At 41.4% G+C, this 144,179-nt stretch overlaps 1 pseudogene; it reads right to left on the bottom strand.

The window, feature by feature from the left end:
- Positions 1 to 38,041: 38,041 nt before the first annotated feature.
- Positions 38,042 to 130,553, bottom strand: LOC148040160 (uncharacterized; annotated as a pseudogene).
- Between the last annotated feature and the right edge of the window lie 13,626 nt (positions 130,554 to 144,179).

The following is a 144,179-nucleotide window of genomic DNA, read 5'->3' as shown; positions in this document are numbered from 1 at the left end:
CATATTAAATTAATAAACGTTTATGAGTTTAGAGTGCGCACTCGCAATAAATTAAGGTTAGGATTTATTTCTAACCAGTTGATTTATTTATGTAGCTGAAGACTGCTAGGTATTCACTTTTGTCGGTTTAATTGTATTATTTTACTAACGATTGTGAATGCTTCAGTTGATGTGTAGAGATAGCAGCAGTGGTGGAGGAAAGCATTGGAGTCTAGCGGGTATTCGACATTTGGACTATATTTTGATAGGCGCCACGCCTATATTTTGTTATGTCTATTGAGACATTGATTATCGATTATTATTTTGTATGCGCTTATGCGCCCAGATATGTTATTTCTATTTGGACATTGAGATTGGGCGTGCCAGACTCTATGGGCACCGTCCATTAGCTTTATTTTCCTATTTTTGTAGAAAGCAAACTCAAAAGCTAAAAAGCTTGTCATATTTTTGTAATTGGGCTATTATTGAGCATGAAGATTGGAAATATACATAAAATACATGCTTTGTGAAGCACTCACACAAGGCATGGGGGAGATTGAACCCAATTTGTCTCTTGCCTCTTGTCGTGCATGCTTTTACTTGGGTTTTTGTGCAAAAAGGTAGAGTACTTTGTTCTTGGGGACCTTCCTGGATTCACCACGTGAGCTATCTGCGACCGATCTGCGCACCAGTGGTATCAGAGCAGAGCAGAGATCAAGAGCTTCCAATCGCTACCAATCTTGGGCGAAGGCGGAGCTCCAGGAACAAACGGCCTCTACAGTCAATCTCGTCGCGAACCGTTGATACAGGCAGACTTCTGGCGATCAAGAACCCCTGTTTCCACTGTCAGATCGCGAAGGACCAAGCTCTGCAGGCGGAGGACCACTCATACACTTCCATCATCAAGTGGTGGAGTTACAAAGATAAGCTCCATTGTTTTTATCATTATTTCTTTCAATTAAGCTTAAGACAAAGCTTAACAAGCTTCAAAATTTCACGTCAATCTGCAAGAAGGGCCCTCCGAATTTCACGCGCGGCAAAAAAAACGCCCCCCCCCCACAAAAAAAAACGGCGGCCTGCTAGTCCACCATTAAGCTACTAAGCTTAATTACCAAGTCAAATTAAGCTAAGTCACACAACTCTCTGCAAGTTACACAGATCTGACAAGTTCGCAAACTCTGGGTCTCGCACTTCTGAAGTCAAGTTCCGTAAGTCGACTCTAATCAAGTTCTGCAAGTTTTGCAAGTCGGCCTAAGTCCAGCAAGTCAACAACTCTGCAAGTTTGCTAAGTCTGCAACTCTGCAAGTCAGACTAAATCAGAACTGACTAGTGCTTAAAACTCATAGAAGACTCGTTCGTATGCAAAACCTCTGAACTGGAAAGTTGTTCGCAGCAAGCTGTTCTACCTATCTACAAGTTCCTTGAAGTACTTTCAGCAAACGGAGACAGAAATATTGCAGAATTTCTGAAAATTGAAGAAGAAATATCCAAAAAACACATAGCCTTGTAACCCCAAATTTGAGCTACGCTCATCCCGCTAACTGATTTTGAGTGAGAAAGGTTTGTTGAGTTTTACAGGATGACTACCCCACATATGGATGATCCTATGGCTGAAGACGATCTACCCGAGCCTACCATGGAACAAAAGCTGGATCTTATCATGCTGCAATTGGAAGAAGAGCGAAGAGCTAGGCAAGCCTTTCAAGCACAATTGACAAAGCTACAAAGAGCGTCCATCGATAAAGAAGAACCTCAAGCTGAAGATTTGATTCGCCGTACCATTGACGCCACCCTTGAAGCACAAACCATTCGCAAGGAATCCAAGATAAGTAAACGAAGTTTCAAGTTTCGCACTTTCAATGGCATAAGAGAAGGAAAGACTGTTTTATCATTCATTAGCCAGTTTGATGACTATTTCCATGAGGAAACTTATCCCGAAAAAGATAAAATCAAGTGTGTTACTAATCATCTGATAGACAGAGCATCACTTTGCTGGATTGTAGTCCACAAGAGCATAGAATATCCTGCTACATGGGAAGATTTTAAGAAGAAGTTCATGCAAAATTTCCTTCCACCATAATTTCATGAGAAGGCTATCAAGCAATGGGATTTACTTCAACAGCGAGATCGTGAGCCTATTCCACAGTATACAGAGCATTTTTGGAATGCACTCCTACAGCTACGCATGCTTGAAGACGTACCAGAGATGACACATAAGCGGAAGTACATATCTGGACTTCTTGGACATTACTGCGCTGAAGTGAACATGTTCAAGCCTGCTACCCTTGAAGACGCCATCTCCTTAGCTCATGACACTGAAGATAAGTTACGCGGAAGAGATCGACGACCACAGCCATTCCAAGCAAACGGTAATTATGGATCTAAACAATTCAATTCCAATTTCAAAAGGTTTAATCCAGGTCGTTTTTCATCACCATCTTTCCGCAAGAATTGGCCTAAACCACCTGCATTACCATCCACTGTCAATTCAAATTCTAAGCCTATTCCACAAGCAAATCCAAATATACCCAGACTCCCAGCCATTGCAAATAATGTGACCAAAGCTAAGCCAATAGTATGCTACAAGTGTCACCAGCCAGGGCATCTCGCAGCAAATTGTCATTCAAAAAAGCCATCAGCACATATCAACTACCTTGGAGCCATGGACGAAGAAGAGCATGAGGATATGCCAGATTTCACTGAAGATGAGGATGATATTACTACTACTTCCGACACTTTACCAGGTATGCCTACTTCACATTCATTGTTGACTATGAAATGTATGGTGCATGGAAAAGAAAGAACTATATTGCATGATGACGGTAGTACCCATGACTTTATTTCAGCAAAATTGGTAAAGGAATTAAAATTGCATACTGTACCTACGCACTATCGCATAAAAGCTGCATTTTTAGGCACTAGGTATGGCACACAAGAAGTTCAAGATTTAGAAATTCAAATTGGTCCATACATTGAAAGAAGAAATTTCTTAGTTGTCCCATTACAGTCAAGCGACATTATTCTAGGAATGCCATGGAGACACCAACATAATCCCAATATAGATTATTCTACACACACAATGAATATTAATTTTCAAGGAAAATCTATTACATTATTTGGTATGCATGCATCTCATATTTTTCCACTGCTTTCGCATACTCAAGCAAAATGTGCACTACGCAAGAATACTAAATCATATCTCATTTGGGTGAATGAATTGCATGCAAAGGAAAATCATATACACCCTAGGCATAAGGAATTTCTCGCATATTTTAAGGACTGTTTTGCAAAAGACCTACCACCAGGTTTACCTCCATCACGTCCAGAAGACCATAAGATTGACCTAATACCTGGCACACAACCACCTTGCAAAGCCCCATATAGGCACAATCAAATAGAGCAAAAAGAAATCCAGAGTCAAGTTGAAGAATTACTAAATAGAGGCTTAATTCGACCTAGCAGTTCTCCATTCGGTGCACCTGTGCTCTTAGTCAAGAAAAAGAATAATACTTATCGGATGTGTATTGACTACCGAGCATTAAATAAGATCACTGTAAAGAATAGGTATCCTATACCTAGAGTTGATGACCTTATGGACAAACTGCAAGGATCTTCTATATTTAGTAAAATTGACCTTAAGTCTGGATATCATCAGGTGAGGCTAGATAGATCCGACATATTTAAGACTGCATTCAGGACATAGTTTGGCCATTACGAATTCTTAGTCATGCCATTCGGATTAACTAATGCACCTGCTACTTTCAGTAGAATGATGAACCGTATTTTTCTAAAATATCAGTATTGTGTGATTGTTTTCTTTGATGATATTTTAGTGTTCAGTCAAAGTGAAAAAGAGCATTATGAGCATTTATCATTAGTTTTTCAGTTACTGAAAGAAAATCAATTGTTTGCAAATCTTGACAAGAGTGAATTCTTTAAGACAGAAATAGAATATTTAGGTCATATTGTATCAAAAGAAGGAATTAAAGTTGATCCTAAGAAAATTGACGCAATATTGCATTGGCCTGTTCCTAAAAATGTACATGAATTACGCTCATTCCTTGGTCTTGCTAGTTTCTATAGGAAGTTTGTACGTAATTTCTCATTACTTGCTTTACCATTGACCAAACTTCTTAAGAAAGGCATTGTTTATCAATGGACTGAAAATCAGCAGAAATCCTTTGACTTACTCAAACGTGCATTAACCAATGCCCCTGTTCTACAATTGCCTGATTTTAACAGACCATTCTTTTTAGTTGTGACCGATGCTAGCGGATCAGGAATAGGAGCCGTGCTAATGCAAGACAACCATCCAATAGCATATTCTAGTTCTAAGCTGAAACCCTCTGAGCTTAAATATTCCACTTATGACAAGGAACTCTTAGCAGTTGTACAAGCATTAAAACAATGGAAGCATTATTTAATGGGTTCAGAATTCATGATAAAGACCGACCAGCAAAGCATTAGACATCTACTTAGCCAACCCCAAATTTCTGACCGTCATATCAAATGGGCTTCATTCATTCAAAGTTTCCATCCTATCATTCAATACCAACCTGGAAAAGAAAATGTAGTTGCCGATGCATTGAGTAGAAGACCTGCAATTCATAATATTTCTATCATATCTTTTGATTCTTTGATTGCTATGAAAGACACATATCACCAGGATATTACTTTTCATTCTGATTGGCAAAAATTAGTTCAAAATAATTTCATTCTTGTTGATTCATTGTCATATAATAATGGATTCATGTTCTTTGAAAAGAGACTGTGTGTTACTATTCCATTCCGATCTTTTGTTTTGAATGAAATTCATTGTCCCCCATATCAAGGTCATAGAGGTATCATTTCTACATTACGCATGTTAACTGAAGATTTTTATTGGCCGCATATGGATGCAGATGTATCTAATTTCGTTTCTGAATGTCTGATTTGTCAAAGAATAAAGAGACATCATGGTAAACAGTATGGGTTATTAATGCCTTTATCTATTCCATCTAAACCTTGGGAACATATATCTATGGATTTCATTACTGGCTTACCAAATACTAAATCTAACCATGACATGATTTGGACAATTGTAGATAGATTTAGTAAGCAAGCATATTTCATTGCATGTAAGAAAACTTTAACAGCATCACAAGCAGCACAGTTATTTTTTAAAACTGTTTTTACTAACCATGGATTGTCGAAAGTGATTATTTCAGATAGAGATTCTAGATTTTGTAATAATTTTTGGATTACACTATTTGCAAATCTAGGCACAAAGATTGATTTCTCATCTGCATTTCATCCAGAAACAAATGGACAAACAGAAGCCACAAATAGCACTATTTTAGATCTTTTACGTGCATACACTATCTCTAAACCTCAGACATGGGATACTCATTTACATTTATTACAGTTTGCATATAACAATACACCGCACACATCTACAAAGAAAGCACCTTTTGAAGTTATTTATGGATATAGATTATCTACACCTGTTGCATCTTTGTCTAATAGAATACAAAGTGCCGATGATATTGCTGTTATGCATAATAGTATTTTTGATGAGGTCAAGGATATGATTGCTAAAGCCCAACAATCATATACCAAACAAGCCAACAAGAAAAGACAAGCCATGAATTTCAAAGTTGATGATTATGTTTGGCTTAGAATAGAAAAGCGTAGACTGCAAAGTGTAGATAGACATCCAGTTGTCAAATTAGCTCCTAGATTCTACGGACCATTTAGAATCATTCATAAGATTAATGACAATGCTTTCAAGTTAGAACTGCCATCTCATTGGAAAATTCATAATACATTTCATATTAGTTTATTGAGACCATTTAGAGGCCAATTACCTATCCACCCTGTCTATGAAAACCCACCTTTACTAGAAGAAGAGACTGAAATACTTGAACTCGAAGCCATCATAGACACTGACTACATGACCACTAGAACTGGCCGAAGGTATTCTAGATATCTAGTGAAATTTAAGAACCATCCTGTAGAGGAAGCACAATGGATGCACGCTAGAGACTTAAATGCTTTCCCCACTCTGTTAGCTCCACATTGAGCTAATAGCAATTGAGGTCAATTGCTATCCCACCCCGGGGGTATGATGCCAGGAGGCATATTCCACGGTGGATTCCGTGAGGATTTACGGTGGATTCCATAAACTTAGATGACCGGGGCTCATACACAAAGAAGATTCTTTGTGCGAGAAGTTGATGGGGACACCTGTCCTTTTCGGGCGTTTCATTAATTTAGTGTGTACATGGGTGATTCCATAGCGGGTGATTCCGCAAAATGCATATTAAATTAATAAACGTTTATGAGTTTAGAGTGCGCACTCGTAATAAATTAAGGTTAGGATTTATTTCTAACCAGTTGATTTATTTATGTAGCTGAAGACTGCTAGGTATTCACTTTTGTCGGTTTAATTGTATTATTTTACTAACGATTGTGAATGCTTGAGTTGATGTGTAGAGATAGCAGCAGTGGTGGAGAAAAGCATTAGAGTCTAGCGGGTATTCGACATTTGGACTATATTTTGATAGGCGCCACACCTATATTTTGTTATGTCTATTGAGACATTGATTATCGATTATTATTTTGTATGCGCTTATGCGCCCAGATATGTTATTTCTATTTGGACATTGAGATTGGGCATGCCAGACTCTATGGGCACCGTCCATTAGCTTTATTTTCCTATTTTTGTAGAAATCAAACTCAAAAGCTAAAAAGCTTGTCATATTTTTGTAATTGGGCTATTATTGAGCATGAAGATTGGAAATATACATAAAATACATGCTTTGTGAAGCGCTCACACAAGACATGGGGGAGATTGAACCCAATTTGTCTCTTGCCTCTTGTCGTGCATGCTTTTACTTGGGTTTTTGTGCAAAAAGGTAGAGTACTTTGTTCTTGGGGACCTTCCGGGATTCACCACGTGAGCTATCTGCGACCGATCTGCGCACCAATCAACTCCCTAAATGCACTAATGACTGTCCCTAGAAGAAATCCAATCTCTCTCCCCACCTCTAACTTGCCTTACAACTTATAATCTCTATGAAAATTAGCAATAACCCCTTGTTCTCCACTACAAATCCTAGAGCACTACACTCAATATAACATCCTTATTTTTCCTCCTATTGGACTACTGGACCGTCCTTCGAAGACAATAACTATGACCACTGCATCAACATTAAATTAATGTAAAAAGACAGTAATAGTATATTAGATGTATACAATTTGGTAAAAATTTTGGTAAGTATTGATATGTTTCTAGGTGTTGTCATTTCTCCCCTACTTAATTGCGAAGTGTCCCTCAAATATCATTGACAACTGATTTTTGACTATGAAAAGTGCTTAACAATAGCCAAAAATTTTGAATTTCAAGGGAAAAATAGATTTCATCAAAGGCAGCAGCTGCAATTAGTACGATTTTGAGCGGCAAGTCCCTAAACTGCTTTAAAGTCCCACCAAGCGATGGTTGGGAAATTTTTCATAATTTTTTTGACTGTTGACTCCAAGACATGCCTGACAGTGGGGGACTCTAAATGGACTGTCAAAAATTTCGATACCTCAAATCGGATGCCGAACAGTCGAATGGTAGTGCCCAAGAGTCCAAGACTAAAAAATACCAAGTATAAATAGACTTTAGGGGCCAAAGGGTGTGACCCTTGGGGGCTCCCTTTGGGGGCCCCTTAAAAATTTGATTTTGTTGCAGGGGGCATTTAAAAACAGCCACATGAAGGGAAAAAACCGTGCCCTCCTATGCACAACGAGATTCTGAGAGGGGTGCTATGGAGCTTCAAAGCAACTCCCCCAACCGATTGCATCACTGATCTTCTTGCAACCTTTGCTCTCCATCGCCAGAATCTGATCAAGAATTGATGCACTGAGCAAAGAGAATGAAAATGAGTCTTTCTCTCTCCTTCCTCTTTCTCCCCTTAAGGGGCAGTTCATGCGCATGAAGAAGAATGAAGGTCGGTTGAAGGATGCTTGCTCGACATGAACAGGATTGCTCCAAGATCAAGAGGAGATTGAGCGGGTATGCTTAGCATTGAAGATTTGCTACTAGTCAATCCATTGGCAACTCGAAAAAATTAATCACAAAACCTGTAACATGCAAGTAAGCGGTATACGTCATTTTTACAAAGAAATTTGCTTCTTTTTTATGTTTGATGGTTGAAATGGAATTCATATGGAACAAAAATTTATTTGGAGCTTTTTTACATTATGATTGAGGGATGTGCATAAAAGAAATGTAGATCCATAATAATAACTAGTCGCAATAATTAAATTATAGTCTGAAAAGCGCCCTTTTAATGTAAAAATAAAGGTTTTATTGGTTTCGAGTGGGGAAGAGAGATCCACATGGGATGCAATTTTGAGACAAAATATCTTTCAACTATCATAATCACTCAATAATCATAAATCAGAAAATAATCTATTTTTTGTACAAACAAATAGAGAAAAATAGCAAAAAATGGAAAAAATAGGATTTTTCATTTTATAAAAATCTAAAAAATTATGATTCATGGTTGTGGCTGTATAACAAAGCTGAGGCATGAAGTTTGGGTTTAGTTTTGCTTTGTTTATGTGTCATAGTTCATGGTTTTTTCATTTTATGCAAAAAATACATACAAAAAAATATCCTACACATATGCAACGCAGCATAACGTAAATGTTAGAGGGAAAAGGTGAGGTTAAAAGATTAAGAGGGCTGAGAGGGTGTGAATATTTAAAATATTTGATTGTGCATTGCATTTAGAACTGCGATATTTTAGGTGAAGAGGCTAGTAGCACGAGGAATTGGTGCTAGTCCCTATACATCAAAGCATACGTTTAGTGAAAATCATGAAAGGGTTGTTTTCTCACATCACAAAATTGTGATTTGTTAAATATTGTTTGTGCACTAGGATCATATGCACTATGCATAATACATGACATGGTATAAGTCCTGGATTGCATAGCAATTGTCTTCCTAGGATATGACTTATACGTTGAGTGGAAATGAGCCTTTGTTGTAGGGCAATTATACACTTTCCTTGGGACTATTTAGTGAGAATCTATATATTCCTAGATAGTACAAAATAAGAAAAGAGTAGAGTTTGTGCCTTATGTTTTATATGTTGGAGCGACGCATCTTGTGGCCAATCCCCGAGGTGTAGGAGAGTCACACTGGAACTGCAACAATCAGCCAAGGGGAGCTTCCTGATGTTTCTGTTACGAGGCACTATGCCTATATGTTATGGGATCTCCCTGTGAGGAGAAGGGAAGGTAAACGTTGGACTACATATCAGCTACAAACACATAATTAAGTCTATCTAGTGTACATTGGTGTATTACAGATGCTCTTGGTGGGGATATCTGTTGTGTGCATGAGGTCTGGCTAGTGCCATAGCTGATGCTGGCCCATTTTAGGTCCCATCAGTCCTCACAAGTATAGCTACAACAACTGCACCATGAACATCGCACATCACAACTACATGGGTACCGCTATGCATCTTCAAAGAAAAATATACTCTCCCCTACTTAAATGTAAAGTGTCCTTGCAAGTATAGCTACAACAACTGCAAAATAGCACATAGAAAACTAGTAGATACTAAAAATGTATAAAAAAATGTAGACTTGTGTCTAATTATAAATTGAACAAGAGAAATCTTGCACAAGTAAGTTGTATAAGAACTTGGGCAAACTAGCATTCTGCCTTACTCACTCTCCCCACTAAAGTGCTTAATATAACTACATCCAATGCATAGAGCATACTAACTAGGAAGTGTTCTAGAGCCATTAAGTAATAAGAATCGCTCTAGGCAACAAAATGCCATAGTACTTTTGTACTAAAAATATTGCTTCTTAAATAGCATCACTGATATGGTCCATTCCTATCAAAGGACCTATACAATGCAATCTAATACTACAATATCAAATAGGACTCCTATGGTTTAACTGCTAACCCTCAATATTCTACTAGAACAACCAGTCAATGATCCCTAATGCCCAATTGCTTTTTTTTTTTTAAAGAAGCTTTTTCTTCATAACTTTTAGTCAAAAGAGTATATATTTTTATTCTCCGTTTCAAAAAGTCCCACCCCAAAGAGATGCAAGGCATTGGACGCAGGGCATGCGTCAAGGAAATCCCTATAGCCTACCAGGACCTCAGAGGTGATGGTTATCTTCTTTTGGTTTTTTTTTTAGCCCTTCAATCTTTAGGGTTTTTTTTTCGTGTATTTCCTTCTTTTTTATTTTCTTTGTTTTTTTTAGAAGAATAAATAGATGTACTCTCTCGAACTTAATTTTTTATTATTTTAGTTATAAGTATCTTGACTTAGAAGAGTGACTAGAAGGCTAGGAATTCATCACTAAATTGAACTTTCAAACATTTTAGCTCAACTACTTCACTTGAAATCGATTTTGGCACATAATATCAGTCACCTTGCCTAGGCAAATGAAAAGACAAAGATACCCACCAACTCAACATATGTCATCCACACTATCCCTAGTCAAAGTTTCGTGGAGAGAACCTTGTTACTCAAATACACTTCATCACTAAGAAAGTGACAAATTTACGGGAGTAAACTCTATTAGATTCCTAGGTAGTCACCACATACATTGAAATTCACCAATCATGCACACCATCTCCTAAAATCATTTCCTAGTGCTAACATCCCATCCCATGTAGATAAACTTTCATATAATCGGAATTGTTTATTTTCGTGTCTTCTTTATTTTAAAAGTTTTGTTTTTTGTTCCTTCTGTAATTACTGAAACTTTTGAATCTAAATTATTGCAATCAAGTTACAGTTTGTACTTCTCAGCAGTTCAAATGAATATGTATATATAAATAAGGTATGAAACAACCTGTGAGTTATGGGTATATTGCAACTCCAAGAATCATCAATATCAGTATGCATCAGTGTTTAATTTAAAATGATAACCAAATCTGCACATATATCATACACTAACCAATACATTGTTAAAGGGTTAGATAAATAAGTATCAAAATTTTCCCACACAAAATAATTTTCATATGCTCATGTCACAATCTCCATTAATGGATCTATCCTAATTCTACCACTGTCTATTTGCTTAAAGCATTTCATTCACTACAAGGATTTAAACCAATAGCAATGGCGGGTAGCGATGCAAGTAGCGGCGTCACTATTTGCGACGCAAATAGCGACACCCCACAGGGAAAAAAACAGGCTGAAATCGAGCACGGGTTTATTTCACGTATTTTCGTCTACTGTTCTGAGAGCGAGAGCGAGAGAGAGAGAGCGACCGTCGTGAGAGAGGGAGAGGAAGAACGCTTGCCGCCGCCACCGTCGTCATTTGCGAAGGAGAGGAGGACCCTTCATCACGAAGAGGAGCCACCAAATCCTCGCCATATCTCATCGGTGAGTCTATTCTCTCCTTCTTTTACTTGTTTAGGGTTTAATTCTCTTTCTCTTTTTCTTGTTTAGCAGAGGAAATGAAAGAGAAAGAGAGGGAGAGGGAGAGAAAGAGAAAGAGAGAGGGAGAGAAAGAGAAAGAGAAAGAGAAGGAGAGGGAGAGAGGGAGAGAAAGAGAAAGAGAAAGAGAGGGAGAGGGAGGGGAAGGAAATGAGAGAGGGAGAGAAAGAGAAAGAGAGGGAGAGGGAGTGCATTCTCTCTCTCCCTCTCCCTTTTGCTTTTATAATTTGTGTATATATATTGAGAGAGGGAGAGAAAATGAGAGAGAAAGAGAGGGAGAGGGAGAGGGAGGGGGAGGGAGGGAGAGGGAGGAAATGGAAGAGGGAGGGGGATGAAATGAGAGAACGAGAGAGAGGGAGAGGGAGAGAAAGAGAAAGAGAAAGAGAGAAATAGAGGGAGAGGGAGGGGGGAGGAAACGAGAGAGGGAGAGAAAGAGAAAGAGAGGGAGAGGGAGAGGGATGGGGAGGAAATGAGAGAGGGAGAGGGAGGGAGAGTGCATTCACTCTCTCCCTCTCCCTTTTGCTTTTATAACTTGTGTATATATTTTGAGAGAGAGAGGGAGGAAATGGGGAAGGGAGAGGGAGGAAATGGGGAAGGGAGGGAGAGGGGGAGGAAGGGAGAGTGAGAGGGAGGAAATGGAAGAGGGAGGGGGATGAGATGAGAGAACGAGAGAGAGGGAGAGTGTATTCTCTCTCTTATTTATTTAATTTTTGTATAATTTGTATATAATGTGAGAGGGAGAAGAAATGAGGGAGAGGGAGAGGGAGGAACTGGGAGAGGGAGGAACTGGGAGAGGGAGGGGGAGGAAATGAGAGAGAAAGAGAGGAAGAGAGAGAGGGAATGAGAGAGGGAGAAAGGGAATGAGAGAGGGAGAGTGTACTCTCTTTTTTATTTATTTTTTGTATAATTTGTATGTAATGAGAGAGGGAGAAGAAATGAGAGAGAGGGAGAGGGAGAGGGAGAAAGAGAGGGAAATTAAAGAGAGGGAGGGGGAGGGGGAGAGGAAATGAGAGAGGGAGGGGGAGGAAGAGAGAGAAAATGAGAGAGGGAGAGGGAGAGGGGGGAGAGACGAAAACATAATAGGGAAATGAGAGAGGGAGAGGGAGGAGGAGAGGAAATGAGAGAAAGAGATGAAGAGAACCAAAGGAAATGAGAGAGAGAGGAGAGAGAAAAAAGGAGAGAATGAGAGGAGAGAGAAAAAGAGATAAGATGTTAAACATAATAGGCAAATAGAGCAAGAGAGGGTATGGGTGAGGGTGAGGGCGAGGGAGGGAGAGGAAATGAGAGAGGGAGAGGAAGAGAGAAAAAAATGAGAGGGAGAGGAGAGAGAAAAAGAGAAAAATTTATTAAAAATCATAGAGAAAGAGAAAAAGAGAGGGTCAGGGAGAAGAAGGGACAAGAAATGAGAGAGGGAGAGAAAGAGAGAAAGGTAAATGAGAGAGGGAGAGGAGAGAGAAGAAAAAATGAGAGAGGGAGAGAGGAGAGAGAAAAAGAGAGAAGGTAGCTTTAAACCTAATATGGAAAGAGAGATAGAAAGACAGGGTGAGGGTGAGAGAGGGAGAGGAAGAGAGAAAATGAAATGAGAGAGGGAGAGAAAGAGAGAAAATGAAATGAGAGAGGGAGAGGAGAGAGAAAAAATGAAAGAGAGAGAAGAGAGGAAAAGAGAGAAAAACCATTAAACCTAATAGGGAAAGAGAGAAAGAGAGGGTGAGGGCGAGGGAGGGAGAGGAAATGAGAGAGGGAGAGGAGAGAGAAAAAGGAATGAGAGAGAGAGGAGAGAGAAAAAAGAATGAGAGAGGGCAAGGGAGGGAGAGGAACGAGAGAGAGAGGAGAGAGAAAAAGAGAGAGGGAGGGAGAGGAATGAGAGGGAGAGGAGAGAGAAAAGGAAATGAGAGAGAGAGAGGAGAGAGAAAAAGGAATGAGAGAGAGAGAGAGGAGAGAGAAAATGGAATAAGAGAGGCAAGGGAGAGGAGAGGAATGAGAGAGAGAGAGGAGAGAGAAAAAGAGAGAGGGAGGGAGAGAAATGAGAGGAGAGTAGAGAGAGAAAAGGAAATGAGAGAGAGAGAGGAGAGAAAAAGAGAAATATCATTATACCTAATAGGGAAAGAAAGAAAGAGAGGGTGAGGGCGAGGGAGGGAGAGGAAATGAGAGAGGGAGAGGAGAGAGAAAAAGGAAATGAGAGAGGGAGAGGAGAGATAAAAAGGAATGAGAGAGGGCAAGGGAGGGAGAGGAATGAGAGAGAGAGGAGAGAGAAAAAGAGAGAGAGAAGGAGAGGAATGAGAGAGAGAGGAGAGAGAAAAGGAAATGAGAGAGGGAGAGGAGAGAGAAAAAGGATTGAGAGAGATAGGAGAGAGAAAGGAATGAGAGAGAGAGGAGAGAGAAAAAGAAATGAGAGAGAGAGAGAGAAAAAGAAAAGAATGATAACAAAAAAAAAAATTTATTGTAACGTAGACAAGATGGAAAACGAAGAAGGTCCGGTTGTTCAAGATTGCGAGGCGTATCTTAATCAGCGTGTCCCATGTCCTTGCTCTCAATGCAAGTTGGCAATTAGACGAAAATGCCAAGTGTCTATAGAACACATACGACGATTTGGCAAGTTTCAATCTGAGATCATTGATCAGGCGATTGCGGATTTTCAGCAAACGGTAATTTGAAGTTAATATCAATCATGCATTGTACTCGCAAGCTAATTGAATACCATATACAATAAGATTGGGTCTTGCTGGCAAAATTTCTATCCAGGGAGGTGATGTCTCGTCCCAAGGGGGAGTGCACCCTTTGCGGCCAATTAGAAGAGTACGTGGGCGTGCGATGGATGGAGTGCAGGAGCCAATCCACCACTCGCAAGGCCAATCTATACCGTCAATGCCAGAGGAGATAGGCAACCTTCCAGACCTACCTACAATCTTGGAGTCTGAGATGGAGGAAATGATCGATGCATTCATTCCCATGGATGTCAAAACTTCTGATCCACTTAGAGAGGAAGCATCCATACCATTATATGATGGGTGCCGAGTATCTTGGCTGAAGACACTGCTTGCACTCTTATGTGTGCAAGCAAAATACGGGTGGAGCGATACGAGTGTGATCGAGTTGTTCAGGTACCTTGTACATATGCTTCATTGATTTTTTTTTCGATACCATTATTACAAACATTTGTGCTTTTTCAAGGTGTTTTATGATGTTTTTCAGGTTATTGAAATATCATATATTACCACCTACAAATACCCTGCCTGAGTCTCGTGATGATGCACGACATGTTTTACGGAAGCTTGGCATGGACTACAATAATATCCATGCATGTATCAATGATTGATGTCTGTTTCGAGGAGAATACGAGACTATGGAGACATGTCCAAAGTGTGGTGCTCACAGGTATCGACAGGACTTGCAAGGGCAAACCATCCCTCAAAAAGTTCTCAAATACTTTTCGCTTATCCCCCGCATAAACCACATGTTTCATATGTCCGGCATGGTGAGCTTGACAACATGGCATGCGCAGAATAGGTCCATGAATGGAGTTCAACGAATATCAGCGGATTCGCGCGCATGGAGCCACATTGACTCTACCTTCCCAGGCTTTGCCCAAGAGCCAAGGAATCTTCAGCTCGGTCTTGCAATGGATGGCATGAACCCATTCGGGCTGCGCTTAACTTCTTACAGTGTGTGGCCTATAGTCCTTGTCAACTACAATATCCCTCCATGGCTTTCTACGAAGAAAGGACATCTCATCCTTAGCTTGCTCGTCCCAAGCCGCTACAAAGTAAAAAAATATGGACGTGTATCTTCGCCCATTAGTCGATGAGCTTAAGATTTTGCGGGAGGAGGGGATCACTGTGCAAGATATGAGCACGCGCGATGGTTAGCGGTCAGCCAATATTCAAGCCATTCTCAAGTGGACGATACATGACTTTCCAATATCAGGAGAGTGCTCAGGTGAGCAGGCCTTTGTTCTTGCTGGTAATATCTATATTTTATCTCGTTCAATCAAGTATTCACTAGGTCGTGGTGTTGGAACAGGTCTGGTTACCTCAAGTTATCATGCATGTCCATTGTGTGGGCCACAATTAGACTCCCGAAGGTCACGAACCATGAAGAAGATGTTATATCAAGGACACCTTGCTTTCTTGCTGGAGGATCATGAACTCAGTGAAGGTTTCCTTGGACGACCTCCAACACGTATGAACGCCGCAAGTTGGTGCGAGCTGAAAATGGTCCATGCGGAATCACATCCAAATGGAATACGGCGGTTCTCAGTTTTCTACGAGTTGCCATATTGGACCCAGTTACAAGTTAACCACTTGTTGGATCCCATGCATATTTTCAAGAATGTGGGTAGCTTATTATGGGACCACATCACACGAAAGAGAGACACTATAGAGGCACGAATGGATTTGAAGGAGGTAGGTAAGATGGAGGCGCTTTGGCCGCAGTCGAGTGCTGATGGTCGCATGCAGCTTCCTCGCGCTCCTTGGGTTTTGTCCACTAAAGAAGAGCGCATTGTGAAGCAAGTAATCAAGTCTATCCGCACTCCGACGGGTATGATATGTTCTCTCAGGTCCACATTTTTTAAAGACGACCAATTATCAAGGCTAAAATCCCATGACTGGCATAAGATACGTCAGGTTTGTACTACGAATGGATTGTAATTCATGTGGGAATTTTGCTATTTGGAATGTAGCCATTATTCATAATGCTTTCTCATTTGTGGTAGTTTGGACTACCGATCGCGATCGTAGGATGCCTTACTCCAGAAATACGCGGGGCCATTTACAAGTTGTCCACTTTGGTGCAGCGGATCTCACAGAAGGAGATTAAGACGGCCTCTATTAAATCCGTGAGGCGAGGAGTAGTGGAGACGGTCTGTCACTTTGAGAAATACGTGCCCACCAACATGCTTACGATACAAATTCTTGTGCATCTTGTGGATGAAGTGGAGATTGCTGGACCTATCCATATGCGATGGATGTTCTTCTTGGAGCGCTTCATGAAAACTCTAAAAGGCTTTGTTCGACAATGAGCTCGGCCAGAAGGTAGCATGGTCGAAGGTTGGTTGGTGTCTGAGGTGCTAATGCATATTTCACAATGGCTACCAACGGTGGAGCTAGACAATGAAATGGTATGGGGAAGGACAATGATAGACTGACTGGAGATGTGGTGGTTGGAAATGGGGTTAAAAAAATAATGGATGCCTCAATGGAAGAGAAGGTGAATCACTTTTGTATGTTGCACCATGCCTCTATGCAGACATGGCTCGCCAAGTGCCAGATCGCTAGGCAAGATCGAGAGGAAGTGCAAGCTGAATTCCAACGTAGTATGCATCATCGACCAATTCGATATCCCGAAGGAATGGAGGAGATGCCACGGTTTATGTCAACGCGATGGTTGCATGGAGCTTTGACCGCAGCCTCTCGTGAAGGGACAGAGGTCTCAATGGAGGAGTGGAAATTCTCAAGGGGATGTAGTTCAAAGGTGATGAGGGGTTTAGAATCTGTCGTATCTAAATTTTATATGCGACATCTAATTTGAGTGTTTCAATGTACAGTACAAAATATATAGTGCAGCGTGGTCGCACGGACAGCATTTTTGCGTGGAGCGTATTGACAAAATGCGCTCCACAATGGATTGTGGTATCATGGCAAGGTTCGAGCAAGAGAGGCGATGACGAGCAACGGATCAAACACGGTTGTGGATGAGATGGAGCATTTTGGAAACTTGCAAAGTATTGTTACGGTGGATTATCGTAGCTTCTCCATGATACTATTCGATGTGCAGTGGTTCAAAGTGGTAGTTGGAGGAGCTGCAGCAACAGTTCGATGAGGTCCATTTGGATTTCTCGAAATAGATTCCAAAAAAAAATGGACCGATTTATGCGACACCTTTGTGTTGCCGGCCCATTGTGAACATGTGCATGGACTCATTTTCTTGCCAATTGTATTACAACGTGGTTTATGTCACAATGGTTTGAACTCTCTTGTATGTGTTTGTAAACAGGTAATCTTCTATCTAAACCCCTGACAACCTCGATGGTGGTATGTTATACCTTCAACTCCCCGAAGCGCAAGAGTATATGATCAAAGCGATATTCCGAGCATAGATGAAGATAATATGCAAATAGAGGGGTCGATATTGCAAGGGGTGGAAGCCGTTGAAAGCTTGGAGCTAGACCGGCTAACAATGATGGAAATACAGGAGTCCAAGAATTCTTTGAGAACGAGGCGGACTCATTCTTTTGTGGTGATATGTCTATTTACCTTCTAGTGTATGCGGAGTTGTGTCAGGAGATTAACATGGGACCATAGGATACTTCATACTTGGAGCATCCACTTACTCAATTCGTTGACCAATCGCTTATAAGGGTACATAGATATGCATTTTAAGTGATTTTTTTTTAAATGATTTATATTACTGTGCTTTGTATAATTTAAATTGATTATTCTAACATCATTTTTTCTCTATGCAGGTGACATTTCCAGGATGAGTCGAGGGATGAGCGATGAGGAGTTACAAGACATCTTCGCACGCATGTCTCCAGACCAGATCACCAGATTCAGAGAGATGGCAGACCACGAGCTGTCTCGGTTTTCGTTACGGCACTCTGCTAGATCTGCTTCAGCGCGATCGGATGCTTCGGCGTCGAGCAGACGATCTCGATGCTCACGACTTGAGCTAGAGGGAGGGAGTGCATCGGGATCAGGGGGATGCTGCAGAGATATAGAGGCAGTGAGCCCATGGTCGATATGGGATACAGGTGCGACTCCTCGCTCTCATGGCTCAGATGGATGCTGTGGAGACACGGACGCGGTGTCTCCATCTCGTCGTTCAACTGGAGCTGCGTCACATCCAGGATTTGTCACACCTATGGGAACATCTACTCAAGTTACTCCGGCTTTTGTGTAGCCGTCAGTAGGTGGCACCCCTCTGGGTGCCACTCTGAGAGATATTACCCCCGTGAGTACACCGGATACATAGGGATCTCCTGGATATGCCTAGGAGCGTGGATGTAGATAGGAGAGGACCCATCTTAGGCAGACTCCTGGGGGTTATGGATATCTAGTCGATAGTAGGTCAGGAGCCATCATCATGAATGATGAGGAGAGAAGGGTGATGGCTCGGTTAAGAGAGTTGTGCCAACAAGTTTTTCGGCACAACGTCTTAGATCATTGGAAGAACATACCGGAGAGGAGCAAGGACTACATAGTAGCATCCTTGCATGAGGAGTTTCTAGTGCCAACCGCAGTAGATAGATTCTCTACAGGCTGGATGATGGATTGCATGCGTGCATACATGTCACATAGACGATCCGACGCACGCAAGGCAATCAAGAGTGGGGCTGCAAAGCCGGAGTGGTTAGATGCAGACAACTGGCGCCGACTAAGGGAGGAGGCTACAGATTCTCCAGGACATTGGAGTCAGTAGCGCGAGGCAGCGAGGGCACGACTCGAGGCCAGAGTGGTCCATCATCTTGGGAGTGGCGGCCACAGGACATATTTGGAGGATTGAAATATTCTTTGTACTGACAATCATGTTTCTAACAATTAGCATTTTGTTTTCTTTGAAGCACTCCCTTACAAATCGCGATCCGACTGGCCTTGAGACTCGATATGCAGAGAGGCACGATCTCACTAAATTGATCGACCGATTGTATAGACGCGGCGGCCTTGTAAGTCACTCATCTTTCTTGTCTGTAGTTACCATGAGATATTTGAATGCATTATTGTATGGTGGACTAATGTGCTATTTCTTTTTCTATAGAGTCCATTCGATGCGCCTTTGCGGCGGGACGAGATTTCGAGGGACGAGGATGCATAGCTCGCCCTTGGATCCCTAGAGCTCACACACCTTTATTTTTGAGTCGCCTGATCTATGTAGACATTTTCTATGTATTAGTGATATCCTGTCATGATTGAACCAATTGCTTTTTATGCGATCATGTATTTATTTCATGTATGAGTTTTATGATTTCAGTATACATTGTTTTTTTTTGCAAGCGCATTGTACACAGTAGTGTAGAAACTATTTTGTATGGCTCTCATAAAGCACACAGTTCTATATGTGGCAGGGTAGCAAGCTACCCTGTCACAAAAAAAAATTTATCCCTATTACCGTCGCTATTAGCATCGCAAATTTTAGTACTCGCGTCGCTATTAGCGTCGTTATGCACGTCGCAAACCGTCGCTATCAGCATCGCTAATTGCGATGCCAATACCGATGCGGATAGCGACGCCAATACCGACTGTTCTATGGCATCGCCAATAACGACGCTTTTTGCGACGATGGGGGCAAATTTTGTTGTTTGCATTTTCATCGCTTTAAACGTCGGTATAAGGCCTATATCTTGTAGTAATTTCTCCACTCGATAACTATTTCCCCCATATAGAACCATCCACCTAGCTAAACTTAAGTATCACTAACTCCTCGCACACACCCTAACCATGTGTGCAAAATCTAAAATAACAAGGCATAAACAAGTCTTGAAATATTTTTCAAAGGTTTTTTATATTTTTTTCAAAGAATAAAATAAACACACAAGAAACTAAGAAAACAAAAGATCTAAACTAAAATCCTCACACTCTTGAAAATCTTCTAATACAAATAATAAAGTCAACCCAAAACTATCTACACTATCTAAGTCAAACTTATCAACTAAAGTATCAAATATAGGATACTCATGAATAGCCTCTCTAGCATAGGCACATCACAGGTCAGAGACCCGCTATTAGGTGCATCACTAAAAACTTCCATCACATCATGGAGCAGAGCCAGGGATGCATCATCATAATAGAGCATAGGTGTCATTGGCAAACATCCTAAAGAGTAGCCCTCGGTTGTATCCATATACCAATAGATATAATCCCAACATGGAAAACTAACATTTACTTGATCATCAAGATATGATGGAGTAAGACGGTAAACAACAGCTTGATATCAAGAAAATTCATGTTGCTCTCTATTCACCCTATACTGAGCAATGCAAACTCATGTGAGAATACAGTCTCATAATTGTGGCACTCATAATTTTAACCAATAGCATCGTGCATGAAAGTTGTACCATAATGTCCAAAGTAAATGTGACTCTGCCAAGACAGGAGCTACGCATGCACATAAAGATGACGCTTACACTGTCCACAACCAAAGGGTGAATGGTATTGCAAACAATTTTGCTGAACCTGTCTACAACAGTCCAAATCATATTATGGTTAGCTTTAGTGTTAGGTAGACCAGTGATAAAATCCATTGAAATGTATTCCCATGGTCGTGAAGGAATGGATAATGGCATTAGTAAACCATATTGTTTACCATGGTGTCTTTTAACTCATTGAAAAATTAAGCATTCAGATACAAACTTAGATACAGAAGTGTCCATATGTGGCCAATAAAAATCTTCAATCAATGTATGCAAAGTAGATATAATTCCTCTATGACCTTGATATGGGGGACAATGAATTTCATGCAAAACAAATGATCAAAATGGAATAGTCACACATAATCTTTTTTCATAAAACATAAATCCATTAGTGTAAGACAATGAATCAATAGGAATCCAATTATTTGCAACTAATTTATTCCAATCAGCTTGAAAATTAGGATCCTAATGATAAGTATCTTTCATATGAATAAGGGAATCAAATGATATCACAGAAATATTTTGAATTGTCGGTCTTCTACTCAAAGCATCAGCAACAACATTCTCTTTTCCAAGTTGATATTGTACAAGGGGATGAAAAATTTGAATAAAAGTAGCCCATTTAATGTATCGGTCAGATATTTGTGGTTGACTAAGGAGATGTCTAATGCTTTGTTGGTCAGTTTTGATCATGAATTCAGATCCCATTAAATAATGTTTCCATTGACGTAAGGCTTGTACTACGGCTAACAATTCCTTATCATAGGTAGAATATTTAAGTTCAGATGGTTTGAGTTTGCAGTTAGAGTAAGCTATGGGATGAGAATCTTGCATAATGACTGCTCCTATTCCAGATCCACTAGCATCAGTAACTACTAGAAATAATGGTCTATTGAAGTCAGGTAATTGTAATACAGGAGCATGAGTTAAAGCATGTTTCAATAATTCAAAGGACTTTTGTTGATTGTCAGACCAGTTATACACGATACCCTTCTTTAAGAGTTTTGTCAAAGGTAATGCAAGTAATGAAAAGTTTCTCACAAAATTTCTGTAAAAGCTAGCAAGACCTAGAAAAGAACGTAATTCATGCATATTTTTGGGTATCAGCCAATTTAAAACTGCTTCTATCTTTTTAGGGTTGACTTTAATACCTTCTCATGAAATAATATATCCTAGATATTCAATTTCTTTTTGGAAGAATTCACTCTTTTTGAGATTAGCATATAATTAATTTTTTTTAATAACTTAAAAACTAAAGAAAAATATTTATAATGCTCATTCTCATTTTTACTGAAAACTAATATGTTATCAAAGAAAACAATGACACAATACTGATGTTTCAGAAATATGCGATTCATCATACGACTGAATGTGTTTGGTGCACAGATCGGACACCGTATGCATGCGTAGTGAGCGTCAGAAGGTCCCCAAGAATAAAAGAACTCTACTTTTTACACAAAAATCAATGAAAAAAGCTTGCACGACATGAACAAGAGACCAATTGGGTGCAATCTCCCCTGGAGCCCCGAGAGGAACACCAAGGAAAAGGGAATTCTCTTGCAAGAAAATCTATCTTGTAACATCAACAAGCTTGTTTATCATGTTTCATATTATCACAATGAAGAAAAGAACACCAGACACAACAAATCTTCATGCAGCATCATGTAGATTTCCCACGGTTTTAATAGAATCAACCATATTCTTCAATATCTTTACAAAATCCATCAATAGAACAAAGAAAGAAAATGAATACACCATCTTTGAATGGAAATACATCACATAGTATTCATCTTCAATATCTTCATAGTCTTCTCTCTCAATCTCTCATATACAATCACCTTGTTTCAGTAGAATTGGCTATCTCTGACTCTCTCTCTCTCTCTCCATTAATAATACATCATATCCTCACTACAATATCTCAAAATCACTCTCAATAATCCCTCTTAGGTCGTGGATACCCCTCCCAAGAGGTATGTCTGATATGAAGAGTCACCAGAGCCACTACAGTGTCTTTTCATAGCTCACTACTGTCACTTCACTCTAGTCTTCACTTGAGTCTTCAGCAGCTACTTCTTCCACTTCTTTAAGCTCTTTTGTACTTGTATTCACCTCTTTACAAGGCTAGAAAACTTTCCCAAAGTCACACATACATTCCACTGAACACTTACAGAAGCATACAGAACAGTCTATAGAACAGTACCAGAACAGCTACAGTAGAGAATAGAAACAGAAGCTCTACAGAAGACCTACAGAAGGTTACAGAAGGTTATCAAAACCACATAACTCATTCTCAAATCATTCCAAACTCTCACAAACCATTCAATAAACTTTCACAATATCTCAATCTTCATCAATCAATACTCCATCCCTTCTTACAGAAGACAATCAGAACAAAAGAGACCAAAACAGAGCAAAACAGAAGGTATACAGAACCATTCAGAACCTATCAGAACATCACAGAACCACCAACAAACATCATGATCTTCCAAAACACAATCAATATCATCCAAAACACTCTCAAACCACTTCCAAATCAATCAATCATCTCATAAAATCAACCATTCAGCTCTCAAAAACAACAAAAATCAGCCAAAAAACAAGTCATTTCAACAGTCAACATATCCCCACACTTAATAAGGAAGCGTCCTCGCGACCCAGGAAAAAGGGAATACAAGTTCATTTAAAATCGCAACTTTGATCTTCAATAGCTTTTCACAAAGAATCCATCCACCACAACCCCAACTTATAACCTATTTGTGATATAAAAATACAAAGAAAGGAATACCCGTTTTACAGCAATACTTCTTATCAAACAAAAAATCACAACAAATTTGTAAAGGATATAAGAATTTGCTTCTTCTTCATCAGCATCATCTTCAATTCTCCAACCACGACCCCATCACCACAAATCTCCAAAACATAGCTCGTACACGAAATTCAATAGGAACCCACCACGGTCGTATTACATAAATAAACTCACAACACAAACACTATACACTACACAACCATCTGAATGACTCCTTCAAAAAAAAAGTTTTTCATTAAAAAGCTTCCACCATACATTGGAAAGGTATCAATGAAGATGATCCCTCTTAAAAGATTGATGTTGTCGGAATCGATCCATAGATAAGGATTCATCTACAAAGTTTTTAGGAGGATTTTGAAACAATTGGAGACAGCACATCCTTTCCAACATGACCAAGTATCTGCTAGGCAAACAGAGGGCATGAAAATACAGTATCTCCAACTGTTGGGAATCAATGCTAACATTGACATTCATGCACAACTTTGGAATAGGCTTTGAATCAGTATGAGAGTGCCTATGCATATACGCCAGGTACCAAGCAAAGTGAGCAGTTAATCTCACTGAGGGATCTGCAGACTGTGAATACTGCTGGGCAAAATGAACATAGTTCTGATAAGCTTGACTGGAAGCTGTCCATTCTCCTGGAATTACTGGCCAATTAATCTGCGGTCCTGTAAGGCAATCATCCGAACTCCATCCCCTTCTTCTGGAAATCTGATTATCAAACCCATCACTGTCACTAACCAACTGAGGTGGTTGAGATATGGAAGTGTTAGGAGAGGGTAATGGAATAAGGGAAAGTGGATGTAGGGAAGGATAGGAAAAATCATAAAAGGAATAAAATGTTAAAGAAGGAGTGGCAGAAATTTGTAAGGAATCACTAAGGAACGGTGTTAACTGATAAATAGGAAATGTGGAGGGTACATTAATGAGGGGTGAAGGACAGGGTGGAGAAGGGGAAAATACCCTATCCTCAATAAAGGAACAGTAAGTGAAAATGGGAATTTGAGGAAAAGATGAAGGTTGGAAAAAAAGGGGTAAAATAGTGGTGGAATTAGATTGACAAAGGGAAATATATATAGCATAGCGGTGAGCCATTTGTTGGTAATAGAGGAGGGTAGGAACAGAAGGTCCTAAAAGACATAGTCTATGATAAGCATCAAAGAAGGGAGCATCAAATGGATTATGTTTGGAAAGATAGGTTAAGAGATCCATCCGCAGTTGATTAGTACTCTGGGCAAAGGTAGGAGCTGTGTTTTGTCTTTGATTTAGGACCACCAAATCAATCATGGGATGCCACGAATTATCATGACAATCAGCTACTTTGGAGGAATAACTCTGGAACATGTCAGCTATGCGCAACTCCAAATGATTGACATATAAAACAGCCTGTAAGACCACATCCCCCACATACCATGCCATATCCACCTCATCTGGAATTAACAAATCTCCTCGGAGATACATGTATGACATCAACATAGTATCTGGTGTGACAGAATCTTCAAAGACCATTCTGACTACCTCTGTCAACAACTCAGCAAACCAAGCCCCACTCCAACCATCCTCTGGAAAAGGTAAATCCATCGTGGAAAGCTTCATATAGAAGACCAACTTCTGTAAGTGGTAGTGGACAAAGAAAGAATGGTCTGGTAAAACATATTCCTGAAACTGCTCAAAGGTAGACCATAACAAGTCCATTCTGGACTGCAATCTTTCCACTTTATCTTGAAATAGAGGGCACAAAGTAGCCTGTCTCTGAAGGGTAGCCAAGTCCTGCTGGGAAAGAGAAGAAATCAATGGAACAGGAGGGCTTGGAGGAACAGAGCGGGACTTTGCAAGCTGATCTTGCAACTGCTGGATTTGGGAGGCTTGGTTGGCCACTGTGTCATTAGCCATCTGTAAAGCTGAAAGCTTGTCATCTAAGATAGCTTGGAATTCCTTTGCTTCGCTGGACATCCTCTCCTTCTCTGCTGAAAGGCTAGTAACCTGGGATTGAGCCTCGAGTAACTGGGTCTTCAATGAAGAAATCTCATCGCTTTGGGTGGCAACCAGTTGGGTTTGCTGTTCCATTTGCTTAAATAAATCTGCTAGGGTATCCTTAGCAGAAGCTAACTCAGATATTGCCTTATACAACTGGTCTTTGGACTGCATGAGTTCTTCATAGAAAGATGCGTACAGCTCTTGAACACAGGCTGTCACTGACAACTCAATGGAACTTTGAATATCCTTGCAGAGGAAAGGAATGGCATCTCCTGAGAGGAGATTGTTCAGGGAAGGAACTGAGATCTCCAAGGAGCCTTCTCGATGTGCTCGGAACAGGTTATTACAAGTGAGATACCCAGGGAGTTCACTGCCAGAGGTAGCAGGGATGGGCACTGAGGGAAGTACAGGAGAGGCTTTATCCGCTACCCTTTTCAAGCGTTTGCGCGATATGACCAGGGGAGGCGGAGAATCATCATCCTCAATGTCAATAGGTTTTGACTCTTCTGAAGGTGGAGGAGGAGATACTGGATCTGATGGAGGAGGTGGAGGCACAGTCTTCTATAAACCTGAATAGGTCAAGAAGGCAGACAAATATGATCCATATGTAACATTGGTAACATTACCTCTGGTGACTTTAACAAAATGCTGATCCATTTTAGTGAGGAGGTATGTGCTCCAATCAATAGCAACTCCTTTCATCACCATCCTGGAAGCTGTGAAAGCTCTTTGGACAAATAGTGGGATGGCGTTTTGGCAGGCATAAACCTGTCCTGAAGAAACTGACACATCGTCTTCCATACAGGATCAGTAATCATAGAAAAGGAAACTCCTGAAGAGTTTATCACCTTCTTAACATCAAGGATTTCCCGTGTCTGCTTCTGCAACAACTTGAGAATCTCTTCATTAGAGAAGAGCTGACGAGTGGTCACAAAAGGTTCTCCTTTGAAGGGTAAAGACAGAGCCTTCCCTAAGCCTCGAGATGTCAAAGTCATAGACATGCCTTGGACTACGCCTGTCTTCTTGCTGTAAGAGGCCAAGAACGCATCACATAACGACGGATCCTCTGGAAGCAGGGGAAAAGGAGTAGCCACAAAAGCAGCAAGTCCCGCCTTCGTGAGGGGCTCAAAAGTAAGTAGGGAAGAGTAATCCCTACTAACTAAGGGGATGTACTGGATAGGGGGAGGAGCATGAGAAGGCGCCATTCAGATGGTTACACACACACCACAAACACAGACAATCAAGGAGAATGCCTGCAAAGCAACAAACAAAAACCAAGGATAAGAGAATAACCAAAACAATAAAACGTGACACGACCTACGAACCCCAAGCAAACCACATCCTAGAAAAAATTTGACATGACCTTGAGACAAATGCGACCGAAAGCTTCATGCGATGCATCAGACAAACACCCAGAACCCCGTATCAGGCAAGAAAAGAAAAAAAACTACATACCGTACCCGTAACCGGAACAAAAACAGGAAACCAAAATAATACCACATCCGACACATATCAAAACTACGTCGTTGATAGAGCCAAGACTGGACCATGGAAAACAACTCTAATGACTGCGCATACCCATCCCACGAAACGGTTCATTAAAAAGGGGAAGTAAGTGCAGTGAGGGGGGAATTAATTTAATGAAGGGTTGATTTTAATAAATTAATTAGAATGGGTGAATTTTTATTAGGTGATAAACCTTAGCAAGAAAACGGCGGTTCCTTATTATAAATTAAATTACCAATTATTAGGTGAAAACGATGCTTTTATTCGATTCCCGGACTGCGATACCGGACTGGGTCTCTAAATGCAATTCATTGATTACAAATTAAGGTGATGTGGAGCACTTTTTTGCCAGCGCCTGCTCATGTGACGGCTGGTTTATTTTAATTAAAATTTTAAAGTGCCTCTGTAGCGCACATAGCGCGTACTAAGTGAACGGTTGGTTTATTTTATTTTAAAAGTATGTGTATATAGCGCGAATGCGCGTGGAAACTGTGGGTGAATTAAAGGGTTTATTTTAACAATTAATTTGTGATTAAGGGAAAATGAAAATAAATAAAATACATAAAATAAATACCTGGAAGGGGTGTGTATGTAATGCAGAAATGTGCACGGAAGAGTCCACCAAAAGAAGTGAATCCAGTAAAGGAAAAGTAAAGAGGAAATTGCGGTGGAAGGAAATTCTGCATGAACTTCTTCTTGAAATCTTCCCAAGTAGCAGGACATTCTATGCTCTTGCGTACTACTGTCCACCAAAGTGATGCTCTGTCTATCAGATGATTAGTAACACACTTGATTTTATCTTTTTCTGGATAAGTTTCCTCATGGAAATAGTCATCAAACTGGCTAATGAATGATAAAACAGTCTTTCCTTCTCGTATGCCATTGAAAGTGCGAAACTTGAAACTTCGTTTACTTATCTTTGATTCCTTGCGAATGGTTTGTACTTCAAGAGTGGCATCGATGGTACGTCGAATCAAATCTTCAGCTTGAGGTTCTTCTTTTTCGGTGGACGCTCTTTGTAGTTTTGTCAATTGCGCTTGCAATGCTTGCCTAGCCCTTCGCTCTTCTTCCAATTGTAACATGATTAGATCCATCTTTTGTTCCATGGTAGGCTCAGGTAGGTCGTCTTCAGTCATAGGATCATCCATATGTGGGGTCGTCATCCTGTAAAACTCAATAAACCTTTCTCACTCAAAATCAGGTTAGCGGGATGAGCGTAGCTCAAATTTGGGGTTACAAGGCTATGTATTTTTGGGTATTTCTTTCTCAATTTTCAGAAAATCTGCAATATTTCCATCTTCGTTTGCTGAAAGTACTTCAACAAACTTGTAGATAGGTAGAACACCTTGCCACGAACAACTTTTCAGTTCAGAGCTTTTGCATAGGAACAAGTCTTCTACGAGTTTTAAGCACTAGTCAGTTCTGACTCCAGTTGACCTGTTTGACTTGCAGAGTTGTAGACTTAGCCGACTTGCAGAGTTATAGACTTGCAAAACTTAGGCCGACTTGATGAACTTGCAGGACTTGATTCCAATCGTCTTGCTGAACTTGACTTCTGATGCGCAGGACCCGGAGTTTAGTGACTTTGTTTATCCTGTGTGACTTGCAGAGCTTAACTTGGACTTAGATGATTAAGCTTAAAAAGCTTATTGTGCAGTCGTCGTGATTTCGTGGGGGGGGGCCGTTTTTTTCGCCACGCGGAAAAATCGGATGTCCTCAGAGATCTCACGATTGAAAATTTGAAGCACTAAGCTTCTTCTTAAGCTTATAAGCTTAACAATTAAGCTTTGATAAAGATAGATTAAGGAGTTTGCTCACTGTATAACCACGACTTGATGAAGGAGATGGATGCGTGGTCCTCCGCCTACAGAGCCTGGTCCTTCGCGATCTGACAGTAGAAACAGGGGTTCTTGATCGCCAGAAGTCTGCCTGTATCGACGGTTCGCGACGAGATTGACTGTAGAGCCTGATCGTTCCTGGAGCTCCGCCTTCGCCCGAGATTGGTAGCGATTGGAAGCTCTTGATCTCTACTCCGCTCTGATACCACTGGTGCGCAGATCGGTCGCAGAATGCTCACGTACTGAATCCCGGAAGGTCCCCAAGAACAATGAACTCTACCTTTTTGCACAAAAAACCATGTAAAAGCATGAATGACAAGAAGCAAGAGACCAATTGGGTTCAATCTCCCCCCATGCCTTGTGTGAGCGCTTCACAAAGCATGTATTTTATGTATATTTCCATCTTCATGCTCAATAATAGCCCAATTTACAAAAATATGACAAGCTTTTAGCTTTTGAGTTTGCTTTCTACAAAAATAGGAAAATAAAGCTAATGGACGGTGTCCATAGAGTCTGGCATGCCCAATCTCAATGTCCAAAATAAAAATAACATATTCGTGCGCATAGGCGCATACAAAATAATGATCAATAATCAATGTCTCAATAGACATAACAAAATATAGGCGTGGCGCCTATCAAAATATAATCCAAAGGTCGAATACTCGCTAGACTCCAATGCTTTCCTCCGCTACTATTGCTATCTCTACACATCAACTGAAGCATTCACAAACGTTAGTAAAATAATACAATTAAACCGACAAAAGTGAATACCTAGCAGTCTTCAGCTACATAAATAAATCAACTGGTCAAAAATAAATCCTAACCTTAATTTATTACGAGTGCGCACTCTAAACTCATAAACGTTTATTAATTTAATATGCATTTTGCGAAATCACCCGCTATGGAATCACCCATGTACACACTAAATTAATGAAACGCCCGAAAAGGACAGGCGTCCCCATCAACTTCTCGCACAAAGAATCCTCTTTGTGTATGAGCCCCGGTCATCTAAGTTTACGGAATCCACCGTGGCACGGAATCCACCATGGAATATGCCTCCTGGCATCAACCTAACCCAACTTTCTCAAGCTGCCCTCACAATGGTCCTCCTCAGCATCCCCACAAGAAACGCAAGTGGAAGCCAGGTACAATGGCCTTCAGAGAAATCAGGAGGTATCAATGCTCTTTTGATCTCATCAATGTGAAGGCGAGCTTCTCAAGAGTTGTTCGTGAGATTGTGCAAGACCTCTACCGCATAGAAAGTAGGAGATGATTTTTTGCACAAGGTCAAGAATGACCTAGTCGCTTTACAAAAGCATGTTTTCATACTCTACAATGTGTTGCAAATGCATTTTTAGTTGACTTGATGACTGATGCTTAGCATTGTTCAATACATGCAAAGCACATCATAGGACTTCCAACTTATAAGAAATCTCCAAGCAGTGAAGAATGCATTCATTCCAATGGAATGAACACAATTTGTAATGTTATCTTTTTTGGCATAGTGTTCTCCTTGTGCATTAGAGATATGACATACTAGTACAAAACTATTGTACATGTTCTTAAAATATGAATTAAATTTTTACTATTGTCCTTCACTCTTAACTTTGACTGTGCATCGTTGTTGTATTTACAACTCTTACTTATAGTTTTTGCTAACATTGTCAATTTCAATAGGAAAAACATGCAAAAATTTTGCCATTTCTTGTTTTAGACTTTTCTCTTGAAGCCTTCATATAGTCTATGTGGTGCGAAGATTCTAAGGCAAGTAGTCGCAATTTTAATTTCTCGATTTATCAAGAAAGTGACTCCAGACGCTAGACTTGAGACCAGGGGTTTGCATGCATCTCTTTTTTATTAAAAAAATGGCTCTTGGCCACCTAATGAGTACGCGTGTGAAGGTTTGTGGCATTTCGATAAAAGATTACAGATCTGTGATCACATGATGGACAGTGCATATAAAGCTGCATTAACCTAGTTTTTGGGTTGAAATGGATTAAAAGTTCATTCTTCTTCTCATTTTCACATCTTTTTTTCTTTGCTTCCTCCATTCCCACACCCCCAACCTCTGTATCTTCTCCATCTTTCCCTCCTCAAGCTTGCATGGCATGCACCAAGCAAGCATGCCAGCGTTTTGTCCACTTGAAGACCTCATGCCAAGGCGTGCCACCTAGAGCACAAGGTGGAGCTTTCTCTAATGTAGTAGCAGGTGCTTCCCATAGAGCACAATGACCACCATACAAGAAGAGGAGATGGAAATCGGACCCTGTCACCCTTTGGGAGATAAGAAGAATTCAATACGGATACGAGCTTCTCATCTCGAAAAGATATTTTCATAAGGTTGTTCGAGAAGTCATGCAAGACTAGGAGCTGAAAGGAATGGGAAGATTTTGGGCACGAGTGTGGGATGATCCACCAGCAGGAAAGTGGATTGCTCTAGCTATGGAGGCCCTACAAATGACTGTAGAGGGATTTCTCATTGACTTGTTTGATGATACATAGCTAGTGGCCATCCATACAAAGCATGTCACAATCACAGATAAAGATATGAACTTTATCGTTTGGCTTCGACACAGCAAGGTGACTCCTCCATAGGTTATGAGATTAATGATGCAAGGTTTTGTAATGACTGTTATAGCACTATAGCATCTTGGAAGGCCAAAAATTTTGTATACTCTGCCACATTGAAATATTTATCTATGTATATATAATATCGCATGCGATGTGTACTGAATTCAAATAATTGAGCAAAGTTATTTTGTTTTGTTTCTTGAAATGCACGACTCTTAATTTTTGTTTAATGTACGCACGTATCGAAAGTAGTAATACGTACCAATACGAGTTATGTTATTGCTTATGTACAATCGCAAGTGCAGTACTACGTGTTGACATAATTAAATTGGATTATATTAACATATGTGAATGTGTCATTCACGTACCACACATTATCGTCACACTTACACAAACTATACATTTATTCAATAAATATTTATTTATAGGGACAAATTAAAATATCTTATATACATCAACCAAAATACATGTGAAGACTCATAGTCATGGCAAATACAAAAAGCTGATGACCACCAAGTATTCTCATTGATTCCATGGCTTTTTCATCGATGGAGAGGAGGAGCCAGCTTCTAATGAAAATATAAGTTCATTCTTTGCTTCAAAAATGATGTGCTCCCCCTTCAGCTCTTTCTCCAGGAGAAGCGAATCTGATACGTTAGCAAGGTTGCCTAATGTAACAAGCATGCACATTGCTCCACCACTACGCATTTGGTCAAAGAAGTAAAGAAGCTTTGGCCAGTTGATTAGAACCACCTTCTCCAAGATATATGTCACAGGTATCCCTCGAAAAGGTCCAAACTTGGTCAAAGCTAAAATTTTCATGATTGTTTCTTGCTCTCATGGTGAGCACTTCTTATGGAAGACCACCAAGTGATCTACAACAAGGTTGCCAATGTAATCCTTTAGTGTTGAATCCTTCCGTTGATCAGCATGCTGAGCTCTTCCTTGCCTAAATGAAAACTCATCTATATACAATGTGTCTTGAATGACAAAGTAAAATTAAACAATATATTTAGCAACTAACTTAGAGTTATCAGAAAGTGACAAAACTTGATGGTAGGGTGCGTCGATTCCGCGAGAGTCCACCGGTGAAATCTTGGCAAAAAATAATGTATGTATCTACCCTATCTGAAACAGACGTAAAACTTCAGACATGGCTCCCACAAAGTGGCACCAAATGCCAGACGTTGCCCTCAAATACTAGAGTCCACCTGGTGCGCAATCACACTCCACGAGATCTAAATGTGGCGTACCTGGTTCCCCACCAATGGAAATAATACATACTCCATGCGAAGGATCCACATGGACTCGATACCTATTCACCACTTTTTGGTGATTCTTCCCTGCCTGAAATACCATGAGTTGTTCCAAAGGCACCCAAGTCATGTTGGATCCCTCAATGGAGTATGTGTAGGTAGCAATGGTACCTGTAAATCAAAAGGAAAGTTAGCCAATCCATCCCAAAATAAGATAATAGTCAAGTAAGAGAGAAAACTTTTACCTGAAAGCCATGTCCCTTGTTGTGACTCGACACTCCACTCTGATAGGATTGTGAGTCATTTTTTATGTCCAAGTTTTGCCTAGAATCCTTGTTACATAATCCTCCAATGCACTTTTTATGATGTATGTGCTTCTGGTATGTATCAAACCCTTACATTCCTTGAACATATGTGCAAAAAGTGCAATTACTATGAACCAGCTTCGATGTATCTTCTTTGAGCCGATGCTTGGCTTCATAGAGTTCAATATGTCTGGTGAAACTTTTGTGCTACACATGTGCAAAATGTCGCTACTACACAATGGCAATTCTATGGTATTGAGATTCGATATGTGTATAGACTCAAGGGTTCCATATTCTTGACCCCCCTTGGGCAATATGTACTTAGAGTCATAAAAAAAAATAAGGTCCTCTACGAGCCACTTAGCTGTATGCCCCTCAAAGAGAAATCTACCAATTTTGAGGTGATAACACTTAAAAGAACCTGTAAAACTCTCAACATTTTGCCACTCACAACAATCCTAAGGGTATAATTCTATAAATATGAGACAAGTAGTTATATAGAAATCATGAGATTTCTCATTCTCAATGAATTGCAAATACTTACTATTTGCAATGTTTTGTTGAAAGGGCATAGTGGGCGCAATATGTAGTTGTTTTTGCATGAATACATGTTGTACAAACGCCTCTGTTACAAGGTGAGAATCAACATTCTTTTTCCTGAGAGCTAAAATTTTACCCTTCTAGTGCTTTGATACATCTGCAATTGTAGATGGTTTCATCCTGAAAGCTCCCTTCATACTTGGATGCATACGTATTCAAGATGAGCTTGTGTGTAATGAGTATTACATTCATTTGGAGTCATCCTTTCCCTTACAAGTCAAGGTTTAAGGTCTTTTATTTTATTAAGAAAGACAAGAGAAGGAATTCTCTCACTAAGAAAGACGAGAGACGTGATCCTCTGGAAGTGAGGAGAGAAGTGATTTTCTCTTTCTAAGGTCTAAAAAGACACAAGCTTTTGTGTGGAATTCAATCTTAAGGTTGAGGCCCAATGCGATTTAATGAACTCTCCGTAAGGTGGTTGCATGGACCAAAAGTTAAGAGTACAGTTTAAAAAGCCGTTTAAAAAAAAAAGACATGGTGAATCCATTTTTAAAATATATTGTGATAGAAAGACAATCTCTAAAAACAGGCCGTGAAGGTTATTGGAAATAATGAGATCTATAACTTTTTATGTTGGACGTTTTTTCATCCGAGCAATGCATAGAGAGATATCTCAAAATTAGTGATGCAGAGTAGGTCTTTGAACAACCACATGTTGCATGAAGATCAACTCAAGTCTCTCTCCAAGAAAAGAAGCTATTGAAATCCTATAAAAGAGGAGGCTCTCCTTGGGTATGGGAGAGGTGAAGGAAGCATCACTTTGCATGCATCCAAGAGAAGAAGAGAAGGTGCAAGTGCTGCGGAAGCTCTACTAAAATCAAGTTCTAAGTAGAAGAGAATATGCAAGAGCTGTGAAAGCTTTGCTGAAATCAAGTTTCAAGAGGAGAAGAGAATGTGCAAGTGCTACGGAAGCTCTGCTAAAATCAAGCTCGAAGAGGAAAGCCCTACATATATTGTGTAGGAGAGAAGGAGACTCAAGAAGGATCAAAAGGTGCCAACTTCCAAGTTGTGCAAGTGTTAGCATGCAAGGAAGCGTAATCTTGTTTTCAAGATCTACAAGTAAGAATTGGTTTATGTGTAACGGAGGAGCTTGCTCCTTGTTAATAATATAACTCCACAAGGGGGGGGATTGGCCCATCTTCTAGTCCCTAGTGTGTTGTCAATCTCTCCCTCTATATATATATATATATATATCTCTCTCTACAACTTTCTTTTCTCTCATCTATTCTCTCTCTGCGCCAGCATAATATTCACCATATATCTTTTAAGTATATAAGAAATTTGAGCGTGTATCTCGGATCCTATAATAGTGGTATCAGAGTAAGTGTCTCTTCTTTTCTCCAAGTAAAGGCAATCCTTGCAAGAAGAAGGTAAAGATGGCAAAATTGATGAAGTGCCTACAAGTGAGCAATTAGAGGCTCAATTGACAAAGTATCGTAGCTTGTTGGAAATTCCCAAAGTACGTCAATTGATTGACAACTTAAGGGCAAGGCAATAAGCTACTTATGAAGGATCGAATTCTCCAAAAGATGATGATACTGGAGGAAACACCATTGCATCAATGAATGGTGAAGGTGCAAAGCATCTAATTGCTGAGAAGCTTCCTAGAAGGAAGAAGGACTTTTGGGTCAAGAAGAGTAAAAAGACTCACGACTAGCTATTCCCCTAATTACTTAAGTTCCTCGTCCTCCTCATCGTCTTCTAGTTGTGGGAGCTTTTGCTCAACCGCCAAGACCCACGTACTGCTTATTGTTCAAGCATTCCAAGTCGAGCACTAGTGGCTACCTCTCACATAGCCGACGCGCCATCCATATCTACAGGTGTAGTGAGCTTACCTCCATGCTGTTTGAGTTACCTCCTCTCCCGCGCACTCCGGTAGCTCCACGATCCAAGTGCAAGCTTCAAGCAAGCTCCATTCTCAAGCTCCACACTCCAAGCTCCATTACCACGAGTAAGACAAGAGAAGAGAAGAAGAGAGGAGAAGATGGAGAGCTTCTCCTCCTCGGTCCCTCACCCTCACACACTCACTCCCTCACACTCTCACAGTCCCTCTCTCAAGCACAAGATCAAGCAAGTAAGAATAAGAAGAATAAGAAGAAGAAGAAGAGGAGCGCCAATTTTGGCCACACACAAGAATGAGCTTCTCATTCACTTTTGAACTTTATATACATAACCCTAAATCCCTTTTGGGCAGTCATCCCCTTATCTCCTTTTTTCAATGGTCGGCTGTGGCCTAGGCCCTTTTCCCCATTGTCCTTCTATCTTCCTAGATTCCTTTTCACCGCTCATCTACATTTACAAATTGCACGGGTGAGAGCCCAGCACTCCTTGAATTAAACCATGATGTTCTTGCGCTCTTTTACAAAAGTATTGACTTGCGCTTTTCCTTGTGCGCCTTTCTCCCTTATTTAGGATTTTTTCTCCTTGTGCGTCTTTGTCTTTCGTTTCACTTTGCCTTGGCCTTTGTCTTTTGCTTTAGCTTTTCCAGATTTTCCACCTTCGTTTGTTTGAGGGTTAACATTACCGCCCTCCTAGACGAGTGCCAGTCCCATGGCACTCACCATCGTAGGTAGCAGGCTTTAGCATGCATCGAAGACGTGGGTGGAAAGGACGTCTGTGGGTTGCTATGGAGGAGTGTTGGTAGTGGTGGGGAGGAAGGTCGGTGGGGGCACATTGGTGGTTTAGGTGGCTGGTGGTAGGGCTATTGGAGTTGGTGGTAGGGCTGTTCTTTGTGGGGATTGCACTGATGGAGAACAAGTGGCTGTTTGTTGGGGATTCTGCACGATTCTTGGCGGACTTGCAAGATGATAAAGGATAGGAATTCAGAGTTGAGTGTCGATGAGGAGCAAACGACACCTTTGTTGCAGTCTTCGATACCTGTAATTGAGAACCTCTCATAAGTGGTCTCTCCCAAGGGGTAGTGCTAGTCTTCTCTATCGTGCACAAGACATAATTCAATTAGTTTGGAAGACAGGTTGAACTCTAAGCAAGCTAAGAGTATTGTCTTGCACTTGAGGACCCAAACTGTGTATATACTTTGGTGAAGATATTATGTGAGTGCTCGTGCATGCATACTTAGATATTACGTAGGTAGAAGATCGTGGGCTGGTTTCTCGTAACAATGTGTGGGCGAAGCAAAGTTGTTCATATTGAGAAGAGGTACACGTGAAGGTGTATGAGACATCCTTTGCGTTGTGACTACACGACGTAGCCTAATTGAACAAAAGGACACCGCACTTTCGGTAGATGGGAGCTATTGAACTTGCTTGATAGGGATGGTGTACTTTTCATGGCCATTCGTGCAGTGCTTACCACAAGTGATTGCAATGGTATTAAGGCAGAGTGCAAGAGAGAATTGTGCAAATGGGTCAGGGTGATAGATCTAACCATAGGCGAGACAAGCTCCCTAGGTATGACCTGCCCTTGGTGTGCCCTGAACAATTGTGGGTGATGCTAAGGGGCTAGGGGATTAGGGACGGAGCCAATCGACCAAGGTCATTGGACGCACCTAATTTGAGGACCCCTAGGTGCTGTGCCGTGATCGTGGGTGCTTGTTATCTTTTCGTTCTCCTTTTTCTTTTTCTCTTTTTTTTCCTTTTCTTTTTTCCTTTTCTGTTTTCTTTTTTTTCGTTTCTTTTTCTTATGCTTTTTTTCTTTCTTCTTCTTTTTTTTTTGACTTGCTTGAGTACAACCATTGTAATATGTTGAGGCTATCAACCTTTCAATGGGTTGGGAAATGTCAAGCTTCGAAGGCTCAAGAAATGGATATTACAGTGATGATTGTGCCCTAGCCTCGTTGTTAGAGAAGCAGCTGTTGAGATGGGAAGATACACTTGAGATATTGAAAACCTCTTTGTGACACGCGATGTTGGTATAATTGAGGTAACAACTCTCGTGAGCCATTTGTAGAGCTTGACCCAGAAAGAGAGCATAGCCCATGACTATGCTTTGGGTCATGTGATGTGGGCACTCTTAAGGGTGATTCTTCGCGTTCGCCAGCGTGGTTTTGTTGCGGTTCTTTGTAAGGTTGGTGGTGTTGCGGTGACTTGGGCATTGAACATGTTCGCACGAAGACCTGTGTCATCCTGCATCCACTTGTCACTTCATGAGAGCATATGCAAGTCGCATGCGTCAAGTACAATGAAGAAATGCAATCATGTCAAGATATTACTTTTTCAAAAACCTATGATGCTAATTGCGATGCCTATTCTGGTTCTTGTTAAAGACTTGGCATATATTAGCAATAGGTGAGGAAAGTGTGTACAAGCGGGGAGCCTGCCCCTTTAACCATCAAAAGACAAAAGGTTACGGCAGGATGGCCTTTGCTAAGTTGGGAGCTACTCTATTTGCACAAGGCGGGGTAAGTCCGAGTGGTCAGGTGACTGAGGCTCTGCTGGTGGGGGGGCTCCTGTGAGGTTGGGTAGGGAAGATGTCGACCAAGACCTAAATGGTGTAGTCTCTCGCCGCAACCGTTTCCAAAATGCTTTTGAAAAATGCATCGAATTCTTCCTTGTCTCGAGCTACCCTTTCTGCCTTTGAACACCTGGTGCCCGAGCGTCTATTAAGGGCTCGCACAACTGGTGTTGCCACGCCTTGTGTACTTCTTTGAGCTTCTATTCCTCTAGCCTAGGGATTCTTCGTCCTATGTCCGGGGTGGTGTCTCTTGGGACCTCGTTTCTTTGAATACATTTTAAGACTAGGCACGTAGCGCACCGGCGGAGGAGCTTGTGCTGCATGTTCCCTTTGACGGCGGAGACCCTCTTTGCAAGCCTGCTGCCCTGGGTGCTCCATGTCTTCCACGTAGGGGGACCTGCAAAATGTGAGCCAAGGATTAAGCCTTGATACATGATAAAACCATTCGCATGGAATGGATTATAGTATGGTTTATCAAGCACATATGGCGAGAAGGGGAGGGGTGAGGCATGCAGTGTTCGTTGTAGAGGGATGGCCCCCATGATGATGTTCATTTGGCCTCCAGCCATTAGCAGATCTTGGCTCATGCTAAGGTACGTGGAGTGGTTGTCATGGATGGGGCAGGGCACATCCTCGGAAGGATAGACCGGGAAAGGTGTATAGAAAGGGATGGTACCCTGTCTACACTCTTTGTTTCCTTTGTCTTCCTCTTTCTCTCTTCCTTTCCCTCCCTTCCTTCCTCCCTCTCTTTACATATATCTCTTTGCAAAGAAAAACAAAAAAAGAAAACAAGAGAACACAAAAATAAAGCAAGAAGAGGCAATGTATCTACCTCAAAGGCCTGAAGATGAAACCCTTTGTACCTTCTCTTCGCACCTTCCCTCCCTTCTCCCTTACACACTTCTCTTTCTTCTTCGTGTATAGTGGTGGTGGTGGTGACGATGGTGATGAGCTCCCTCGTGGTGACGATGGTGATGAGCTCCCTCGCTCTCTCTCTCTCCCTCTTCCTCTCTCTCTCTTGTCAAGATTGTGGGAGAGAAGGAAGGAGTCTCACTTGTAGCTTTCTCACTTGCACAATGGGGGAATACACACAAAGGTGGAGGCTGAAAATAGTTATCCTCTTCTTACTTGTGTAAGCCAAAAGAACTCAAGTACATAGAAATACAAGAACCCTATATATGGGTCTCAAACCAAACTCAACTAACTAAGGTGGCATACTAACTAAATCACGAACTAAAGTAGATAAGGATAGCTGTCATCTAGCTATTATTCATGGGCGGTGTACCAACCGCATCTGCAAACTGACAAGTCGATGACATAAATGCACAACGGTCACCCTGGCATATCACGAGTGGAGCTCGATATTTCAACGCTCCCCCTTGAGCTCGATCCAATTCTTGCACACCAAGCAGGTCTTTGAATATGCGTAGCTTCTCTGCGCCCAATGCCTTTGTAAATATGTCACCTACCTGATCCTCTGTGCTGACATAAACTAGATCAATAAGATCTAGTAAAACCCTCTCCTGCACATAGTGATAATGCACCTCAATGTGCTTTATTCTAGCATGATAGACTGGGTTATTTGCCAAGTGTATACTGTTCATGTTGTCACAATAAATGACAACTGACCCATCTGTAGGCTGATGCATATCATAAAGTAGCTTATGCAACCAAGCTACCTCACATGCAGCCATTGCTGCACCCCTGTACTTAGCCTCTGTGCTCGACAAGGCATTTGTAGGCTGTTTCTTGCTGTTCCAAGTGACTGCAGCACTCCCAAAAGAGAACACATATCCACTGGTAGATCGTCTATCAGAAATACTACCAACCCAATCAACATCAGTGTATCCATGCAACTGTATCTGAACCCCAGTCTCATAAAGTAGTCCATACTGCAATGTGGATTTCACATACCTGAGTATGTGTCTAGCCGCATCCAAATGCAGTTTCCTTGGAGCCTGCATAAACTGACTTACCAATCTAACATCATAGCTCAAATCTGGCCTGGTAATAGTCATATAAATTAAACTTCCTACTATGCGTCTGTACATAGTAGGGTCTTTCAAAAGCTCACCTGCATCTGCGCTCAGCTGCACATTCTGCTCCAAAGGAACTGAAATAGGCTTAGAGCCTATCATCCCATATTTGGATAGCATGTCCAATCCATACTACCTTTGCAAGAGCCGTATCCCACCTGGTGATCTAATCACCTCAATGCCGAAGAAATAACGCAGCTCTCCCAAATCCTTCATCTCAAACTTCTGCTTCAATAGCATTTTCACATGAAGGATATCTTCATCACTGTCACCTGTCAAAATCAAATCATCAACATAAATGACAAGTAACATAATACTTTTCTCTGTTTTTCTCACATAAAGTGAGAAATCTACCTTGGAAATCTGAAAGCCAATAGTAACAAGATAATTTCCTATCTTGTCAGACCATGCTCTAGGTGCTTGCTTCAAGCCATACAAGGCTTTCTTCAACCTGCAAACAAACTCAGGATAAACAACATGCACATAACCTGGTGGCTGCTCCATATAGACCTCTTCTTGCAAATCACCATTCAAGAAGGCATTCTTTACATCCATCTGATGTAAAGACCATCCCTTTGATGCAGCCATATCAATGACTGCTCTTACGGTTGCCATCCTTGCAACCGGACTAAATGTTTCTTCATAATCAATGCCATATCTTTGTGCATACCCCTTGACTACTAATCTTGCCTTGTATCTGTTCACAGAACCATCTGCATTGTGTTTCACGTTATAAACCCACTTACAACCAATTGCATTCTTATCTTTAGGCAAAGGTAGAAATTCCCATGTAGCATTTTCTTCCAAGGTATCCATTTCTTCATCCATGGCTTTCTCCCATTTTTCTTTTCCCATGGCTTGCTCAAAAGAAGTGGGTTCTGGTTCATGTATCACTTTGACCATATTGGCATAGTGAATGGCTGTAAATCCATCATATTTCAGCCTATCCACAGGACACCTAGCTCTAGTAGACCTGCGCAAAGTAGGTTCAATCCCAGATGCTCTCAAAACATCCCTGGTTTTCCTTACTCCAGGTGTAACTATAGAAGGAATACCCAACTCATCATCAATGCTGTGTTCTGAGCCACTGGATTCACCATCCACATAAGAGTGACCTGCATTCACATCAAACATGGGCTGATCTACCTTCTCTTTTTCTTTTTGTGATACCTGCATACCACTATCTGCATTTCTTTGAGAAGATTCTCCCGATCTCAATCTGCCTGTCCATGGCAAAGAATGTGAACCACTGCTAGAGGATACTCCAGGTCCACTAATATCTTGTGACTGTTGCTGTGAATTCTGTGCAGTATTACCATTTTCTGCATCTACATTATCAATCACATTTACTGGTTTATACCAGCTACTCATCTCATCAAAAACAATATCTCTTCTCACTGTAAACTTACAAGTAGAAGGGTTATAGCATCTATACCCTTTTTGCTGCAAAGAATAACCAATAAAGATGCACTTCTCAGCTTTTCGATCCAACTTGGATCTTAACTCATCTGGCACATGAACATAGGCAATGCAACAAAAAATCTTCAAATGAGAAATATCTAGTTTCCTACCAGTATACCTCTCCTCTGGAGTCATCCCATGTATTGCTACAGTGGGAGTCCTGTTCATTATGTAGACTGCTGTAGCAACTGCCTCAGCCCAGTAAAAATCTGGCAGGTCTTTTTCGTTGAGCATGGCACGAGATACCTCTCCAATATCCCTGTTTTTCCTTTCTGCAATTGCATTTTGTTGTGGGATATGACTGCATGAATATTGCTGCTTTATGCCATGCTCCTGCAGGAACCTTGCAAACTCATTTGAGAGGTACTCTCCCCCTCCATCTGACCTTAGGTATTTTATTTGTAGGCCTGTTTCTTTTTCAACCATAGCTTTAAGAGTTTTGAAATGCCCAAAAACTTCACTTTTCTTTTTCATAAAATATAAACTTTTCTACTATAGTCATCAATAAAAGTGACAAAATAATGACAACCTCCAAGAGATGCAGCTTTAGTAGTCCACATATCAGAGTGGATTAATTCCAATGGCTTCTTACTCTCTTGAACATGTCTAGGAAATGGTTTCCTTGCCTGTTTTCCAAATTGACATGCTTCACATACCTTATGCATTTCTGCAACCTTAAATTTAGGCAATCCTGCAATAATATTTTGGGCTTGCATTGATTTAAGTTGCTGTACATTAACATGACCAATGCGTTTCTGCCAGATATCAATATCTGCAACTACACCGATCCCATGTGCAAACATTGCTGCACTCAATTCAGGCATGTCTGCATCCAACGTAAACATTCTGCCCTTCTTCTTTCCCTTTGCTATCAAGCGACCTTTATTCTTCATATCCTCAACAAAGCATCCATGAGAATTAAATCTAACTTGCAAGCCCTACTCAACCATTTGACTAATAGAAACTAGGTTCTTGGTGATATTCGGGACATGAAATGCATCCGACAGGTATTTCTTTTTCCCATCCTACATAGACAAATGAATTTTTTCAATCTGCACAATAGGATGTGCAATATCATCACCACTCTCCACAAATCCTGGTTTTTCCATTTTCCTTGCATCCTGCATCCATTCTGCATGACCTGTCATGTGGTTTGATGCACCTGAGTCAACATACCACACATCATTTCTTTCTTTTGCACTTATCACAGAATTGGTCATTTGCTGCACCATAAACAAATGCTCATTTCTGTCATCACCCTGTCTACTAGAAGATGCATAATTCCCTTGTTGCAATTTTCCATTCATGATGTCATTTTGCTTTTCATAGCAGTCTTTAGCCATATGACCCATTTTACCATAGTAGTAGCATTCAACATTGTTGTTTGCATTTTGGCCTCTTTTCCATCCACCACGACTTCTTTGGCTCCCCCTGCCTCTAAAGTTACCATGTCCTCCTCCAAAGGACTAGTTTTCTTGAGTTTCCTGCATATTCTAATTTCTACCACGGCCTCCAGATTGGCCTCCTCTACCTCTGCCTCTACCTCTTCCAGCATTTGAGTAGAAGACAGCTTTTTTTGAAGTTCCTCCTGAAGAAGATGCACCACCATTTCTCTGATCCTCATAAATTAGAAGAGCAATCAACTCCTCAAAATCAGGAAATCTTTCACGGACGGAAATCGATGTTCGAAACTGTGCATAATCCTTTCCTAGACCATTCAAGGTCACAGAAACTAAATCATCATTTTCCACTGGTGACCCAATGGAAGCAAGTGCATCTGCAATCTTCTTCACCTTCATGTGGTAGTCATTGATGCTCATACTTTCTCTTTGCACATTGTGCAACTCTTGCTTGAGTTGCATTTTTCTGGCTTGCGTATTTGTGCTATACATTTTTGACAAAGTATCCCATGCCTCCTTTGGCGTACTTGCATCTTGAATATGCACAATCATAGAGTCTGAAATACTGATAGACAGTCAGTACATAACTTTCATGGCTCTCTCATGCCATGCTTTAAATGCTTGCATTTGCTGTTGATTGGAAACATCAAGAAGAACTGGTTCTTCTTCATTTCCTACAACGAATTCCCAATATCCTTTTCCCATAAGGAAATTCGTCATTCTGAACTTCCATGCTTGGAAGTTGTTCTTGTCAAGCTTTTCAGTGACAATCTGTTAAAGAGAATCAGACGCCATTACAGAACACTGCAAAAAATTCTGTCACTGCAAAGAACATAGCTTCAGCACACAAGGGCAAATCTGCAAAACTTACGAAAGTGGTATTTGACCACACAGTCACTTCCTAGTGACGATTTTGCATCAATAGGCAACAAGGATGATTCTGTAACTCCCAATGTCTCTGCGCACAGGCATACGATGCAATTTCTATAGTAACTTTTCACCGACCTGTAGAACAATGGTCGCATAGCATAAAACAGGGTCTTTTCCTAAGTGCATGCAGAAAACTTCCGCCTCCAAAACAGGCTCCAAAATGGCCTCAAATTAAAAAAAAGAGCAACCAAGGGCTAAAGGCCTCTCCCATAGCATATACTGCCCTCTTGCTACACCGCGAAGGGCATCTCAATCTGAGACAATGCACTCTTGCACTTTCGAGCTGTGCTACCTGCAGAGACTTGCTCCCAAAACAGAAAAATGAAAGCAACACTGGTTCTCTTACCAGAACACCACGAACTTGGTTTGCTTTCTTGAGCCTTCTTACCACGAACAAGGCTCTGATACCATGTCAAGATTGTGGGAGAGAAGGAAGGAGTCTCACTTGTAGCTTTCTTGCTTGCACAATGGGGGAATACACACAAAGGTGGAGGCTGAAAACAGTTTTTCTCTTCTTAGTTGTGTAAGCCAAAAGAACTCAAGTACATAGAAATAGAAGAACCCTATATATGGGTCTCAAACCAAACTCAACTAACTAAGGTGGAATACTAACTAAGCCATGAACTAGAGTAGATAATGATAGCTATCATCTAGCTATTATTCATGGGTGGTGTACCAACCGCATCTGCAACTGACAAGTCGGTGACATAAATGCACAACGGTCACCCTGGCATATCACAAGTGGAGATCGATATCTCAACATCTCTCTCCCTCTCAAAGCTTTAAGCTCTCTCACTCTCTCTTTCATTCTTTCTCACAAATGTTTTCTCGGCAAAGGTCACACTCAAGTTTTCAAAACTTTTTTCTTAGACCCACATTGCTATTAGCGTCGCTATATGCGTCGCTATTTGTGTCTCTATTAGCATCGCTATTAACGTCACTATTTGCATCGTTATTTTCATCAATAATAAAATTAGCGATGCTAATAGCGACGCAAGTAGCGACGCAAGTAGCGATGCTAATAGCGACGCTTTTAGCAACACTGCTTTTTTGCGCCGTAAATGGCCGTCGCTATTGCCCCATTTCCTTGTAGTATTGTGGTAGGCATAGGATTGTTGCAATCATAGAATTTCTTTACCCATCGCAGCAATGGATTTTTCATTGGCATGATTTTAGGTTGGTGAACTTTTTCCTCATCATTCGAAGCTGATGCTTCCTGCTCCTTGATGCTGGGGAAAACTCATGTGACAGGCTCATAGTAGACTACTTCATTGGATGATAACTACTTCATTGAATGATAAAGTGGATGAATGCATATTCTCCTCCTCCACTATATGTGGTTTCTCCTTGAATACCATATCATGGCTCGCTATGATATTCTTTGCCTCTTGGTCATACATATTGCAAGCATTTTCTCACCACTATAACCCAAGAATATACATTTTATGCTTTTTGGATTTAATTTGTTTCTTTTATCCTTTGAAATATGTGCATACTATTCACATCTAAAAGTTCTAGAATGTAAGACAGATGGTTTCTTACCAAAATAGGTCTCGTGAGGAGTTGTGACCCTTAAGAGCCTTTGTGTTCAACAATGGTATTCTATTGAGGTGTATGAGACATCATCAATCAATGCTTAATTACTTTTCTCTTGCCAAAGTCTTCAAACTTCTTTGAGTTGAACTCACTACCATCAGCTATTCTAAACTTCTTCATACTTTACCTTGTTTCATTCTAAATAAGTTTTTGCCATTCTTTAAACTTACCAGAATCTTGAACCTTATCATGAAGGAAGTACACCCACATCTTTCTATTGTAGTTATCGATGATTAACATAAAATAAGAAGATCCTCTTAATACTTTTATAGGCATTTTATTGCACAAGTTCACATGCACCAGCTCTAGAGCAACCTTTTATCTATTCTTGCTTTCTTGTGGAAATGCATTTCTTTATTTCTTTTCCATCATACAAGCTTCACATTGTTCATTTTAGTTGCTACACGTAGGTAAGAAACCAAACCTTGCTTATGCATCTCCTTCAATATTCCAAAACCAATCTAACTAAATTTTTCATGTCAAAATTTACTTTTGATCATACCAGTAGTGATTGTAAGAGCACTTCAATATTCCAAAGCCAATCTGACTAAATCTTTCATGTCAAAGTTTACTTTTGATCATACCAGTAGTGATTGTAAGAGCACTTAGCTCATACAAGTTGTTCCTCCTTTCTCCTTTACTAACAACTTTGCTAGCATTGTTGATAATTTTTACACATGTCTTAGTGAACCTCACCTCATGGCTAAGATCAGTTTATAGAAGCAATTAATAGGGGTTTTCTCTTAATCTTTGGAACATACAACACATTTGAAATGCTTTTGAGTTTACCGTTTACACTAACAAAGGAAATAATATAGATGCCCTCATCGGGGCATTTTTCATCATTCCCAATCGTCATAGTGATGGATTATTATAGAGGCTTCATAGAACTATATAGACTCAACTCTTTTCCTTCTTATTCTTGTGAACACCAAGAGGAACACCAAGAAAATAGGAAATATATTGTAATAAAATCTATCCTATCACACCAATAAGCATGTTCTTCATATATTTATCAACCACAAGAAGAAAAATAATACCAATCTTCTCAAATCTTCATAGAAATTCATATAACAATTCTTCCACCAGGTTATCACAACAAAACTTCAACACATTCTTCATATTGTATATCAAAAGAGCAAGAGAATACAAAGGAATTCTCCACTTTGAATGGAAATCATCTTCAATTTCTTCATAGTCTCCATAGTCTCTCTCATGTAGATACAATGTTTCTCATAAAGAATTGGCTATCTCTCACTTGCTACCTCTCTTTATGAATGATATTTCTCAATATTAAATTTGAATAATGAAGAATAATCTTCCATAACCCATCTTTGGTTGTGGATACCCCTCCCAAGAGTATGTCTAATAAGAAGGGTCACCAGAGTCTCTACAGTGTCCATTCATAGCTCAATAATGTCACTACCACTTCAGTCTTCACTTGAGTCTTTAACAACTACTTCTTTCACTTATTTAAGCTATTTTGAACTTGTATTTATCTCTTTCTAAGGTTAGAAAAAATTTCCAAGCTACACATCTATCCCATAGAACATCTATAGAGGCATACAAAATAGAAATAGAACACAGGCAAAGGCTCTACAGAAGCTCAACAGAGGGTCTATAGTACCATAAAAAAGGTCATCAGAAAGCATTTAGCTCAACTTAAACCTTTCAAAACCATCAAGAATCATTCAATAAGCTTCCAAACACTCTCAAAATCCATCAATAATCATTCCAACCTCTCATACTAGAAAAAGAAAACAGAACAAATAGAAGCTCAACATAACCAATTAGAACCAAAATCAGAACCTTTTAGCACATCATATTGGCACTAAAAACATCATGAGCTTCTCAGACCTATTCAACCTTATCCAAAACACTCTTAAATACTTCAAAAACAATGAATTATCATTCAAATCATACAAAAAGCACCCAAAAATCCAACAAGAAAACAATAAAAAACATAGTCATGTCAACCCTCAGCATATCCCCACATTTAATCAAGGAGCGTCCTTTGTGAACTTAGAAAAAGAGAATAAAAGTTTAAAATATAGCTCAACTTGATCATCCACAACATCTTCAAGAAACATCATCCAAGCACGATCCCAAACTCACAACATGCATCTAATAAAGAATGCAACGAAAGGAAAACAACTTTATCCATTAACATAACTTAGAAACAGAAAATCATGACAAAATTATAAAGGACATAAGAGGTTTTTGCATCTTGAGCTATCCATCCATCATCATCATTACGAATCTCCAAAAAGGTAGCTTTTTGGACAAGCTGAATATCCAACCACCATGATCCCATCACAAAGATAAATAACCATCTCACATGCCTTGTTCGTTCACACCACGGAAAGGGAACTAGAGGAGACCGTGATCTTCCGTAAGGTCTTGAGCACTCTCCATCTAGGGTAGAGTTCAATGATTGGCATCTTTCTACCCTATGCATTGGTAGCACACAGATTGCAAAAGCAATACAAATGGGTTAGGGTGTGTTTATGGGATGTCTCAGTTTGATGGAGATGATCCTACTTAAAAGCTTAGTGCTTAAAAAAATGATCATCCATGGATAGAGATTCATCTACAAAAGTCTTGGGAGGATTTTGAAAAAACTACATGCAATACATCCTCTCCACCAATACTTACAAGCTACCAGCTAGGCAAGCAAAGGCACAAAAGTAAAATATATCTAGTTGTTGGGGATCAATTTTCACATTCATGCCTAACTTCAAGATTGACTTCTGAACATTATGCGAGTGCCTGTGCATATACACAAGATACCAAGAAAAGTGCGGAGTCTGTCTCACTAAAGGATCTAAAGACTAAGGATAGTGTTGAGAAAAATACAAGTAATTTCGAAAATCTTGGCTAGTAGTTCTTTGTTCCTCTAGAATCAATGGCCAATTTATTTGAGGTCATGTAAGAGAATCTTTTGAACTCCATCCGTGTTAATGTCTAAGAGTCTTCTAATCAAAGCCTGCATAACCACTAACCAATGGAGGGGGATGAGGGATAAAAGAGAATGGAGAGGGAAGAGGAACACGTAAGAGAGGATCAAGGGATGGGTAAGCAAAAATGTAAAATGAAGAATGAGATAAAGAGGGATTAGCTAAGAATCTAGGGATATTAATTTTAAAATGGTGTTAACAAGTATGACATAAAAGTGGAAAGAATGGTTGTGGATGGGCAAGGACAAGGAGGAGGAGAAAAACCACGATCCTGAATAAAAGAATAACCAATGAAAATAGGGATTTGAGGAGCACCTTGGGATTGAAATAGAAGGGGTAAAATAACCTATGGACTAGATTGATAAAGTGAAATATAGGTTTCATATCTATGGGCTATCTGTTGTTGATAATAAGATAAACAAGGCACTAATGGACCTAAGACATATCTGCGATGATAGCCATCAAAGAAGGAGGAATCAAAAGGAGGTTTCTTGGAATGGTGGGCTAAGAGGTCCACTCTCAGTTGGTTAGTCTTTTGCACATGAGCAGAGGCTCTATTTTGACACTGATTCAAAATCACAAAATCAATCATTGTATGCCAAGAATTCTTAGGGAAATTAGCCACTTTGGAGAAATATGTCTGGAACATCTAATTTATTTGCAACTCCAAATGTCTAACATACAAAAAAACATGTAATACTGCATCCCCCACATACCAAGCCAAGTCTTCATCACCTAGGATCAACAAGTCACCTTGAAAGTACATATAAGACATAAAACATGGTATCTATAGTTACGGAATCGTCAAAAACCATTCTGACCACTTCAATCAAAAAATTAGAAGATCAAGCTCCACTCCAATCATCCTCTAAAATAGGCAAATCCATTGTGGAAATCTTAATATAGAATGCCAACTTATGTTGCTGATAATGCACAAAGAAGGAGTGATATAGAGGAACAAACTCTTTGAACTACTCAAATGAAGACCACAAAAAGTCCATTCTTGATTGAAGACTTTTCACCTTGGCTTGGAATAAAGGTCAGAATGTGGCATTTATTTGAAGAACAACTAAATCTATAGGAGATAAGGAAGGAACTGGCTGCATATAATGACTCTGTGATGAAGCACAATGAGACTGAGCCAATTTTTCCTTGAGCTATCAAATGTGAGTATTGTTGTGGTCTAGGATAATTGTAGTTGATTTGAGATTTTTTGTATGGGTAGCTATCAAAGCTTTTAGTTCCTGGGCCTCCTTCAACAACCTATCCCTCTCGTTAGTCATAGTAACAACTTGAAATTTAGTCTCTGGCTTGCAAAGTAGAGATCTCCTCTTTGTGGTATCAATGACCTTAATTTTCTCTCCATCTATGTACAGAGGTCATAAAATTTTTATTTGGTAGAGGCTAGCTCAATATTGGCTTTATTCAACTCCTCCTTGGACTGTTGAACCTCTTTATGAAAATAAGAATAGAGTCACTAGATACAAGCAGCGATTGAGAGTTCAATAGAGCTCTAGATTTCTTTGCATCAAAAGGGAATTGTATCTCCTATCACTTGATGTTGAATAGATGGAATGAAAGTATCCAAAGTACCTTCTTTATGTGCTCTTTGTAAGGAAAGCAGGCAACTGACTGCGAGATTTAATAAGAAGTGAAACTAGAGGAGTGAAAATTGGTACTAATTCAGTCACTTGCTTAAGACGCTTCATCTGAATGACCATAGGAGGGGGAAAATCATCATCCTCAATTATAACATTATGATCATCAGTAGGAGGAGGAACCTTTGAAGGATCAATTGGTGGTGTAGAAATTTCCTTCGCAAGGGCAATATTTGTCAAGAAAACATAAAGGTAAGAAAAAAATGTGACATTAGTCACATTACCCCTTGTGGCTTCTGATCCATTTTAGCCAAGAGATATGAACTCCAATCAATGTGATGATACCTTTCAGCACCATGTAGAAAGCTATAAATAAATCCTTTGAAAGATAATTAGAAGGGGTTTTGGCAAGCGTAAACCTATCCTAAAGAAACTGGCACAATTGTCTCCAAAAAGGATTCAAAATCATGGACACATTAACTCCTAAAGTAGTGATAACCCGATTAGAATCCAAGACATCCTGGGTCTGCCTCTCTAACAACTTCAAATATCCTCATTGGAGAACAATTCACAAACAGTGGGAAAAGGTTCCCCACACCATGGTAAAGAAAGAGCTTTGCCCAGGATCTTAGGCGTCATGAGGATAACTATACCATGAACAAGACCAGTAGACCTCTTGTTGTAAGAGGTTAAGAACCAATCACATATGTCAGAGTCATCTGGAACAAGTGGCAATGAAAGAGTCGCAAATTTGGATAGCCCAGCCCTTAGCAATAGGGTCCGAATCCAGCAACATTGAATAATCATGCCTTAGAGATTTAGTAAATATGTTACATGCATTCTCTTTAATATTGCAAAGATGTAACAATATATCACTATTGTGTACCTTTTGGCTAATAAAGTTCTTTCTCACTTTATTATGCTTTGTCCTTTGATGCATGACTAGATTCTTTAGTACAGATTTAGCTAAGATGTTACCATAACGGATAGGGTTGTGATTAGAGGATCCATAGAATCTAAGTTTTTGCAAGCATCTCTTCAACCATATAGCTTCACAATCTCCTCTAGTTAAGGTCTTGTGTTTAGCTTCTATAGATGAGAGGTTGTCTATATTTTGCTTCTTGCAGCACCAAGAGGTTTCTCCATTTCCATGGAAAGAAGCATTGCCACTAATGCTTTTTCTATCAATCAAATGTTTTACATAATTAGAGTCAGATGCTCTTATCACTTTCATATAAAATATCCCAATGTTGAATGCCTTTCAAGTACATAGCACTCTTTTGGGTGCCATTGAATGAGACATCCTAGGACTAAAATAAGTAAGTGAATGTCAGGCCTTGCAATAGTCAAATAGATGAGGGCACTCATGAGTTTTTCGTATGCAATAGCATTTAAAAAAACACTATTTTAATTCATAGTTAGCTTGAGGCCTCATTCGATAGATGTAGAGATAACTTTTGAGCTAGCTATACCAAATCTTTCAAGGGTAGATTGAAGATACTTCTATTGAGAAATGAAAATATATCCTAAATTCATCTTGTAAGTTTCAATTCCAAGATCTAATGTAGTTCATCTTAGCTCCACAGATGCATAAGCTAGGATGATCAAGATGCCATCTTTTTTTTCTATAGAATAATAATAAGGTGCATAGTCTCTCCCCAATTCAAAGTCTTTCGTAGTTTGCATCATATTCTTGACCAAATCCATTAGCTTGTAGATCCACTTGAATATTATGGCTTTCTAGTTGGGTGGGAATCTATATAAATCCCAAAGATCATTCGTATACCATGCCCACACTTACACCCTATGGATTTCTAATTGGGTCGGAGTCAATATAAATCCAAGTATAATTCTTATGCAATGCAAACATTGTGTTATCCATTTCTCTTTACGATATGCATCCTTGTATATATTGTAGGTTTATCATGCTATAAAACTAAGGTGAGAACAACAAGATTACATTGCTCAAAATCAAAATGTTTACCTCTTTCATATGTTACTCTCTGGCGTATCATTTTCTACCTTATAGACCTTCGCAAGGTTTCTTGATGCTCTTTATCTTTTTCCTCCAATTCTTTCATAGGATATTCTTCCATGGCTATTGGTACTTGCACATTGGGACTAAATCTAAGGATTAAGCTGATTTATAGCATGCATTCTCATTGAATATTACATCTAGTGAAACAAAAATTACTTTGCAATTGGATCATAAAGCGTTTAAGCTTTACTTACATCATTATATCCTACAAACACATACTTTCTAAACTTTTCATTAAGTTTCTTCATTTTTCATCACGAATGTGAACAAAAGCTAAACATTTGAATACTTTGAGATGGGATACTTGAGGCTTGGATTTATATGGTGTAATATCTCAAGGACCTACTCATCATATAATTAGGAGTATTGATTACTTCAGCCCAATAGTAATTTGCAAAAGCTCTTTCAGTATACATCTAACTACCTCAAACAAGGTCCATAGATAAAAGTCCTAAACATACTATTAAAAAGTATATTTTCCCATATAAAAGTGAGTTTACATAGAGGTAAAAGTATATTTCTAGATACAAAATCACTTTTATAATTACAAAAATACTTTTGACACACTCAATTGTTTATAATAAATAATAGTAGTGAAATGCATTGAGATGAGAGTAGGACACTAATATTCGTCTTAATCAACTTTAGAATGGATAGAGAATATAAGATTGGTAATAGCATTCAACTCTGAGAAAGCACAATATCATTCTCTTTAATCTTTGAAAAGGAGTATGGTTACCATTTCTTTTTTGAAATTCTTAACATTTTAGATGGTCATTTATTCTTCCATACCAAGCTCTTGGAGATTTCTTCAAGCATATAAAGCTCTTTTTCAACTTGCATATCAAATGCTCTTTACTTGCTACAACATAGCCTTTTAGTTATTTCATGTAGAGCTCATCCTCAAGTTGCACATTGAGAAAGGCATTATTTACATCCATTTTTGATAGCTTCATTTGTACAGAGCAGTAGCAACAACTTAATGGAGCTCGTCTTAGCTACACATGTACACATCTTTTCATAATTAATATCATATTCTTGAGGAAATTCTTAGCAACTAGTCTAGTCTGCCAATCTATCATTTCTTGTTGGATTTCAGCTTGTAAATCCATTTACATCTTATGCCTTTTCCGGTTAGGTGGGAATTGATATAAATCTCAAGTATGATTCCTATGGAATGCACACAATACATTATCCATAGCATCATTTTTTTTCACCATGTGCATTCTTGTATATGTTGTAGGTTTATGATGTTATACAATTGAGGTGAGAAGAGAAAAATCACATTGTTAGAAATTAGAATTTTTACCTCTTTCATATGTTAGTTTTTGACGTATCCTTCCCTACCTTGTGCACCTCCTTAAAGTTGCTTGATGCTCTTCATCATTTTCCTCCAAGTCTTCAATAGAATATTCTTTCATTTTTGTTGTGACACCTATATTTTGAAACCAAATATGAAGATTAAATTGATCTCTAGCTTATGCATTTAATCAAATCTTACATCTCTTGATTCAAAGATTACTTTATGATTATAATATAAAGCTTTTAAGCTTTAGTTACATCCATAGATCCAACAAACATATAGTTCTTGTAACGTGTCACTAGTATCATCCAGGACACGTCTTAGCAGTCCATCGGAAAGGATGTCTAGAAAGCTACGCCCGACACTCCCATGGAATGTTACAGGATTTGCGATCTAGGGCTTTCTGCGTCTGCCATGTAGCGGAAGTATTCTGGCCATTCCCACTTAGGATCGACTGGAATTAGGGTTTTCCTGATTGGTCATTGCCTAACGGCAACTAGCGTCGAACCCAAGTGAACTTCTTTATGCAGAAATGCCAGGTTTGAAGTGGATTCATGCTATACTTGGTTCAAGGAGAATGGGAAACGAGAGGGATGCAAAGCTCAACCTCTCTACCATAAGGCATAGTCCCATTCCGTTCCCCTAAAACAGCGTAAATCGGGTAAGACAACTCCTATCCGTTAAGCACTGGTTCCTTCACGTAATCTTATCACGTGACATAGAAAAACAATATTAGACAAGTTCTTTATTAACATATCATCATATTTATCTTTGAAATACAAAAGTTCTGCCCGTAGGCTTATCCACAATCCGCCCGAAGGCTATCCAGCAATCCACAGGGATCACTATTCTAAGTTTTCACCCGTAGACTAGTATGCGGGCCTCAAGATCCAATCCCGAGTCACGTTAGCCTCTTGTGCAGGACCCGGAAGGCAAGGGATTTACGGCCAAAGCCCCCCCTAGCACCCAAGTGTCCTCCTGCTCCAAGTAGCACTCAACGGAGAGACCTCTCGCAGCGGGTTCGGTCCACGTTCTCGGCGCGGTCAACAATCCCCTTGGTTAGGGTTAGGCAGGCAATTGGGGGTAACTGAAGCTGCCACTCCCTTTAGGCGTTCAACCTGAAGTATAGATACTTATTTACTTTGTAATTCATTGGTCAAACAAGTCAAATAGTGCTCTAAAATCTCTAGCAAGCACAAACATTTCCATTGATCGATTTTTATTGTTGGCAAACTGCTAAGGAAGGAATCTTTCCTTTCGAATGCATCCAACACTCGATCCGGGGTGTCTTGCAACTTGGCAAGATTCCTTATATTCTCGGTTAGGGCGTACCCTATTAACCCAACTTGGTCAAACCCTAAAGTTCATTGGATACTTCAGTTTCCGGTTTTTAACCTTCCTTACTTAGAAGGATATCAAAGTATACATCCTCTTGCAAGATAACTTGCATAAGGATCCGCCATCCTTGTTGCGGGAATTTAGCTTTTCTTCTTGTGAATCAATCACAAGACCATATGACTTCGTACTTGCCGTGCAAGTCCTACATCGTACTATGAGATAATGGAGTTACGAAACAATCCCTTTCAGTTTCTTTAAGCTGACGTTTGTCAGACCTAGGGTTTCCTAGCTTTATTATTTTCTTTTAAGAAACTCAGGGACAAACCCTAGTTCTTTTACGTTAACAATTTACTGATCCTACAATCAGGGAATGTGGGCAAGTATTTAAGGTATAAACGTTTCTTGGATTTTAATTCATTCCCAATGAATATTTTGCAGCATAGGTATTTCTAAGTTTATATTAATTTGGTTAACTTTTAGAAGGTAATATCGAGATCACGTCCGCACGATTTGTTATCTATGTGTCAATTGATTTTTCAATCCTAAACTTTATTGATTTGAGGTTAGGTAAATTCAATTAATCTTCCTTTTTCCTTGTGAACAAAACTCATGCCAAATAAGCAATCTTTCCCTTGCTAAGTTATGCAGTTAGCAATGATAACTTCCTAGAGTTTAAGCATCGTAAGAAACCTTTCATGATTCGCACCTTCCATGATGATTCGTTGTAAAAAGAATAGGGGATTAATAGTGCAAGATGCAGTTTTATACCTTCTAGACTTAACCAAAGTATATTACTTTAGTGGATAAATAATCTTGCTCATAATTCGTTTCAATGCATAATGCTTTTTTTTAAAAGGAAAACTATGTTATATTTTATTTATTTTGCATGTTTAATTAAAATAAATTCCTTCATCGTAAATAAATATGACATAACATATCTTATCCCTAACAATTCATCTTGCACGATTGAATTAAAATCGATATAAAATTAAAAAGGAAAAACCTAGGTTTGGGGTGAGATATCCACATGGATACCAGGAGATGATCCTCCCACAGCTACTCCTTGGACTTTCTTAGGAGGCATCGCTGTTGTAGTCCTTCGAACATGGAAGCAACCTTACACTCCTTTTTCAGAATTCCACCGTCGCTCCCTTGCATGTCATTACTCTTCTTCTCTTTTTCGAGTAGGGGAGAAACCAAGTCCAAGGGTATTTTGGAAAGGCACGGAACAATTAAGGGTCTAGCCACGAGGAGGGGTAATAAGACCTTTAAGGTCTTAGTTTCTTTGGGAGGGAAAGGTTTACAAAGCCTAAAGAAAAGGCCCTATAGGGGTATATACATAGGAAAAAGGGTGTGTGTGTGTGTGGTTCCAAAAGGCATAAGAAGAGGCCTTGGGAAAACTTTGGTCACAGGAGTGAAAAGGACTTTAGGGGTTTTAAAACCGAGGGGGGGGGGGAAGATGAAAGGCAAGACAAGGGGGAAAAAAGAGGGGGTGAATAGTTTTGAAGCCCAAATAAAAGGGGCTTATAGCGGGTTACATTCGGGGAGGAAAAGGGTCTTTAAGGCCTAAGGAAAAGACTTAATGATTTTTAACACAGGGGGGGGGGGGTAAGTTCCAAGCCAAGGGGAAAGGTGAAGGGTGAAAGGGGGCTTATAGCACGGGGGGGAAAAGGTGTAAGAATCGCCTATGAGGAGATTAAATCTCGCCGGGGTGGGGGGGTGGTAAAGAGGTTATAAGAGCCTTCAAGAAGAAGGCTTCATGAAGCCACAGGAAGGGGAGCTTAGCTCTTCCCCTTAGAAGCTTCAAGAAGCTTCTTGAAGCTTCTAGAAGAAAACGTGGTATACCCATGTGGAGGAAAGGGTATGGTGGCAGCTGAGGTACTCCCAGGATGGCGACAGATGGCAGTTCGTTGGCGGCAGTAGCAGAGCTGGTGCAAGGTGATGGAGACACTCTTGTTGCAGCAGCTGGTGGCTCCACTCCCTCCCTCTCACATGGCGTTGATTATCACAGCCTCCCCTCCTCATGACCAGCCTTACGCCCTCTCTCACGGCCCTCGGCTGGAGACCCAGGCGGTGTTCCGTCTTGTCTCACAGTCTCCCCTCCTTCCTCTAAACTTCACGCAGCATTATATTTCCCCCCAGCTGTCCCTCTCTCACAATCCTGGCAGCGTCACGGCTCATGGCCCTCTCCTCCCAGTTCCCATGGCGATGGGTTTTATAGAGAGAGGGAAGGAATTCCTCCCTCCCCTCATGTCGCCTTGCATGATTCTTCCTCCAACAAGCTTCCACCGAGGAGCTTAGCCCTCCATTCTATTTTCCTCCCCTTACAGCACGACAGTCGAAAGGGAAAATAAATTTTATTTTTTTTGCACTTGATATATTACATTCTCTCCCCCTTAGAGGAATCGAGATGTCCTCATCTCGAGATAAACTGGGGATATTTATGGTTGAGAGTGCCTTCATCTACCCAAGTGGAATCCTCTTCGGGATAATCTTTCCACTGGACGAGGCATTCTCTCAAGGTTCTGGATCTTAATTGTCTCTCCCTAACATCTAAGATCCTGTCAGGCCTTAGTTCAAGGACTCCTTGACTAGGCATTACAACTTGTTGGTCATCAAGTACGTGGTTAGGATTAGGTACATACTTTTTCAATGGGCTGATATGGAATACATTATGAACTTTTAGGTTCTCAGGGAGTTGCAGTTTATAAGCATTAGGTCCTAGGCATTTGAGAATTTTGTATGGTCCACAATACCTTGGACTTAGTTTCTTGCAATCTCCTAAGGATAGAGAACTCTTTTTAGGGCGTACGCGAATGAAGACCATGTCTCCTTCTTCAAAGGTTCTATCTTGACGCTTCAAATCTGTGTATGCCTTCTGTCTATCCTTGGTAGCTTGGATGTCCTGTCTTATTGACTTTATTTGGTCATCCATCTCTTCAAACATCTGTCTTGAAGCTTCAACCCTTAGGGTTGGATCGGAAAAGTTTAGGGGACTTCGATAGTCATGACCATACAATGCTTGGAAATGAGTCATCTGAATGCTTTGCTGATAAGAAGCATTGTATGCAAATTCTACCAAAGGCAAGTATTGAATCCACCTCTTTGGCTCTCGACAGCAGTATGCCCTAAGCATATCCTCGATGACTTGATTTACTCGCTCTGTTTGGCCATCCATTTTGGGATGGTATGTGGTGCTAAAACATAGTTGAGTCCGAATAGCTTCAAAGATAGCTCTCTAGAAGTGTGATGTGAAGAGAGAATCACGGTCACTAATGATTCTTCTAGGTAAACCATGTAGCTTGAATATCTCCTTGATAAACAATCTTGCAATGTCTGAGGCTTTATAGTTTGTCTTAATTGGAATAAGGTGTGCAACCTTAGTAAGCATGTCAACCACAACTTCAATTCCTCTATCATGTAACCAATGTAGCTACTTGACTCTTTATCAACTCTTATGCACAACCAAACATTGATAAAAAGAAGTCTTTATTTGTATTTATATGGGCATAGCCCTTTTTGAATACAGCATTTCATGCGATGATAAGTCAATTGTTACATTTAGTTTAGGGAGAACAACGTTGTATTACATTTATCTACAGGGACTGTAATAAGGTTTCGGGTCATGGATCTTCAGGAATCGATAAGTCATTGGAAGTTCAGGATATCCTTTCCATTGGAATCCATACTTCTCATGGCAACCCAACACTTTAATCTTGTCAGTGGGGATTACACGGGTTACTTCCTCATATGCATATGAGTTCATCTCAACCCTCCGACCTCGAATATGTAAAGTCGAATTTACGTGAGCTTCCACAAAAACGAATAGCTTCACGACTTTAAGGTCTTCCAACCACTTGATCCTCTTTAGGTTGGTCTATAGATAAGCAAACCGGTGGGCGGCTATATAATTAGATTCCTGAAGCACCCGTCCATCTTCGTTCCATGTACAAAGGTGATGGATTATAAATCTGCTCTAGGATGTTCATCATCCCAATCCTTTGTCTATAAAGCGAGAATGCATTGCAGTCATAAACATGACTCGAAATACCAAGAACTTGTTCCACACTTCGTAATTCTCCAAGACAGCATTGAAGGTAAGGAAATGTTTGGACAGCAATATTTGCTTTGCTTCATTTTATTATATTTTTATAAAAACAATTCCGTTGTTGGTCGGATCTGATACCAACTGTAACGTGTCACTAGTATCATCCAGGACATGTCTTAGCAGTCCATCGGAAAGGATATCCAGAAAGCTCCACCCGGCACTCCCATGGAATGTTACGGGATTTGTGATCTAGGGCTTTCCGTGTTTGCCACGTAGCGGAAGTATTCTCGCCGTTCCCACTTAGGATCGAGCAGAATTAGGGTTTTCCTGGTTGGTCATTTCCTAACGACAACTAGGCTCGGACCCAAGCGAACTACTTTACGCAGAAACACCAAGTCCGAAGCGGATTCACGCTGTACTTGGCTCAAGGATAATGGGAAACGAGAGGGATGCAAAGCTCAACCTCTCTGCCATAAGGCATAGTCCCATTCCGTTCCCCTAAAACAGCGTAAATCGGGTAAGACATAACTCTAAGTCAACGCTTTTGTTGTTCGTGTCCTTTGACAATCATCCCGCTGTTCTTCAAGATTTGAGAAAAGTTCCCGGCCAACCGGGACCACCCAACCGTAAGACGGACCCATGGCCCATCCTCCGCACTTTCCTCGGTTTGTTTTAGTTATGTAATTATCTAACACATTAGTTGGACATGTAACAACCAGCTTCTTTAATTAATCCGTTAAGCACTGGTTCCTTCATGTAATCTTATCACGTGACATAGAAAAACAATATCAGACAAGTTCTTTATTAATATATCATCATATTTATCTTTGAAATACAAAAGTTCTGCTCATAGGCTTATCCACAATCCGCCCGAAGGCTATCCAGCAATCCGCATGGATCACTATTCCAAGTTTCCGCCCGTAGACTAGTATGCGAGCCTCGAGATCAAATCCCGAGTCACGTTAGCCTCTTCTGCAGGACCCAGAAGGTGAGGGATTTACGGCCAGAGCCCCCCCTGGCACCCAAGCGTCCTCCTCCTCCAAGTAGCGCTCAACTGAGAGACCTCTCGCGGCGTGTTCGGTCCACGTTTCTCGCACGGTCAACAACCCCCTTAGTTAGGGTCAGGTAGGCAGTCGGGGGTAACTGAAGCTGCCACTCCCTTCAGACCTTCAACCTAAAGTATAGATACTTATTTACTTCGTAATTCATTGGTCAAACAAGCCAAACAATGCTCTAAAATCTCTAGCAAGCACAAACATTTCCATTTATCGATTTCTGTTGTTGGCAAACTGCTAAGGAAGGAATATTTCCTTTCGAATGCATCCAGCACTCGATCCGGGGTGTCTTGCAACTTGGCAAGATCCCTTATATTCTCGGTTAGGGCGTACCCTATTAACCCAACTTGGTCAAACCCTAAAGTTCATTGGATACTTCAGTTTCCGGTTTTTAACCTTCCTTACTTAGAAGGATATCAAAGTATACATCCTCTTGCAAGATAACTTGCATAAGGATCCGCCATCCTTGTGGGAATTTAGCTTTTCTTCTTGTGAATCAATCACAAGACCATATGACTTCATACTTGCCGTGTAAGTCCTGCATCGTACTATGTGATAATGGAGTTACGAAACAATCCGTTTCAGTTTCTTTAAGCTGACATTTGCCAGACCTAGGGTTTCCTAGCTTTATTATTTTCTTTTAAGAAACTCAGGGACAAACCCTAGTTCTTTTACGTTTACGATTTACTGACCCTACAATCAGGGAATGTGGGCAAGTATTTAAGGTATAAACGTTTCTTGGATTTTAATTCATTCCCAATGAATATTTTGCAGCATAGGTATTTCTAAGTTTATATTAATTTGGTTAACTTTTAGAAGGTAATATCAAGATCACCTCAGTACGATTTGTTATCTATGTGTCAATTGATTTTTCAATCCTAAAATTTATTGATTTGAGGTTAGGTAAAATCAATTAATCTTCCTTTTTCCTTGCAAACAAAACTCATGCCAAATAAGCAATCTTTTCCTTGCTAAGTTATGTAGTTAGCAATGATAACTTCCTAGAGTTTAAGCATCATAAGAAACCTTTCATAATTCACACCTTCCATGATGATTCGTTGTAAAAAGAAAAGGGGATTAATAGTGCAAGATGCAATTTTATACCTTCTAGACTTAACTGAAGTATACTACTTTAGTGGGTAAATAATCTTTCTCATAATTCGTTTCAATGCATAATGCTTTTAAAAAAAAGGAAAACTATGTTTATACTTTATTTATTTTGCATGTTTAATTAAACTAAATTCCTTCATCATAAATAACTAGGACAAAATATATATTATCCCTAACAATTCATCTTGCACGATTGAATTAAAACCGATATAAAATTAAGAAGGAAAAACCTGGGTTTGGGGTGAGATATCCACATGGATACTGGGAGATGATCCTCCCGCAGCTACTCCTTGGACTTTCTTAGGAGGCATCGCCGTTGTAGTCCTTCGAACGTGGAAGCATCTTTACACTCCTTTTTAGAATTCCACCGTCGCTCCCTTGCACGTCAATACTCTTCTTCTCTTTTTCGAGTAGGGGAGAAACCAAGTCCAAGGGTATTTTGGAAAGGCACGGAACAGTTAAGGGTCTAGCCACAAGGAGGGGGAATAAGACCTTTAAGGTCTTAGTTTCTTTGGGAGGGAAAGGTTTACAAAGCCTAAAGAAAAGGCCCTATAGGGGTATATACACGGGAAAAAGGGTGTGTGTGTGTGTGGTTCCAAAAGGCATAAGAAGAGGCCTTGGGAAAACTTTGGTCACGGCAGTGAAAAGGACTTTAGGGGTTTTAAAACCCAGGGGGGAAAAGATGAAAGGCAGCACAAGGGGGAAAAAAAGGGGTGAATAGTTTTGAAGCCCAAATAAAAGTGGCTTATAGGGGGTTACATCCGGGGAGGAAAAGGGTCTTTAAGGCCTAAGGAAAAGACTTAATGATTTTTAACAGGGGGGTAAGTTCCAAGCCAAGGGGAAAGGTGAAGGGTGAAAGGGGGCTTATAGCACGGGGGGAAAAAGGGGTAAGAATCGCCCGTGAGGCGATTAAATCCCGGGGGGGAGGGTAAAGAGGTTATAAGAGCCTTCAAGAAGAAGGCTTCATAAAGCCACAAGAAGGGGGGCTTAGCTCTTCCCCTTAGAAGCTTCAAGAAGCTTCTAGAAGAAAACGTGGTATACCCACGTGGAGGAAAGGGTATGGTGGCAGCTGAGGTACTCCCAGGATGGTGACAGATGGCAGTCCATTGGCGACAGCGGCAACTGGCGCAAGGTGATGGCGGCGCTCCTCTTGCAGCAGTGGCGACTCCACTCCCTCCCTCTCACATGGCATTGATTATCACAGCCTCCCCTCCTCACGACCAGCCTTACGCCCTCTCTCACGGCCCTCGGCTGGAGACCCAGGCGGCGTTCCGTCCTGTCTCACAATCTCCCCTCCTTCCTCTAAACATCACGCAGCATTATATTTCCCCCCAGCTGTCCCTCTCTCACAATCCTGGCGGTGTCACGGCTGATGGCCCTCTCCTCCCAGCTCCCATGGCGATGGGTTTTATAGGGAGAGGGAAGGAATTCCTCCCTCCCTTCGTGTCGCCCTGCATGATTCTTCCTCCAGCAAGCTTCCACCGAGGAGCTTAGCCCTCCATTCTATTTCCCTCCCCTTACAGCATGACAGTCGGAATGGAATTTTTTTTTTTTTTTTTGCATTTGATATATTACAATTCTAGACTTATAATTAGGTTTATTCTTAAGTTTCTTCCCTTTCTCATTAGGAATATAAGCAAAAGCTAAGCATCTAAATACTTGGAGATGAGATATCTAAAAGGTGGATTCATAGAAGGCTTCATCCTATATCATACCTCTTAATACTTTAGTAGATGACCTATTCATCAAATATTAAGGATTATTGATTGCTTCAATCTAATAGTAATTTGCAAGATACTTGTCTTTCAGTATACATCTAGCTGCCTTGAACAAAGTCCACAAATAAAAGTCCCAAAAATACTATAAAAAAGTACTTTTATCATCTCAATTAAATGTAATTTGACATAGATAAAAAAGTTCATTTCTAGATACAGAAGCGCTATTACACATACAAAATTACTTTTGACACATTCAACTATTTAGTGAAGAATAAAAGTGAAATATGTTGAGATGAGATCAAGATACTAATATAAGTCTTCATCAAATCTAAAGTGAATAGAGATAATATTGATAATAGCAGTGAGATCTTTATTCACAATAGATGGGTACCTATGGTTTCTATGTAAGGGTAATGGGGTAATCCCTAAACCCATAGAAAGGAGCTCAATATGCTTAGATACAATGAAGACACAATGTAGAGTGTATAGGATATAGTCAGCTCTACTCAATACCATACTTTATGATGTCTATTCTCTACACAAAGATTGATTGTGCAATGAGAGTAGTGAACTTTCTATAACTATCATCTATCTTTAGTATGGTAGCTTAGACCAACTTATGTAAATTTCTCCTATGAGTGAATATTAAGCTTCCCTTTTGTAGATGGGTGCATCATTGTATGATGAATAACTCTTCTTCATACTAGATCATTATTGTAGCTCCATATATTTATCTCCCTAGATAGGTAGATAGATGTATTATTGAATTTTAGAAATTAAAATGTGATCATTCCATCTTTTCACACCTACAAAATTTGTTGGTTGGTTTGAGAGATACTAGTCATGTAAAACTACTTCCTATAAAGGTGATAATATTTGTTATCTAAAGATCTAAGTAATTACTAGAAGAATTATTGGCAGATTTTGAAACCTTCCGTAAAGAGCATTCTATTACTCCTTAAATTCCTTCCCTTAAGGGAATCTCCATTGTGCCAAAGTCCTACTCTGTATTTGTGAAAGACCTCCTTCCCTGGAGCTTTAGTAAATATGTCAACTACATTGTCTTTAGTATTGCAAAGATGTAACAATATATTATGACTATGAACTTTTTCACTAATAAAGTTGTCTTTCACTTCAATATGTTTAGTCCTTTTGTGCATGATTGGATTCTTTACTAAATGTTTAGTTGACATGTTATCACAAAGGATAGGAGTGGGATCAAAGGATACATAGAACCCAAGTTCTCACAAGCATCTCTTTAGCCAGATAGCTTCATCCTCCCATAATCGACGAGGCCAAGTGAAGTGATTTTCCTCTTGCAAATTGCATTGTTTGTTTCTGTCACCTCTTGCATTTTTTCTTCCTAGAGAGACTCTTATTGAGTTGCACCTCTTATTAGTATAGGTGAGTCACATTCTTGACCTTTGGTTCTTTGACTTTCCTAGACAATTTTTGGTAATTTTTAAGGATCTGAAAGGATTTTTTATTAGAAGTGGGCAAGGGCCTCAATACCATATCAAACCTATACTTTATTCTTTCAACCATACTAAAATCCTTGTATATTAAGGTTATCCTCTGAGGATGAGCAGTAGCAATGTAAGCATCACTCATAAATTTGATGATAAAATCTTCAACTACCTCTTGTAGACAAAGAATCACTTTTGCAAGTTGCCATTTCTTATGAACTCAAAATTCAATGGACACTCTTAACAATTTGTCAAAAATATCATTCACAACTCTAATGAAAGTTGTCTTTGGAACTATAGGCTGGGAACCTCTCTGGGCCTTCCTTATCTCACTAAAACAGTTTTGCATACAATATAAATTAGACCTCCTCTTTCTCTTTGGTGGCTTGGAAGGCTCTTTGGTTGGAATACAAGAGGGTCCAACTATATCAATTTACTAATTAGGAGCTCTGGGAGAGGTTGGAGCCTAGCCAATGTTGGGGGAGAGGAATTTCCACCAAGCTCAAAGGGTTGATGATCAACAAAAGGAGGTACTATTACTTGGACTTAAGAAATAGCTAATATTACATGCCTTGATACAAAATATTACTTTATGATTGGATCATAAAGCTTTTAAGCTTTACTTACATTACTATCCAACAAGAGTTTTCATTAAGTTTCATTCTTTCTCATCATGAGTATGAGCAAACGCTAAGCGTTTGAATACTTTGAGATGAGATACATGAAAATTGGATTTATAGAAGGTGTATATGGTGGAATACCTCCTAATGCTTTAGTAGAGGTTACGTATTCATCAAATAATGAGGAGTATTAATTGTTTCATCTCAATAGCCATTTGCAAGCTACTTGTCTTCTAGCATATATGTCTATAGGGTCCATATGCGAAGTGCCTAAGAATAGTATTAAAAAATAAAATTTTCACAAATAAAAGTGATTTAACGTAGATATAGAAGTGCTTTTATAGATACAAAAGCACTTTTGCAAGTGTCAAAGCACTTTTGTAATGCTCAGCTATTTAATAGAGAGAATAGTAGTGAAATGTGTTGAGATGAGAGCAAGACACTAATATAAGTGTTAATAAACTCTAGAATGGATAGAAATTTCAAGATTGATAATACTAGTGAAATATTTATTTATAATAGAAGGGTAGCTCACTTACTCAATTTATGGAGTGTCTAAGGATACCTCTTTGGGTGCTCAAGGAAGTTACTATATGTATATCCTCTACATCATGTGCGTTCAATGCCTATTTATAAATATCCTTATCTATGAATTTTTATTGTGTAAAACATAACCCTTTCTATCAATCTGTAAATATCCACTTTATACTACACCCTTCTATATGTAAAAAATGTATAAAAATTCTATTTTAAAAATACCTTATTTTGAACCCATGTGATGCACACATATTTACATGATTAACTTACTCGAGTTTGGGTGGCAACCAAAATCGTACTTGCCTACTTGAAAGCTCCTCAACCTTGGGATATTTTATATGTAAGTGATAAGCTCAATCTATATGGATTAAATTACTCTAATTATGTATGAAATTTTGTTGAAAGAATGACCTTCAAAATGGCAATTCTTCTTTCCTTGAAAATGGAGCAATCTCTTTGTGCTCCAAGAAGAAAAATACAGTCAATCTCTCATCTATAGAAGCTAAATACAAGACTTTATCTGCATTAACATCTTGCAATCTATATGACTAAATAGATGCTTGCAAAAACTTGTGTTCTATGGATTCTTTTACACTCTGATCCTTTTTTATAACATCTCAATTGAACAAGTGGATGGAATTGAGAGAGAATTAGATCAACAAAAAAGTGCATAATATCGATATATGGTTACTTCTTTGCAATACTAAAATGAATGTGAATGATATCTTTACTAAAGCTTTAGGGAAAGATCTCTTTCACAAACAGAGAGCATGACTTATCATGATAGATCTTCCCTTAATGGAAGGAAATCAAGGAGGAAGGGAAGGCTCATCATGGAATGCTTCAAAGATTTCCAACCATTACTTAGCTCTTTAGATTTCTTTCATCACTTTAACACTCTTAGATTATATTCATAGATTCTATTGAACTTGAGGGAAGATGTTAAAGTATGCAAGAGTCACACCATATCTTCATTAATGTTTGAAAAATGCTTTTGGGATAGCAAAGGTCAAAAGGTTTGTATTACAATGCTAATTCAATGTAAGTATGTAACGTGTCCACCTGTTCGCTCGTAGGACACGTCTTAGCAGCCCATCCGGAAGAGGGTCTAGAAAGCACCGCTTGGCACTCCCACGAAATGTCACAGGGTTTGCGATCTAGTCCTCCCGAGTCTGCCACGAAATGAAAGCACTCCGGTCATCCCCACTTAGGACCAACCTCAATTGGGGTTTTCCTAGTGGTCAAATTCCTAGAATGGCAGCTAGCGTCAAACCTCAGGCGAACTAATTTATGCAGAAACGTCAGGGTCGATGCAGATTCATGCTACACTTGATTCAAGGAGAATGGGAAATGAGAGAGATGCAAAGCTTGACCTCTCTACCATAAGGCATAGTCTCATTCCGTTCCCCTAAAACAGCATAAATCGGGACTCTAGTATCCTAGATTCTATGTCAACGTTCCTTACTATTCATTTCCTTCGAGAAAAGTTCTCAGCCAACCGAGACCACCCATCTGTAGGACGGACCCATGGCCACATCCACCGCACTTTCCTCATGTTTTCTTTAGTTGTCTAATTACCTACCACATTTAGTTGGACATGCATAAAACAGCTTCCTTAATTAGTCAATTAGTCACTCGTTCCTTCACATAATCTTAGTATTTGACATAGAAAAACAATGTCAAACAAGTTACTTTTCAAGAGGTTATCTTATTAATCAGTCTTTGGAATACATCATAATAATACAGCCCGAAGGCTAATCCATAATCCACCCAAAGGCGATCCATAATCTTCCCAAAGGCAATCCAACAATCCACAAGGATTACTTATCCAGGTTTCCACCCGTAGACTAGTATGCGAGCCTCGAGATCCAATCTTGAGTCACGTCGGTCTCTTGTATAGGACCTAGAAGGCAAGGGATTTACGGCCAAAGCCCCCTCTAGCACCCAAGCATCCTCCTACTCCAAGTAGCGCCCAAGTGTCCTCTTGCTCCAAGTAGCGCCCAACAGAGAGACCTCTCGCGGCGGGTTCGGTTCACGTTCCCGGGGCGGCTAACAACCCCCTTGGTTAGGGTCAGGCAGACAGTCAGGGGTAACTGATGCTGCCTCTCCCTCTAGGCCTTCAACCTGAAGAATTATTTATTTTTCCATATTTAGTTCCTTGAGAAAAGCAATGCCAATAGTGCTCCTAAACTGTACAAACACAATCGATCCTCCAGTGGTCGTTTTATTTGGCCAACTGCTAATGAGTGAATCCTCTTCTCCACATGCATCCAGCATACGATCCGGGATCAATGGCAACTTGGCAAGATCCCAAAGGGTTTATTTATTTACCCTTTTATCCTTAGGTTAGGGTTTATACCCTGTCAACCCAAATTAACCAACACCTTAGGTTCCTTAAGTTAAGACAATACATCTTGGTGACCATGTCGCTCTAACTTGATTTGTCAATTGCTCGTTACCTTAACTTGGAAACTTAGTAGCTGGATTACTCATCCTCTTGCAAGTTAGACTTGTGCTAGAACCTGTCAACCTTGTTCTAAGGAGTGGCAACTCTACTTTGTGATTCAACACAAAACCATGCGACATTGCAATCTTGTTGCATAGGAGTCGGATCTAACTTGTGGGTTCTATCTCCCATCAATGACGTACCTTGGTCAAGAAGTATGTTTAGTCAAGATGCAGGGTTTGGGGTGTCTTCTTACCCAACCCAATCCCTAACCTTACAAGGTCACCACGCTTGGTCCTAGGGATTCTAACTCAATCGAAAGTTTAGTATTAGGTTGATCAATTCTTAGGGTAAAAACCCTAGATCGTTAGTGTATGGGTGTCTAATTGACCCAAACATTCCGTGAATGTGGGTAGGACCTTTGGGTTTGAAGGTCTCGACTTGGCATCCCAAGTGCGATACTAGGCAGTTTTTCTAATGTGCTAAACCCTACCTAGCACTTTGAGGTATCCATCGTACCATCTAGTCATGCTTTTACGAATCCCTAGAGGGCTATAACATTACAAGTGATTTAGATAAATTGGTATACTTGTCTTCCGACAAGGAACGATCCTTTCTTAGAGATGCTAAACTTGTTCTAAAGGTGTAAATAGTTGCAAGACATCACATTATGTGTAAACATGTGATTCATTACTTCTGTACAACTATAAGGTTTGTAATAACTATTTCTTTTCCTTGCAAAAATCATGATGATTGACAATTCGGGAAATAACTTGCACAGAACCTACATAGATTTACATAAAGAGTTTTTCCTACAACCTTTCATTTAATCCAATCGAATTTCAGGCTTTGATATGACATGCAACCTTTTCTAGATGCAACTTCGATAAATGAAGTTCATGCATGATGAATATTATAAGACTAATGTTGACTTAATCCATTCTACAAGCATCTTCGCATGCAACATGCAAGTCCATAGTTTCATTTCCATGCCGTGCAATTCTTTGGACAACATCTAACCAATGTTAAGGATTTTTCCCCATGCGAATCACAACAAAGAAGTTATTGCCTAAATGCAATATACGCTTGTTCTTTCTTGCAAGGAAGACCAGGGTGAATTTAAACAAAATTTCCAACCTTTTAACCTATGCAATATGCGTTTAGGTTTGTCACTTTAGAAATGCACGAAAAGGGCAATATGCAACTAAGCTCGTAAGACGAATAAGTAATTTACATTCATAACTTTGGAAATGCAAGCAACCCAATTGCATGACATGCACTAACCCTTGTCCATCGTTTAAGGAGATAATTTCTCAAATGTATTTTTATCTTTACTACATGAATTAGAGATAAGCATAAATGCATTCTTCCCATGGAGTTAAGCGTGCCTAATGCATTTCTTTTACGTGGAATGAACTTGGGCTTGAGGGCTCGTGGGGATGTCCACGCGTATGCTCGGGTTTGGGACCTCCGCGCATGCGCCTTGCATCTTCTATTTTGGGGCCATTTATGCATCGTAATTTTTTTGTTGCAGCAACTTGCCTTGGGTTATTTGCACGTCCCAAAGACTTACAATCTGCGATCTTTCCCTCCTGCGCAGGATCAGGGCCTTGGGAGCTTGGATTTTTAAATCCTAGGGATAAGCCATATGCACTAGGCTTATAGAAGCTTGCCTTTAGAAGCTTCTAAGAAGCTTCTTTACTCTGTCACAGAACGTGATGTGGAGGGGGGTGTAATGATTTGAAGGGGGGAGATTGATGATGATGATGTCAGGGAATGGGTGGCGGTAGCAAGCGGCCCTCACGACAGTGGCGATGGCGGCTACATGGCGTTGTAAGGCGACGATGGAGGCCTACTTCATGGCTAAGGGGGAGGTTATATAGTGTGTAAGGGGGGGGGAGATCCACCACGTGGAGGCTTCATGCCTTCCCTCCCTCATGCATCCCCACACCACACTCCTCCCTCTCTCCACTTAACTCACTCCTCCACATACTCCCTCTCCCCCTGCCATGCATCGGGTGAGGGGAGGGGTAATCAATAAAAAAATTTGCACTACTTTAATCATTTATCCATTTTCCTTTATGTAAGGGGTGTTTCTTGTGCGGCTTATGGTTTTTAAGCCCCGGCCTCATTTGCACAATGTAGATGGGCTCATTATTGTGCATGCGGGGTAAGGACTTTGTCACTATCATTATTCCATTGCAGGAGATGACTTTGCACGGCTTTTGCACAGGTATGTGGTGATCAAGGTGTCAAGATTGTGGGAGAGAAGGAAGGAGTCTCACTTGTAGCTTTCTTACTTGCACAATGGGGGAATACACACAAAGGTGGAGGCTGAAAACAGTTTTCCTCTTCTTAGTTGTGTAAGCCAAAAATAACTCAAGTACATAGAAATAGAAGAACCCTATATATGGGTCTCAAAACAAACTCAACTAACTAAGGTGGCATACTAACTGAGCCGCGAACTAGAGTAGATAATGATATCTGTCATCTAGCTATTATTCATGGGCGGTGTACCAACCACATCTGCAAAACAACTGACAAGTCGGTGACATAAATGCACAACGGTCACCCTGGCATATCACGAGTGGAGCTCGATATCTCAACACCTCCCCTCGAGCTCAATCCCAATTCCTGCACACCAAGTAGGTCTCTGAACTTGCGCAGTTCTCTGTGCCCAATGCCTTCGTACATATGTCAGCTACTTGATCCTCTGTGCTGACATAAACTAGATCAATCAGACCTAGTAAAACCCTCTCCCGCACATAGTGATAATGCACCTCAATGTGCTTTGTTCTAGCATGATAGACTGGGTTATTTTCCAAGTTCATATTGTTCATGTTATCACAATAAATGACAACTGGCCCATCTGTAGGCTGATGCATATCATAAAGTAGCTTATGCAACCAAGCTACCTCACATGCAGCCATTGCTACGCCCCTGTACTCAGCCTCTGTGCTCGACAAGGCAACTGTAGGCTGTTTCTTGCTGCTCCAAGTGAATGCAGCACTCCCAAAAGAGAACACATATCCACTGGTAGATCGTCTATCAAAAAATACTACCAGCCCAATCAGCATCAGTGTATCCATGCAACTGTATCTGAACCCCAGTCTCATAAAGTAGTCCATACTGCAATGTGGACTTCACATACCTGAGTATGCGTCTAGCCGCATCCAAATGCGGTTTCCTTGGAGCCTGCATAAACTAACTTACCAATCCAACAACATAGTTCAAATCTGGCCTGGTAATAGTCATATAAATCAAACTTCCTACTATGCGTCTATACATAGTAGGGTCTTCCAAACGCTCACCTGCATCTGCGCTTAGCTTCACATTCTGCTCCAAAGGAACTGAAATAGGCTTACATCCTGTCATCCCATATTTGGACAGCATGTCCAATCCATACTGCCTCAGCAAGAGCCGTATTCCACTTGGTGATCTAATCACCTCAATGCCCAAGAAATAACACAGCTCTCCCAAATTCTTCATCTCAAACTTCTACTTCAATAGCATTTTCACATGAAGGATATCTTCATCACTGTCACCTGTCATAATCAAATCATCAACATAAATGACAAGTAGCATAATACCTTTCTCTGTTTTTCTCACATAAAGTGAGAAATCTGCCTTGAAAATCTGAAAGCCAATAGTGACAAGATATTGTCCTATCTTGTCAAACCATGCTCTAGGTGTTTGCTTCAAGCCATAGAATGCTTTCTTCAACCTACAAACAAACTCAGGATGAACAGCATGCACATAACTTGGTGGCTGCTCCATATATACCTCTTCTTGCAAATCACCATGCAAGAAGGCATTCTTTACATCCATCTGATGTAAAGACCATCCTTTTGATGTAGCCATCACAATGACTGCTCTTACGGTTACCATCCTTGCAACTGTACTGAATGTTTCTTCATAATCAATGCCATATGTTTGTGCATATCCCTTGACTACTAATCTTGCCTTGTATCTATTCACAGAACCATCTGCATTGTGTTTCACCTTCTAAACCCACTTACAACCAATTGCATTCTTATCTTTAGGCAAAGGTACCAATTTCCATGTAGCATTTGCTTCCAAGGCATCCATTTCTTCATCCATGGCTTTCTCCCATGGCTTGCTAAAAAGAAGTGGGTTCTGGTTCCTATATCATTTTGACCATATAGGCATTAGTGAATGGCTATAAATCCATCATATTTCAGCCTATCCACAGGATACCTAGCTCTGGTAGACCTGTGCAAAGTAGGTTCACTCCTAGGTGCTCTTAAAACATCCTTGGTCTTCCTTACTCCAGGTGTAACGATAGAAGGAATACCCAACTCATCATCAATGCTCTATTTTGAGCCACTGGATTCACCATCCACATAAGAGTGACCTGCATTCACATCAAACATGGGCTGATCTACCTTCTCTTTTCCTTTTCGTGATACCTGTATACCACTATCTGCATTGCTTTGAGAAGATTCTCCTTATCTCAATCTGCTTGTCCATGGCAAAGAATGTGAACCACCGCTAGAGGACGCTCCAGGTCCACTAATATCTTGTGACTGCTGCTGTGAATTCTGTGCAGCATTACCATTTTGTGCATCTACATTATCAATCACATTTACTGGTTTATACCAGCTACTCATCTCATTAAAAAAAACATCTCTGCTCACTATAAACTTATGAGTAGAAGGGTTATAGCATCTATACCATTTTTGCTGCAGAGAATAACCAATAAAGATGCACTTCTCAGCTTTTGGATCCAACTTGGATCTCAACTCATCTGGCATATGAACATAGGCAATACAACAAAAAATTTTCAAATGAGAAATATCTGGTTTCCTACCAGTATACCTCTCCTCTGGAGTCATGCCATGTATTGCTGCAGTGGGAGTCCTGTTCATTATGTAGACTGCTATAGCAACTGCCTCCGCCCAGTAAAAATCTGGCAGGTCTTTTTCATTGAGCATGGCACGAGATACCTCTCCAATATGCTTGTTTTTTCTTTCTGCAATTCCATTTTGTTGTGGGGTATGACTATATGAATAAGTCTACTTTATGCCATGCTCCTGCAAGAACCTTGCAAACTCATTTGAGAGGTACTCTCCCCCTCCATCTGACCTTAGGTATTTTATTTGCAGGCCTGATTCTTTTTCAACCATAGCTTTAAGAGTTTTGAAATGCCCAAAAACTTCACTTTTCTTTTTCATAAAACACACCCAAAATTTTCTGCTATAGTCATCAATAAAAGTGACAAAATAATGACATCCTCCAAGAGATGCAGCTTTAGTAGCCCACACATCAGAGTGGATTAATTCCAATGGCTTCTCACTCTCTTGAACATGTCTAGGAAATGGTTTCCTTGCATGTTTTCCAAATTGGCAAGCTTCACATACCTTATGCATTTCTGCAACCTTGAATTTAGGCAATCTTGCGACAATATTTTTGGCCTGCATTGATTTAAGTCGTTGTACATTAACATGACCAATGCGTTTATGCCAGATATCAATATCTGCAACTACACCGGTCCCATGTGCAAACATTGTTGCACTCAATTCAGACATGTCTGCATCCAACGTAAACATTCTGCTCTTCTTCTTTCCTTTTGCTATCAAGCGACCTTTATTTTTCATATCCTCAACAAAGCATCCATAAGGATTAAATCTGACCTGCAAGCCTTGCTCAACCATTTGACCAACAGAAACCAGATTCTTGGTGATATTCAGGACATGAATGTAATATTTCCATTATGAGAATATTTCTAAACCCACGTGATAGTCATGCAAGGAATTCCATCATCCAAAAATTACGCCAATGATGTGATTTTCGAATGTCACACTACGTATCTTAATCCCTGCTTGCATAAACGAGTTAATCGAATTTACATGGGAACCTCCTCCTAGAAAGCCAAAAGGATAACCTTTGGATTAAAGGAATTTTTTATTATTATTCCCCTTTTTTCCCCCAACGGCTGTCATGCTGGAAGGGAGGGGAATAGCAAGGATGACTAAGCATCCTTGCTGGGGGTCGTAGGGTGGGATAAACCCATGCACGAGCCACGTGGGGAGGGAAGGTACCTCTCCCCCCCCTCCCATATAAACCCTGTGGGAGGAAGGGAAGGATTGGAGAGGGAGAAGGAGACGGACAGCCATCGCCCTGTTGAAGTCGGGATGCTGTGCAAAGGAGGGTCGAAAGGAGGCACCGCCATGGGACATTGGGCATCGTGAGTAAAGGAAGTGCTACCCCCACTCTATAGTATCGTGAGGAGAGAGAGAGAGATCAAAGACAAACTGGCCGCTACGTCTGGGAGTGGAGACGAGGCACCACTGTCTGCCGAAGGCCAAGATGGCGTCACCTTTGCTGACGGGCCGCCCCAACAGTCAAACGCCACCAATTCGGCGTTGAAAAACTTCCCCTCTTGCCACGTTCTGAGGGGAAGCTTCTAAGGGGGGGGCTAGATAAGCCCCCTTTCACCCCCTTCTTGTACCTTTTAAAATCCCTTAAGCCCTTTCATTTTCCCTCCCCCGTTCTTTCAAAAATTTTCACCCCCTCCTTGTACGTTATGAAGCCCTTTTAACTCCCATATCCAAAACCCTTTTCCATGGGTATTAGAACCCCCTCCGCCGGGATTTAAAAAGCCCTTAAATCCCCTTTCACCCTCGTACTAAAGCCTTTTTCTTTCACTTGGAGTCACTTTTCCCCCCAAGCACAAAGGCCTTATGGGTCTTATTACTTCTTTACCTGTGTATAATCTCTAAAAGACCTATTCCCTTGGCTTTGGAATCACTCTTCCTGTGGCCTCTTAAAACCACTTCTCCCATGATTACCCTTAAGCCTTTACCTTGGCATCAAAAACCTTTCACCTTCCCCCATGTGTAAGCCCCCATAAGCCCTTTTTCTCCAAGTTTGACCTAAGGGCCCTTAGACCCTTACTTATAATCTTTACGGCTATTATTTTTCTTTAAAGCTCTCCTACACCTTGTGTCTTCTCCACCCCTTGTTATTTCCGTTCGTGCGAGCTTACAAATACCATTAAGCCTTCCCCATGGCTTCAATGGGTCTTAGTTGTAAAAGTTTCTAAAAATACCCTTTTCAATTCCCGAATTCAAGGAGGGAAACCTTCCAAAAACTACTTTGACGAACGGTGCAAGGAGCGACGGTGGAGTTCTAAGGAGAAGTTGTAAAGCTGCTTCCACGTGCGACGGACCACACTTGCAATGCCTCCTAAGAAAGTCCAAGGCGTAGCCGCGGGAGGGACATCTCCCGGTATCCATGTGGATATCTCACCTCAAAGCCAGGTTTTCTTCTTGATGTTAATTTGGGTTTTAGTCAATCATGCAAAGAAAAATTGTTAAGGAAATATATTTATTTGATCAAGTTATTTTTAACGAAGTAGTTAGCTTATGAATGACAATTGGCTTTCTTCAAGTTGCATCAAGCATTATAGAATCATAGGCAAAAACTATCCATTTGCTATAGTAATATAGCCCTAAAATGAAAAGTTTATATCTTGCGCCATTAGTATTCCTTTCGCAACGAATCATGGCAAAAAGGCTAAATTCATGAAAGATTTCTTTCGATGCTCAAATTACTAGAGAGTTATCTTTGCTAGTTGCACATCTAGCAAGGCAACTGTTGTAATTAGCATGAGTTCATCTTTAAAGGAAACGGAAGTTAAACATTAATAAGTATAAAAATTAGATATACGAACTCATTTGGATAGAAAATGTAATAGGAAGTTGCTGGATGACACTCTATTAACACTTTTCCCCTGCAAATTGAGGACTTGGAATAAATAAAGTGTGTATTCACTAATTCCTTAGCTAGGTATTTAGGAGTATCGTCACTCTTTGTATCATCATGACATTAGGCTATATGCCAAATTAAACTGTATTGATTGAGAAAGTTAATCGAAGATAGTAAAAACGTGCCAAGACGAGTAAGTTTACCTTCCAAAAGCTGACCAAACAAATCTTTCCAAAAGATAACCGGACCAATCTAGACATAGAAACATTCATACCCTAAAACACTGGACTACTTACCTTACCGCAAGGACCATAAATTCATAAAGATAAGAAATTAGGATTCATCCCTAGGGTTCTTAAATGAAGAAACCCTAGGCCTGACATACGTCAGGTTTATTCCGTCGCCGGACTTGCTCAACATGTGTGAAATCATTTTTGTGATCAATTTACAAAGAGAAAAGGAAAAAAAAAATCATTTTCAAAGACGGCAGGTCTTTATGCAAGTTATCTTACAAAAAGACGTAGTTTTTTTTATATCCTTCAAAATAAGAAAAGTTGTAAAATAGGAACTAGCATATCTAAGGTATCTTAGGGTAAACCAAACTAGGTATACCCTACATCCGAATATAAGGGATCTTACCAAGTTACAAAACATCTTAAGAACGACTGCTGATACTCTCAAAAAGGAAAGAACACTTCTTTAGCAGTTTGCCATACAACTGGGTTGGTTAATGGAAATGTTTGTGCTTGCTAGAGATTTAGAGCTCTGTTTGATTTATGAATTACAAATTAAATAAGTATCTATACTACAGGTTAAAAGCCTGAAGGGAGAGGCAGCTTCAGTTACCCCCGACTGCCTGCCTGACCCTAACCAAGGGGGTTGTTTTACCGTGCCGGGAACATGGACCGAACCCGCCGCGAGAGGTCTCGCCGTTGAGTTCCACTTGGAGCAGGAGGACGCTTGGGTGCGAGGGGGGGCTCTGGCCGTAAATCCCTCGCCTTCCGGGTCCTGCACAAGGGACTAACGCGACTCGGGATTGGATCCCGAAGCCCGTATACTAGTTGACGGGTGGAAGCTTGGAATAGTGATCCCTGGAGATTACTTGTTAGCCTCCGGGCAGATTATGGATAAGCCTACGGGCGGAACTTCTTGTAATTCAAAGATAAAATGATGAGATGTTGAAAGAACTTAGTTGATATTGTTTTTATATGTCACGTGATAAGATTACGTGAAGGAACTAGTCCTTAAACAAGATTAATTAAAGAAGCTGATTGTTATATGTCAAATTAATGTGTTAGATAATTACATAACTAAAACAAATCGAGGAAAGTGCGGAGGATGGACCATGGGTCCGTCCTACGGTTGGGTGGTCCCGGTTAGCCGGGAACTTTTCTCATAAATCTCGAAAGACAGCGGAATGATCATCATCATCAAATAGAATAACGAGAGCGATCACTTAGAGTTACGTCTTACCCAATTTACGTTGTTTTAGGGGAACGGAATTGGACTATGCCTTATGGCAGAGAGGTTGAGCTTAGCATCCCTCTCGTTTCCCATTCTCCTTGAACCAAGTGCAGCGTGAATCCACTTCGGACCTGGCGTTTCTGCGTAAAGTAGTTCGCTCGGGTCTGACGCTAGTTGCTGTTAGCTAGTGACCCATTAGGAAAACCCTAATTCCGGTCGATCCTAAGTGGAAACGGCCAGGATACTTCCACTACGTGGCAGACGCGGGAAGAACTAGATCGCAAAACCCGTAACATTCCATGGGAGTGTCGGGTGGAGCTTTCTAGACATCCTTTCCAATGGACTGCTAAGACGTGTCCTGGATGATACTAGGGGACATGTTACAGTTGGTATCAGAGCCGACCAACAACGGAATTTTTTTTATGAGATCTCAATAAAATGAAGTAAAGAAACTGTTGTTGTCCAAACATTTCCTCATCTTCAATACTGTCTTACAGAACTATGAAGCGTGGAACAAGTTTTTGGTGTTCCGGGTCATGTTTATGACTGCAATGCATTCTCCGCATTATAGACAAAGAGTTGGGATGATGAACATCCTGGAGCAGATTTATAATCCATCATCTTTATATATAGAACGAAGATGACTGGGTCTTCAGGAATCTACTACATAGCTGCCCACCGGTTCACTTATCTACAGACCAACCTAAAGAGGATCAAGTGGTTGGAAGACTTGAAAGTCGTGAAGCTGTTCATTTTTGTGGAAGCTCATGTAAATTCGACTTTACATATTCAGGGTCGGAGGGTTGAAATGAACTCATATGTATATGAGGAAGTAACCCGTGTAATCCCAGCCGACAGGATTAAGGTGTTGGGCCGCCATGAGAAGTATGGATTCCAACGAAAAGGATATCCTGAACTTCCAATGAATTATCGATTCCTAAAGATCCATGACCCAAAACCCTACTATTACACAGTTCCTGTAGACAAATGCAATACAACGTTGTTCTCCCAAAACTGAATGTAATGATTGGATTATCATCACACAAGATGTTGTATAAGGCTACGCCCATGTAAATATAAATAAGGACTTCTTTTATCAATATCCGACTGTGCATCAGAGTTGTTAAAAAAGTTAAGTAGCTTCATGATTTACGAGATAGCTGATCTAAAGATAAGCTAACGTCAATTATCATATAATAACGTTAAGAAAACTTTTATCCAGGCACAACCCCAGGTACAGGTTCCAAATTCGCCCCCTACATCAAGTACTGCTGTGATCCAGGAGAAGAAGTTCCTCCTCAAGCAGATAAAGCCACCCGAGTTTGACAGAAGAGGCAGATTCGTTCAGTCTGATGCTGAAATTTGGATTGAATCTATGGAGGATTACTTTGAAGCAGCTGGTACTGCACCTACCAATCAGGCCATGCTCGCCAAATTAAAACTCACCGGTGAAGCTAGACTATGGTGGAAACAATGGTACAGGGATCAAGGGACTTCAGAGGGGTCCGTTACCTGGGAGAAGTTAAAGAAAGCCGTGTAGGGGAGATATTTGCCACCTGCATATCGTACACAGAAAATGAATGAGTTCTACGAGCTAAAACAGCTAGGACTCACCCTTGACGCATACTACTCTAAATTTGTCTCACTCTTAAAGTATGCGCCACAGATGGACATGACGCAGCAGGTGTCCAAATTTTGCGCGAGCTTAAATCCACCCGTAAATACCCGTCTCGAATCTATGCGTCCGTCAGATCTTCAGGATGCACTCATTAGAGTGGCGCCTATAATTCAGGAAGTGCAAGCTAGACCAAGGGGTAACAAAAATTGGTCCTATAGCGACCCGAACAGAGGAACATTCAGACCCCAAGTGAAGAGAGTTCAAGGACACAATCAGGGACAAAGGAAGAAAGCAAGGACAAATAACGTCAACAACTTTGTTCCTACTCATAGTAATGGCCGAAACCTCCGATGTTTCCACTGCAACGAACTCGGTCACTTCAAAAGGCAATGTCCCAAGCTCAGCAAGGGACATCATCAAGGTGCAGGCCGCGGTCAAGGAGCCGCCACCCGTGGAAGAGGAAGAACTGCCTGCATTACCAATAGGCAAAGATGCGAAGCAGAAGAAGAGGAAGATCCGACTATGGAAGGAGAATTCGAAAGAGCGACAATCCATGCCGCTTTACACAAGAAGGGGCCGAATTGCCAGTTCTCGGTGATTCAAACACCGTCGGACTATCAAGGTAAAGATTTCAAAACCTTGATTGATTGTGGCAGTACACATTCCTTTATCTCACCAGCATGTGCAAAAAGATTAGGAATAGCCACAATAGAAGCACCTACCCTACTTGTGGAATTGGCAAACGGTCGTGAGGTAACTTGTACCAGGCAGACTGGTAAGGAAGAATTCTTTCTGGGAGGAAAGAAAACCTCAGTCAAATTCAGAGTCATGAATTTAGGTATCCATGAGTGTCTACTCGGGATGGATTGGCTTAAGCCTAATGACGCCCACATCCACTGTGGAAAGGGTCGAGTTTCCTTTCAAAACTCTGAAAGGGAGTTTGTTACAACTCAAGGTGAGGCAGGAGTGCCAAGAATCCAATTAGCCAAAGTATCGCGGATCATAAAAGGAGTCAGAAAAGGATTAGCCGTTTACCTGATCAAACTCAACAAGTTAGATCAAAAGCAAGAGTCTCATGAAGGACCTTCTTGGCTAAAGGAATACGCTGACGTATTCCCTGAGGAATTGATTGAACTTCCGCCGCCAAGAGAAGTTGATCATGAAATAAGGCTAGTGCCTGGAGTTGCGCCAATTGCAAAGAGACCTTATAGAATGTCCATACCGGAAGCTATTGAGTTGAAGGAACAACTCAAGCAACTGTTAGATCAGGGTTACATCCGGCCTAGCAACTCACCATGGGGAGTTCAAGTACTATTCCAGAAAAAGAAAGATGGGACACTTCGACTATGTATTGATTACCGTGGGTTGAATCAATCAACAGTCAAGAATAAGTATCCTATTCCTAGAATAGATGAGCTTCTTGATTGCCTTCAAGGTGCAAAGATCTTCTCCAAGATTGATCTCAGATCAGGTTACTATCAAATAAGGATCAAGGAAGAAGATATTCCAAAAACGGCCTTCAATACAAGATATGGGCACTTTGAGTTCTTGGTTATGTCATTTGGGCTTACAAATGCACCTGCCACCTTCAATAGATTAATGCAGGATATTTTTACACCATATCTTGATGATTTCGTACTTGTCTTCTTTGATGACACTTTAGTCTATTCTAAACAGGAAGAAGATCATGAACCTCAACTACGGATTGTCCTTGAGACAATGAGGTCTCATAAGCTGTATGCAAAAATGAAGAAGTGTGCATTCTTCAAGCGTCAGATTGAATATCTGGGATTCATAGTATCATCAGAGGGAATATCAGTAGACCCAGCCAAAGTCAAGGATGTGCTTGAATGGCCAATACCAATATCCGTTAAAGAAATACGTAGCTTTCTTGGCTTGACAGGATGGTATAGGGTCTTTATCAAAAACTATGCTTTGATTGCAGCACCTCTTACAGACTTACTAAAGAAGCAGACTTCTATTACATGGTCAACTCCCGAACAAAATAGTTTCGACAAATTAAAGCAAAGTTTGGTATCAGCACCTATTCTAAAACTCCCTGACCTCAATAAGGAGTTCGAGGTAGTAACTGATGCCAGCATTCTTGCCTTGGGGTGTGTACTTATGCAGGAAGGTCATCCAGTAGCATATTCTTCAAGGAAATTGAAGAGTCATGAAAAGAATTATGCCACGCATGATCTAGAATTATTAGCTGTCATCCATGCTCTAAAGCTTTGGAGACACTACCTGTTGGGTAACAAGTTTACTCTAGTAACCGATCATAAGAGTCTCAAATGGATTTTTACCCAGAACGAGCTCAACATGAGGCAACGTCGGTGGATTGAAGTATTGGAGGAGTATGATTTTGAAATCAAGTACCGACCAGGGAAAGAGAATGTAGTTGCCGATGCACTCAGTCGCAAGGCATTCTTAAATTCCCTAATCTTGCAGAATCCATCAACGACCAGATCTTTGGCTACAAAGGTATCTATGCCAAGCAACCCTATATTGGAACTAGCTAGAGAGGAAGCAAGCCATGATTTGGCCTACCAAACAATGATAAAAGAAATATCTACCAAGGAGTAGAATCTGAAGTTACAAGCTAAGTATCAGGAATTTTCCATTGATAATGGACTTGTCTACTACAGAACAAGGCTGTGTATAACAACAAGCCAGTCACTTAAGCAGAAGATATTATGGGAAGCTCATGATTCCCCTTTCGCAGGACATCCTGGCTATGCAAAAACTCTTAATGCAGTTAGGAAAAGCTACCACTGGGAGAGGCTCAAAGGTGACATTCTCAAGTATGTCACTGAATGTTTGTCTTGCCAACGTATCAAGGCCGAACATGTCATGATGCCAGGGAAACTGCAACCGCTTGACATTCCCCAAATGAAATGGGAATTCATCAGTATGGATTTTGTTGTGGGCTTACCCCAAGTCCAAGGAGGATACAATTCCATTATGGTTGTGGTTGACATGCTTACCAAGGTTGCACACCTGATTCCAGTAAAGAGAAACTATAAAGTCTCTGACATTGCAAGATTGTTTATCAAGGAAATATTCAAGCTACATGGGTTACCTAAAAGAATCATTAGTGATCGAGATTCTCTCTTCACTTCACACTTTTGGAGAGCTATCTTTGAAGCTATTGGAACTCAACTCTATTTTAGCACCGCCTACCATCCCCAAACGGATGGACAAACAGAGCGAGTGAATCAAATCATTGAGGATATGCTTAGGGCATACTGCTGTCGAGAGCCGAAGACGTGGATTCAATACTTGCCATTAGTTGAATTTGCCTACAATGCTTCTTACCAGCAGAGCATTCAAGTGACCCCTTTCCAGGCATTGTATGGTCATGATTGTCAAAGTCCCCTAAACTTTTCTGATCCAACCCTAAGAGTTGAAGCTTCAAGACAAATGTTGGAGGACATGGATGACCAAATAAAGTCAATAAGACAAGACATACAAGCAGCCAAGGATAGACAAAAGGCATATGCGGATTTGAAACGTCAAGAGAGGGTCTTCGAAGAAGGAGACATGGTCTTCATTCGTGTACGTCCTAAAAGGAGTTCTCTATCTCTAGGAAAATGCAGGAAGCTAAGTCCAAGGTATTGTGGGCCGTATAATAATCCTGATGACCTAAAAGTTCACAATGTATTCCATATTAGTCTCTTAAAAAAATATGTACCCAACCCTAATCATGTACTTGATGACCAACAAATTGTAATGCCTAGTCAAGGAGTCCTTGAACTAAGACGGGATAAGATTTTAGATGTTAGGGAGAGACAGTTAAGATCTAGAACCTTGAAAGAATGCCTCGTCCAGTGGAAAGATTATCCCGAAGAGGATGCTACTTGGATAGATGAAAGCTCTCTCAACCATCAATATCCCCAGTTTACTTCGAGATGAGGACATCTCGATTCCTCCAAGGGGGAGAGAATGTAATATTTCCATTATGAGAATATTTCTAAACCCACGTGATAGTCATGCAAGGAATTCCATCATCCAAAAATTACGCCAATGATGTGATTTTCGAATGTCACACTACGTATCTTAATCTCTGCTTGCATAAACGAGTTAATCGAATTTACATGGGAACCTCCTCCTAGAAAGCCAAAAGGATAACCTTTGGATTAAAGGAATTTTTTATTATTATTCCCCTTTTTTCCCCCAGCGGCTGTCATGCTGGAAGGGAGGGGAATAGCAAGGATGACTAAGCATCCTTGCTGGGGGTCGTAGGGTGGGATAAACCCATGCACGAGCCACGTGGGGAGGGAAGGTACCTCTCCCCCCCCTCCCATATAAACCCTGTGGGAGGAAGGGAAGGATTGGAGAGGGAGAAGGAGACGGACAGCCATCGCCCTGTTGAAGTCGGGATGCTGTGCAAAGGAGGGTCGAAAGGAGGCACCGCCATGGGACATTGGGCATCGTGAGTAAAGGAAGTGCTGCCGCCTCTCTATAGTATCGTGAGGAGAGAGAGAAAGATCGAATACAAACTGGCCGCTACGTCTGGGAGTGGAGACGAGGCGCCACTGTCTGCCGAAGGCCAAGATGGCGTCACCTTTGCTGACGGGCCGCCCCAACAGTCAAACGCCACCAATTCGGCGTTGAAAAACTTCCCCTCTTGCCACGTTCTGAGGGGAAGCTTCTAAGGGGGGGCTAGATAAGCCCCCTTTCACCCCCTTCTTGTACCTTTTAAAATCCCTTAAGCCCTTTCATTTTCCCTCCCCCGTGCTTTCAAAAATTTTCACCCCCTCCTTGTACGTTATGAAGCCCTTTTAACTCCCATATCCAAAACCCTTTTCCATGGGTAATAGAACCGCCTCCGCCGGGATTTAAAAAGCCCTTAAATCACCTTTCACCCTCGTACTAAAGCCTTTTTCTTTCACTTGGAGTCACTTTTCCCCCCAAGCACAAAGGCCTTATGGGTCTTATTACTTCTTTACCTGTGTATAATCTCTAAAAGACCTATTCCCTTGGCTTTGGAATCACTCTTCCTGTGGCCTCTTAAAACCACTTCTCCCGTGATTACCCTTAAGCCTTTACCTTGGCCTCAAACACCTTTCACCTTCCCCCATGTGTAAGCCCCCATAAGCCCTTTTTCTCCAAGTTTGACCTAAGGGCCCTTAGACCCTTACTTATAATCTTTACGGCTATTATTTTTCTTTAAAGCTCTCCTACACCTTGTGTCTTCTCCACCCCTTGTTATTTCCGTTCGTGCGAGCTTACAAAGACCATTAAGCCTTCCCCATGGCTTCAATGGGTCTTAGTTGTAAAAGTTTCTAAAAATACCCTTTTCAATTCCCGAATTCAAGGAGGGAAACCTTCCAAAAATTACTTTGACGAACGGTGCAAGGAGCGACGGTGGAGTTCTAAGGAGAAGTTGTAAAGCTGCTTCCACGTGCGACGGACCACACTTGCAATGCCTCCTAAGAAAGTCCAAGGCGTAGCCGCGGGAGGGACATCACCCGGTATCCATGTGGATATCTCACCTCAAAGCCAGGTTTTCTTCTTGATGTTAATTTGGGTTTTAGTCAATCATGCAAAGAAAAATTGTTAAGGAAATATATTTATTTGATCAAGTTATTTTTAACGAAGTAGTTAGCTTATGAATGACAATTGGCTTTCTTCAAGTTGCATCAAGCATTATAGAATAATAGGCAAAAACTATCCATTTGCTATAGTAATATAGCCCTAAAATGAAAAGTTTATATCTTGCGCCATTAGTATTCCTTTCGCAACGAATCATGGCAAAAAGGCTAAATTCATGAAAGATTTCTTTCGATGCTCAAATTACTAGAGAGTTATCTTTGCTAGTTGCACATCTAGCAAGGCAACTGTTGTAATTAGCATGAGTTCATCTTTAAAGGAAACAGAAGTTAAACAACTTTGTTCCTACTCACAGTAATGGCCGAAACCTCCGATGTTTCCACTGCAACGAACTCGGTCACTTCAAAAGGCAATGTCCCAAGCTCAACGAGGGACATCGTCAAGGTGCAGGCCGCGGTCAAGGAGCCGCCACCCGTGGAAGAGGAAGAACTGCCTGCATTACCAATAGGCAAAGATGCGAAGCAGAAGAAGAGGAAGATCCGACTATGGAAGCAGAATTTGAAAGAGCGACAATCCATGCCGCTTTACATAAGAAGGGGCCGAATCGCCAGTTCTCGGTGATTCAAACACCGTCGGACTATCAAGGTAAAGATTTCAAAACCTTGATTGATTGTGGCAGTACACATTCATTTATCTCACCAGCATGTGCAAAAAGATTAGGAATAGCCACAATAGAAGCACCTACCCTACTTGTGGAATTGGCAAACGGTCGTGAGGTAACTTGTACCAGGCAAACTGCTAAGGAAGAATTCTTTCTGGGAGGAAAGAAAACCTCAGTCAAATTCAGAGTCATGAATTTAGGTATCCATGAGTGTCTACTCGGGATGGATTGGCTTAAGCCTAATGACGCCCACATCCACTGTGGAAAGGGTCGAGTTTCCTTTCAAAACTCTGAAAGGGAGTTTGTTACAACTCAAGGTGAGGCAGGAGTGCCAAGAATCCAATTAGCCAAAGTATCGCGGATCATAAAAGGAGTCAGAAAAGGATTAGCCGTTTACCTGATCAAACTCAACAAGTTAGATCAAAAGCAAGAGTCTCATGAAGGACCTTCTTGGCTAAAGGAATACGTTGACGTATTCCCTGAGGAATTGATTGAACTTCCGCCGCCAAGAGAAGTTGATCATGAAATAAGGCTAGTGCCTGGAGCTGCGCCAATTGCAAAGAGACCTTATAGAATGTCCATACCGGAAGCTATTGAGTTGAAGGAACAACTAAAGCAACTGTTAGATCAGGGTTACATCCGGCCTAGCAACTCACCATGGGGAGTTCCAGTACTATTCCAGAAAAAGAAAGATGGGACACTTCGACTATGTATTGATTACCGTGGGTTGAATCAATCAACAGTCAAGAACAAGTATCCTATTCCTAGAATAGATGAGCTTCTTGATTGCCTTCAAGGTGCAAAGATCTTCTCCAAGATTGATCTCAGATCAGGTTACTATCAAATAAGGATCAAGGAAGAAGATATTCCAAAAACGGCCTTCAATACAAGATATGGGCACTTTGAGTTCTTGGTTATGTCATTTGGGCTTACAAATGCACCTGCCACCTTCAATAGATTAATGTAGGATATTTTTAGACCATATCTTGATGATTTCGTACTTGTCTTCTTTGATGACACTTTAGTCTATTCTAAACAGGAAGAAGATCATGAACCTCAACTACGGATTGTCCTTGAGACAATGAGGTCTCATAAGCTGTATGCAAAAATGAAGAAGTGTGCATTCTTCAAGCGTCAGATTGAATATCTGGGATTCATAGTATCATCAGAGGGAATATCAGTAGACCCAGCCAAAGTCAAGGATGTGCTTGAATGGCCAATACCAATATCCGTTAAAGAAATACGTAGCTTTCTTGGCTTGACAGGATGGTATAGGGTCTTTATCAAAAACTATGCTTTGATTGCAGCACCTCTTACAGACTTACTAAAGAAGCAGACTTCTATTACATGGTCAACTCCCGAACAAAATAGTTTCGACAAATTAAAGCAAAGTTTGGTATCAGCACCTATTCTAAAACTCCCTGACCTCAATAAGGAGTTCGAGGTAGTAACTGATGCCAGCATTCTTGCCTTGGGGTGTGTACTTATGCAGGAAGGTCATCCAGTAGCATATTCTTCAAGGAAATTGAAGAGTCATGAAAAGAATTATGCCACGCATGATCTAGAATTATTAGCTGTCATCCATGCTCTAAAGCTTTGGAGACACTACCTGTTGGGTAACAAGTTTACTCTAGTAACCGATCATAAGAGTCTCAAATGGATTTTTACCCAGAACGAGCTCAACATGAGGCAACGTCGGTGGATTGAAGTATTGGAGGAGTATGATTTTGAAATCAAGTACCGACCAGGGAAAGAGAATGTAGTTGCCGATGCACTCAGTCGCAAGGCATTCTTAAATTCCCTAATCTTGCAGAATCCATCAACGGCCAGATCTCTGGCTACAAAGGTATCTATGCCAAGCAACCCTATATTGGAACTAGCTAGAGAGGAAGCAAGCCATGATTTGGCCTACCAAACAATGATAAAAGAAATATCTACCAAGGAGCAGAATCTGAAGTTACAAGCTAAGTATCAGGAATTTTCCATTGATAATGGACTTGTCTACTACAGAACAAGGCTGTGTATAACAACAAGCCAGTCACTTAAGCAGAAGATATTATGGGAAGCTCATGATTCCCCTTTCGCAGGACATCCTGGCTATGCAAAAACTCTTAATGCAGTTAGGAAAAGCTACCACTGGGAGAGGCTCAAAGGTGACATTCTCAAGTATGTCACTGAATGTTTGTCTTGCCAACGTATCAAGGCCGAACATGTCATGATGCCAGGGAAACTGCAACCGCTTGACATTCCCCAAATGAAATGGGAATTCATCAGTATGGATTTTGTTGTGGGCTTACCCCAAGTCCAAGGAGGATACAATTCCATTATGGTTGTGGTTGACATGCTTACCAAGGTTGCACACCTGATTCCAGTAAAGAGAAACTATAAAGCCTCTGACATTGCAAGATTGTTTATCAAGGAAATATTCAAGCTACATGGGTTACCTAAAAGAATCATTAGTGATCGAGATTCTCTCTTCACTTCACACTTTTGGAGAGCTATCTTTGAAGCTATTGGAACTCAACTCTGTTTTAGCACCGCCTACCATCCCCAAACGGATGGACAAACAGAGCGAGTGAATCAAATCATTGAGGATATGCTTAGGGCATACTGCTGTCGAGAGCCGAAGAGGTGGATTCAATACTTGCCATTAGTTGAATTTGCCTACAATGCTTCTTACCAGCAGAGCATTCAAGTGACCCCTTTCCAGGCATTGTATGGTCATGATTGTCGAAGTCCCCTAAACTTTTCTGATCCAACCCTAAGAGTTGAAGCTTCAAGACAAATGTTGGAGGACATGGATGACCAAATAAAGTCAATAAGACAAGACATACAAGCAGCCAAGGATAGACAAAAGGCATATGCGGATTTGAAACGTCAAGAGAGGGTCTTCGGAGAAGGAGACATGGTCTTCATTCGTGTACGTCCTAAAAGGAGTTCTCTATCTCTAGGAAAATGCAGGAAGCTAAGTCCAAGGTATTGTGGGCCGTATAATAATCCTGATGACCTAAAAGTTCACAATGTATTCCATATTAGTCTCTTAAAAAAATATATACCCAACCCTAATCATGTACTTGATGACCAACAAATTGTAATGCCTAGTCAAGGAGTCCTTGAACTAAGACGGGATAAGATTTTAGATGTTAGGGATAGACAGTTAAGATCTAGAACCTTGAAAGAATGCCTCGTCCAGTGGAAAGATTATCCCGAAGAGGATGCTACCTGGATAGATGAAAGCTCTCTCAACCATCAATATCCCCAGTTTACTTCGAGATGAGGACATCTCGATTCCTCCAAGGGGGAGAGAATGTAATATTTCCATTATGAGAATATTTCTAAACCCACGTGATAGTCATGCAAGGAATTCCATCATCCAAAGATTACGCCAATGATGTGATTTTCGAATGTCACACTACGTATCTTAATCTCTGCTTGCATAAACGAGTTAATCGAATTTACATGGGAACCTCCTCCTAGAAAGCCAAAAGGATAACCTTTGGATTAAAGGAATTTTTTATTATTATTCCCCTTTTTTCCCCCAGCGGCTGTCATGCTGGAAAGGAGGGGAATAGCAAGGATGACTAAGCATCCTTGCTGGGGGTCGTAGGGTGGGATAAACCCATGCACGAGCCACGTGGGGAGGGAAGGTACCTCTCCCCCCCCTCCCATATAAACCCTGTGGGAGGAAGGGAAGGATTGGAGAGGGAGAAGGAGACGGACAGCCATCGCCCTGTTGAAGTCGGGATGCTGTGCAAAGGAGGGTCGAAAGGAGGCACCGCCATGGGACATTGGGCATCGTGAGTAAAGGAAGTGCTGCCGCCTCTCTATAGTATCGTGAGGAGAGAGAGAAAGATCGAATACAAACTGGCCGCTACGTCTGGGAGTGGAGACGAGGCGCCACTGTCTGCCGAAGGCCAAGATGGCGTCACCTTTGCTGACGGGCCGCCCCAACAGTCAAACGCCACCAATTCGGCGTTGAAAAACTTCCCCTCTTGCCATGTTCTGAGGGGAAGCTTCTAAGGGGGGGCTAGATAAGCCCCCTTTCACCCCCTTCTTGTACCTTTTAAAATCCCTTAAGCCCTTTCATTTTCCCTCCCCCGTGCTTTCAAAAATTTTCACCCCCTCCTTGTACGTTATGAAGCCCTTTTAACTCCCATATCCAAAACCCTTTTCCATGGGTAATAGAACCCCCTCCGCCGGGATTTAAAAAGCCCTTAAATCACCTTTCACCCTCGTGCTAAAGCCTTTTTCTTTCACTTGGAGTCACTTTTCCCCCCAAGCACAAAGGCCTTATGGGTCTTATTACTTCTTTACCTGTGTATAATCTCTAAAAGACCTATTCCCTTGGCTTTGGAATCACTCATCCTGTGGCCTCTTAAAACCACTTCTCCCGTGATTACCCTTAAGCCTTTACCTTGGCCTCAAACACCTTTCACCTTCCCCCATGTGTAAGCCCCCATAAGCCCTTTTTCTCCAAGTTTGACCTAAGGGCCCTTAGACCCTTACTTATAATCTTTACGGCTATTATTTTTCTTTAAAGCTCTCCTACACCTTGTGTCTTCTCCACCCCTTGTTATTTCCGTTCGTGCGAGCTTACAAAGACCATTAAGCCTTCCCCATGGCTTCAATGGGTCTTAGTTGTAAAAGTTTCTAAAAATACCCTTTTCAATTCCCGAATTCAAGGAGGGAAACCTTCCAAAAATTACTTTGACGAACGGTGCAAGGAGCGACGGTGGAGTTCTAAGGAGAAGTTGTAAAGCTGCTTCCACGTGCGACGGACCACACTTGCAATGCCTCCTAAGAAAGTCCAAGGCGTAGCCGCGGGAGGGACATCACCCGGTATCCATGTGGATATCTCACCTCAAAGCCAGGTTTTCTTCTTGATGTTAATTTGGGTTTTAGTCAATCATGCAAAGAAAAATTGTTAAGGAAATATATTTATTTGATCAAGTTATTTTTAACGAAGTAGTTAGCTTATGAATGACAATTGGCTTTCTTCAAGTTGCATCAAGCATTATAGAATAATAGGCAAAAACTATCCATTTGCTATAGTAATATAGCCCTAAAATGAAAAGTTTATATCTTGCGCCATTAGTATTCCTTTCGCAACGAATCATGGCAAAAAGGCTAAATTCATGAAAGATTTCTTTCGATGCTCAAATTACTAGAGAGTTATCTTTGCTAGTTGCACATCTAGCAAGGCAACTGTTGTAATTAGCATGAGTTCATCTTTAAAGGAAACAGAAGTTAAACAACTTTGTTCCTACTCACAGTAATGGCCGAAACCTCCGATGTTTCCACTGCAACGAACTCGGTCACTTCAAAAGGCAATGTCCCAAGCTCAACGAGGGACATCGTCAAGGTGCAGGCCGCGGTCAAGGAGCCGCCACCCGTGGAAGAGGAAGAACTGCCTGCATTACCAATAGGCAAAGATGCGAAGCAGAAGAAGAGGAAGATCCGACTATGGAAGCAGAATTTGAAAGAGCGACAATCCATGCCGCTTTACATAAGAAGGGGCCGAATCGCCAGTTCTCGGTGATTCAAACACCATCGGACTATCAAGGTAAAGATTTCAAAACCTTGATTGATTGTGGCAGTACACATTCCTTTATCTCACCAGCATGTGCAAAAAGATTAGGAATAGCCACAATAGAAGCACCTACCCTACTTGTGGAATTGGCAAACGGTCGTGAGGTAACTTGTACCAGGCAAACTGCTAAGGAAGAATTCTTTCTGGGAGGAAAGAAAACCTCAGTCAAATTCAGAGTCATGAATTTAGGTATCCATGAGTGTCTACTCGGGATGGATTGGCTTAAGCCTAATGACGCCCACATCCACTGTGGAAAGGGTCGAGTTTCCTTTCGAAACTCTGAAAGGGAGTTTGTTACAACTCAAGGTGAGGCAGGAGTGCCAAGAATCCAATTAGCCAAAGTATCGCGGATCATAAAAGGAGTCAGAAAAGGATTAGCCGTTTACCTGATCAAACTCAACAAGTTAGATCAAAAGCAAGAGTCTCATGAAGGACCTTCTTGGCTAAAGGAATACGCTGACGTATTCCCTGAGGAATTGATTGAACTTCCGCCGCCAAGAGAAGTTGATCATGAAATAAGGCTAGTGCCTGGAGCTGCGCCAATTGCAAAGAGACCTTATAGAATGTCCATACCGGAAGCTATTGAGTTGAAGGAACAACTCAAGCAACTGTTAGATCAGGGTTACATCCGGCCTAGCAACTCACCATGGGGAGTTCCAGTACTATTCCAGAAAAAGAAAGATGGGACACTTCGACTATGTATTGATTACCGTGGGTTGAATCAATCAACAGTCAAGAACAAGTATCCTATTCCTAGAATAGATGAGCTTCTTGATTGCCTTCAAGGTGCAAAGATCTTCTCCAAGATTGATCTCAGATCAGGTTACTATCAAATAAGGATCAAGGAAGAAGATATTCCAAAAACGGCTTTCAATACAAGATATGGGCACTTTGAGTTCTTGGTTATGTCATTTGGGCTTACAAATGCACCTGCTACCTTCAATAGATTAATGCAGGATATTTTTAGACCATATCTTGATGATTTCGTACTTGTCTTCTTTGATGACACTTTAGTCTATTCTAAACAGGAAGAAGATCATGAACCTCAACTACGGATTGTCCTTGAGACAATGAGGTCTCATAAGCTGTATGCAAAAATGAAGAAGTGTGCATTCTTCAAGCGTCAGATTGAATATCTGGGATTCATAGTATCATCAGAGGGAATATCAGTAGACCCAGCCAAAGTCAAGGATGTGCTTGAATGGCCAATACCAATATCCGTTAAAGAAATACGTACCTTTCTTGGCTTGACAGGATGGTATAGGGTCTTTATAAAAAACTATGCTTTGATTGCAGCACCTCTTACAGACTTACTAAAGAAGCAGACTTCTATTACATGGTCAACTCCCGAAAAAAATAGTTTCGACAAATTAAAGCAAAGTTTGGTATCAGCACCTATTCTAAAACTCCCTGACCTCAATAAGGAGTTCAAGGTAGTAACTGATGCCAGCATTCTTGCCTTGGGTTGTGTACTTATGCAGGAAGGTCATCCAGTAGCATATTCTTCAAGGAAATTGAAGAGTCATGAAAAGAATTATGCCACGCATGATCTGGAATTATTAGCTGTCATCCATGCTCTAAAGCTTTGGAGACACTACCTGTTGGGTAACAAGTTTACTCTAGTAACCGATCATAAGAGTCTCAAATGGATTTTTACCCAGAACGAGCTCAACATGAGGCAACGTCGGTGGATTGAAGTATTGGAGGAGTATGATTTTGAAATCAAGTACCGACCAGGGAAAGAGAATGTAGTTGCCGATGCACTCAGTCGCAAGGCATTCTTAAATTCCCTAATCTTGCAGAATCCATCAACGGCCAGATCTCTGGCTACAAAGGTATCTATGCCAAGCAACCCTATATTGGAACTAGCTAGAGAGGAAGTAAGCCATGATTTGGCCTACCAAACAATGATAAAAGAAATATCTACCAAGGAGCAGAATCTGAAGTTACAAGCTAAGTATCAGGAATTTTTCATTGATAATGGACTTGTCTACTACAGAACAAGGCTGTGTATAACAACAAGCCAGTCACTTAAGCAAAAGATATTATGGGAAGCTCATGATTCCCCTTTCGCAGGACATCCTGGCTATGCAAAAACTCTTAATGCAGTTAGGAAAAGCTACCACTGGGAGAGGCTCAAAGGTGACGTTCTCAAGTATGTCACTGAATGTTTGTCTTGCCAACGTATCAAGGCCGAACATGTCATGATGCCAGGGAAACTGCAACCGCTTGACATTCCCCAAATGAAATGGGAATTCATCAGTATGGATTTTGTTGTGGGCTTACCCCAAGTCCAAGGAGGATACAATTCCATTATGATTGTGGTTGACATGCTTACCAAGGTTGCACACCTGATTCCAGTAAAGAGAAACTATAAAGCCTCTGACATTGCAAGATTGTTTATCAAGGAAATATTCAAGCTACATGGGTTACCTAAAAGAATCATTAGTGATCGAGATTCTCTCTTCACTTCACACTTTTGGAGAGCTATCTTTGAAGCTATTGGGACTCAACTCTGTTTTAGCACCGCCTACCATCCCCAAAGGGATGGACAAACAGAGCGAGTGAATCAAATCATTGAGGATATGCTTAGGGCATACTGCTGTCGAGAGCCGAAGAGGTGGATTCAATACTTGCCATTAGTTGAATTTGCCTACAATGCTTCTTACCTGCAGAGCATTCAAATGACCCCTTTCCAGGCATTGTATGGTCATGATTGTCGAAGTCCCCTAAACTTTTCTGATCCAACCCTAAGAGTTGAAGCTTCAAGACAAATGTTGGAGGACATGGATGACCAAATAAAGTCAATAAGACAAGACATACAAGCAGCCAAGGATAGACAAAAGGCATATGCGGATTTGAAACGTCAAGAGAGGGTCTTCGGAGAAGGAGACATGGTCTTCATTCATGTACGCCCTAAAAGGAGTTCTCTATCTCTAGGAAAATGCAGGAAGCTAAGTCCAAGGTATTGTGGGCCGTATAAAATCCTCAAATGCCTAGGACCCAATGCTTATAAATTGCAACTTCCTGATAACCTAAAAGTTCACAATGTATTCCATATTAGTCTCTTAAAAAAATATGTACCCAACCCTAATCATGTACTTGATGACCAACAAATTGTAATGCCTAGTCAAGGAGTCCTTGAACTAAGACGGGATAAGATTTTAGATGTTAGGGAGAGACAGTTAAGATCTAGAACCTTGAAAGAATGCCTCGTCCAGTGGAAAGATTATTTTGAAGAGGATGCTACATGGATAGATGAAAGCTCTCTCAACCATCAATATCCCCAGTTTACTTCGAGATGAGGACATCTGGATTCCTCCAAGGGGGAGAGAATGTAATATTTCCATTATGAGAATATTTCTAAACCCACGTGATAGTCATGCAAGGAATTCCATCATCCAAAAATTACGCCAATGATGTGATTTTCGAATGTCACACTACGTATCTTAATCTCTGCTTGCATAAACGAGTTAATCAAATTTACATGGGAACCTCCTCCTAGAAAGCCAAAAGGATAACCTTTGGATTAAAGGAATTTTTTTTTATTATTCCCCTTTTTTCCCCCAGCGGCTATCATGCTGGAAGGGAGGGGAATAGCAAGGATGACTAAGCATCCTTGCTGGGGGTCGTAGGGTGGGATAAACCCATGCACGAGCCATGTGGGGAGGGAAGGTACCTCCCCCCCCCCTCCCATATAAACCCTGTGGGAGGAAGGGAAGGATTGGAGAGGGAGAAGGAGATGGACAGCCATCGCCCTGTTGAAGTCAGGATGCTGTGCAAAGGAGGGTCGAAAGGAGGCACCGCCATGGGACATTGGGCATCGTGAGTAAAGGAAGTGCTGCCGCCACTCTATAGTATCGTGAGGAGAGAGAGAGAGATCGAAGACAAACTGGCCGCTACGTCTGGGAGTGGAGACGAGGCGCCACTGTCTGCCGAAGGCCAAGATGGCGTCACCTTTGCTGACGGGCCGCCCCAACAGTCAAACGCCACCAATTCGGCGTTGAAAAACTTCCCCTCTTGCCACGTTCTGAGGGGAAGCTTCTAACGGGGGGGCTAGATAAGCCCCCTTTCACCCCCTTCTTGTACCTTTTAAAATCCCTTAAGCCCTTTCATTTTCCCTCCCCCGTGCTTTCAAAAATTTTCACCCCCTCCTTGTACGTTATGAAGCCCTTTTAACTCCCACATCCAAAACCCTTTTCCATGGGTATTAGAACCCCCTCCACCGGGATTTAAAAAGCCCTTAAATCCCCTTTCACCCTCGTAGTAAAGACTTTTTCTTTCACTTGGAGTCACTTTTCCCCCCAAGCACAAAGGCCTTATGGGTCTTATTACTTCTTTACCTGTGTATAATCTCTAAAAGACCTATTCCCTTGGCTTTGGAATCACTCTTCCTGTGGCCTCTTAAAACCACTTCTCCCGTGATTACCCTTAAGCCTTTACCTTGGCCTCAAAAACCTTTCACCTTCCCCCATGTGTAAGCCCCCATAAGCCCTTTTTCTCCAAGTTTGACCTAAGGGCCCTTAGACCCTTACTTATAATCTTTACGGCTATTATTTTTCTTTAAAGCTCTCCTACACCTTGTGTCTTCTCCACCCCTTGTTATTTCTGTTCGTGCGAGCTTACAAAGACCATTAAGCCTTCCCCATGGCTTCAATGGGTCTTAGTTGTAAAAGTTTCTAAAAATACCCTTTTCAATTCCCGAATTCAAGGAGGAAAACCTTCCAAAAACTACTTTGACGAACGGTGCAAGGAGCGACGGTGGAGTTCTAAGGAGAAGTTGTAAAGCTGTTTCCACATGCGACGGACCACACTTGCAATGCCTCCTAAGAAAGTCCAAGGCGTAGCCGCGGGAGGGACATCTCCCGGTATCCATGTGGATATCTCAACTCAAAGCCAGGTTTTCTTCTTGATGTTATTTTGGGTTTTAGTCAATCATGCAAAGAAAAATTGTTAAGGAAATATATTTATTTGATCAAGTTATTTTTAACGAAGTAGTTAGCTTATGAATGACAATTGGCTTTCTTCAAGTTGCATCAAGCATTATAGAATAATAGGCAAAAACTATCCATTTGCTATAGTAATATAGCCCTAAAATGAAAAGTTTATATCTTGCGCCATTAGTATTCCTTTCGCAACGAATCATGGCAAAAAGGCTAAATTCATGAAAGATTTCTTTCGATGCTCAAATTACTAGAGAGTTATCTTTGCTAGTTGCACATCTAGCAAGGCAACTGTTGTAATTAGCATGAGTTCATCTTTAAAGGAAACGGAAGTTAAATATTAATAAGTATAAAAATTAGATATACGAACTCATTTGGATAGAAAATGTAATAGGAAGTTGCTGGATGACACTCTATTAACACCTTTCCCTGCAAATTGAGGACTTGGAATAAATAAAGTGTGTATTCACCAATTCCTTAGCTAAGTATTTAGGAGTATCGTCACTCTTTGTTTCATCATGACATTAGGCTATATGCCAAATTAAACTGTATTGATTGAGAAAGTTAATCGAAGATAGTAAAAACGTGACAAGACGAGTAAGTTTACCTTCCAAAAGAAGACCAAACCAATCTTTCCAAAAGATAACCGGACCAATCTAGACATAGAAACATTCATACCCTAAAACACTGGACTACTTACCTTACCGCAAGGACCATAAATTCATAAAGATAAGAAATTAGGATTCATCCCTAGGGTTCTTAAATGAAGAAACCCTAGGCCTGACATACGTCAGCTTTATTCCGTCACCGGACTTGCTCAACATGTATGAAATCATTTTTGTGATCAATTTACAAAGAGAAAAGGAAAAAAAAAAATCATTTTCAAAGACGGCAGGTCTTTATGCTAGTTATCTTGCAAAAAGACGTAGTTTTTTTTATATCCTTCAAAATAAGAAAAATTGTAAAATAGGAACTAGCATATCTAAGGTATCTTAGGGTAAACCAAACTAGGTATACCCTACATCCGAATATAAGAGATCTTACCAAGTTACAAAACATCTTAAGAACGACTGCTGATACTCTCAAAAAGGAAAGAACACTTCTTTAGCAGTTTGCCATACAACTGGGTTGGCTAATGGAAATGTTTGTGCTTGCTAGAGATTTAGAGCTCTGTTTGATTTATGAATTACAAATTAAATAAGTATCTATACTCCAAGTTAAAAGCCTGAAGGGAGAGGCAGCTTCAGTTACCCCCGACTGCCTGCCTGACCCTAACCAAGGGGGTTGTTTTACCGTGCCGGGAACGTGGACCGAACCCGCCGCGAGAGGTCTCGCCGTTGAGTTCTACTTGGAGCAGGAGGACGCTTGGGTGCCAGGGGGGATCTGGCCGTAAATCCCTCGCCTTGCGGGTCCTGCACAAGGGGCTAACGCGACTCCGGATTGGATCCCGAAGCCCGTATACTAGTTGATGGGCGGAAGCTTGGAATAGTGATCCCTGGAGATTACTTGTTAGCCTCCGGGCAGATTATGGATAAGCTTACGGGCGGAACTTCTTGTAATTCAAAGATAAAATGATGAGATGTTGAAAGAACTTGCTTGATATTGTTTTTATATGTCACGTGATAAGATTACGTGAAGGAACCAGTACTTAAACAAGATTAATTAAAGAAGCTGATTGTTATATGTCAAATTAATGTGTTAGATAATTACATAACTAAAACAAATCGAGGAAAGTGCGGAGGATGGACCATGGGTCCGTCCTACGGTTGGGTGGTCCCGGTTAGCCGGGAACTTTTCTCATAAATCTCGAAAGACAGCGGAATGATCATCATCATCAAATAGAATAACGAGAGCGATGACTTAGAGTTACGTCTTACCCAATTTACGTTGTTTTAGGGGAACGGAATGGGACTATGCCTTATGGCAGAGAGGTTGAGCTTAGCATCCCTCTCGTTTCCCATTCTCCTTGAACCAAGTGCAGCGTGAATCCGCTTTGTACCTGGCGTTTCTGCGTAAAGTAGTTTGCTCGGGTCTGACGCTAGTTGCTGTTAGCTAGTGACCCATTAGGAAAACCCTAATTTCGATCGATCCTAAGTGGAAATGGCCAAGATACTTCCGCTACATGGCAGACGCGGGAAGAACTAGATCGCAAAACCCGTAACATTCCATGGGAGTGTCGGGTGGACCTTTCTAGACATCCTTTCTGATGGACTGCTAAGACGTGTCCTGGATGATACTAGGGGACACGTTATAATGAAATACATCGGACAGATATTTCTTTTTCCCATCCTGCATAAACAAATAAATTTTTCCAATCTGCACAATAGGATGTGCAGTACCATCACCAGTCTCCACAAATCCTGGTTTTTTCTTTTTCCTTGCATCCTCCATCCATTTTGCATGACTTGTCATGTGGTTTGATGCACCTGAGTCAACATACCATACATCGTTGCTTTCTTCTGCACTTGTCACAGAATTGTTCATGTGCTGCACCATAAACAAATGCTCATTTCTGTCATCACCCTGTCTACTAGAAGATGCATAATTCCCTTGTTGCAATTTTCCATTCATGATGTCATTCTGCTTTTTATAGCAGTCTTTAGCCATATGACCCATTTTACCATAGTAGTAGCATTCAACATTGTTGTTTGCATTTTGGCCTCTTTGCCATCCACCACGACCTCTTTGGCTCCCCCTCCCTCTGTAGTTACGATGTCCTCCTCTATAGGAATGGTTTTCTTGAGTTTGCTGCATATTTTGATTTCTACCACGGCCTCCAGATCGGCCTCCTCTACCTCTGCGTCTACCTCTTCTAGCATTTGAGTGGAAGACAGTTTCTTTTGAAGTTCCTCCTGAAGAAGATGCACCACCATTTCTCTGTTCCTTAGAAATTAGAAGAGCAATCAACTCCTCAAAATCAGGAAATCTTTCACGGACGGAAATAGATGTTCGGAATTGTGCATAATCCTTTCCTAGACCACTCAAGGTCACAGAAACTAAATCATCATCTTCCACTGGCGACCCAATGGAAGCAAGTGCATCTGCAATCTTCTTCACCTTCATGCGGTAGTCATTCATGCTCATATTTTCTCTTTGCACATTATGCAACTTTTGTTTGAGCTGCATTTTCCTGGCTTGCATATTTGTACTATACATTTTTGACAAAGTATCACATGCCTCCTTTGGCATACTTGCATCTTGAATATGCACAATCATAGAGTCTAAAATACTGATAGACAGCCAGTACATAACTTTCCTGGCTCTCTCATGCCATGCTTTAAATGCCTGCATTTGCTGTTGATTGGGAACATCAGTAAGATCTGGTTCTTCTTCATTTCCTGCAACGAATTCCCAATATCCTTTTCCCATAAGGAAATTCGTCATTCTGAACTTCCATGCTTGGAAGTTGTTCTTGTCAAGCTTTTCAATGACAATCTGTGAAAGAGAATCAGACACCATTACAGAACACTGCAAAAAATTATGTCACTACAAGGAACACAGCTTCAGCCTCATAAGAGCAAATCTGCAAATTGACGAAAGTGGTATTTGACCACACAGTCACTTCCTAGTGACGATTTTGTATCAACAGGCAACAAGGATGATTCTGTAACTCCCAATGTCTCTGCGCACAGGCACACGATGCAATTTCTACAGTAACTTTTCACCGACCTATAGAATAGTGGTCGCACAGCATAAAACAGGGCCTTTTCCTGAGTGCGTGTAGAAAACTTCCGCCTCCAAAACAGGCCTCGAAATGGCCTCAAATAAAAAAATACAGCATAAAACAAGGCCTTTTCCTGAGTGCGTGCATATACTGCCCTCTTGCTACACCACGAAGGGCGTCTCAATCTGAGACAATGCACTCTTGCACTTTCCGGCTATGCTACCTGCAGAGACTTGCTCCCAAAACAGAAAAATGAAAGCAACACTGGTCCTCTTACCAGAACACCGAGAACTTGGTTTGATTTCTTAAGCTCCTTACTATGAACAAGGCTCTGATACCATGTCAAGATTGTGGGAGAGAAGGAAGGAGTCTTACTTGTAGCTTTCTTGCTAATGATGTTTTATGGAAGTGTTAAGTGTGGGGAAGAAAGTATGGATGTGTATTAAATTGGGAGGTGGTCTCCACTGCAGTTAGAAAAAGTTGGCATCCACCATTTTGGCCATATCTCCTAACTCATAGCTCCAAAAAATTATAAAAAAATACTAGCCAAAACTTCAGCTCACGCGCTACAACTTTTATGTTGAAAAGTTTTTTTGGATCGGAGTGGAAGTATTTTTAAAAAATCTTACAAAATCATGTGCTTGATTTTTCTTCCACTAATGCTTCCAAGAAGGGTCCCATTTGGTTGAATTGTCATAAGGCTCCAAAGTCATGACATTATGAGCCTCACATGCCCTTTGGATGGCTCCAAATCCATTTCATATCTTTCCTTTTCACATTATACATTTTCCCTTCACCTTCCTCCATTGATCTTTACTCTTCACCCCCCCTTGGTAAACCGGTCCATGAAATATTTTCATCCAGTGATTTCTTGGATTTCCCAAGAGGTTGTTCCCACCCTCTTCTTTATTTCAAAGCTCCAAATGTACAAAAAATCAACAAAATGTTAGACAAATTTTTTTTTGTGATTTTCTCGGATCAAGATCCTTACGCAAGTTATCTTGCAAGAGGATGAATAATCATCCTAATTTAGTATCTTTCTGGAGTAAAGAAGATTGCTTGGAAGCAATAGACCAACCGATAAACTGAAATAATCAATGAACTTAAGGTTTTACCAAGTTGGGTTAATAGAGTCTGCCCTAACCCAGGATATAGGGGATCTTGCCAAGTTGCAAGTCATCCCGGATCGAGTGCTGGACACATTCAAAAGGAATGATTCATACCTTAACAGTTTGCCAATGAAAACAATCAATGGAAATGTTTGTGCTTGCTACAGATTTTAGAGCACTGTTTGGCTTTATTTGATGAATGAATTAAAAGATAAATGGATGTCTATACTTCAGGTTGAAGGCCTGAAGGGAGAGGCAGCTTCAATTACCCCCGACTACCTGCCTAACCCTAACCAAGGGGGTTGTTGACCGTAAATCCCTCGCCTTTCGGGCCCTGCACAAGAGGCTAATGTGACTCAAAATTGGATCTCAAGGCCCACATACTAGTTTATGGGCGGAAACTTGGATTAATGATCCCTATGGATTGCTGGATAGCCTTCGGGCGAATTATGGATAAGCCTATGGGCTGGACTTTTTGTATTTCAAAGATAAATATGATAACTTGCTAATAAGGAACTTGTCTAATATTTTTTTTCTATGTCAAGCGATATGATTACGTGAAAGAACCAGTGCCTAATGGGTTAATTAAAGAAGCTGATTGTTACATGTCGAACTAATGTGTTAGGTAATTAAATAACTAAAACAACCCGAGGAAAGTGCGGTGGATGTGGCCATAGGTCTTTCCTATGGATGGGTGGTCCCGGTTGGCCGGGAACTTTTCTCAAATCACGATGGACAGCCAGAAGATCGTCAAAGAACACAAACAACAAATGCGTTGACCTAGAGTTATGACTGATCCCGATTTACGCTGTTCTAGGGAAATGGAATGGTACTATGCCTTATGGCAAAGAGGTCGAGCCTTGCATCCCTCTCGTTTCCCATTCTCCTCTTTGTCAAGTTCTTTACCCTTTTGACCTCTCGTAACAACCCACAGATTAGAAGCTTTAGTGCCATCGACACAAATGGCTTCTATACGGCTAACTCCAATGCCACTAGGCAACTCCTCAACCATAGCTCTTTCTCTTTGTAGTATTTGTTTGGGTCCCTCATCTTATTGGAGATTGTTTCCTTGTGCTCGATGATCATCTACCTGTAGTTCCATTGGTCTCACTACTTGATTGGAAATTGACTATTGATTTTAGGAAACAACGGTAGGATTTATCGTTTGGCTTTCAACATTTAGTGGAGCCATTTGACTAGCCATAGGCATGGTCACACTAGGAGGAGCAGGCAACATGGGTGCATTTTGAATCATGCTTCCTCTCCCATTAAGAGGACTCATGGATATCCCTTGACCACCATTCATCAACGCCAATGTATTTCCAACACCTAGACTCGGATTCCAATTTTTCTGAGAGGTATACACTACTTGTAATCACGATTCTACCTCCTTTACTCTTGTAATAGCCGCATTAGTGTCAACAAGAGCAACACTACTCAAGTGCACTTGAATGTTAAAATCTAACCCATTCAAAAAGTATTACAATTGAGTAGCAACTAGAATAGGAATATAGGTTTGAAACTTACGGAATAGTTCCTTTATTTTCTTCGTATACCCATGAACATTTTCGTAAGGTTCTTAACGTGTTACATTGAGGACACATAGCCAATACTATTGACCTTCCCTTTTAGGGGCAAACTCTCTTTGAAAGTTTGCAAAGAAAAAGTCAATCGTAGTTATGGTTCCGGATTTTCGGCTATGATACCATACCACAGCTCCTCCTTTCAAAGAAATATTAAAGAACATCAAGGATATTGGACCACTCCTTTGCGGAGAATATCTTCTAATGATTTCCACTTCTCGACTAGCTCGTTCAGCTCTTTCTTACTTCTGAATCTTGGCTTCACGATCTTTTGAATCTATCTCACTACCTTTTGGCATACACTAATAAATTGGTCCCCTACTATTGACCAAGATTCGAAAATCGTCCCTTAATAGCAGCTCCCGACAAATGCACAACGTGTGGGACCTAAAACGGGCATGACACTAGCTCTAAGATATTAGTTGGGCCTCTACTACTCACCTAAAATCACTCCACATGACCTCGCAGTTGGAGCGTTCAAGAACGTTGTGTTTGTTTGATTTCGTAGTCCAACAAATAGTTATTTCTCAACTCCTCAAAGGCAATCCCTATCACATGGCACACACAAAGGGAGCACCCCTTGGTTGATAGCCACGGCTCCACTATGCTCTCCTACACCTGGGGGATCGGCCCCAAGATATGCCATGAACATAGAATACATTTGAAATAAAGTCTAAATTTTTTATTAAACAATCCGGGAGATAATAGATAAACCTCACCAAATGACTCCCAAGGAACCAAATTTCTAGCCCTACAGCTTGGGATACCTCACACTTTTAGAGTTGGTCTTCACTCATACAAATAGGTGCTATGCATCGAGGATATGATACCATAAGGTGCATTAATGCAAGTGTGTATATGACCATCGTACTCAAACGCATTTATGCATTGAAAATTAGCAATGTGAAACTACGAACACAATTCTTTTCATGATTTTCTTTTACTACGATAGTGCTTCGTTGCTTAGAGCTAGTATAAAGCTTTCTTATGCTACTAGTTCCTTTAAGTTTTAAATAACCACAAACTCTATATGATATGCATTATGAAACATAAGAATTTAACGTACTTTAAGCACTCAGAAACCCCCTATTCCCTATCGTTTAAGATTTTATATGTATTGATAAGTGTAAGCCGTGGTTTTTTATGTATTTTTCTTTATTAAAAGCAATAAAAAGTCACTCTAAAAAAGAGATAAGACTCAACTAAGGTTAAACCTCATGCTTCATATCTATCATATGTTCACAAAAATAAATCTTATTTTTATGATGCAAAAAACCTAATTTTTTTCTTATTTATTTATAGAAAATTACTGATTTTCTTGTTAAGATTAATTGCTCTTATGAAAAATGATTTTCTCAACATGTTTCAATCCAAAGAAATGGCAAATGCACACCAAAAACCCAAAAATCACACATTTTTCCTTAAATCGCCTAGTCTCGGTTTTGCATCTTTAGCATTAAATTATTTTACGACTGATTTTGTGTGATTTCTTCAACATGATTGATCAATCAGAGTATGGAAAATCAAACACAATAATTTCTAATTATTTCAAACAAAAATTGATCATAAAATGACAAAATCTACTTTTTTTCCCTAAAATTTCTTAACATTATGACACACGTTGTTTTCCGAACTTGGAGGCCCGTTGATGCTCTTCCATGGCCGTTGACAATCCGTCCAATGCCAATTCACATCTCTTTCCACTCTAGCATCATCCCACAATAAAAAACATCTATCTCAACCCATTCTCCTCTCTTTTGCATTGATCCATGAGAATAAATCACAAGAGGAGAGAGGAGAGAGAAATACTAAAATCTGATATTTCTATAAAATGCATCAATTTTGATCATCTCTACGGTGATGAATTGATGAAACTTGCTACCACAAGCTTGCCTCGTGATGGTGGTGATCTAGAAAATGATTAAAAAATAGAAATTTGGGGGTGCCATAGAAAACAACGTCCCCTCCCCCCCTTCTCCCATGTTTCCAAAAATCATGATGTTTCATATTTAAAGCTATTAAACAAGTTTTAAGCTTTGTTTTAAAAGAGCTTGGTAAATTTTTTTTGTGTTCATACTCTGTGCCAAGTGGTTTTTTCAATTTTGAAGGGGAAAACGAGCTCGAATTTGAGATCCGTCTAGATGGATGGCTTCATGACGTTGTGATCTATAAGCCTGGCCATTGTTATGCACTTTCTGACTCCAGGATCACATATCTACTTCATTATGTGAAACCCTATGGGGATTAAATGGGGGGTCAAATGGACTCCGGTCGAGGAATTGAGACTTGAGTTGGGTTCCTGGCATCCAACTCCATCTAGGAAAAAAATAGCTCATCGATCTACAAGCATTTCATTTTGCATGAAAATTTGGTCTTTGACAGCTTCCCTGGCTCGTTTTCGCTTCAAAAATAGGCTTAAAAATCCGTTCTCACACATGCAATAATTTGTATTGATGGTACTCATTTCATAACAAGTATTAGGTAAGGGTGTGCAATTTCATCTTTCTTGTTTGCCTTTATCATGCATGGGCCTATGTAACATTAACTATTTCTAAGAACCATGATGTATCAAGCCTCTACTATTTTCTAATGGTCAATATTTGTCGTAGAAATATTTTTCTGTATTTATTGGATGTCTAGTGGTTGCCTCATCTCCAATTGACCGTACAAAGTATTAATAGCATCATCAATCTACATGCAACTGTTGTTAGAGATAGCAAAGGAATGCATATTGCTCCCTCTACTACATCAATATCTTCATAGTTGGAGTTCAAATACAAGGTTGGAAACAATTGAGCTCCTCTGTTAGACTTTGATGGAGCTCACAAGCAACAGATGACAAAAACAAATAAAATTTTTACTAAGCGACCTATGGATAAAAAAACCTTTTGGAGGGAGCAAAACGTAGTCCTTCAAGTAGTGGAATGTGTAAGTAGAGACTCAATGGTGATGGAATGTAGTAGAGGGAGAAAAATGCAATTCTTGAGAGTTCTTGAGAAATTCTCTTACAAGGTTCATTGTCACACTAGCAAGTTCAGCCATTTCTTGGAGTAAAAAATAGAAATAGTCATTGGCCTTTCTACCCACTAAAGCAAACTATGTGCCATTTACCATGGCACCACAAGAGGTAATCTATATCAAGAAACTTTTAGAAGACATCAACTTTGGATACCATCCTCAAAATTTCAAAAAATAGGTGTTTCATAATAAGTGACATCCCAAAAATTTGTAAATGTGTCACTTACAATGATTTCTTTTTTCTATTATTTATGCAATTTATATTGGCATCATTTTTATATTGGCTTTCCCTAGGTCATTGGCACAGAGATATATATATATATATATGCCAAATTTGTAGCTTGAGTAATCCATTGAGTCAAATTTATAACAACGATAGTCATCTCAGTTAGACAAAACTAGTATCTCCACCAATATATGAGAAAATCTCATCTTTCTTTTGATATTGACTCTCATATGTTCAAAGTAATAGTTGAAACAATGCTAGAACCAACTCCAATAGAAAAACCCCAAATCTACGTGAAAGTTCAACCGCTTACTCAAGGCTATAATTCTAAGAATTGAATAATAAGACTTGTGCTTAATAATCCTAGAGGCTTCCAAAAGCAAGAAGTCCTACTAGATTACTAATATCTCCCAATTATATGAGTGGTCAACACAAATGCTAGATAGATTATTGGGAAGCTAAACATAGGTTGAGATAGGTTGTCAATAGATCATAAGGAGATGAAGCATTTGTTAGGCATCCATAAAATATGTAAAATCAAAATAGATGATGGTGACTAAAGATTTGATGGTGTTAATAGCTAGATAAAGTCTTGGGTAGCTAAACAGAAGGAATTGCCAATGTTAACCCTAATGCAAGACAAGGAAAAAGAAAGCAAAAATAAATCCAATAAAATTCAAAAATGCAAACCTGACGGAGGCTCTCTCCTATGCAAATTGCAAAGAGTGGATGAGGGCATAGGTAAAGGGATAATGTAAATAGAAGGGAATAGGAAAAGAGGAACTTGGCAAGATGCCCGGCCATGCAAAAAGGGGATGGGTGCCCAGAGGGAAAAGAGCATGTATAAAAACCAAAAAGTGAATGGAGATCTCATTCTTGGTGTGTGAGTAAAGTGGCTCGCTTCTTCTCTTCCTCTTGCTTGTGCTTGTGTTTGAGAGAGGGAGTGTGAGAGTGTGAGGGAGTGAGTGCGTGAGAGTGAGGGACCATGGTGGAGAAGCTCTCCATCTTCTCCTCTCTTCTTCTCTTCTCTTGTCTTCTCTTGTCTCATGAGCGTGGCTATGGAGGATGGATATTGATGGTAGAGGATTGAGCTTGCTTAAGCTTGCATCTTGGATCATGGAACTACTAGAGTGCTTAAGGGGGGAGGCTACTCAATCTTACATCAAGATAAGCTCATATACTAGCACAATTGAGAGTGCGTACGGCTAGGTGAGAGATAGCCATTAGCTGGTCACTTGAAATGCTTGAAACAATAAGCAGCCCATGGGTCTTAGTGGTCAAGCGTGAGCTCCCACTTCATTTTGCTTCCATTTTTAGCTTGCACGCTTCAAATCGAGCATTGAAGCAAGGTTTCATCCCCAAACCAATGCCTGATGAGGCCAGAGATTCAGGTGTTTAATCTTCAAACCAAGTAAGTATTTTGAGTTTTTAATGTATAACCAAGTAGGTTAATTCATTTTAGTACTTGAGATGTGATTTTTATTGCATTTAGAGTAGGATAGAACCAAGAAATAAAAGCAAATCATTTTAGGGTGGTTGTTGTAACATTTCCAAAATAGGGAAAAAAGGGGTTAAAATCCATTTCCAAGGCAAGAGTACAAATGGGGCAACACTCGACCACTAAGTCATGGGTTTAAGACCCAAGGGAAAGGGGGTGAAGGGTCATTTGTATTTGCAATAGAGAGAGAAAGAGAATAGGTTTTCTTGTAGGTGTGGGGGACCAAAAAATATCTACAATCATTCCACATGAGCTACACTAATCCCCATGGTATAGGAGCTTAGGCCTAGGCAGTGTTAGTATGATTAGAAAGCATCAAATAAGAAAATCATTGAACTTTCATCCTTTCCGGTAAAAAATCCGCCACACTTGGCCCATCTGAGTTTGGGACTCGGACGACCGCAGGGGGCTGAACCCTTCCAACTTACACTCAACCATTTGGCCATTTGGCAATTCAGACACTCAGTCACTTAGACATTAAAGTCGGGCGCTTGGACTTGGTCCACTTGGCCACATGTCATTTGGATAGTAGAACTTGACCATTCGGCCCATCTCTGTACTAGACCCACTCAACTAAGTTTTGTATTTGGATCACTTGGACCGAATGCAAATTTAGCCCAAATTGACTCACAGACCTTGATTATACCTTGACCAAGCTAGGAGACATAGTAGAGACCCTAATCAACCCTTAAGAGTGGCCAAAATTGCACTTAGAGCCACGTTTGGCTTAATCCAAAAATGACAGGAGAGCGAGAGTTGCATTGTTCATCTTGTATTCATACCTCACATTGTTTTTGACACTTGAAGTGCACTTGAAAGCTGAAAGTTTAATTTCGCACTCTGCACAAAAAAGAGTATTACGCACACATTGAGTATACATAAGTTGAGGGCTATTTTCAAATACAAAGAACACACCAAGACATAATAAGCGGATCAAATCGACTAATAGGAGATGGCCCTCAGACTTAGATGGATGACTAAGAACCCTGACCAATAGGACCAAGAGAGAGTCAAGACATTGAAGGCTTAGGAGCATAGAAGGACTGACACCACTGGATATGCATTGTTACCAGACTGAATCAACCTGATCAATAGCCTAGTGGAGCAAAAAGCCACTAACATGTCAGGATCTAGCTCCAACCACGATAATGACTAGCTTTATTTGGGAGATTTTCCAGTCGATATCCAACAAATGGTTAATAAATATGACTCACAAACTAGGATAAAAGCAATATTAGTGAGTTTGGGAATCTCCCAATTCCCATTTTTTGAATACTAAAAAGGTGGCACGTGAATAACATGACCATAAGTTTCTCAAAACCATATGATGTGACCTATCATTGGAAATCTTGAAAAATGGAATCTATTGAGCTATAGACCACTTGATTTGGAGTTATAATATTCAAGTTATGGCAAATCCAAAGATTTGACCACGTGTCCCAAACTTATGGGAAATTCCCATATTCCCCAATATGTTGTTGATGGAGCACCACGGTAGGCCTATTGAGGACATCATAATGGACCTCAAGGAGGAGAGGAGATTAGCACGGCAAGCACTACAATGCATAGCAACATACAACCATGAGTAGTGGGCTAGGAAGTTGTAGCAAGACATACAGATACACTAAGTTAAACACATTTTAGTTCTTTCCTAGAGTAATCAAAGAGAACCTAATGTAGAAAGGGAGAGAGCACTAGAGGCGGACTTAACGATAAGAGAAAGCTTCTCACGAAGCGTCTCATAACAAATATAGCCTCAGAGTAGAGCACGATATCCCTAACAAGATCATTGCTCGTAGTGTTAGGAATCAGCCAATGCTCCAAGATCTAGTTGAAGATCCCCACAGTCACAAAGTAGTTACAAAAATACCAACTGGGTACGTACATCTTCATAGAGCAGTTTCAGCAAGTCTGAGAGGCCAACAGCCTCACGGATCTTGCCCAACACTTGCAAGAAGCTTTCAGTCTTTATCTAGGCCACAAGGGTAGGACATGGTACATCAGCTTAGACATGGTGGAATGGAATAACTTCAACAACCTCAAGGACCTCTTTACCAAGAGATTCTCCGAGGAAGGCTGGGTTTTTGGACAACCTCATGCTACAACTGATGAACATTAAGCAAAAGGACAAGGAGGACATTAGGGATTATGCTACCCATGTGTAGAGTCTCTTTTAAGAGAATCCCATCTAATGAATCACCCAAGGAAAGAGAGGTCTCCATAGTGTTTAAAAATAGAATGTACAATGAGGAACTCTAGAAGGCCGTGGAAAGAAACTCAAGCTTGTAGAGAGACATACTAGCTAGGGTCTTCAAAGATGCTAGATGAGTGGAAAACTAGCTCAAGGAAAAAAGTTCTAGGAGCTCCAATCAAGATAATGCTCATTCTAGATCCTCAGAGAAAGTCATGACATATAGCAAATGGTCAGCCCCAAAGGGCCTAAGAGAAAGGGAAAAGCATTGACCAGAGCCAAGTGCTAGTAGAGATGAAGTTGGAGCTAGCTAGGCTGCAAGAGATAGTGAGGAGACCTACACATCCATATGTCCAGTGGGTGCATTGTGGTGGAAACCACCTTCCAGTAGAATGTTAGGACCCTCGGTCTTGACCTTGCGCTAATTGTGATAGGTTCGGTGATGATGCTATGCATTGAAGACTACCAACAAGACTTCCATACGCATAGCCATACTTAGGGAATAGGCCACCAAACTTCTTTGGCAAGGGAGCCCCATTGACTCTTCCAACACCTAATTATGCAAAACCAGCCATCCCTAGAATGGAGATTAATCCCAAAGGAATATCTAGGCCACCTCAACCTTTCCTAACCCACCCACTAATAAGTGATACTCTAGTCCAGTACATGGAGGAGCGAAATGATGAGAAACAATGCGTGAACCCTTACATCTTATACGAAGAAGAGAGTAGTCCTATTATCATTGACTATTGACCAGTGCTAATGATGGCATTAGGCAGAAGTAGGGGTAGAGGCCTAAGAGGGCAGACCCAAGAGCAAATTGCATATTGAACTTGTGGTCCCGCAGGGCATATTTCTTCACATTGTCTCAAGAGAGAGCAAGACAATCAACAAAAGACTGACCTTAGATGCCCAAAGTGTGGAGTCACCCACTTATTTGTTGATTGCCCTAAATCAAAACCACCCTCTAGTTTGGCGATTGTACCATTAGTACCATTGGGGCTATTTAGAGTTGAAACACTCGATGGACAGGCTATGTCTATCCCATTGCATGTTATGACCTGAGCACAAATGAAGCATGTCGACATATCACTACTAAGGCCTAATAACCTAGATGCAACCTCAATAGAAAAAAGGAGCCATAGCCTAAGGAGGAAGATAACCAAAGTGAAGGTCACATTGAAGACAGAGAGTGCCACAACACTAACCACAGGGAAAAAGTCACAAACGTAGAAGCATAGAGATGCTTTTTGGGAAGGCATAGAGATGCATTGAGTCTTGCGAGTCTAAGCACTAGGAGACACTATGAGGAAAGGGATTGTGGACATGGGAGTTGGATTTAGTGTACTTAGCCTCACACAATGCTCTAGGCTTGGGTCGACTTGCCTATCAAGAGTGCTAAGGAAACACTATGACGAAAGGGATTGTGGACATGGGAGTTGGATTTAGTGTACTTAGCCCCAACAATGCTCTAGGCTTGGGGTGACTTGCCTATCAAGAGTGCTAGGTTTGGCAGAGAACACCAATCGAGCTAAATGCCATCTCCGTTATGCTAAAGGGTGACACTCAAGTTAGGAAATCTTACATGTCACTAACAAAATATATCTCTATCCATGAGGATGAGCAAGATTTGATGCACATGCTAGCCATCATCAATCTACCATTCTTGGACAATGACGAGGAATATGAGAAAGCTATTAAGACAACCGGTGAGCCCACAAATAAGCCCTCAGTAGTACCATTATACATGATGGCCAGAAGCTCTCCTAGTTGGCCCACCCTTGTCACATTCCATGTCCCAAACAATAAGCTAGAGCTCCACGGGATCTTAGAGTCGATGGATAAGCTAACTAGCATCCCAACCACTAAACTAAAACCCCTCAAGTATCTCATGGACGAACCCAAGTGGAAGTGGACTAAGGTACATGATCTCAACCTAATGTACAATTGGACCTTAGTCATCACGACCAACTGAGAAAGAAGAGGAGTATATAAACTTAAGAGATGACAAGTAGTCAGATGAGGATAGTTCGGATGATGAGTACGAAGATTGATGTTCCCTCACACTGAAGAGAGTAAAGAAGAGATTGACACAATAGAGTATGATACTGACGATAGTGATTCAGTAAACATGAGTAGATTCCAAACTACGAAAGGGGAATCCTTTAAAATTGAGAGAGAAATTATGCAAACGAAGTGTGATTACATATGGTTGGAAACTTAGGGGCAATTGATTACGAACGAGTAAAGCTCACCCAACAAAGTGCTGCACCACTATTTAGAATGGAATCACCTTCAAAGTTATGATCACAAGGAGAGACACGCTCTTATAGAAAAGATGGAGTGTCTAATTTTGAGTCAAAAGGAAGCTCAAATAGCCATCTTGAAATACCCCAACCACCTAAGACCAAATGCACCAAGGGGGACCTACTAGTCCACCTAAGGTGCAGATAGAGGGAGGAGAGAAAGAGACAACCTAGGGAGTTGAAAGCTAAGGAGTAGAAAATAAATTGCAAGACCTACGAAAGCAATTCACCAAATTCATGAAGGGTGATAGAGTAGTGATCTTGCTGCGTGCCAAGAGGCAAGGACAAGCAAACAAACTCGTAGAAGGGCCTATCAAAGTCAAGGAGGTTAACCTTGCTAGGGAAGGGAAGAACATGTCCTCATAGCCAGTGACTTGACCAAGTAGGAAGAATCAAATCTTGGTGCAATCCTACGAGAGTACATAGAAAAATTTTCTTGATCCCTTGACGAGCTGAAAGGAGTAGATCCGAGTGTACTGACTCATAATATTCCCATAACACCCAACGTAATGAGGATCAAGAAATGACCATATCCAATGAATCCCAAGCATACTTATGCAGTCAAGGAGGAGATAGACAAGCTCTTAAGAGCTAGATTTATCTACGAAATTGAGCACATGGACTGGGTTTCTCCCATTGTAATCATCCTGAAGAAGAACGAAAAAATTAGAGTGTGCATCAATTATAAGAAAGTCAATGCTCCTACGAAGAGACACAACTGTCCACTACCATACACTGATCATATGCTCAAGAGAGTGGCTGGCAAAGAAGCCTATAATTTCTTGGATGACCTCTTAGGTTACAATCAAGTGCGAGTGCATCCTGATGTGACAGGCATAAGACTGTATTTGCTACCAAGTGGGGTGTATTTGCCTACATATTCATGCCCTTTAGGCTGAAAGCAGGCTAGAAGTTCTTGTTGATGATCTCTGTGTTCACTTAAGTTGGAGGAAACACCTAGACAAAGTACATGTAGTGTTTGAACAATGCAGATTGTATCGTCTCTCTCATTGAACCCCCTTAAGTGCCAATTTTGGAAGAAACATGGATCCATCCTAGGGGCACATGGTGTTCAAGAACAACATTGCCACTGACTTCTTGAAAGTCAAAACCTTCCAGCACCAACCAACTAGAAGGGAGTTCAGTGCTTCATAGGACATACACAGTACCATTAGCAAATTGTGTTGAACTATGCGCTAATCACTAGACCACTCTATAGATTGTTGATAGTAATCCAATAGACCGAGGAATACCAATGCGCGTACGAAGAGTTAAAGAAGGCTCTGACAACCATGCCAATCTTAAGATCCCCAGACCAAAACCTTCCATATACATATTGACGCCTCAAAGTTTACCATTGGAGCTATTTTGTGCTAGCCTAGTGAACACAACATAGACTATCCAATGAGCCTTGCTAGTAGACAACTCATGGATATAGAGATGAACTATTCCACAACTAAGAGAGAAGGTTTGGCCATGGTGTTTTATGTGAGGAAATTTGGGCATTATCTTTTAGCTACGCCTTTCACTTTCTTCGTAGACCATCAAGCTCTGTTCATGTATCTCGTGAACAAACCTTGTGCTACTAGTGGACACATAGCCAAATGGCTACTACTTCTACTAGAATTTGACTTCTCTGTGGTTGTACACAAGGGGAAGTAGCACTACATGGCTAATCACATGTCGTGCATAACCACAAGAGAAGCCACTAGATAGGGTATTGTAGAGGACTTACCAAACATGCATCTCTCTAACCTGTCTAGTGAAAGCATTTCTTTAGATTCGACTTGATGTCATACTGGGCAGATGACATAGTCCAAGTCTAAAGCAATGACTACTTGAAAGATCTATCGAGAAGGCCTCGCTTAGACAACTATCCTTAAGATATAATCCTATCAGCTGATAGAGCAAGTTACCTCTATAGGCTAGGGCAAGATGGCTAACAATGTGTGACCAACATGAGATGCATGACATACTTGCAGAGGCACATAGCAAAATCGTTGGAGGATACTTCAACAAAGACACGATAGCATGCAAGGTGTTACATTCTCAATTGTGGTGGCCTACTCTTTTTCGTGATACAATACGATTTGTGAAGCATTGTGATGAGTGCCAATAGACCAAGGTCCCCATTTGGAAGGATAGGATGGAGCTAACCCCAAATATCATCTCAATGCAACCATTCAAAAAATGGGGATTGACTTCATTGTGTCAGTTAGTCTTTTTGCAACACAAAACGCGTAGGTCAAGTATATCATAGTCACCACACAGACTATCTCACAAAGTGGGCAGAAGCACAAGCCACTAAGAAAAATGTTGCTAGGACCACGGCCAAGTTCCTTTGGAAGTAGGCAATCTCATGATTCCGGCTACCCCATTGAACTAGTTTGTAACCAAGGCATGCACTTCATCAACGAAGTGATTGCACACCTCTTGTATACATTCCTAAATCATCCGTTGGAAATCTTCACCCTACTACCCTCAAGAAAATGGCCAGGCTGAATCCACAAATAATATCTTGGTAAATGTCATGACCAAGGTAGTCTCTACTTCACACAATTACTAGGACAACAAGATTATGGGTAGCCTTATGGGCCTATCAAATAGCCTATAAAACAGCTATGGAACGGACTCCCTTTAAGTTGACCTACGGCATTAAACCCATTCTACTAGTGGAATTGTTTGTTCCTAGCTTGAGAGTAGCCATCCAAGAGAGATGGGATGGAAAGGAGGCATGGATGGAATGCCTAGTTGAGACAGAATTCCTATCAAAGAGTTGACTTCTAGCTACCCATGCACTAATTTGCAAAAAGGTACGACGTAAGAGCTCGTATGATAAGCATGTCAAGCAGCAAGTCTTCAATTGGGGTGACCTAGTAGTATTGTTATACTCAGTGAAAGGCCATAAAAAAAGATGAAGTTTAGGGGATTAGGGCCTCTCAGAGTCCCCACAACCATTAGCCCAAACTAGGAATGTAGATCTTGAGACCTAGACAAAGAGAGCATAGGCTTCTTTAATGGTAGCCACATAAAGAAGTACTATCCTCCCATGCATCCAGTGCATGAGCTTCCAATGCTATAGTCCCGTGTGAGCATATGAGTTGCCACAATTACAGAGATTGAGGACAAAGATAAGAAAGCAATAGCACTCGCTCACCTAGGCATAATGGTCACCGCCCAACAAACACATACTTTCAATGTGTTGATAGATGAGTGGGTTGATTCTTATATCTTAACTCATGATCATTGGACTCTCATTGGTCGACCACAACTACAACCCATGAATGCTAAACTTAGCCCATTTCGAGATCAATCATATGCACTTTTGGAAAAGTGCAAAGTTGTAGACTCTATCGAGTCTGAGAGTATATCCATGGTGTTTTATATGTTTTCAAACACAAACGATGGTGGTAAGGAATCACTATTAGGATGCGCATTCAAGAATCATGCACATTGCAATGTCGATTATGAGTCATGGTGCATTTACCTTGCCATCGGCAATGTACACATAGTGAGAGCTTTTAGTAAGGGCACTGCACTCCATCAAAGCCCATAAAGCCATCGATAGATAAACTTACAACCAAATCTAAGGAGGCGGATCATGACTTATCACAACCCGCCAAGCCTCAATGCTAGCAAATGGCCGAGAGTGTAGCCAAGGCCAATGAATCCAAGTTCAAATGGGTGCTTAAGCACCAAGGACCACCATCTACTCATACTCAAGGCCTAGGGGAGGCAAAGAAGACATTATAGGCATAGGCAAACGGTCAAGCCACGATGGGTCCCCAAAACCCTATTGCAAGTGCAAGGCTATTATGAGGGCAATACCTCGATATGGGTCTCTAAATCCAAGATTTCCAAGGGCACCACCCAAGCGCCACCCCCTCAAACTTGTCTACATGAGACTGCACAATAATTAAGGATTCGACACCATAGGAGACTCACACTGTGAAGCCTATATATAGAGCCCAAAACTGCTAAGCATGTAGAATCTCAACAAGTCTACCAATAGCAATTGCATCGCTTGCTACTTCTAAACTACCTCAACCTAGCACTATTAATGTCCCAAGGGAATCACAATCATCTGACAACACAATATCAGCATCGCAAACCATGCATATTGCACAAGAGGCTAAATTGCACCACCCTCAAGATCAACCAAAGTCGCACAAACCAACTATTGAGCTATCTAGTCTAGTCAAACCCCAACCTCCTATAGGCCTTAAACCCTCTTATGAGAGGAGATCCTTGGCCTCTGACTTAGCTTATAAATATGGGGGATGAATTGGTCACTTGCATTTGATGTTTGATACTACATTTACCATGATTGCTAAAAGCTATGAGTAATTAGACTTAGGTCTTTTAGAAGACCCTTTAGCAATAGAAGTGGATACATTGCCTTGCACCTAGGAGGAATTTGAATTTGTGTTCATTAAGGCCCCATGGTAGCTGAATAGTTAATTGCCAAAAAAAATTCTCACAAGCAAGTGCACAAATAATGACTCATCACATCTTATGACAATAGCATGATCTCCACCACAAACCAAGAAATTGAAGAGTTGAAAAACCTAGCCGAAAACAACTGCTCTTTCTTGCAAAAATGGTATAATCTCTGACTTCAATGGGAGTAAGAGGGTTGCCAAATTATGACCAATGCTAAGTGGAGATGCACAATCAAAACCTTTGAGTATGACCCAACTTATGTAGCTCCCACTCCTATAGGGTATTGGCCATTACTCACAACTCACCTCTAGAAGAGCATGTCATGACCCATCCCTATTTAGATCGCATCCTTACTACTGAGGAAGAGCTACGCATTGCCAGTAAAACAACTCTCGTGACTTCCTAATGGATATCCTCACCTACATTACTCACATAGGTATCTGACCTTTCAACATGTACCACTATGCTAACTTGGAGTACAACCTACACTTCTACGCTTGGCTCATGTGGAAGTAAAGTACCATGAGCATACACAATGAGTGTTCTTAACCCTTCAACCTATAATCCTCAGAAGGATTCACATCATTCCCAAGGGGAGGGGATAAAGTGGAAATCAATTGAAAAGCAAAACACCAAAAAGCAAACAAAACAATTACAAAAATGAAAAAGAAACAATAAGAGAACCTCAAAATTGAAACCTAAAGTTGGAAAGAAGAGAAAAGTGATTTTATACTTAAAAAGAGTAAGGAGGAAATAATTCCTTGGAACAAATGAGTTCCTTAAAGTGAAAATTTTGTTGCAATCCCTTTGTCTCCTTGGGGATTGCAAATGAACTAATGGAAGCTTGTTGTGCTACGATAGGAGCTAGAATTGGCAAGATAGCAAGACCGCACCCACAGAATTCCATTCAAGGAAGAAGAGAGAAGACAATATGGCATTGCCCTTGAGAACCAAGCCTATAAACAGCTAAAGTTCAAGACCATCTAGAATGTCAACAAGGTGGTGGCCAAGGAGGAAAGAGCCAAAAGAATCATAGAGTAGTGCAATCCAGAAAAGTACACTGAGAAATTCGGTTTGGAGGCCGGTTTGGAGCAATCTCTGGAGGCCAACAACAATTGGTGTGTAGAGTCATTGAGAACCTACAACTCTAATAGAGCATGTGGCACCATGAGTGTGGGTAGAGAGAAAGAGGCCAAATAGGTATAGGTAGAGCGGAGCAAGGCATGGTGGAGAAGGCACTGGGGTTAGCACACAAGGTGGAGAGGAGACCAAGGAGAGATGTATATGCCATGCTCAAAATGAACAAGGACCAAGTCCTAACAAACAACAACATCAACATCTAGGATATCCATGACCCTGAAGTGAGACTTCACGCCAAGTTCATCCACACGTTGTCTTGAAGAAATAGGTACAACTTGCTCATGCGTAGGATTGGAGTGCCTTTTTTGGAGAGCTTTGTAGCCCATTCTCCCGATAAGATTTACTAGAATGGCTATGTGTGGAAGACGATGGATCGATCTTCTAGAGCAGTAGTCTTAGGGAGCAAGCCAGCTACTACTGGCAGAAAGTCCCCTGTAGCAAATGTTGGAAAAAAAAGAAAGAAACGTGTCTCAAAAACTTCATTCATTGGGTTCTATGAAGTACAAAGAGCCCTCATCCAAGAGGCGGTGGAAGAGGTGGCAAGTGAAGAGGAAATAAGAGAGACAGCTAAGAGGATACCACCTCAAGAGTAGGTATAGTCTAGCAAAAGAGCAATAAGTGAGGGAGAAGAATAGAAGACATAATTCAGCCAAGGAGGGCTTAAAAATCCAAAGAAGAAGACTCCTCAGAAGTAGCAACAAGCCCAGGAGAGAATGAAGAAAAAAGAGAAGGTTGACTTGCAGAAGGCACAAAAAGAGTCAAAGAAGATTGAAGAAGAGAGAAGGAGAAAAGAAGAAGCTGAATTGCAAAGGATACAGGAGGAGTCTAAGAGAGCTAAAGAGGAAATAAAGAGGAAAGCAGAAGAAGAGCTAGAAGAGCTATTTAGAAAGAAAGATGTGGACATGGCTCAAGCATTAGGCATGTTGCTAGAGTGGCCCTCCATGTAGGAGGATTTGGTTGCCATGGGCCCACAAGGAGAAGAACACCCAAGGACTAGTGCCCAAGTGCCAGAAACCACAACACCACCAATAATAGAAGGCAAGGGAAAGATCATATTACATCCAATTCTATTTGTTCACGTGCCTACTACCCTAACTATCACATCCACCCAAGGCACCTCAACCAGTGGATGCAAGAAATTTCATAGCTTGGGTGCAAAATAAAGTCAAAGAGGTAGCTCTAGATTCAAGTGAAAGAAGCCCTGACACCTAGAATAAAGAGATCAATAGCTATAGATGTTGAATCAAGACAAGACCTAAAGAAGCAACAAATAGAGGTATCCACAACTTCCATCCCTACAACAATGCCGCCATCCATGGGCTATGATGAGTACCTCAAAGAGCTCCTCCAATACCTAGAGATGGCTAAGGAGAAAAGAAAATAGAAGTGGCTAAGTTGGAAGCTGAAAGAGAAACATTGGGAGTATTTCACCTAGAGAGGACTCGCCAAGTTGCTGATTATCAAAAAGAGATAAGTGAGCTAAAGGCAAAGTTCAAGGCCAAAGAAAGAGACAAAGAGAGGTGGCAAGAAAGGCTCACAAAAGAAATGAAAGAGTTAATTTTCTTACAAAGACAATACAAGCTACTAATTGTGCAACACATGAAGACCTAACAAGGCAAATGAGAAGAGTTCAAGCCATGGATCAACTCACAGCAGAAGAAGCAGAGAGAGCTTAGGTAGGAGAAGAGCATCAAAGAGAGATGGAGGAAATGAGGTATAGATTGCTAATGGTGATAGAGGAGCAAGCAAGGCTAGAAAGAGAAATTAAGTACTTGGAGGAGGAGAAGGAAAAAGTGACCCACCAAAAGTGGAGAGACCAAGAGCCAATGATAGTGGCCTTAGCCCAAGGTGGTAGAGTGAGATCCTAGAGGAGATGAAACTGAAGGCCCAAGCATGGGTGGCCTAGAGTGAAGGAAGAATAAAAGACCTAGCAAGCCATCTAGCCCATGCAAAAGGTGACAGAGTATTAGCAAAAGCAGGCCAAAGGATTCAAACACAAGATTGGAAGCCTAGGAACCCGCCTTCCTTAGTACCATCTTGGACATCACATAGTCAGAAGAGGAGGAGGCCGTTGAAACTCTAAAGAGGAAGCTGGAGATTGCCAACAGACCCATAAGGCTTGGACTCTTTGTTCAACCACAAGGAGTGGGAACCAACCTAAGCCAACAGGAGCAACACGAGTATTTGTTAAGGACATGGCTGACAATCCAAGAGGTGGAGCTATTAGGCTTTAAGGAGGGACAAGGACCTCAAGAGCCCATGTAGGAAAGAGAGCAATAGGTGGCACTTCTAGAAGCACGGCTAGATTTCAACATGGGAAAACATGAAAAGGAGAAAGTCTCATAGCCTTCCTCTCCATGGCCAGAAGTGCAAGAGGAGGTGGACACAACTACTAAAAGAAAAGCAGAGGTGAAGAAGAAAAGAATGAGGATGTTGGAGCAAGCATGGAAAAGGTTGAGAGCTCAACCAATAATAGCCCCAGAAATGACCATTCCATAAATAGAAGATTGTTTACCAATGAATTGGAATGCGAAGCTTACAGTGTCGAGGCAGAAAGAGAACAACTACCAACCTTTTGACTTTACCTTTTGATTATTGTCTACACTGAGTAGAGTGCTATAAACCAAAGTAGTGGAGGAGGTGATCAGCATGGGTAGAAGGCTTGGAGACAAGTGGAACCAAGAGAGAGAGAGAGAAGAAACCAATGTTGCGGGGGATGGAACACTACAAGGATTGTAATGTATAGCGATGGCGGGTAGCGACGTAGGAATAACGGCGTCGCTATTTGCGTCCACTACAAGGGACTGGGGCAATAGCGACGCCGATTAGCGACGGCGTTTATCGGCGTCGCTATTGGCGTCGCTATATGCGTCGCTATATGCGTCGCTATTGGCGTCGCTATATGCGTCGCTATTAGCGTCCCTATACGCGTCGCTATTTGCGTCGCATTTGCGACGCATATAGCGACGCCGCAGGGAAAAAAGCGCGGCCGAAACCAGAGCGCCGTTTTCATTTTGTTTTCTTCGCCTTTTGAGAGCGAGAGCGAGGGAGAGAGCCAAGGCTTTGTGAAAGAAGAGGAGGAAGAGACTTGTTGCCGCCGCCGCCGCCACCGCCACCGCCACCGTCGTTGTTCGCGAAGGAGAGGAGGAGCCCTCGTTGCAAAGAGAAGCCGCCCACGCTCACCATATCTCATTGGTGAGTCTCCCTCTCTCTTTCTTTTACTTGTTGAAGGTTTAAATCGTTCTCTTTTGTTTATTTAGGAGAGGAAAAGAAAGAGAAGGAGAGGGAGAGGGAGAGAGAGGGAGAGAAAGAGAGGGAGAGGGAGAGAAAGAGAGTGAGAGTGCATTCTCTCTCTCTCTCTCTCCCTTTTGCTTGTTTAATGTTTAAATTACTTTCTTCTTTGCTTGTTTAGGAGAGGAAACGAGAGAGTAAGAGAGAAAGAGAGGGAGAGGGAGAGGGAAAGGGAAAGAAAGAGAAAGAGAAATAGAGGGAGAGGGAGAGGGAGGGGGAGGAAATAGGAGAGGGAGAGAAAGAAAAAGAGAGGGAGAAGGAGGGAGAGTGCATTCTCTCTCTCCCTCCCTCTCCCTTTTGCTTGTTTAATGTTTGAATCACTTTATTTTTTTCTTGTTTAGGAGAGGAAATGAGAGAGAAAGAGAGTGAGAGGGATAGGAAGGGGAAGGAAATGAGAGAGGGATAGAAAGAGAAAGAGAGGGAGAGTGCATTGTATCTCTCCCTCTCCCTTTTGCTTGGAGGATGTTTAAATCACTTTATTTTTTGCTTGTTTAGGAAATGAGAGAGAAAGAGAGATAGAGAGGGAGAGGGAGAAAAAGAGAGGGAGAGGGAGAGGGAGAGGGAGGGGGAGGGGAAGGAAATGAGAGAGGGAGAGAAAGAGGGAGGGGGAGGGAGAGGGAGCGAGGGAGCGAGGGAGCGAGGGAGAGGGAGAGGGAGAAAGAGGGAGAAAGAGGGAGGGAGAGGGAGAGGGAGGAGGAGGGAGGAAATGAGAGAGGGAGAGAAAGAGAACGAGAGGGTGAGGGAGAGGGTGAGAGAAAGAGAGGGAGAGGGAGAGGGTGAGGGAGAGGGAGAGGGAGAGGGAAGGGAATGAAATTTAAGATAATATACGTATCGATAATGGTATGCAATGTGCTTTGCATACGGCCACGTACTTCATCAAAATTAACCCAAAATTATTGTTATAGAAGTGGAGATCCCTTAAATTGAGTATAGGATAATTTCTCTCAGGTCTTATGACTATGAGTAGAATTGATTGAAATAAATTTTATTACTATAGTTGTAAAATTTCATAGATGGCGCGCATTAATTTTAAAATGGATTACTTATACTCAAAGCCGAGATATAACAAAAAATTATCTACCGGGACAAACAAATCGTTGAGCATGATACAAGGCCGAGATATAACATCGGAAAATCTCTCGACTACTATATACAATGCAAGGTTTATGGTCAACTTGCAAGTTGACGTACATCTCCAAAAAGCTATCCATTTAAGCCTCGTTTGCTGTAATGTAGATAAGATGGCAAACGAAGAAGGTCCTATTGTTCAAGACCGCGAGTCGTATCTTAATCAGCGTGTCCCATGTCCTTGCTCTCAATGCAAGTTGGCAATTAGACGAAAACGCCGATTGTCTATAGAACACGTACGACGATTTGGCGAGTTTCAACCTGAGATTATTGATCAGGCAATTGCAGATTTTCAGCAAACGGTATTTTCAAGTTAGCATTTTTCATGCATTGTACTCTCAAGCTAATTGAAAACCATACACAATAAGATTGGGTCTTGTTGGCAAATTTTGTGTCCAGGGGGGTGATGTCTCGACCCAAGGGGGAGTGCACCCTTTGCGGCCAATTAGAAGGGTTCGTGGACGTGAGATGGATGGATGGCAGGAGCCAATAGACCACTCGCAAGGCCCATCTATATCGTCAATGCCAGAGGAGACAGACAACCTTCCCGACTTGCCTACAATCTTGGAGCCTGAGATGGAGGCAATGATCGATGCATTGATTTCCATGGATGTTGAGACATCTGACCCGCTTAGAGAGGAAGCATCCATACCATTATATGATGGGTGCCGAGTATCTCGGTTGAAGACATTGCTTGCACTCTTAAGTGTGCAAGCGAAATACGGTTGGAGCGATACGAGTGTGACTGAGTTATTCAGGTACCTTGCATACAGACTTCATTGTTTTTTTTTTAAACAGTATTATTGTAAATATGGATGGATTTTTCAAGGTGTTTTATGATGTTTTCAGGTTATTGAAATATCATATATTGCCACCTGCAAACACCATGCCTGAGTCTCGTGATGATGCACGACATGTTTTACGGAAGCTTGGCATGGACTACAATAACATCCATGCATGTATCAACGACTGCATATTGTTTCGAGATGAATACGAGACTATGGAGACATGTCCAAAGTGTGGTGCTCACAGGTATCGACAGGACTTGCAAGGGCAGACCATCCCTCAAAAAGTCCTCAGACACTTTCCGCTCATCCCCCGCATAAACCACATGTTTCGCACGTCTGCCATGGCAAGCTTGACAACGTGGCATGTGCAGAATAGGTCTACGGATGGAGTGCAACGAATATCAGCAGATTCGCGCGCATGGAGCCACATTGACTCTACCTTCCCAGGCTTTGCGCGAGAGCCAAGGAATCTTCGGCTCGGTCTCGCCATGGATGGTGTGAACCCATTCGGTCTGCGCTCGACTTCTTACAGTGTGTGGCCTATAGTGCTTGTCAACTACAACATTCCTCCATGGCTTTCTACGAAGAAAGGACATCTCATCCTTAGCTTGCTTGTCCCGGGCCGCTACAAAGTAAAAAATATGGACGTGTATCTTCGTCCATTAGTCGATGAGCTTAAGATTTTGTGGGAGGAGGGGTCACGGTGCAAGATATGAGCAGGCGCGATGGTCGGCGGTCAGCCAACATTCGAGCCATTCTCATGTGGACGATGCATGACTTTCCAGGATTGGGAGAGTGCTCAGGTGAGCAGACCTTTGTTCACGCCGGTAATATCTATATTTTATTTCATTCAATCAAGTATTCACTAGGTCGTGGATCGCCTTGCAGGTCTCGTTACCTCAGGTTATCATGCATGTCCATTGTGTGGGCCACAGTTAGACTCCCGAAGGTCACGAACCATGAAGAAGATGGTATATCAAGGACACGCCACTTTCTTGCCGGAGGATCATGAACTCAGGGAAGGTTTTCTTGGACGACCTCCAGCACGTATGAACGCTGCAAGCTGGTACGAGCTGAAAATGGTAAACCCGGAATCACATCCAAATGGAATGCGACGGTTCTCAGTTTTCTACGAGTTGCCATATTGGACCCACTTACAGGTCAACCACTTGTTGGATCCCATGCATATTTTCAAAAATGTGGGCAGCTTGCTATGGGACCACATCACAGGAAAGAGAGACACTATAGGGTCACGAATGGATTTAAAGGAGGTAGGTAAGATGGAGGCGCTTTGGCCGCAGTCGAGTGCTGAAGGGGGAGTGCAGCTTCCTCGCGCTCCCTGGGTTTTGTCTACCAAAGAAGAGCGCATTGTGAAGCAAGTAATCAAGTCTATCCGCACTCCGACGGGTATGATGCGTTCTCTCAGGTCCGCATTTTCTAAAGATGACCAAATGTCTGGGCTAAAATCCCATGATTGGCATAAGATATGTCAGGTTTGTGAACAGAATGGATTTTAATAAGCGTGGACATTTTGAAATTTGAAAAGTGACCATTATTCTTAATGCTTTCTCATTTGTGGCAGTTTGTCCTACCGATCGCGATCGCGGGATGCCTAACTCCAGAAATTCGCGGGGCCATTTACAAGCTGTCGACTTTGGTGCAATGGATCTCACAGAAAGAGATTAAGACGTCCTCTATTGAATCCGCAAGGCGGGGAGCAGTTGAGACGGTCTGTCTCTTTGAGAAATACCTGCCCACTAGCATGCTCACGATACAAGTTCACCTTCTTGTGCATCTTGTGGACGAAGTGGAGATTGCTGGACCTGTCCATACGCGATGGATGTTCTTCCTGGAGCGCTTCATGAAAACCCTGAAAGGCTTTGTGCGACAACGAGCTCGTCCGGAAGGTAGCATGGCGGAGGGTTGGTTGGTGTCAGAGGCATTAGTGCATATCTCACAATGGCTACCAACGGTGGAACCAGACAATGAAATGCTATGGACGCTCAAGGACGATGACAGGCTGACTGGAGATGTGGTGGTTGGAAATGGGGTAGAAAAAAGAATGGATGCCTCAATGGAAGAGAAAGTGAATCGCTTTTGTATGTTGCACCATGCCTCCATGGAGACGTGGCTCGCCAAGTACCAGATTGCAAGGCAAGATCGAGAGGAAGCGCGAGCTGAATTCCGACGCAGTACGCGTCACCGACCGATTCGATATCCCGAAGGCATGGAGGAGATGCCGTGGTTTATGTCAACACGATGGTTGCATGGAGCCTTGATCGCAGCATCCAGCGAAGGGGCAGAGGTCTCAATGGAGGAGTGGGAGTTCTCGAGGGGATGTAGTCCAAAGGTAATGAGGGGTTTAGAATGTGTCGTATCTGAATTTGTTTGCTACATCTAATTTGAGTGTTTCAATGTGCAGTACAAAATATATAGTGCAGCGTGGTCGCGCGGACGGCATTTTCGGGTGGAGCGTATTGACAAAATGCGCTCCACAATGGACTGTGGTGTCATGGCAAGGTTTGAGCAAGAGAGCCGGCGACGAGCAACGGATCCGAACACGGTTGTGGATGAGATGGAGTATTTTGGGAATTTGCAAAGTATTATTACGGTGGATTACCGTAGCTTCTCCATGATAATATTCGATGTGCAGTGGTTCAAAGTGGTACTTGGAGGAGCTGGCGCAACGGTTCGACGAGGTCCATCTGGATTTCTCGAAATAGATTCCGAAAAAAAATGGATGGATTTGTGCGACACCTTTGTGTTGCCGGCACATTGTGAACAGGTAATCTTCTAGTCATTTGCTTGCTAATTGTAATACGACATGCTTTATGTCACAATGGTTTGAAGACGGTTTGTAAGTGTTTGTGAACAGGTAATCTTCTATCCAAATCCCCGACAACCTCGATGGTGGTATGTTATACCTTCAACTCCTAGAGGTGCGAGAGTATACGATCAAAGCGATGTTCCAGGCATAGATGAAGAATATATGCAAATAGAGGGATCGAAATTACAAGGGGTGGAGGCCACCGCAAGCTTGGAGCCCGCATCGGCTAACAATGATGGAAATACAGAAGTCGTAGAATTTTTTGAGAACGAGGCAGACTCGTTCTTTTGTGGTGACATGTCTATCGACCTTCCAGTGTATGCAGAGTTATGTCAAGAGATTAACATGGGACCATAGAATACTTCATTCTTGGAGAATTGTATTACTCAATTCGTTGTTTAGATCTTCCATAAAGGTAGATAAGATATGCATTTTAAGATGGATTTTTCAAAAATGATTTATATTAATGCGCTTTGTATAGTTTCAATTGATTATTCTAACATTATTTTTTATCTCTGCAGGTATCTTTATTTTCAGGATGAGTCGAGGGATGAGCGATGAGGAGTTTCAGGAGATGATGGCACGTATGTCTCCAGATCAGCTCGCGAGATTCAGAGAGATAGCAGATCAGGAGCTGTCTCGTTCTTCGTCAGGGCGCTCTGCTAGATCAGCTTCAGTGCGATCAGATGCTTCAGCTTCGAGCAGACGATCTCGACGCTCGCGACTTGGGCCAGAGGGAGGGACTGCGACTGCAGGAGGATCAGGGGGGTGCTGCTGTGGAGACACGGACGCGGTGTCTCCGTCTCGTCGTTCAGCTAGAGCTCGGTCACCTCCAGGATTTGTCACACCTGTGGGGACGTCCACTCCAGTTACTCCGGCTTTTGCGCAGCCGTCGGCAGATGTCACGCCTTTTGGTGGCACTCCTTTTGGTGGCACCCCCTCTGGTGGCACTCCTTTTGGTGGCACCCCCTCTGGTGGCACTCCTTTTGGTGGCACCCCCTCTGGTGGCACCCCTTTCAGTGGCACTCCGGGAGAGGGTACCCCCGTCGGTACACCGGATGTTCAGGGGTCTCCTGGATATGCCCAGGAGCGTGGACGGAGATGGGAGAGGGCCCATACGAGGCACACTCCTAGGGATTATGGATACCTAGTGGATGGCAGGTCAGGAGCTATCATCATGAATGATGAGGGGAGGAGGGTGATAGCTCGCATGAGGGAGTTGTGCCAACAAGTTTTTCGGCACAACGTCCTGGATCATTGGAGGAACATACCGGAGGGGAGCAAGGAGTACATAGTAGCATCCTTGCATGAGGAGTTCCCGGTGCCAGCCGCAGTGGATAGATTCTCTACGGGCTGGATGATGGATTGCATGCGTGCATACATGTCACATAGACGATCCGACGCACACAAGGCAATCAAGAGTGGGGCTCCAAAGCCCGAGTGGTTAGATGCAGAGGACTGGCGCCGACTGAGGGAGGAGGCTACAAATTCGCCAGGACGTTGGAGTCAGCAGCGGGAGGCGGCGAGGGCACGAATCGAGGCCGGATCGGTACATCATCTTGGGAGTGGCGGCCACAGGACATATTTGGAGGACTTTGTAAGTTTCTCTTTTGTTTTGCTTATTTGTTTTTTTGAGATATTATTTGTACTGACAATCATATTTCTAACAGTTAGCATTTTATTTTCTTTGCAGCACTCCATTACAAATCGTGATCCGCAAGGCCTTGAGACTCAATATGCAGAGAGGCACGGTCTCAGATCATTGATCGACCGATTGTACAGACGCGGCGGCCCAGTAAGTCTCTCATCTTTCATGTCCGTAGTTACCATGAGATATTTGAATGCATTATTGTATGGTGGATTGATATGTTGTTTCTTTTTCTGCAGAATCCGTTTGATGCTCCTTTGCAGAGGGACGAGCTTTCGGGGGACGACGATTTGTAGCTCGCCCTCGGATCCTTAGCGCTCACATACCTTTAGTTTTTAGTCGCCCGATCTATGTAGACATTTTCTATGTATTAGTGATATTGTTTTATGATTGTACCAATCGCATTTTATGCGATATCATGTATTTATTTCATCTATCTGTTTTATGATTTCAGTATAGATTCTTTTTGTTTGCAAACGCTTTGTATGCAGCAGTGCAGAAACTATTTTGTATGGCTCTCATACAGCACACAGTGCTATATGTGGCAGGGCAGCTTGCTGCCCTGCCACAAAATTTTTTTTTCCTCTGTTACCGTCACTATTTGCGTCGCAAATTTACTGCAGGCGTCGCTATTGTCGTCGCTATCAGCGTCGCAAATTCTCTGCAACCGTCGCTATATGCGTCGCTATTTGCGTCGCTATATGCGTCGCAAATCGCAAATAGCGACGCAAATAGCGACGCAAATAGCGACGCTTTGCGACGCATATAGCGACGCAAATAGCGACGATTCCATGGCGTCGTCAATAACGACGCTTTTTGCGACGACGGGGGCAAATTTTGTTGTTTGTATTTTCGTCGCTTTAAACGTCGCTATAAGGTCTATATCTTGTAGTGGTCACTATTTGCGTCGCATTTGCGTCGCAAATAGCAACACCCCATAGGGAAAAAAAAACAGGGCAAAACCCAAGCGCGGTTCATTTCGCGCATTTTTGTCAAACGTTTTGAGAGGGAGAGCGAGAGAGAGAGCAACCGTCTTGCATAGGGTGGGAGAGGGAGAGGAAGAAGGCTTGCCACCACTGCCGCTGCCGTTCGCGAAGGAGAGGAGGAGCCTTCATCGCGAAGAGGAGCTGCCAAACCCTCGCCATATCTCATCAGTGAGTCCATTCTCTCCTTCTTTTGCTTGTTTAGAGTTTAATTCTCTCTTTCTTTTGCTTGTTTAGGAGAGGAAATGAGAGAGAAAGAGAGGGAGAGGGAGAGGAAGAGGGAGGGAGAGAAAGAGAAAGAGAGGGGGAGAGAAAGAGAAAGAGAAAGAGAAAGAGAGGGAGAGGGAGGAGGGAGAAAATGAGAGAGGGAGAGAAAGAGAAAGAGAAGGAGAGGGAGAGGGATGGGGAGAGGGAGAGGGATGGGGAGGAAATGAGAGAGGGAGAGGGAGGGAGAGTGCATTCTCGCTCTCTCATTTACTTTTTCTTATATAATTTGTGTATATATATTGAGAGAGGGAGAGGAAATGAGAGAAAGAGAGGGAGAGGGAGAGGGAGAGAGAGGGAGAGGGAGGAAATGGAAGAGGGAGGGGGGTGAAATGAGAGAACGAGAGGGAGGGGGAGTGTAGTCTCTCTCTTATTTATTTATTTTTTGCATAGTTTGTATATAATGAGAGAGGGAGAAGAAATGAGGGAGAGGGAGAGGGAGAAAGAGAGGGAAATTAAAGAGAGGGAGAGGGAGGAAGAGAGAGAGGAAATGAGAGAGTGAGAGGGAGAGGGAATGAGAGAGGGAGAGAAAAGAAAGAAAGAAAGAAAGTTATATTAACGTCTTCTAAAGACCAAAACTAGCCTATGAGACAAACTGTGATACAATTGATGAGGTCCAGCTATCCAAAATAAAAGTGCTGAATGAAAAGCTAAAAAACTGGAAACTGAAAATACGGTGCTGTGAGTGTGATAAGTGTCATGTATGTGTATGTGCGTATGTAGCTCTAGTACTCCAAATAATGGCTACAAAAGGGGAACAAATGTTGGCTGTGATAGGGGAACAACTGTCGGCTGTGATAAAGTGGTGCGATGTGTATATGTAACAGATGCAAGGAGATATACTATCCTGGGATGTAGTAGCACTCGTCGAAGTCGCTAATAGCAAGTGATCCCTCCTGGATGCAGGATGTGGTACATCGGCGGTGGAGAAAGAGCAAACTGGAGATCTGAGATCCAATGTGTCGAGTGTCGTCGGATCTCAGTCTGCTATCGATGTAGATCAAGAATCCTCCGGATCTCTTGTCGGTGTGGCTGTGGGGTCCGAAACCCACGGATCCTCATGCGACATCGGGTACGCTGGTCCTCAGCCTGCTGTAGTGTGAGCCCGGAGGTTTGGCTGGAGGCTGGTACAGTAGCTCTCACTCTGTCTGTCTGAAAGAACTGTGTAATAGTCGTCTGGGTGGGCCCCTCTCTGACTGGGACCCGTTGTGTGCTCTGATCTCTGATGTGCCATGCCTCTCCCAGAAAATGACCAAATGATCTCTGATCCATATCAGTCATGCATCCCTGAAGTGAGCTGCTCAATGTGTATCTAGATCTCAACTCTGAGTATGCCGGGCATCTGAGAACAAAATGCTCCTCACTCTCCACCTCTGATCTGCAAAGGGGGCATATCCTCTCCTCCCGTGGGATGCCACTGGCTCTGCCACTCTCAATCATAAGCTGATGTGATGATACCCTGAGTTGTCCAATAAGAACTCTCAATCGATGTGGCATATAGATCTGCATATATCTCAGAATCTCTATGAATCCCTGTTCTGATATTCTCAAGAACTGTGTATAATAATGTGCCATCTTCGATGGCACTGTGCAGGGCTGACCCATGTCCTCTGTATATAAATATGCCATATCTCCTATCTGATGACTCTGTTCCTCTCAAAGTAAGTGGGAGCCTGAGTATCATATAGAAGAGGTGGGAGTCTATCAATGTCCAGCCCATGTCTGTCAAACCAAGCTCTAGTCTGTGCATACCATGATGTGGTATCCCCCGCTCGAGCCATCTCCTGAGATGCCATATATGCTCTATATGCAATGCGATCTCTGTCCATATCCTGAAATCTGTGTAGGAAGCAGACTGTCTGAAATAATGCCTCGACTAGCATGGGGGCGGTGTGGCAAGCTCTGCTCGCACAATGTCATGTGGGACTGAGGCCTTGCTGCGAATCAATCTAGATATCATAATCACCTAAGGTCTCTCCATCAATGTCCATACATAATCGGCAAGGCCTGGCCCCCATATAGCTGCTCCATACATTAGTGCTGGAGTGACTAAAGTATCAAAGAGCCACCCCTTGGTGTGGGGCTCCTGGAAATGTGCCTGATGACACTGTCGCTCCATAAGAGCCAATGCTGAGTATCCTCTAGTGAGGCGGTCACGAGCTACCTGTGTCATCGAGAAAGTCCCTGAAGCTGCTGTAAAGGTGACTCCCAAATATACATATGATCCAACGGCCTCAATACTCCCTCTTGTTGCCATGAAAATACTTTGTCTGCGTATCTGAGCTGATGTATGGAATATAAGAACCTTGGTTCTACCAAGGTTCACTGTCATGCCTCTCTGTATGCAAAAATCATCCAATGCTAATAAATGCTATTGTAATCCCTGAGCTGAGTCTGAGACCAACACAATGTCATCTGCATATAGTAAGATATGAACTGTGGCTCCACTTAGATCTATACCTCCACCGGCTCGCTGTTGAATAAAATCTGCTATCTCATCAATGTATAGCCCAAATAGAGTCGGTGAGAGTGGGCATCCTTGTTTCACACCAATGGTGCTCACAAGGGGATCTGATATACCTCCTGGACATCTGACTCTGCCAGTAACCCACTCATATAGTGCATAAATACCCCAAATCATGTCATCATCCACCCCCAGATCAAGTAGGCGTCTGAAAAAGCCTCTCTCTCGGAACCATGACAAAGGCTTTGCGGAAATCCACAAAGCAACAGTACAATCTCTGTTTCTTCACTCGTGTCCGGTTGATCAGACAACGGAGAGTGAACATGTGGTCTATGGTAGAAAATGCCCGTCTGAACCCTGCCTGACTGGGTGTGCGCATGCACTCTCTCTCTGCCAACGTGCTGAGCTCCTCCTCCATCACCGTGCCATAAAGTTTGGCCAAAACTGGCCCAATCATGATGGTCCTATATGTGTTAGGATCCATAGGATCCCCTCACTTGTGGATAAGTACAATGGTGTGCTCTGTCCACGAGTCAGGGAACCCCTCAGAAAATGCACGGTTGAAGAGGTGAACAATGAGTGGAGCCAATGTGTCTCTGCCATATATAATATGCTCTGCCTGAAGATCAAACTGGTCTCGAGCGCGGCCATGCTGTAACCGTGAGATAGCATGTTTCACCATACTAGTGGTGAAAAAGGATGAAATACCCGGTCTCGGTGTACATGGTGTGGGTATCAGCAACTGTGCGGGTATATGATATAAACTCTATGCGTATCCATGCCATACTGTAGGGTCATGTATCAGTGTGGGTGATTGTGGTTCTCTGATCTGCCTCCATGCCTCTGCACAATCTCTGCTCATAAGAAGGAGGTATATATCACAATATCTCTCCTCCTCCCATTCCCGCTTTTTACGGTGGGTCAAGCGGTGCATGCGTCTCTGCGCCTTTCTGTGTGTGATCTCTCCTCTGGCCTCCAAATCGCGTAGCTGTCGACGTAGATCTCTGCACTCATCATCATACCACCTGTTCTGTGGCATGGTATCGGTCCGAGGGGGGTGCGTGTATGTGTGATGTGGAAAACTAAGAAAGAGAAAGAGAGGGAGAGGGAGGGGGGAGGAAATGAGAGAGGGAGAGAAAGAGAAAGAGAGGGAGAGAAAGAGAGAGAAAGAGAAAGAGAAAGAGAAAGAGAAAGAGAAAGAGGGAGAGGGAGAGGGAGGGGGGAGGAAATGAGAGAGGGAGAGAAAGAGAAAGAGAGGGAGAGGGAGAGGGAGAGGGAGAGGGAGAGGGAGAGGGATGGGGAGGAAATTAGAGAGGGAGAGGGAGGGAAAGTGCATTCTCTCTCTCTTTTACTTTTGCTTATATGATTTGTATATATATATTGAGAGAGAGAGAGAGAGGAAATGAGAGAGAAAGAGAGGGAGAGGGAGGAAATGGGAGAGGGAGGGGGAGGGAGGGAGAGAGAGAGAAAGAGAGGGAGAGGGAGAGGGAGGAAATGGAAGAGGGAGGGGGATGAAATGAGAGAACGAGAGGAAGAGAGAGTGTATTCTCTCTCTTTTTTATTTATTTTTTGTATAATTTGTATATAATGAGAGAGGGAGAAGAAATATAGGAGAGGGAGAGGGAGAAAGAGAGGGAAATTAAAGAGAGGGAGAGGGAGGGGGAGGAAGAGAGAGAGAAAATGAGAGAGAAAGAGAAGAGAGAAAAAAGAGAGAATGGGAGGAGAGAGAAAAAGAGATTAGATGTGGGCCATAATAGGCAAATAGAGAAAGAGAGGGTGTGGGTGAGGGTGAGGGTGAGGGAGGGAGAGGAAATGAGAGAGGAAGAGGAAGAGAGAAAAGGAAATGAGAGAGGGAGAGGAGAGAGAAAAAGAAATGAGAGAGAAAAAAGTGAGAAAGATCATTAAACCTAATGGAAAAATAGAGAAAGAGAGAGTCAGGGTGAGGGAGGGAGAGGAAATGAGAGAGGGAGAGAAAGAAAGAAAGGAAAATGAGACAGGGAGAGGAGAGAGAAAAATAGAAAAATTTATTAAATCTAATAAAGAGAAAGAGAGAGGGTCAGGGTGAGGAAGGGACAGGAAATGAGAGAGGGAGAGAAAGAGAGAAAGGTAAATGAGAGAGGGAGAGGAGAGAGAAAAAATGAGAGAGAGAGGAGAGAGAAAAAGAGAAAAATCATTAAACCTAATAGGGAAAGAGAAAAAGAGAGGGTGAGGGCAAGGGAGGGAGAGGAAATGAGAGAGGGAGAGGAGAGAGAAAAAGGAAATGAGAGAGGAAGAGGAGAGAGAAAAAGGAATGAGAGAGAGAGGAGAGAGAAAAAGGAATGAGAGAGGGCAAGGGAGGGAGAGGAATGAGAGAGAGGAGAGAGAAAAAGAGAGAGGGTAGACCAGGAGCTGTCTCGGTCTGAGAGAGAGGGCGCTTGAATGTGGCAAATAGACCTGGATGCATGCAATACTAACTACACTTCACCCGTTTGATTACAACCCTGTTCAACATCAACAGCTTCAGCTTCATAAAAGAAACAAATCTGATTTATAAACTGGCTGCTCAAAAACTGAAGTCCTTCACGTCCCTTCTTGCTATTTTAGAAAGAGATACTCTACAAGTTGTCCATTGATCAGTATTGTATAAAAAGCACCAAGATAATCTGTATGCTGAAAGACTGTATAAGTTGTCAGTTGATACTATATGCTAGGTCATAGAAAAAGAGAGAGATGGAAGGAGAGGATAACAATCTAAGAAAAGAAAAGAATGATAACAAAAACAAATTGTTTGTTGTAACGTAGACAAAATGGAAAACGAAGAAGGTCTTGTTGTTCAAGATCGCGAGGTGTATCTTAATCAGCATGTCCCACGTTCTTGCTCTCAATGCAAGCTGGCAATTAGACCGAAAACATCGATTGTCTATAGAACACGTACGACGATTTGGCGAGTTTCAATCTGAGATCATTGATCAGGCAATTGCGGATTTTCAGCAAATGGTAATTTGAAGTTAATATCAATCATGCATTGTACTCTCAAGCTAATTGAATACCATATACAATAAGATTTGGTCTCGCTGGCTAATTTTCTATCCAGGGAGGCGATGTCTCGTCCCAAGGGGGAGTGCACCCTTTGTGGCCAATTAGAAGAGTACGTGGGTGTGTGACGGATGGAGTGCAAGAGCCAATCCACCACTCGCAAGGCCAATCTATACCGTCAATGCCAGAGGAGATAGGCAACCTTCCAGACCTACCTACAATCTTGGAGCCTGAGATGGAGGCAATGATCGATGCATTGATTCCTATGGATGTCAAGACTTTTGATCCACTTAGAGAGGAAGCATCCATACCATTATATGATGGGTGCTGAGTATCTTGGCTGAAGACACTTCTTGCACTCTTAAGTGTGCAAGAAAAATACGGGTGGAGCGATATGAGTAAGACCGAGTTGTTCAGGTACCTTGTACATATGCTTCATTGAATTTTTTTTTGACACTATTATTATAAAAATTTGTGCTTTTTCAAGGTGTTTTATGATTTTTTAAAGGTTATTGAAATATCATATATTACCACCTACAAATACCATGCCTGAGTCTCATGATGATGCACGACATGTTTTACGAAAGCTTGGCATGGACTACAATAAAATCCGTGCATGTATCAACGATTGCATACTGTTTCGAGGAGAATACGAGACTATGGAGACATGTCCAAAGTGTGGTGCTCACAAGTATCGACAGGACTTGCAAGGGCAAACCATCCCTCAAAAAGTTCTCAAACACTTTCTGCTTATCCCCCGCACAAACCACATGTTTTGTACGTCCGGCATGGTGAGCTTGACAACGTGGCATGCACAGAATAGGTCCACGAATGGAGTTCAATGAATATAAGCAGATTCACCCGCATGGAGCCACATTGACTCTACCTTCCCAGGCTTTGCTCGAGAGCCAAGGAATCTTCGGCTCGATCTTGCAATGGATGGCGTGAACCCATTCGGTCTGTGCTCAACTTCTTACATTGTGTGGCCTATAGTCCTTGTCAACTACAATATCCCTCCATGGCTTTCTACGAAGAAAGGGCATTTCATCCTTAGCTTGCTCATCCCCGGCCGCTACAAAGTCAAAAATATGGACGTGTATCTTCGTCCATTAGTCGATGAGCTTAAGATTTTGTGGGAGGAGGGGGTCACCGTGCAAGATATGAGCAGGCGCGATGGTCGGCGGTCAGCCAATATTCGAGCCATTCTCATATGGACGATGCATGACTTTCCGGGATTCGGAGAGTGATCAGGTGAGTAGGCCTCTGATCTCGCTGGTAATATCTATATTTTATCTCGTTCAAGCAAGTATTCACTAGGTCGTGGTGTTGGAACATGTCTGGTTACCTCAGGTTATCATGCATGTCCATTTTGCGGGCCACAGATAGACTCCCAAAGGTCACGAACCATGAAGAAGATGGTATATCAAGGACACGTTTCTTTCTTGCCAAAGGATCATGAACTTAGGGAAGGTTTCCTTGGACGACCTCCGACACATATGAACACCGCAAGCTAGTACGAGCTGAAAATGGTCCACGCGGAATCACATCCAAATGGAATGCGACGGTTCTCAGTTTTGTACGAGTTGCCATATTGGACCCACTTAGAGGTCAACCACTTGTTGGATCCCATGCATATTTTCAAGAATGTGGGCCGCGGTTTATGTCAATGCGATGGTTGCATGGAGCTTTGACTGTAGAGTCTCGCGAAGGGATAGAGGTCTCAATCGAGGAGTGGGAATTCTCGAGGGGATGTAGTCCAAAGGTGATAAGGGGTTTAGAATTTGTCGTATCTAAATTTTATATGCGACATCTAATTTGAGTGTTTCAATACACAGTACAAAATATATAGTGCAGTGTGGTCATGCGGACGACATTTTTGCAATGGACTGTGGTATCATGGCAAGGTTCGAGCAAGAGAGCCGGCGATGAGCAACAGATCCAAATATGGTTGTGGATGAGATGGAATATTTTGGGAACTTGCAAAGTATTGTTACGGTGGATTACGGTAGCTTCTCCATGATACTATTCGATGTGCAGTGGTTCAAAATGTACTTGCAGGAGCTCGAGAAACAGTTCAACGAGGTCCATCTGGATTTCTCAAAATAGATTCCGAAAAAAAATGGACGGATTTGCACGACACCTTTGTGTTTCGGGCCCATTGTGAACAGGTGCATGGACTCATTTGCTTGCTACTTGTATTACGACATGGTTTATGTCAAAATGGTTTGAACTCTCTTGTACATGTTTGTGAACAAGTAATCTTCTATCCAAAACCCCGACAACCTCGATGGTGGTATGTTATACCTTCAACTCCCCGAAGTGTGAGAGTATATGATCAAAGCGATGTTTCAAGCATAGATGAAGATAATATGCAAATAGAGGGGTCGATATTGCAAGGGGTGGAGACTGTTGAAAGCTTGGAGTTAGCATCGGCTAACAATGATGGAAATATAGTAGTCCAAGAATTCTTTGAGAATGAGGTGGACTCATTCTTTTGTGGTGACATGTCTATCGACCTTCCAATGTATGCAGAGTTGTGTTAGGAGATTAACATGGGACCATAGGATACTTCATACTTGGAGCATCCACTTATTCAATTCGTTGACCAATCGCTTATAAGGATACATAAGATATGCATTTTAAGTGAGATTTTTTTTAAATGATTTATATTACTGTGCTTTGTATGATTTAAATTGATTATTCTAACATCATTTTGTATCTATGTAGGTGACATTTTTAGGATGAGTCGAGGGATAAGTGATGAGGAGTTATAGGACATCTTCACACGCATGTCTCTAGACCAGATTGCGAGATTCAGAGAGATGGCAGACCAAGAGCTGTCTCGGTCTTTATCAGGGCGCTCTGTTAGATCTGCTTCAGCGCGATCGGATGCTTCGTCTGCGAGCAGACGAGCTCGACGCTCACGACTTGGGCCAGAGGGAGGGAGTGCATTGGGATCAGGGGGATGCTGGAGAGATACAGAGGCAGTGAGCCCACGGTCGACATGGGATACAGGTGCAACTCCTCTCTCTTGTGGCCCTTCCAAGGAGCATGGCTCAGGCTTAGGCGGATGCTGTGGAGACACGGACGGGGTGTATCCGTCTCATCGTTCAGTTAGAGCTGCATCACCTCAGGGATTTGTCACACCTGTGGGGACGTCTACTCTAGTTATTCTGGCTTTTTCTCAACCGTCAGCAGGTGCCACCCCTGTGGGTGCAACTCCGAGAGATATTACTCTGGTCGGTACACCGGATGCACAAGGGTCTCCTGGATATGCCCAAGAGAGTGGATGCAGATGGGAGAGGACCCATCTTAGGCAGACTCTAGGGGGTTATGGATATCTAGTCGGCAGTAGGTCAGGAGCCATCATCATGAATGATGAGGGGAGGAGGGTGATGGCTCGCATGAGAGAGTTGTGCCAACAAGTTTTTCGACACATCTTAGATCATTGGAAGAACATACCGGAGGGGAGCAAGGACTACATAGTAGCATCCTTGCACGAGGAGTTTCCGGTGCCAGCCTCAGTAGATAGATTCTCTACGGGCTGGATGATGGATTGCATGCGTGCATGCATGTCATATAGACGATCCGTCACACTCAAGGCAATCAAGAGTGGGACTGCAAAGCCCGAGCTATGGTTAGATGCAGACAACTGGCACTGACTGAGGGAGGATGCTACAGATTCTCCAGGACGTTGGAGTCAGCAGCACGAGGCGGCGAGGGCACGACTCGAGGCCAGAGTGGTCCATCATCTTGGGAGTGGCGGCCACAGGACATATTTGGAGGACTTTGTAAGTTGTTCTTTTGTTTTTCTTGTTTATTTTTTTGAAATATTCTTTGTATTAACAATCATGTTTCTAATAGTTAGCATTTTGTTTTCTTTGCAGCACTCCATTACAAATCGCGATCCGACTGGCCTTGAGACTCAATATGCAGAGAGGCATGGTCTCACTTCATTGATCGACCGATTGTATAGACGCGACGGCCCTGTAAGTCACTCATCTTTCTTGTCCGTAGTTACCATGAGATATTTGAATGCATTATTGTATGGTGGACTGATGTGTTGTTTCTTTTTCTGCAGAGTCCGTTCGATGCTCCTTTGCAACGGGACGAGCTTTCGGGGGACGAGGATATGTAGCTCGCCCTTGGATCCCTGGATCTCACACACCTTTATTTTTGAGTCGCCTGATCTATGTAGACATTTTCTATGTATTAGTGATATCTTGTCATGACTGTACCAATCGCTTATTATGCAATCATGAATTTATTTCATGTATCAGTTTTATGATTTTAGTATACATTGTTTTTGTTTGCAAGCGCATTGTACACAGTAGTGCAGAAACTATTTTGTATGGCAAATTTTTTTTCCCTATTACCATCGCTATTAGCGTCACAAACTTCACTACTCGCGTCGTTATTGGCGTCGTTATATACGTCGCAAACCACCACTATCAGCGTCGGTATTGGCATTGGTACCGACGGTGATATCGACTGTTCTATGGCGTCACCAATAACGACGCTTTTTGCGACGACGGGGGCAAATTTTGTTATTTGCATTTTCGTCGGTTTAAACGTCGATATAAGGCCTATATCTTGTAGTGGAAGTATAGCATTATTGGAAAAATAAAGTTATGGAGGTGCCCAAGAGGGTGAAGGGGTACGAGTCCTAGCCAATGTGGAGGAGAAGAATGACGAAAATATGGACTCCTAGATATCATTTTGTAACACCCTACCCTTCCAGAGAAACGACCCAACATACATGCTATATTCGAGAAGGGTAGGAGTGGACTTCAACCCCGACATCCATGGCCATTATGATTTTCCTAAAATATCCAATGTAAATGCAACTAAGTCAGAGAGAAATCCCTTACCTTTTTTTAGGATGACTTATGGACCTCAATTGCCCATTTTCTTAGTGAGTTTTCTTCTTGCCCTGATCCCGCCTTCATCATAACATGTAACTATCTTAGGCTACTTAGAGTACTACTTAAAGAAGACCCTACACCACAAGAATATTGCCTCGCACCCCTATTTTTTGATCTAAATGTCAACATAGATAGTTGCACCATGGCTAGGTTAATGATGTGAGCCGCCCTCCTTCCATCCTTTTGCATGGTCCTCCTTGAGGACATGAATGACCTCCATTTCACTAGATACAACCACCCATTCCCATCCACTATCCCTCTCAATGTACATATAAACTTAAAAGGATAAATGTAGGGCTAGTACTTTCTTGGAAAGTCCCTTAAGCCACCAACCTACTCCTCCCACGATCACAATCATGAGGACTAGCTCTTTGCAAACCTTTTTTTTTTAAGCAAAAAGAAAAGAGAACGAAAAGACAAAAGAAAAAACAAAAAGAACAAAAAATAAAATTAAAAATGAAAGAAAATAATACATCTCATTTTTATTGAGCATTACAATCACTGCACCTATGAGTCCTCAAGTTAGCCACCTTCATTGGCCTCGGTCAGTCGGCTTCGTGTCTGCTTCGTGTCTAACCCCCTAGCCCTTTTTGTTTCCTACTTCATGCTTAGGGCACATCCAAGGCAAGAGATACCTAGGGAGTTATGCTCACCTATGGTTTGACTTATTTCTCCCTGAGCTATAGCCATTGCACCTCCCCTATGCATGAACTGGATCCTCAAGTATGGGACAACACCCCAAGCTTGCTTGTGGTGACCGAGCTCCCAATTCCACTAGTGTGGAAAAAATGCACCACACAGTAAGATAGACATACCCCCCTGGGCAGTGCAAATTTTTTTTCCTTTTCAAGTAAACAGGAATATGACCAACCACTGACCGCGAAGGCCCCTATCAAACACTCAATATACCCTCGATCCCCAAAGCCTCCACTATTCTCACATGCTTCTCTTCCATGTCAAATCCCTACAAGATCCCCATCATCAACCACATAACAAGCCTTCAATCAGTGAGCCCTCATCAACAAAGACCGACAAGTGCCATGAGACTGTTACTCGACTAGGACGGGGTAATGTTAATCCCAAAGCAAGAAAAGAAAAAAGAAAGAAAAAATTAATCCAAGAAAATAAAAAATGCGGACCCAATGAAGGAAGCAAGAGAAGAAAAGGTAAAATGCGTAAAGGCAACCTCAAAGAAGGCAAAGGGGAAAGGTGGATTTTCAAATACAAAGGCACCCCCAAATTTTGTAAAAGAGCAATAGGTTCCCTCCTCTGCAAATTGTAAAGAGTAGGCAGGAATAGGTGAAGGGATAATGTAAATAGAAGGGAATAGGGAAAGAGGACCTTGGCAAGATACCTAGTCATATAAAAAGAGGATGGGTGCCCAAAGGGATAAGGGCATGGAAGAGCTCATTCTTGGTGTGTGGCTAAAGTGGCTCTGTTCTTCTCTTCTCCTTGCTTGTGCTTGTGCTTGTGTTTGAGAGGAGTAGTGTGAGAGTGAGGGCATTGTCATACTGCTGCGCATCCAGAGTGTGAAAATCTACCGAAAGTTTGTGTGTGTGTCATTTGTGTTTCGTGCATTAGCCTAGCATGTTTGTTTTCCATGAATGTCTTAACCAATGCATTAGCTTTAATGTGTGTCTTGCGTGTTTTCCTACGCATAAACCTTATCTTATAGTTTGTTTCCTCGAAAAAAAAAGGTTTCTGTCTCCATTTTAAACTTGTGTGTGTGACTAGACCTCTTCATTCCATTGTAAATAACATTGATTGTGTGCATTTATCTTTGTGTGTGTGTGAACGAATGCTTGTGTGTGTGTGCATGTTAATTTTTTTAAAAAAAATTAAAAACTAATGCCACGGAAGATTGCTGAAGCTGTCAAAGCGGTATAAGAAATCCCGGATCTAAGATAAGAAGAAATACAAGAAGTCCAGAGTTAAAATCGAGCTTGAGAAGCCTTGAAGGTGTGAAAGGCCACTAATTGAAACGAGTTCAAGTATGAAGATATGAAAAGAGATAACTTAATCATTCCCAATGATTAACTAAGAAGCTTCTTAGAAGGATACAGAAAGCTTCTGCTTTGATTTAAAAGCATTTTTCTCCACGAATAAACGTCAAACGAGGGCTGAAAATTTCGCAATGATGGAGGCAGGGATGCAGGATAATCAAAAAGCATAAGCTACTTACAAGCTTTATATAATAAGCTTCCAGATTTTTGGTACGAACTACAAAAGGATATTGCAGATCTATAAGCTTTGGAAGCTTTGTGATAGAAAGGGCTTTTTTTAGAAAAGCATCAAGGCAAGTCGTCAAGCAGCAGAGACAATCACAAGTGAAGCTTTATGTTTCAAATCTGATTTGCCAGAAGCAACCTGTAATTTGCTTCATATATTGCAATGTGTGTGTGATTGGGAAGATCGTGACAACAAATTTGTGGAGATTGAGAAGGTCATCAAAAGGCAACTCTGAAATCGGCAGAGTGGAGGACACTATTCAAACTGACAGAGAGGGAAGTTGCGACATACCAAGCACAATGAGAAGCCGAGTTTAGGAAGAAACAGATGCTTCTTGGAGCCGAGCAGGAAGCGCAACAAATCATCGCGACTGCTAAAGCAGCCAAGGCAGCATGATTAAAGCAAGGCAAGGAGGAAGCAGAAAGGAAAAAAAAAATTGTGCGTTTGCTTTCATGAAAAGCATCCAGGAATAGGGCAGAACGAAGGCCAACATAGTCTATAAATATGGACAATTTGAAAACTGTCTCTGGCTGTAAGCCATCTCAGTATCAACAAATGGCCACCATCATGGAGTTTGGATCAGAAGATGATCCACATTCATCCACTTTCTAACTCATCGATGAAGACCACACTCTTGGAAATTCTCTTCGATATGTATGGGTGGCCTAAGCCCAGAGGCCACTCGGGTTTCTTCTTCTTGTACCTTGTATTAGTTATTGGTAGAAATAAAACAAAGTCTTGGCATCATTTTCTCATCTTGCTTATTTGCTTGATTGATCTTCTATCTTGAAATTCATAAAGGTCCTCCGTGGACTCGACTTTGTTTTCGAAAACCCTTCGACATCTTTGGTAAACCGGACGTGAAAGCATCGCATTTAAAAATTTCAGGATGGGAGATACTTCATCATCAACTTCAGCCCCTTCTATGATTCCTACTTTGTCCTCTATTTCGACTTCGTCATCGACTTCTGCTTCAAGTACTTCTACAGATGATTTAAAGTAGATTTTGCAAAACATGTCTATGTATATGCAACTTCAAAATCACCAGACACAATTGTATATGCAGTAGCAGCAGCAATTACATAAAAAATAGTTGTCTCAGCAAAGGCAACTATATTCGGAGCAAGAGAATGCAATCAACGCAAGTAAGGCGATTGAAGCAGTTGAAAATGAAAAGAAGCTATTCGATGGCCGTAATGTATCGGATTATTTGAAGTCGTATGAGATTAAGATGGGATTTTTTGGAGTATTGACAGGACTTATGAGCAAATATTTTCTTCGCCTTGTCACACCTGCCTTGAGGGTAAAAGTGACTAATCTTTTCCTTCAAAATTCACATTGGCAAGATTTTAAGAAGGCCCTGAAACAGGATTATTTTCTTGAGGACTTTGGGATGGCTACATGGCAGTCATTCCGAGAGTGGGTCTACATGCCAAACAAAGGTCTAGCTGCTTCAAAATTGATATGAGAATTTGAAGAGAGATATAGTCAGCTTGATGCTGCTGAACAAAGAGCATTAGATATTGAGAAAGTTGAGCTTTTCTTACAAACTGCAGATCCTGCTCTTCAGGAAGAATTAGGAGAGCTTCTTGAGGATCGCACGAAGCCTATGGGTCTTAAAACAAATTGGCAGGACGCTCAGGATGCGGTCTCGCCTTTGACCAAGAGGCGGATATAAAAGACATGACTACAGAATGGATCTATGACTCCGATGTCGTCTTCTGTTCCTATGTCTGCTTCTAACCCTGTCATTTCTTCTCTTCCTCAGCCAATTACATGGCCTATGCCAGTGCCTACTGTTTCTAATCCTCTCGTTCCTTCTGTTCCTAAACCGATGCCGGCTCCTTCTGCTCCGAAATCATCCGCTCCTTTGGCTCCTTCCTCTCTTGATGACATAATCAAAGGCATAACAAATTTGACACTGGAGTCAGTTAAAGTAGAATTGGTGGGAAAATTAAAAGAGCAGTTTGCCTCGACTGCACCTACTATTTCTTCTAGTGCTCTTAGTGCACCTAGGAGAGACCGAAGATGTATTTGGTATGATAGTATGGACCATCAGCATTGCAAGGATTGCGAATCTTTTCAAGATTGAAGGAGGAAGAATTTGGTATTTTGGGGACAAGATAGCAAGATCTGGTTGACTGAAATAGGAGCTCTGCTTGCTACCAATTTTGGGAAAGGCGGAATGAAGAAATTAGTGGATGCATGGCTACGTGTACTTCTTATGTGGTAGCTAGAGGAGATGCCTCTACATATGGAGTCCAAATTGAGAAAGTATCAGAGAGTTAGTCAGCATTATGGACCTATGATATAGAGACGGAAAACAAGGGAAAAATCCAGCAGACTGTTTTGTCTAGTGTAGGTTCTAGCATCAGATCCGAGACAGGTTGGGATTCGCCTATTGACAGGTACACTATTTATGTCTACTTGGCTAAATCTTAAGGAGCAGATGTACTTGTTGAGGAGAAGCGTAAGAAAGATGAAGAGAATCCAAATGCAACTAAAAATACTAGAGGGGGTGAGTTTGTTACTCCACCTACTGCGAGCCGTCTTCGAGACCAGGGCCAGAATGACAAATGGAGGATGCTCAGAAGAAAGAAAAGAGGCAGGAACCTAGACAGAGAAAGTAGCCAGGATTTAGATTAATGCCCGATATTGAGACATCTACGGACATGAAGAAAATATTTAATGAGAAGATACTTGGCAGTGAGGTGACTTTACTATTTGTTAGGTTTTGGGCATCTTGAAAAGAGAGTTTCAAGATCATTTCCAAGAAGTCTTGAAGAGAAAAAGACATACATTGCCTACTATTGATACACAAGGAGTTTTGATTGAGTTGGATGAGGATGAGGATGAGGTTATGGTTGAGAATGTTTCTATTTTTCCGTAGACAAAGAAGAGGGTTGAGCCTATGCATTATGCTGAAACTGATGAGCCTATCTTGGTACCGCGCAGTCACTTTTTGCGGAGTCATTGGGCTAGGGCAACTACAGAGACAATGGTAAAATTTGGAGAGAAACAGGTGCCTTATGTTGCTTTGGTGGATCATGGTTAAGAGATTAATCTCATAGTTCGTGGAGTTTATGAAAGTAATAGATGGCCTATGGATGCAGAGCATGGGTGATGTATGAGAGCCGTCAACAACACTGCAGTTGATTTGTATGCTGCTTGTCCCAGTGTCAGGATTTCTATTGGAGATGTAGAGGAGGATTTCCATTTCTTTGTGCAGGATTCATGCCTTTACCCCATAATCCTAAGATAGCCATTCATCACATAAACGCGCATGGAGACGAAAGTTATGGATGACTACACGGATCCGCAGTAAAGATGGTATGAAAGAGGTCCAGTTTATGACTCTGTGTGTAAATCATGCTAGAAACAGGGATACTCTTCGAGATGGGCCTTTGCCCACTGCAAGGGATTCGGATTTTTATTAGGTATCATTATCCCACGAGATGACGGTGATACAGAGCAGAGGACATTGGAGTTCTTGGCTCCTGGCAGCAGTGTTCTCTCCTCTAATTTTGTTGGAATTTCAGCAAACAGTTCGATGAGTTATCGAAAGATTTTTGAGTTGCCTAGAGCTGCCAAATAGTACATATGCAGGAAGGAGAAAGATTTCAAAAATACAGGTATTTTAGAGGATGATGAGCATATAGACGGGATGTATGATAGTATGGTTTGTGCAGATACGATGACAAAGATGGAAAATATGCTAAAAGCTGATATGCAAAGTTGTCCTAGTAATGTATCAGTGTAGTCCCTCGACATGTTTCATGAAATTTTAAATTATGTGTCACAGATAGAGTCAGAGGCTGAGGTGACTCATCAAAAAGTGTTGAGTGCCTACAGAGACACAGAGGGCTGACAACTTTTAGCCAATAGAGTTTATTGCTGAAATATTTCAGCATCTAGAGTTTAGGGCTGTTCCTATGCAGTCCATAGAGCAGAGGGCTGAGGATATTCAGTCACCAGAGGGCAGAATTGTTGATTTACAACAAGATTTGAGTAGTGTAGAGGATCATAATGAAGCCAGGGTTGACACAAAATACAAGACTCTGGATAAGATGGTGAAACCGATAGCTAGACCGCTTCCACCTGACAGTGATTAGCAAATAGAGTGGGCTGCCAAGGAGCTAATTTTGAGGGACCCAGAGCATATAGGCCATAAATTTTCAGCAGAGACTCTTGCTGAATTAAAAATTGGAAATGGTGATTTCTTGCTACCCTCAGAGAAGCAGTGCTTTCAGGAAATGCTTGAGCGACATAGAAGGGGGTTTGCTTTCTTCTCGCATGAAATTGGCTGTATGAACCCGGATATTGTTGCCCCTACGGTGATCTTTACTATCCGTCATATTCCCTGGAACCTTCGACCTATTCTAGTGCCTAGG

The sequence above is a fragment of the Lygodium microphyllum genome, chromosome 2 (genome assembly GCF_053477565.2).
Source record: "Lygodium microphyllum isolate KBCC chromosome 2, Lygodium_microphyllum_v1.1.10, whole genome shotgun sequence".
In the NCBI taxonomy this organism is placed as follows: Eukaryota; Viridiplantae; Streptophyta; class Polypodiopsida; order Schizaeales; family Lygodiaceae; genus Lygodium; species Lygodium microphyllum.
Note: the sequence above shows the minus strand (reverse complement) of the source record. Positions and strands in the feature narration are given on the sequence as shown.